This window comes from Hydra vulgaris, chromosome 04, assembly GCF_038396675.1.
Source record: "Hydra vulgaris chromosome 04, alternate assembly HydraT2T_AEP".
NCBI classification, from domain to species: Eukaryota; Metazoa; Cnidaria; class Hydrozoa; order Anthoathecata; family Hydridae; genus Hydra; species Hydra vulgaris.
Window position 1 is genome coordinate 48,082,501 of NC_088923.1, and position 110,000 is coordinate 48,192,500.

The 110,000-nt window shown below is 28.0% G+C and overlaps 6 protein-coding genes and 1 long non-coding RNA gene across 11 annotated transcripts in view; 4 read left to right on the forward strand and 3 right to left on the reverse strand.

Annotated features, from left to right (window-relative positions):
• The first annotated feature begins 9,700 nt into the window (after window positions 1-9,700).
• On the forward strand, window positions 9,701-11,215 carry LOC136079457 (tigger transposable element-derived protein 4-like). Its single transcript, XM_065795196.1, has 3 exons — window positions 9,701-9,909; window positions 10,037-10,475; window positions 10,637-11,215. The coding sequence occupies exons 1-3, from the start codon at window positions 9,701-9,703 to the stop codon at window positions 11,213-11,215; spliced, it is 1,227 nt and encodes a 408-aa protein (XP_065651268.1).
• A 5,023-nt stretch (window positions 11,216-16,238) lies between these two features.
• On the reverse strand, window positions 16,239-37,615 carry LOC136079858 (uncharacterized). 3 transcript variants are annotated; one of them, XR_010638276.1, is made up of 9 exons: window positions 37,394-37,615; window positions 25,245-25,304; window positions 24,940-24,984; window positions 23,337-23,381; window positions 19,728-21,623; window positions 19,540-19,606; window positions 16,744-16,803; window positions 16,587-16,637; window positions 16,239-16,310 (listed from the first exon to the last, which is right to left on the reverse strand). XR_010638276.1 is itself a non-coding variant. In XM_065796513.1 (7 exons), the coding sequence occupies exons 1-6, from the start codon at window positions 37,508-37,510 to the stop codon at window positions 16,632-16,634; spliced, it is 333 nt and encodes a 110-aa protein (XP_065652585.1). In that variant the 5' UTR covers window positions 37,511-37,607; the 3' UTR covers window positions 16,239-16,310; window positions 16,587-16,631. The 3 variants fall into 3 exon arrangements, 1 of the variants encoding a protein (XP_065652585.1); XM_065796513.1 differs by lacking the exons at window positions 19,540-19,606; window positions 19,728-21,623 and having other exon boundaries at window positions 37,394-37,607; XR_010638275.1 differs by lacking the exons at window positions 23,337-23,381; window positions 24,940-24,984; window positions 25,245-25,304; window positions 37,394-37,615 and having other exon boundaries at window positions 19,728-20,654.
• A 237-nt stretch (window positions 37,616-37,852) lies between these two features.
• Window positions 37,853-43,412, reverse strand: LOC136079859 (uncharacterized). The gene is made up of 7 exons (XR_010638277.1): window positions 43,108-43,412; window positions 42,884-43,013; window positions 42,681-42,779; window positions 42,485-42,552; window positions 42,243-42,362; window positions 38,889-39,023; window positions 37,853-38,238 (listed from the first exon to the last, which is right to left on the reverse strand). It is a non-coding gene; the product is annotated as an uncharacterized LOC136079859 (long non-coding RNA).
• A 9,295-nt stretch (window positions 43,413-52,707) lies between these two features.
• LOC100203247 (uncharacterized) lies at window positions 52,708-55,775 on the reverse strand. Its single transcript, XM_065796514.1, has 3 exons — window positions 54,862-55,775; window positions 54,596-54,698; window positions 52,708-54,517 (listed from the first exon to the last, which is right to left on the reverse strand). The coding sequence occupies exons 1-3, from the start codon at window positions 55,429-55,431 to the stop codon at window positions 52,890-52,892; spliced, it is 2,301 nt and encodes a 766-aa protein (XP_065652586.1). The 5' UTR covers window positions 55,432-55,775; the 3' UTR covers window positions 52,708-52,889.
• A 2,590-nt stretch (window positions 55,776-58,365) lies between these two features.
• LOC136079860 (uncharacterized) lies at window positions 58,366-64,416 on the forward strand. 3 transcript variants are annotated; one of them, XM_065796517.1, is made up of 8 exons: window positions 58,366-58,474; window positions 61,468-61,662; window positions 61,843-61,985; window positions 62,149-62,236; window positions 62,433-62,590; window positions 62,806-62,987; window positions 63,284-63,443; window positions 63,562-64,416. In XM_065796517.1, the coding sequence occupies exons 1-5, from the start codon at window positions 58,418-58,420 to the stop codon at window positions 62,457-62,459; spliced, it is 510 nt and encodes a 169-aa protein (XP_065652589.1). In that variant the 5' UTR covers window positions 58,366-58,417; the 3' UTR covers window positions 62,460-62,590; window positions 62,806-62,987; window positions 63,284-63,443; window positions 63,562-64,416. The 3 variants fall into 3 exon arrangements, with proteins under 3 accessions (XP_065652589.1, XP_065652588.1, XP_065652587.1); XM_065796516.1 differs by having other exon boundaries at window positions 62,149-62,590; window positions 63,284-64,416; XM_065796515.1 differs by lacking the exons at window positions 58,366-58,474; window positions 61,468-61,662 and having other exon boundaries at window positions 61,853-61,985; window positions 63,562-63,975.
• Window positions 64,417-106,485: 42,069 nt separating this feature from the next.
• Window positions 106,486-107,360, forward strand: LOC105845117 (SIN3-HDAC complex-associated factor). The gene has a single exon (XM_065796518.1). It carries the CDS (start codon window positions 106,519-106,521, stop codon window positions 107,254-107,256), a length of 738 nt encoding a protein of 245 aa, XP_065652590.1. The 5' UTR covers window positions 106,486-106,518; the 3' UTR covers window positions 107,257-107,360.
• A 2,584-nt stretch (window positions 107,361-109,944) lies between these two features.
• Window positions 109,945-110,000, forward strand: part of LOC100197308 (nucleoporin NUP42) — a 30,939-nt gene continuing 30,883 nt past the window's right edge. Inside the window, exon 1 of the mRNA XM_065796520.1 lies at window positions 109,945-110,000. This exon is cut by the window's right edge and continues 45 nt beyond it. Coding sequence (XP_065652592.1) covers window positions 109,970-110,000 — 31 coding nt within the window. The 5' untranslated portion in view covers window positions 109,945-109,969.

Sequence of the window (110,000 nt, forward strand, 5' to 3'; positions counted from 1 at the left end):
TTTCCAATCAGTATTTGTCAACGAGCCAGACGGACCTGTGCCGGAATTAGAACCCCGAACTGACAATAAATGTATATTAGACGAGAATATCTTTTCAATCAACGATATCCGTGCTCGACTCGCAAACCTGGACGAATCTAAATCTCTTGGTGTTGATAACCCTCGTGTACTCAAACACTGCGCAGAAGCTTTCGCATTGCCACTAACATTAGTTTTCAAGAAATCTTTCTCAACCAGCACTATACCAGACCTGTGGAAAAAATCTAACGTCACGCCCATTTTCAAGAAAGGAAGCAAACTAAGAGCATCAAATTATAGACCAGTTTCTCTCACATCCATACCATGCAAAATATTCGAGAGTATATTACATGAAAAAATAATGCTACACTGTAACTTAAACGGTTTAATAAGCATAGCACAACACGGATTTGTTCAAAGAAAAAGCTGTTTGACTAATCTCCTCGAAACTCGCGACTTCCTCACAGAAGCTGCACACAAGAAGTATCCAGTCGATATGGTTTACACTGATTTTGCAAAAGCATTTGATAAAGTCCCACATAATCGCCTATTGAGCAAATTGAAAGCATATGGCATCAGCGGGAAAGCACTAATGTGGATAAATGCTTGGCTTAACAATAGACAACAGCGTATTGTCATTGATACTCACTCAACTGCTAAAATAATCACATCAGATTGGAAAAAAGTTACAAGTGGCGTCCCTCAAGGAAGTGTCCTCGGCCCTCTCCTTTTCGTACTATTTATAAATGATCTGCCGGACAACATTACCAGCCAGTTCAAGCTCTACGCAGATGATAGTAAAATTATGAACATGATAAAATCGAATGAAGATATGCTAGCTTTACAATCAGACATTGATCAAGCCATAAAATGGTCTCACAAATGGTTGATGTTCTTTAATGTGGAAAAATGCAAAACAATGCATGTCGGTCGAGGTAACAGAAAATCTAATCAAGTCTATTCAATGACGAACACAGAAGGCACTCGTCGAAACCTGGAGGAAACTGAAACTGAACGAGATCTAGGAATTCTAATATCAAATGACCTCAAAGTCCGTGCCCAGGTAGAGTCTGCAGTCTCAGTAGCCTATTACAAATTGGGCCTACTAAAAGAAGTGTTCCGAAGCAGAAGCATTTATCTCTGGCGAACGCTTTACATCACATATGTGCGCCCCACACCTGGAATTCGCTATTCAAGCATGGTCTCCTCACCTAAAAAAGGATATCAATATGCTTGAAAGAGTTCAGCGCAGAGCGACAAAAGTTTCCTCAATCAAACATCTCCCATATGAGCAACGCTTAAATATATTTAGAGTGACAACACTAGAAGAGAGAAGAGCTAGAGGAGATCTTATTGAACAGTTTAAAATTATAAATAAAATTGATGATGTTAACTTTTTTGTTCCTCAAAGGATCTCTAACAACGTATATTGCAGGAGGAGTCACAATAAACAGCTACACAGACAAATTGTCAGCGATTGCGAAGCGCGACATCACTTTTTTACTAATCGTGTCACACCGTCCTGGAATATGCTACCACAGGAAGCAATTGACACTCACTCGGTCAACTTATTCAAAAGTTATATATATATATATATATATATATATATATATATATATACATATATATATATATATATATATATATATGTATATATATATATATATATATATATATATAGATATATATATATATATATATATATATATATATATATATATGTAATATATATATATATATATATATATATATATATATATATATATATATATATTATTTATATACCATATTACCCTATACATATTATATAGGTATACAAAACTCATAGCCGATAAAGTCAGGCATATATATATATATATATATATACATATATATATATATATATATATATATATATATATATATTTATATATATATATATATGTATATATATATATATATATATATATATATATATTATATACTATATATATATATATATATATATATATATATATATATATATATATATTAGTTATATACCATATTGCCCTATACATATTATATAGGTATACAAAACTCATAGCCGATAAAGAGTGAAAGAATTAAAAGAACCATTTCAAATAGAGCAATCTTCATGGTAATATATATATATATATATATATATATATATATATATATATATATAATATATATATATATATTTGAAAAAATGTGCCAACCCCGGTACGGCACTCACAAGACGACAAGTAAGTACTAATACAGAAAATTGGTGTATATTAATCATAAGTAGTATCATTGTCTAACCAAGTCAGTGCGCATCACAATCACGGACGTTTTTCGCCCTCTGGGGCTGATCAGCGTGATGATGTGATACCGAAGGTGTGTAAACAAACCAGCTCACCTTCTTGGCAGATCAATGATACTTGATGATGAGCCCTAGAGGCCGAAATGCATCCGTAATTGCAATACGCACTGACTTGGTTAGACAATGATAATACGTATTATTAATATACATATATATTTGTATATATATACATATATATATATATATATATATATTTATATATATATATATATATATATATATATATATATATATATATATATATATATATATATATATATATATATACATATATGTATACAAAACTCATAGTCGTTAAAGTCAGGGTTAGCCTCATATACATAGCCTCAGGTACACAAAACTCATAGCCGTTAAAGTCAGGTATATATATATATATATATATAATATATATATATATATATATATATATATATATATATACATATATATATATATATGTATATATATATATATTAATATATATATATATATATATATATATATAAATTATATATATACATATATATATATATATATATATATATATATTATATATATATATATATATATATATATATATATAAATTATATATATACATATATATATATATATATATATAAATTATATATATACATATATATATATATATATATATATATATATATATATATGTATATATATTATTTATATACCATATTGCCCTATACATATTATATAGGTATACAAAACTCATAGCCGTTAAAGAGTGAAGGAATTAAAAGAAACGTTTCAAATAGAGCGATCTTCATGGTAATATATATATATATATATATATATATATATATATATATATATATATATATATATATATATATATATATATATATATATATATATACATATATATATATATATATATATATATATATAAATATATATATATATATATATATATATATATTTAAAAAAATGTACCAACCACGGTATGGCACTCACAAGACGACAAGTAAGTACTAATACAGAAAATTGGTGTATATTAATCATACGTAGTATCATTGTCTAACCAAGTCCGTATCACAATCACGGACGTTTTTCGCCCTCTGGGGCTGATCAGCTTGATGATGTGATACCGAAGGTGTGTAAACAAACCAGCTCACCTTCTTGGCAGATCAATGATAGTTGATGATGAGCCCTAGAGGCCGAAATGCATCCGTGATTGCGATACGCACTGACTTGGTTAGACAATGATACTACGTATTATTAATATACATATATATTTGTATATATATACAGACATGTATATACTCTTGCCGTGTTGGATGAAAGTTATGATCGTTAAAAAAGCAATAAGCGATTTTTTTTTTTCACAATTTGTTGACAAAAAAACATTTGTGACTTTTTGTAACATTAACGTATAATGTGACGTAAAGGTATTTAAAATATCGAATTGTGAAAGAAAGTTGAAAACCCGGTTTACTTTTTTTTGTTTCTATTGAATGATTTTGTAAGTACAGCATCTTTATTTATTTTAATAATTTTTTTTAAGTTAAGTTTAAATTAAACCCAGCCTAGATATTACTTTTTTTTTTACTTAAAATAAAAATTTTCACGGTACAGGCATGTTGTAAAAGCGTTACAAAAATGGTAAAACTATCTAAAATTAGCAGAAACGTTTTTAAAATGCTAAACTATCTAAAAATTTCAAAAAATTTTATACCTATTACTCAATCGTTTAAAAAACAAATCAGCAATTTTGTCCGGACATGAATGTTTACCATGTCAATGAAACTGAAATCAAATTGCAAGCCTTATTCCCAGTGGGCACGGTACGTTTTTAAAACGTTTTTTAGACGTTTTTACAAGGTTTAAACCTAATAAAAACGTCAAAAAAAAGGAATTAAAAACGTACTATGCCTACTGGGTTGAATCAAACTGCAGAGTACTTTATTTTGAATCTATACAACTTGATAGCAACACTATAGACAGAGAACTTGACATTGCAACTTTTATTTAAGTAAGGATCTGAGGGCTTACAATAATCCCAATTTAAACTAAAGCTTTTTTTAAGCAATACTTGAAATCGGGGTTAATGTATATTTAAACTTCAGTTTAAATTTTTCAAAAAAGTTCTAAAAAATTAGGAAATTATATGATAAATGGATACAATCAATTGGCGTTACTTTTTTTTTCTTTATTTCTCTCAGGCTATTACGGCTCCAAGTGTTCCAACCAGTACATGTTTTGTACAATGTTTGTGTACAAAACGCACGAACAGTGTTTGTGTACAAAACACTGTTTGTGTACAAAAAAAAATTTTTATTTTAATTTGAACTTTTTGGGTAATATTAAATAAAAAAAATCAAAACGTTTTTTAAATTTGTCTTTTTGCAATTAATCAAAGGCTTGTTTTAAAAAACATTCAGCTACACCGCCCTCTTCCCCAACCTCCCCCCCCCCGCCCCCTCCTCTTTCCTGCTTGTTTAGGATTTGAAGTTACACGACAAGATGAAGCTAACATAGTTTATAAACAAATATATAAACGTGGATGTTTTTAAATATATAATAAAAAAAATAGAGGAACAAAATGCAATTGCTGTAAACTCCCGAAAACTTAAACCTCCAATGGACCATGAAATCAATTTGAGTTTGCGAATGTTTGAGTTATCGGGAGCATAGTCTATAAATAAGGGTTTAACAGGGATTTAAAATTAGTTCGAGTTACTGGAAGCTTGAGTTTTTGATGGTTCGGGAGTTTAATGTATCTATCAAAATCATGTAAAAATCATTTAATTTGAAAAAATGATAAAATACTTATAAAAAAATATATATGTATAAATATATAAGTAGTACTTCAAAAAAGGCACTATTTAGATTTATTAGAAGCTACTGAGAATGAATTTTCCTAAAGCCTTTCCCTAAATCAGCCGAGAAAATCTTACTTTATTACTAGCATAGAGCGTGATTTTCATAATGTTAAATTTAAAGAATTTATATATATATATATATATATTTTTTTCAATTTTTATTTTAGGTGCCCCAAGAAGTCCTAACGGTCTTGTCACAGAGCATCGCGGAAGTGCATTTAACCAGGAAGTTCACGCCTCCTTCCTTACCGTGACGCGAAAATTTGTCCAGAGCTCGTTTCGAACCTGGATCTCCTGCTTATAAAGCAAGCGCTCTAACCTCTGCGCCACGGCCGCACAAATATATTATTATTATTTTTTTTTTTTGTAATTTTTTTTTTTTTGTTATTCACCTCCCCAAGGCCGTGAAGGCCACTAAAAATGAGGGGTTACTTGTGGTTATAACCCTCTCTCAACTCTATAACTCCGAAACACGAACCTTGACGAACTAGGCCGCTGCGCAGAGAAACAAGTTGAATGAATATCAAAGTATTCGGTAACGCTTTGAGTTATAAGTAGCTGAGAAAATTTAAATTAAAACTGCCATAAATCCTAAACCAGTCAATCAATTAGACTGAAATTTTGTTAAGAGTTTGGTGTGGCTATAGGAAACATTTGCACTAATTTTTATCAAATTATTTCGAGTAGTTCTTATTCTACAAGTGTTTTTATTGGCGCACTATGAACTCAAAATATTACTCAATTTGAATATTCAAATTAAATTTTTTTCCGCGACAAAATTAAATGATTTCAAAATTTGCATCACATGGTACCCTTATGTGTACGCTATCTTTCCGTATAAGTGGCGTTCTTGGGTCAGCTAGGTAGGCATTATCAGGATCCGTGCTAACCATACGTGTTCTGTCTTCTTCTTGCACCGAAGCCAGAACGGTCTACGGCGTTCACGTAGAAATCACGATACTTTAAACTCAATCTCTTTTCTCATCGTGCTGGGGAAAAAGTGGACAGTTAAAGGATTAGTAATATTATATGAAAATAATTGCTTATTTTAATGCATATTTGTACACTTAATGAAAAAAGTGTTTTAGAAGATTTGTTTAGAGCTATAAGCGATTTTATAGGTCGGAAACACAAATTTTGCATTGCAGCGTTTTAGAATATTATATATTCGTCATTTCGACAAAATATGTATTAAAGACTAAAAATTAAATGAGTAAAGAGTAAAACGAAGTAAAAATAAGTAAAGCTTTCACTTTGCGTTAAGTATTTTAAACCAAGTAATAAATTTAATTTTTCATTAATTTAACAGCAGTTTAATTTCTTTTCACATTCATTCATGATTCTTACCCAATGACATCATCTACAACCTACTTCTATATTCACATCTCCGAGGTCTACGTAACTGGACGGCTCCGTTGGTCACTTTTTGCGATCATTGTATCGCGTAAACAAACAAATTAATTTCTTTAATTTTGAATCGGGTAAATGTTGGTGTTAGCGCAACTTAAAAATGTAACTTTTTTTTTTTTCCAGACCCCCTTCACTTTAAATATTTTTTAATTTTGTTTTTGCCCTAGTGTCAGTAATAAAATACAATAACAGTAAAAATCATGAAATGAAACTTAAAATTAAGTCAAAGTACCTTGTTTTTGGCCCCCTGAACCTTTTTATATCAAAAGAAGCGTTAACGTTATTTCTAATCTTTCATAGAATAAGCGATCATAGTATTCGATCTAACTACTGCACCACGACTTCTCCTAAAACTGCGGAGGAGAGAGGGGGAGAAATTTGGTTGTCACCCACTTTTAAAATCGCTACGCAGCCGCTGCTTAAATTCATATAGAAGTTATACTTTGTAAAAAACTAACTCGTAAAATTATAGCTGAATTTTAATGCGGAAGTTACACTCAATGCATGGCCGTAGACAAGTTTTATGATCGAGGGAGGGGGGAACCATGAAAAGTAGGGGCGCAAGCAATTTGTCTCTTAATAATAAAACATTTCAAGATTCTGTAGTAATATATATAAATTACGTGCTACATCGATATATTTTGTGTTAATAGCGATGTAACACGTTTTTGGTTGACACTTAAAAACGTGTTAGGTCGCTATATATATAAGAGGTAGAAATGTAGCACCAAAGGTATATATATTACTACAGAATCTTGAAAGGTTTTATTGTTAAGAGACAAACTTTTTGCGCCCCTACTCTTCGTAGCCACATCCCCACAAATCAAAAAAGTCATATTCTAAAAGGATAAGAAAGTCGCATAATAAATTTACAACTGCAACTACCTAAAATCAAATTCTGCAGATGAGTCTCACTGTATTCAGAAAAACTACATCCAACATCAAAATAAATTTATGGAACAGCTCGATAAGTTTACTTCAATTTTGGACAAAACATTTTACATCTAAAAATGTGATAAACTGCTATTATTGTAAATCTCTAATTCACTAGATAGTAATTAGTCGCGATCATTGCAATATAAATTTTATGCACGTGCTTAGAATTGCGTAATGACTTGTGAACGTTTTCAATGCCACTTGAAAATTGCGCTTTGCTATCTTATGTGTAATTATGTTGAAATCTAACGTATAAGACGAAATATATATACTAAACAAAAGTGATTCTTTAGTGTCTCAGGAAAACATAGAAAAAATTACCCACTCTATATACGTAAAAGTAGATCTATGGAACAGTTCCAAAAATTTACTTTAATTTTAGATGTAATGTTTCTGAGTATAGTGAGACCCATTAACTACAGAGTTTTGTTTTAGGTAGTTGCATTTGTAAATTTATCTAATGATTGTCTCATCCATTAACTTAAATGATAAATTATGGATAAGAGGGATTATCTTTAGGACTTATCGTGAAAGAGTCTCCCTTACCAAGGTTGGACTGGATTACATGTTACTAGTAGTCAGTTGACCTAGCTTGACCTGATTTTATATAAATGTTATCATATTTGTAAACGCTCACTTAATTACATTCTTAATTAATTCCAATTTTGAAGAAGATAGTTAAAAAAAAAAAAGAAGAGCATTATCATTTAATAGTATTTAATACATTTACCAATAAAATTATCTAGTAGATAATTTTATAGGTAAATGTATTAAATTAATTACCTTTTATAAGTAAAACTACTGTGCTATAAAAGCATTTTTAAATAATTTAAATTAAGTTAATTTTTTTAATTAAAATAATCTTTTAAACTAATTTTGCAACCAATTGAAAGAGATTATAATTAAAAGAGTATATAATTTTAACTAAAATAAAACAAAAATTTCTTGCTTAGCATATAATGAAAAATGTAAAGCCAAGATAAAATATAACAAAAATAAACAAACAAATTATTAAATTTAAGTTGGCACATTCATTGATTTTAAGCGGTCTTCTCGTCGTTTTTCTCTTTGTATTTTATTTTTCCTTTCTTTATTCCGAAGATTTATAATTTTGGTTCTAACCACATTATAATTCTTTTTTGGGAGAACTTTATGTATAAATGTGTTGATTTTTTCTCTTGCTGAAAGAAAATGAAAAGGTGTTATAGATTTTTATGAGTAACGTAAAAGTGTTCATTAATAATTTTTTGTGTTATATCTTACTTGGCCATTGCTTTGCTTTTTTAGTGATCGTTAAATTCTTCTATTAATAGATTAGTTTCTATCTCATTCCAGGAACAACGTTGATTTACTAAATAAAAATTTGTATTATGATACAGAGAAAAGGATGTACTATTACAACTGAATGGTAAAATTTAGGGTTGGATTCAGATATAGATTGTTATGTTTACTTTTTAAAGCAAATTTAAAGCAATCTTGCTTTATCTAAATCATAATGAAGCCGTCCAAAAGTAGTTAGACAAACAGCTTCTCTTTTTTTTTTTTAATATTTTCTCATTCATTTAACTTTCTTAAATAAAATATCATATATCTTATATCATATATCAAATTATACTACAGTCGACTCTCGATATCTCGAATACTTGATATCTCGAACTTTTGAGTATCTCGAACTTTTTTAGCGGTCCCATGGACATAACGTACTAGTTTAGGCTAAAATCCTCTCGATATCTCGAACCTTATTATCTCGAACTTTTTGGTATCTCGAACAATATTTTCGGTCCACAGGGCAATTTTCTCTCGTTATCTCGAACTTTTCAACATTTTTTTTTTCAAAAATGTTTTAATAAAATTTAATTTTTTTAAATTCCAATTTTCGAAAAAAAAAATTTTTAATTCGATTTTAAAATTCGATTTTTTTTAAGAATCGAATTTCTGAAAAGTTTTCCTTTAATATATAATTTATTCTTTTTGTCAAACGCAGCAACATGCCGCTCGTTAAACGAAAACTCACGAACAAATCTATAATAGAAAAATGCAAGGCATTAAAAGACCTAGAGACTGGGATGTCTAACAAAGAGGTTGCCAAAAAGTATGGAGTCCCAAAGAACACATTATCAACCTGGATTAAAAATAAAACCAAGTTATTAACTTCACTGGAAAAAAATGGCACAAAATCTAAACGGAAGACTACTTCGTAGTGGTAATTTCAAAAATGTAGACAAGGCCATATACACGTGGTTCGTTGCAAAAAGAAGTCAACAAGTACCAATTGATGGTACCATACTAAAAGAAAAGGCACTAAAACTCGCAGAAGCATTAGGAGAGTTGGATTTTAAAGCATCTGATTGTTGGTTTCATAATTGGAAAAAAAGGTCAGTTAAATTTTGTCAAATCTTGTTCAATTTTAATATAAACAAATAACATGTATCTGTTTATATTTAATTTATTTAGTTTTTTAAACGTGTAATTAAAATTCAATTATTCTGTTCCTATTTTTAGGAACGGCATCAGCTTTAAAATAATCTCAGGCGAAAGTGCCGCCGTGACGAATAATATGACTGCTTCGTGGAATGAAACTACACTTCCAACATTGCTTTTGAATTACAAGCTTGAAAACATTTTTAATGCCGATGAGTTTTCACTATTTTACCAGTGCCTACCAAACAAAACATACCATTTATCACGAGAAAAATGTTTTGGGGGAAAAAATAGTAAAGTCAGACTAACAGGCATAGCAGCAGGGAGTGCAACGGGAGAAAAATTACCTATGTTTGTTATTGGAAAATCTAAAAACCCACGGTGTTTTAAGCACATTAAACAACTTCCTTGCACATATAAAAATCAGCTAAAAAGTTGGATGACCGGAGACCTTTTTACAGAATGGGTAATGAAACTTGACTCATTTTTTCGTGCTCAAGAAAGGAAAGTAGCACACCTGGTGGATAACTGTTCTGCCCACCCACACATTAAAGGGCTAAGCAACATCAACCTAATATTTTCCCCCCTAACACCACATCTGTCCTTCAGCCCATGGATCAAGGCGTAATACGAAGTCTTAAAGCTCATTATCGTCACAAAATTGTGCGTTTGTGTATCAAGGCTGTCGATAATAACGAACCCATGCCAAAAATTTCTATACTTCAAGCAATGAAAGATCTTGTTTCTTCGTGGAATGCTGTGTCGAAGGAGACTGTCATCAACTGCTTTAAAAAAGCTGGTATCAGCAAAACAAACAAGAGTATTGAAGAAGCTGATGATGATCATTCTTTTAAATTTTTGACAGAAGAACTTAACCGTTTGCGAGAGTTAGATTCTCGTGCCGTCCAAGAAGATCTCTCAGCGAAATCTTACATTGGTTTAGATTGCGATGTAGTAACCACCGGTTCACTTGCTACTGATGCTGAAATCATTGCTCAGATTTTAGACCCTAATTTTGAAAACGACGATAATGAAGTTGAAGATAGCGTTGACGAAGCTATTGACGTCGAAGCCCCGCCACGCCCATCTGATACTCAATTAGAAATTGCTTTTGAAACAATTAAAAATGCTTCGCTATACAGCTCAAAATACGGAAATGAAATACAATCCCTAGCACTAAAACTTGAGGATTTAATGAAGATGGAAAAGATGGATAATTTAAAGCAATATCAGATAACAGATTTTTTCCAAAAGTTGTAGTTTTTGTTGTTAATGATTTTTGTCAGAAAAATATCTTGTTTCAATGAAAGTCGGGCAATTTTATTTATTTTTAACCCTTTTCTTGATATCTCGAACTCTCGATATCTCGAACTTTTTTTCCGGTCCCCTTAGTGTTCGAGATATCGAGAGTCGACTGTACAATTACGAAAAACATAAAAAAGAGTCACCTTTGGAAAATACTACTTAAAAATTTTAATAAAAGAATGTAAACGATTGTTTCAAAAATAGGCCATAACAAATATGTCTTTTAACAATAACTTTGTCTGAACAAATGATAATTTTTTATTATGATATATGTTACATTTTGTTACAGATGTTGTTCATTAATTAATAAACAACTTTTAATGTATAGCCAAATGTTGATCATGGAATGTAAATTTCATTAAAATTTGTTACACATTTCTACCTTTATTAGCTGCTTTTGAAGTGTCTCTGTTAAATATTTATTATTTCCCATTATGGGTATTGACTATTGAATGTTTTTATATTGAATGTTTTTTATGAAATCTTACCATTACCAAAATTTATTAAGAAAAAAAGAAGCGTAAAGTTATAATCAAACCTTGATAATGATTGACGTTTTCTTCTTCTGCTAAACAAAATAATTAAAAATAAAAAATGTAAAAAAGTTATAAGATGTCGTTGAAAAATTGTAAAACATAAAGTTTACAAATAAAAGGAGAAATAATTTCAATTTTGAGTGAGAATAACATTTAGGTTAAAATCAGATATGGTTATATTTATTAATAAGTACTAATCTATAAGCTTGTTAAAACATTTAAACTTAAAGTTTAAATAGTGCATTATAAAAAGCAACGCTGTTTTATTTTAATCAAAGTAAAGGAAAATGTAATTAATTTTATAATAATTATATTTATATTGCATTTAATTTCAAAAATCTAACTTTCAATTAAAAGTTGCAAAGTATTTAAAATCTTTTTAGCTTTGCAATTTGAAAATGCCATTAAAAAAAAAAAAACGCTTGTAAGAAGTTTTTTATTTGTTGTACAATGTTCTTTTGTTGACAAATGTCATAAATTACGGTAGAATTTCGATAAGTCGGACTCTGAAGGGGAATAGATAATTAGCCTGACTTAGCGGATGTCCAAGTTAAGAAAAGCTCTCGGTATGTATAAAGAGTTAGAAAGGAATTGAAAACATGACTTAGTAAAAGTCCGACTTATCCAGAGTCCAAGTTAACGGGATTCTACTGTAGTACCTTTTTTATTATAACATATATTTTATTATTTTTAATATGTTTTAAAAAAGTATACTTTTATATTTTTATGTTTTTAAATTTTTAAGATTTAAATTAGTAAAAAAGAATTAAATATTCATTTAAATGTGTTATAAATATATTTACTGATTGAAGGTAAAAAAAAATTGATATTTTTTAAAATGACGTCATGTAAAACTCGTTTGGATTAAACGCGCTTGAATCAAGTCTGTAGATTGCGGAGTATATTGTACAAACTAATAAAATATTTAAAACGGAGAAGGCGAGCTTCGACTAAAATAATAAAGTTAGTTTTTCTTGGTATGCATTTATTCTTGGTATGCATTTATGTTTTTTTTACAAAAATTTATCTTCAACCTTTTTTTTTAACATTGAACACAACATGTCTCGGCTGTTTAGGATCCTAATCATAGAATTTTATAAAATTTAAAACTTTTATTATGGATGTAATTCTTTTTTTAAATTAATTTTTATACAATATTTCAAGACAGTATAAATACCCTTGTTGTCAAGTATAATATATATATATATATATATATATATATATAATATATATATATATATATATATATATATATATATATATATATATATATATATATATATATATATATATATATATATATATATATATATATATATATATATTATACTTGACAACGAGGGTATCTATACTATAAGTATAATATATATATTATACTTGACAACGAGAGTATCTATACTCCCTTGAAATATTTTACGAAAATTAATTCAATAAAGAGTTACATCGATTATAAAAGTTTTTATTTAATTATATATAAAACTTTTTAATGATGTCTTTTAAAAATTAAACTTAAAAGTTTAAAGTTTTTAAATCCTTTCAAAAGGTTTAAAAGTCTTTAAAGTAGTTAAGTAATATATATACAATTTATTTATATTATTATTTTTTAATTACTTTTATTCTTTTAATAATTTGTTTATAAAAAAATAATTAACTTATAAAAAGTTAAAAGCTATGATTATTTTAAAAAACAAGCATTTAATTTAGAGTTTTTTCACGGTGTCAGATTTTTTTTTGGAATGTAAAGAAAATTTTAATGGTTTTTCGATTGTAATATTTCTTGCGAGGAGGCTGAATAAGTGCGAATTTCATAACTGCGAATCTGCATAAGTGCGGTTACAAAGACTGGCATAAGTGCGAACTGGCACAAGAGCGAACTGGCATAAGTGCGCCGAAAGAATTTGCAAACATTGGCATAAGTGCGAACTGGCATATGTGCGAATCAATTGCAAAAACTGGCCTAAGTGCGAACTGGCACAAGCGCGAACTGGCATAAGTGCGCCGAAAGAATTTGCAAACATTGGCATAAGTGCGAACTGGCATATATGCGAATCAATTGCAAAAACTGGCATAAGTGCGAACTGGCACAAGCGCGAACTGGCATAAGTGCGCCGAAAGAATTTGCAAACATTGGCATAAGTGCGAATTGGCATAAGTGCGAACTGGCATAAGTGCGAATTGGCATAAGTGCGAACTTGCCATATCGCCACTAATGCCAATTTGCACTTATGCCAATGTTTGCAAATTCTTTCGGCGCATTTATGCTAATTCGCTCTTGTGCCAGTTCGCACTTATGCCAGTTTTTGCAATTGTTTTGCACTTATGCCAGTTCGCACTTATGCCAGTTCGCACTTATGCCAGTTTTTGCAATTGATTCGCACATATGCCAGTTCGCACTTATGCCAATGTTTGCAAATTCTTTCGGCGCACTTATGCCAGTTCGCGCTTGTGCCAGTTCGCACTTATGCCAGTTTTTGCAATTGTTTCGCACTTAGGCCAGTTCGCACTTATGCCAATGTTTGCAAATTCTTTTGGCGCACTTATGCCAGTTCGCGCTTGTGCTAGTTCGCACTTATGCCAGTTTTTGCAAGTGATTCGCACTTATGCCAGTTCGCGCTTGTGCCAGTTCGCACTTATGCCAGTTCGCACTTATGCCAGTCGCAATTATGCAGATTCGCAGTTATGAAATTCGCACTTATTCAGTCGCCCCGTTCTTGCAAATAGACATTTAACATTATAATATAACATTGCTGATCTTTCAGTTTACTTTTAATAAAAGATTTAAATACAAGTCGATTTTTTTAATTAAGACCACAAGCTTAGTTTTTTTAATTTTTTTTAGTTTAAGTTAAATAGATAAACATTTAATTTGAAATTGAACTAAGACTTTTTTTATAAGGTTTAACTAACCCATTTAAAAACTCTATTCCTTACTTTTCTTAATAACTTCTATAAGCCCAATTCCAATATACTTTTTATAAAAAAACTAATTAAAATTTAACTTCGTAATCACAAAATATTATTTTTTTAAATAATACTTGAAAATCAAAGTAGATATTCTTAAGTTGTTTGACGTACAAACGTTACTTTTTACAACTAACAATCGAGTTTCAGGTTGATTTTTTCCAGTGAGCAAATCTAGGTTTCACATTTTTTGTAAAATCAAGATCTGAATTATTTAAATTTATGTAAACCGTTTACTCATTTTCTTATAATAATTTGAGATAGATAATTTAATATATTTTTTATATAATTTATATAAATTATATAAAGTTTTTTATATAATTTATGTAAATTATATTTTATATAATTTATATAAAGATAATTTAATATGTTTATTATATTAAACAATTATATTATAGCAAATTTGTTATAACTTATTACTATTAAAAACGAGTTCAATATTTACTTATTTAAGCACTTATTATATTTGGGTCAAGATTTTATAAAGAATGCAAAACCTGGATTTGCTCACTGGAATTTAGTTTCAACCCGAGTTTCAATGGTAAAAAAATAAAATCAAAATGGTGTTTTTTTCAGTGATTTTGGCGAGTATGTTTTGTTGATATGCATTTATTATTACAATTTAGTTGAAAAGAAAAAAAAAACATATTTTTTTAAGCTCTTTTATTTTAAAGAATATGTTTGGAGTACTTAGCGATCCACGTAAATCTTTTTTTTAATTAAAGGAACAATTTTTATTTTTAAAAATTAATTTTTACATAATTTATATAAAATCAAGTAAATTCAACTTATTGGTAAAACTTCAGTTAAGCGGCCTAAATAAATTTTATTTTTTCTGTTATTGCACTCTCGTCAGAGGAGGCTTTTTAAACATTAGGAATGTTAAGTGAAATAATAAAAGAAAAAAGCACTTCCGTGTAGCAGCAGGCTATAAGATAATCAATTTAGCAACACTCCCTTGTAGCAACAGGCTATAAGATAGTCAATGCAGCAGCTCTCCCTTGTAGCACTAGAGAGCACAACAAGTGAAAAAATAAAATTATTTTAGGGCGCTTAACTGTAGCTTCACCACTATTACTACTAATAATAATACTACTTTGACAACTACTACTTTGACTACTACTACTTCGACTACTACTACCACAAAACAAAAAATTAAATTAAATTTAAACCAATTGGGAATTCCATGGTAAACATGGTGCCATTAGGCTGATTAAAACCCTGTCTCATTATAGGTAGAAAAACCGTAAAACATAAATTTTACAAATAAAAGAATAAAAAATTTAAATTTTATATAAGCATAATAGTAATATTGTAATCATTTGTTTCCTTTGTAAATTTTTTACCTTGTATTGAGTTTTCTACAATTTTCAGCTTTTCATTTTACTTTTGCTAAATAAAATTTTAAGATTCAAAATATAATTTTTGAAATCTGAAACAAAAAAATGTAGTACATTTTTTAATAAGCATTAGAAACTTACAATCATAGATTTTTGTCTTTAATTCTTTCTTTTTTTTACAGTTAGATGTGATTTTTTTAAAATCAACATTGTCTATAAAATAAATTTCAAAATTTTACTTTACTACCAATACTTGCAAGTTTTAATTTGAAATAGAAAAAAATTTAAATATAAATTTAAGTTTTGATTTGAAATAGAAAAAAATAGAAATTTAAGTTTTAATTTGAAATAGTAAAAATTTAAGTTTTAGTTTGAAATAGAAATAAACTTTTAAAATAATATTTATATGGCAAGTAGCTCTAAACTCAATATTCTTTTTAAAAATAACATTTAAATAATTTAAGTTTATTTAAATAATACAAAATTTACCATTTGCACATTTGTTTGAAAAATACTCTGTTTGGTTATCAGAATTTACTTCTAAAAAAGATTTGACAATCAGTCAAAAATCATTCATTTGTATTGTTAAAAAAAATTGTTTTTTTTTTTACGTTAAATTCTCATTTAGAAATTGCATAAAAAATACCTTTTCTACTTCTTTTTGTAGAAGGCATCTCATTAAAGTTAGAATCAAAATCATCACACGCTAATAAAGAAAATAATATATAAAAAACAATAAATATAGTTTAATAATAATGTGCGCCATTACCACCTCAACTACCAGGCCCAAACATTGGTGCTTTAAAGCAAGTTTAAAGCACCAATGTTTTTCACACTTGTTTGTTAATTATAGAATTATAGGTTAAAAGAGAGTTGTAACAAAAATTTAAAAATGAATGGTTTTCTGAACTGTATGTTTAGGTTTCTGAACTGTATGTATGGCGTACTATAAATATAGTTTAATAATTAAAATAAAAAGTAATCTAGAAAAATTATGAGCCTTTACGAACATGAACGTTTAAATTCAACATTTGTTAAACTGTTACTAATGATTCTAAAAAAACATGCATTACATTTAAAATTAACCAATGAGAATTATAATAAAGTTTATTAAAAGCAAAGGGTACTTTCTGTACTGCTAAAACCAATATTTTCATATAACTGAAAATGCCTTTGAAGTTATTAGTGAAGTAAAGTTGGTGGTTTGATGTACATAATTACTTCTTTTATATATATATATATATATATTTTTTTTTTTTCTTTTTTTAAACATCTTCACTTCTAACAAGGCTACAAGCAATGACTAATTAAAGTCGAAAGTTACTGGAAGAGAAAAGATTATAAAGCAAGATAACGATTGATTGAAGTTACTAGCAGAGAAAAGTTTATAGAGCAAGATAACAATTGACAGACATCTTAAAGGATTGCAATTTATATGAATCAGGAAAGCGAGATGAAGGAAGCGAATTCCAAAGAACTGATGTTCGGGGGAAAAAAAACTAGACGAATAAGAGTTTACAGAGCACTTAGAAACAGTCACAGAAAAAGGATGAAAAAGGATTGAATGACAAGTAATATGAGAATAAATTTTAGTGGATGGCACAAGAGACGCTAGCTCTTTAGAGCAGTACCCATTATAGTATTTGTAGAAAAAAGAAAGAGAAGCAACATTATGACGATGTGATAATGGTTGGAGGTTGGCTGCAAGAGCAGGTCCAACTATATATTTACAATGCGTTTTTGCACCTTGTCTAAAAGACAAAGGGCATCATTATAAGTTCCACCCCAGATATGGCAACAGTATTCCATACAAGGCTGGATTTGAGATTTATAGAGATAGAGAATAGAATCCAAAGTAAGAAAGTGTCAAGGTCTATAAAGAGATGCAACCTTAGCAGGTGCTAATTTTGCAACAGATTTGATATATAGTATCTAAGAAAGATCAGAAGTAAAAGTTAATCCTAGAAGATGAAGAGTGCATGACTCATCATTTACTTTGCCGTTCATAAATATAGGAATATCTAAATTATTGATTTTGATAACGATTGGCTGAAAAAAATTTAAAGTTTTATCTTTATTGAAGTTCAACAGCCACTGTGAGCCCCATGCTGTAGTAGAAGTGAGCTCCTTTTCAAGCTCAAATCCCCCTCCAAGCAATCAGAGAGTGTTGGCTTCTTATCACGACAATAATAAATGGTAGGATCATCAACAAACAATACAACCTTAGATGTGAGAATATCTGGAAGATCGTTAATGTAAATTAAAAGAGTATAGGGCCAAGGATAGAACCTTGAGGAACCCCTGAAGTTACAGAATAAGAAGAAGAGTGCTGTCCAACGAGGACAACTTTTATGCTATGATTGGAAAAGAAGGATTCAATAATCTTAAAGATGTTGCCAGTTACACCATAGACCAGCCAGAATGACCACCATGCCAAACTTTATCAAATACTTTAGAAATGTCAAGAGCAATGGCCTTAACCCCTCCACCTTTATCTAATGCATGATAAAACCTATCGATTATATTATTATTATCATTATTACTATTATTATTTGCATATAACATTAAGTAATTGAATCCTGTATTTTTAATACCAGGATTAACAGCTTTTCATAAAAGTAATATTTTAACTATTTAAGTTATGAGAGTCTTCGTGAAATTAGTAGTTACGCATGTAAAAATTTCAAAACATGTATATATTTGACTATAATATAACATTAGAATGAGGCTTTGCATTATAAGAAAGAAATTAATATCACAATAGTGGAAATTTCATAAAAAAATAACAATTATTAAAAAAAGTTGACTATTTAGTTAGATTAAAGGTTGCTTAATAAAACTGTGGTTTGTTTTATGCCAAGTTCCACTTTTGGTAGTTTTGTTATACAACTTTGTTGTTATTTGCAGAATATTTTTCTTTATTTACAATATTTCAACTTACGTAGCTATTCTGCTACAAAAATTTACATATCTGCTACATAATATTATTTCTTGGAATTTGGCATGCACTTAGAAAATAAAATTATAAAACAGGCCCAGTAGATTTAAATAGAACCCTAACAATTAATGCAGTTAACTTGTTTCTTTCCCTAATATTTTGTGATCTGGTAGGTATGTGTTAATTTCCCCTTTATTTAAGTGAAGAATAATGAAAAATCACGACTTTTTAAAGATTTTTGATATACTGAAAATTTAAAAACCACAAATGTTTCTGGAATCTGAAATTTGCAATCACTTAATTCGACCCTTGCCTTATATTTTTAATTTTGTTATTTGTTTATGAGCATAATTTAAAAATAAATTATTTCCACAAGTACAACAAATAGTTTTAAAAAACTGTTCAATGATTAACTGTTTAAATTAAATTATTCACTCAGTATTTTCAAAAATTTTAAGCATTGGTTATAAAAAGTTTTTTCAGTATATAGAATAAATTATTTACTTTCATTTTTTGCGGATTCGCTTTCTGTCAAACTTATCATCATTGTTGTCTTCATCATCTTCTTCGCCTCCGAAATAAAAAATGTCAAAGTAAATTAATCTGATTTAAAGTAATTATTTATATATTCCTAATGTAATTTTTGTTAATACTTTTAAGTTATTTTTAAAATCTAGTTATTAAAATATTACCTCTATCAAATTTTTCCAAATTTGCTCCAAGCCTGGAAATTATCTTTGCTGATAGAGGAGCTTGATACCTACGTTTGTTCATTTGCTTAGAATGTCCCATAAATTCGTAAAAAAGTGTTTTAACTTCTTCTTCGACATCTAAATCAGCATGGAGATAGCTGATTCGATGTCGGTTTGATGTTGCCATAATATTGTCTGGGTTTTCAAGACTTAATTTTGAAATTACTGTTTTTACAGAGTGCCATCCAACTATATGCTCTTCCGAGTTTTGTGCGCTCGCAGAGAGATATATATTTGTTGGATGAACACCTGCTACATTTCTAAAAGTCGGACATGCAAGTTTTTCCAAAGCTTGATATGTGTCCAATGGAATTAATACAGGCACAATCGATCTTCCTTTGCCTTCTACAAATAAAATTTTTAGGTTTGCAAATAATTCTTTGTACTGTGTTATGATTTCTTTGCATCTTTTCTCATCAATCCAGATGCCTTTTTTAGCCATATTCCAATGGTGTAAAGAAATTCTTGCCACCTCACCTCCTCGTTTACCATTAAACATGGTTAGCCTGACACAGCCAGAATTTCGAAGTTCGACATAAGTATTGGCATTTTCAAATTTATAATTTTTGTTAGTGATTATGGAGTTCATTGTGTTTATAACATGTTTTCTTACAATTTTAAGGTCTTGCTCCAAGGGCAAGTTTTCTGGCTTCCTCAGATTCAGATGCTGATTTTTGTTTAGTTCATAATCATCATCTCCGAATATTTCGACATGACTTCTTTGCAGCATTATTTTAAATTTTCAAGTTCACTTTCTAAGTCATTTCTGATATAATAGAACTCCAAGCTTTCTGCAGCTTTTTTAAGTAAATAGTAAAGCGTTTTTTTAGTCCTGGTTTGATAGAACAATTTTTGTTTTCTGAATTTGCTGTATATGTCAAAACAGCTTGCATTGTTTCATCAAAAAATTTTTTGCGAAACATGTACGCAATGTCATTTGAAATTATTTCAATATCTGTTCTTGTTTTAAAAATTTTGAAGAGGGAGGCTATACTTCTCATTTTTTTTGTACCTGGGTACAAATTTCCCCCGATTTATCCTGTTTGCTTCTTACCTTCAAAAACATTCTGTAACCAATATATAGCAAAGAATAAGGCTTAACTTGGAAACGACTAGAAGGGAAAAAAGCTTCCATTCCTGTCTGAATCCAGGAGGTTACGCAGGAGATGCACCTTTCAGCTGAGAGTTAAAAGACATGATATACAAATACAAATATATATTAGGGCTTCCCAGTTGCCCCAACTTTTTGCAAAATTGCTGTTCTGAATTTAGCAACTGTATTTCATCATATATACACCGGAAACATATGTGTTTTTATGGTTTTCAAAAAATTGAGCCAGCACAATTAAATTGAAGATTATCATTTCTGCATAGACTTCCTATGTCATCATCCCTTAGCTTAAAAATAATTTTTCTGTTGAATAATTCATCATCAGGTAATTCATTATTTGACGTTACTAGCGGTATTTTATAAATTGTTGTGGGAACTAATGTTTTTAATTGGCATTTTTTTGAATGTCGTGAGAAATTTCGTTTCGAAATTGTAATGTAGCAGTGGCTGCATGTAATTACTTTATTCCTAACAATTTTTTTACTTTTTTTAATATTAGAGTTTTTGCTCGTTTGATATTGAGGTATGTCCTCCAAAGCTTGTTTCATATTAAAAGCAATGATGCCCTCTTTTTTTATAAGAGCAAGCTCTTTTTTTAATGAGTCTTCATCTAGATTTTGAAGTCTTGGCTCATTTCTGTGTGCCTTTTTTGGCGAGACAGATTGCTAAATATCCTTTCACAATATAGGCACAATAATAAACCTTTTTCCTCTTTTTCTTTTTGCCTGAAATGACAAAAAAACAAATTAATGTCTTAAAAGAAATAGTAAAACTACCGAAAAACGCTGAAACCATCTTCACAAAAAGCTGAACAACTTTTTAAATGTAGGAAGAAAAAAAATTATGAAATCGTAAATTTTTTTGTCAAAATTTTTACAATGACATAGTTTACTAAAACTCGTAAGTATCAAACACGCTTGTATATGAAGATTTAGAACCCTATTATTCTCTTGAATATCAACAAAACATGTCTAGTCACTTGGTAGTCCCTTTAAAATATATACATAACATAATACAAACAGAAAAAATTAATGGACAAAAAATAAAAACACACAACCAAGGTTGAGTTTGTAATAGGGAATCAAAGTGAAACCTAAATATTATTTTGTTTATACTATAACTTAAAGAGTAGAAATTGTAAAATCTAAAACCTTTTTTGGAATTAGCAAAAAAATTTTCAACAAAATGTCCTTCTTCATTTTTAAACTGCCTTTTTGAAACTTTCATGCTAAAACCTAATTTCCAAAATATGTTTGATTTTTAGGGTTTGGTTTTGTTTGAACCAAAATATCTTATTAAAGCAATTATTTTAATTTTTTTTTTTTTTGATATTTCATAATTTTTAAAGTAATGAAATTATAAAAAGGTTTCTTTCTTTTTTTACTACACTTGCAACAAGGGTGCAAGCAATCTATGCAAGTTAGAATAAAGAAAGCAATAAATAAATAAGTTAATAAATAATAATGTGTCAATGAGTAAAATAATAATTTTTGTTGGTGCAAGAATTTTATATACAAATACGATCTTGTTTTTTATTGAAATAAAAAAAATTAAAATGTATATATTATAGAATAAGATGGAGTCAAATGAAATAGTTAAGAATTTTATTTAGTTTTTTTTATGAGAAAAAGATGTTTTGTTTTTTGCAAGGTTTTTGAGATTTGAACTTTGAGAATTTTTAAGTTATTGAGAATTTTGTATTTAAATATATAAAAATATTTAAATTTTGAAAAAAATAACTTTTTCATTTTTGTGATGATTTATATTAGAATAGATAATCGATTTGAAATGATGCGAAACATTTATAGAGTTTGATTGTTCACTTGAGACTTAATTAATAAAACCGCATTGAACAAGTGAGCAGTTCCTTCACTTATTGTTAGGGTATTTCATTAAACCCCACAATTCTCAGTTTCTATTTTTAATTCATTTTTCCTAACTGGAAAATTTAATTTTGAAAAAAGACTCTAGATCAGCGTAAAAAGTTATAACAATAAACGTAAAACAGTAAAATTATATCAAATTTAATTTCTTAAGGTTTTAAGTTCACTTTTCAAAAAGAAAGAAAAAAATCTCATTACGCATTCTAAAACTTAAGATATTATAACAAAAATTGTTTTATTAAAAATAAAATATGATATCATCTTACTCAGAAAAATATATACTCTACAACATGATCAAAAAATATTTGCAAAAAGATTATTATATGATTAATTAAGAGCAAAAGAATAAAGATTGTTATAGCTCATTCATTCTACCTGCAATTTCATTTTACCCTGTTTTACTCTATATTTTATATTATTTATTACCAAATATGTTATATTTTAAAAACTAGACATATTTACATATTTTTTCATAGAGTACATTAAGTACGTAGCTATATATAAATGAACAATGCTTTTAACGCGTTTTAACTATTTGAATAAAAAAAATATTACCTTTTCAATCTCTTCTTCAGATTCACTGAGGTCTTGAATATTATCCTTTAAGGTAAAACAAATGTTGAACTTTTATTTATTTGGTTATATATGGAATAGTTCAGCTTTATATTCCAAATATATAATTTTTAGCATTATTTTAAACATAAATGAAAACTTAATAAAAAAACTAGCTTCCTCCACTTTAACTTTTTAATTATTACCCATAGGCCTTGAGTAAGTGTGTAAAAATATTATCAAGAGTTATATTACAATATTAACAGAAAATTTTCAGTTAATCATTTTCAGTTAAGTATTTCTAAGTATAGAGAATGATCTTTTATATTCTACTTATAAAGAATAATTTAAATTGTATCTGATTATTTTCACAAAAAAGTTTGAGTTTTTTAGCTTAATCCTGTTCATGGCATTTCTTATCTTATTAGTTATACCATGTCTTGCTTTCTTTGTCATTGTCAGAACAATCATCAAATCACTAAAACAATGGTTATTTATATAACCATCATTTTAGTGATATATTTATATAGAAGTATTTATATATTATATTATAGTTTTGTATATTTATATAACTAAAATTATGTTAGTTATTTTATTATATTAAATTTGATTGCTAAATTGATAATTTTTGTTCTTGAAAAATACTGTTCTATTTTGTGTGAGAATCACAAAAGAAAACTTTTCAATAAAATGTGTTCGTCAGGTCATCATTTCTTACTAGTGATCACTGATGTTCACATCATCACTGAAAATCTACAAAATCTTTTAACCAATTTTATTTCAAAATGTTCTCGATATTCAATACTCAATAACAGAATACAATCTTTGCCAGGTGCAAGAGCAGTTTGAACTTCATCACAACTTTAACCCAATAATCATCATTATTATCAGCTTGATTAGGATTAGAATACTGCTTCCATAAATTGATGGGTGTGGTTATAACCATAATCATGTGTTTTAACATTTCTTAGTTAAAAGCGCATCAACCACACATAGATAAATAGCATGTATTTTTTGAAATTTGATATCCAGGTTTCATATCTTGATCATTTTTATTCATCAAGTTAGCTCTACCAGTAATACAAACTTAAATCGTTTTAATCAAATGAATTGAGCCTTCCAAGTTATTGCATTTCAAAATTTTCCTTTTGTATTTTTTTTTAATATAACTTGTAATAACTGTTTTTGTTAGGAATTTAAGATAAGTAAAGTTATTTTTATGAAAATTAAAATTACCCCTTTGCCTTGGACATTTTAATTTTGCTAATATCTTTAACTTGATTCATATTTATTGTTTTTTTACAAGTAAAATCTTTCAATTTATATAAATATTAATTTGTCTTCTTTTTAAGAATTAAAAATTTCAACTATTTTACATATTACTAGTAACAACATATTACATATTACTAGTAACAAGGTGATCAAGATGATACTAATCTAAACCTGACTTCATTTAAATTAGTATAAATTTTGTTTATTTTATAAAAATAAATATTCCATTAATTTAACAAAGGGACAGTTTTGTTTTATTTTTTTTTTGCTTTAAATGTTGCAAACTAATGTATATAAATAAAAAATTTATATTAAAATAAAAAAATATAAATACCTCCATGACCTTTGACTCAATATGTTCATTGTCTTTTACATTTTCCTAAAAAATACTTTTTTTATTAATACACAGTAATATGTTTTATTTAATATAATGTGAGATATATTATATTGACAAATGAACCGTATTTATTTGTTTAAAAAGATATAATGTTTTTTGATTGAATATTGTTCATTGAAATGCAGATAAAATAAAATATATAAAGACTTATTATTTTTTAAATTCAACTAAGAAAACAGCTATTTATTTTTTGCCTAATTAGAAAATATTGAAAAATTATATTATGTTAATTTAAAGCTGACCTCCTCATCAATTTCCTCTGAGCTTTCTGATATTGTTTCTTCGTTATATTCACTTTCGGACTTAAAAAATAAAACTAATTTATTTAAGCTAACAAATTTTATATATCCCAAAAAATGCAGCCTATTTTATTAGTTTTTATAATTTGAAAATGTTTTAAAATATAAACAAAAAAAACACACCAACAACTACAATAGCCGAAAGTTGGCATAAAGGAGCTGCGGCATTACTGTGTAAAAACAGATTTTCATTGAAAAATATTGGGTCGAATGCCCAAACATTGGCCCAACATAGTACAATATTTGATAATACAACATTAATACAAAACCAAAAACTGAAAATTTTTGGCTTTGTATTAATATTTAAAAAAACATTTGGCTAGAAAAACATTGGCTAAATGTTGGCCCAATTGAATAAATTTGCCAATATTTAAACTAACGTTGGATCAATGTAAGCTTGCTATCTGGGGAAGACACAGTATGTCTTATCGCTAATCCCCGAAAGTAGATGTTTTTTATTTATCATAAAATATATAATTTACAGTATATATAAATAATGAATTTAAAAAAAAAAAAGTAGACATATTTGTGCTAAGAAATCTTAGAAATATAAAAAATGCATCACATAATCATTCTAAAATCAATTTTTAGAATATTTATTTTGAAGCATTTAAAATCACCCCCTACAATCAATGCTATTTTATATTCTTATTTTAAGTATTTGCTGCGTAATTAATGAATTTTATTTTTTTTAAAGAAAGTTTGAGTCTTTGAAAACAAGGAAGCAAATAAAAATAAGGTAATTTTGGTATGATTATACATCTACCCTCAAATAAGTGCTTTTCAAATGCATTTTGCTTTATCGTATCTTTTTTTATACAATGGATGTCTTTTTTATAAGTTAAAATATGGTTTTGGGAAGAACAAAAGTGCAAACTTCTAATCACCAATCTCAAAGTTGCGGACATCTACAACAATCACAGCTAAATAAAAAAAATAATTCAACGCCTCTAGCTCTTTATTCAAACATTTAGGGTAGAGCATACTTACTATATCCTAAAAATTATGGGTTTTAATTATTTTTAAAAAATGTTCTTGAGACCTAGAAGTAAAACAAAAGCAATAAAGTAAGACAATAGTAGGATAGTTATGGTAACAAGAAAACACTTAAGCAAAAACTGACAAAAATATGCCAAAGTGTTGACTTTGACATAATTTACTGGCAGCTTTTGCTGACAGTAAATTAAGTTAATTTTGACTTGCCACAATATAGGGCAAGTCAAAATTGGATTAAATTTACAATACAAAATTAAGTATAAATCAAAATTGAAATAATGAAGTTTTAAAAACACATTGCATAGTAGAGCTTGTATACCTTGCATGACTATCTTTTTAATGATAGTCTTATACAAATACTTAGTTCTGTGTTATAACAACAGTATAGACTTGGATGAGCATGTCGACTTTGTTTAACCTATTTTTGGTAAATTAAGCAGAAATTTGTGAATTTGCTAGAATATATATATATATATATATATATATATATATATATATATATATATATATATATATATATATATATATATATATATATATATATATATATTTCGCCATTTAAGTATTGCTATGATTACACTATGCAGAAATTTGTGAATTTGGTGGAATATATATATATATATATATATATATATATATATATATATATATATATATATATATATATATATATATATATATATATATATATATATATATATATATATATATATATATATATATATATATATACATCCACCTGGAATGCTTATATCTAAAATTGTTGTTTGAAGAATTAATATTAGGAAAACTATTATGTCTCTAAACTAACTAGAGCCATTTCATATTCTCTGTCTTCTCTAAGTGTAACAATAGGAGCAAAAGTTTTTAAGATATTGCTATTTCCGCTCACTGATAAATAATATGCCGTTTTTGTTTTTTTATATAGAAGATACTATTTTGTTTTTTTTGTAATTTATAAAAAAATAATTATTTTTCAATGTTTTTAAATTCACAAGTTGGTATGTAAAAATTATCTAATCCACTTCTATATTTTCCATAATCTCTTTAAGAAGATATATATATAATAACAAATCCATGAAGCTTTGACCAAACTTTCTTACAAAAATTTCTAAACTCATCTTTTGACATATCACTTCAAACATGAGCATTATTAATGTAATTTAATATCTTTGAATCTTGTGGAAATAAGCAAATAATTTTGTATTTTCTCGTATAGTTTGCCTAGATAACATAAAATAATTTGGGCAAGATAAAAACAATCTACATTACTATGCCTTCCTCTTATATAATATTTTTCACATTTATTTTTCTTTGTTAATTGTAAATCATTAAATATTGTCAAGTTATTCTTATGAATATCGAGATCTTGAGGATCTGGTACATCTTCAGCTGTTTCAAAAAACTTGCACTCCATATCTGTTTTCTTATTTAAATTTTTCAAAATGTCTTCAATTATTAGCTCAGGGTTTGCAGTTATTTTTTCTATTTTGCCTTGTAACTTAAATAGTTCAAGAATAGTTTCATTTGGTAATTTTTTTTCAAAAGATTGTTTTAATATTTTGCATTTTGGTTATAAAAGAGATTTTCAAAAAACTTGTAAACTATTATAGTCTAACCAACCTGGCCTTAAAAGTAAAGTAGTTTTTCCACAACCCGACTTTCCAACAATAATTCCTCATATACTCTTAGGTAACAACTTATTACTATTTCTCTTATTGTTATTCGCATTTCATGACAAATCTATAATATCCATTTTTATATATTTAAGATTTCCATTTTTTCTATATATATTAAAACGTACTGTGTCAAATGTAGAACCAAAACAGATACACTAAACTTACAAAATGTTGTGAGTAAAAACAATAGAAATATGCAACGTGGAACTTGTGCTATTTGTGGAACATTATTATTGTAGAACTAAATTCGTATTAGCAAAAACAGGATGTGATTTAGTCGGTTCAATTAATTCAGCAACAAGTAAAACTACCATGGTCAAAGTTTCCAGGTGAAATGCATTTACCTGGTATGAACTTTGCAGATCCTGGTACTAATTAAGATAAAAGATTAACTTCAACTGACGCATATAAAAAATGCAGTAAACCTGTAGATAGAGTTGATAATGTAGCTTTCCATCATGATCTTGCTTATAAATACTTTGATAATACTGCAAAAAGAAATTTAGCTGATAAAATTATGATCAAAGAAATGAATGCTGTAAAAATCCGACAATACGCGAAAGAATTGAACGAGGTATTATAAAACCAATTATATCATCTAAAGCAATTATATCATCTAAAATTTGGATTAGGTTCTTTGAACCCATATGAATTAGATGTTGAAAAAAAACCACCAACGATCAGTAAAAAAGATAAGGATAAAGAATTGAATTAGACTGACAAACTTGCAAACAAACTTAATAGACCAGTTGTAAATCATTTTAGAAAAAGAAAAGTTATTGTAAATGGAATCAATGAAATATGGGCTGCTGATTGACATGCAATCTTTTTCGAAATTCAATGACGGCATAAAATACTTGTTAGTGGTGACAGATATTTTTTCAAAGTATAGATGGATTGTTCCATTGAAGAGTAAAACTGGAGTTTGATGTTGCTAATACTTTAAAAAAAATCTTTAACAAAAGAAAGTGTCAAAAAATATGGGTAGAAAAAGGCTTAGAATTTTATAATGAGCATTTTAAAGCGTTAGGTGTTGAGTTATATTCAACTGCAAATGAAGAATAAAATTGTGTAGTTGAACGTTGGAATAGAACAATGAAAGATAAAAATGTTTAAGGACTTTTCAGCTAATTCTACTAAATAATGTATTGATGTTTTAGGTGAAATGGTAAATAAATACAACAACACAAAGCATTCTTCAATTAAAATGATACCAGTTGCAGGTAGCGATAAAAAGAATGAAAATATTGTTTGGTTAAATTTAAAAGGAGAAGCACGATCAGAGTCCATAAAACTAAAGTTTTCAATTGGTGATAGAATTATGATAACTAAAAAGAAGGGAACGTTTGAAAAAAGATACAAACCTAGATGGATTGAAGTGGTTTTTACAGTGACACAGATTTAGTTCACAGATCCACCAACTTATAAAATAACTGACGATAATGGCAAAGAAATACAAGATACTTTTTATGAACAAGAAATGCAAAAAACTGTTCAAAACATATTTAGGATTGAAAAAGTTATTCGCAAACTCAAAAATAAATTATTAGTAAAGTTGTATAATTATCCTAATTCGTTCAACTCATGGGTTGACAATAAAGAATTGTCAAGTCTGTAAAATAGATATATAAAAAATTACAAAATTACAAAAAAAAATTTTAGATCAGAGTTTATAGCTATGATGTAAACATAATATATTAATATATTAATTATGGTTGTTCCACTACCATTTTTTGATTTTATTTTAGCTCAGACACTTTTTTTTTAAATGTTTGAAATAATACCATACTTTCTGGCTCACACACTTTTTTTGAAAATGCACTTTTTTTATAAGCTAGAAACAGCATTTCAAACTACTACTGGTTGAAATGACTTATGAGAATATGGATATGTTTATGGCTAAATATGATATGAGATTATGGTTAGGGATATGATTGAAAAAAATTGAGCTAGAACGCCCTTTTTATACTACTCCTGTGACAGCATTGTCCAATTGCCCACACGTCTTCCCCTACCCCCCCTACCCCTAACCCTCTTCTATCTCTTTGTATAGCGGCTTTGAATTTTAATAATTTTATTATTGTAAGGAACAGTTTTCACGAAAAACCATATGATTAAAAATAGCCGCTCTCATATGGATTCTTTCCAAAAAAAGACAGATTTTCAGATTTTTGAAATGTTGTATATACTATATATTTATGCATTATTTTTATATATAGTATATAAATAACTTTATATATTGTATAACATTTAAAATTATGTATTAATTAGATTTTATGATATTCAGACTTGTGTGATTTGGACGGTTTTCCATATTATTATTTTCTTAATGAAAATTAAATTATAAAAAGAAGTGATGATGTAGGTAATATTAAAAAAAAACTGAAATATGGCATTCCTCCTAATTTAGCTTTTAGCTAGTGATTTTCTCTTTTTATTTTATTTTTTGAAATTTATCTTAGTACGGAATATGAGTGCAAAAGAAAACTATTATATTTCATAAATTTCTGTAATTAAAAATATCTAGACTTTTTTTATTAAGAAAACTTGCTTTTATCAGACCTAGAAGTAAAACAAAAGCAATAAAGTAAGACAATAGTAGGATAGTTATGGTAACAAGAAAACACTTAAGCAAAAACTGACAAAAATATGCCAAAGTGTTGACTTTGACATAATTTACTGGCAGCTTTTGCTGACAGTAAATTAAGTTAATTTTGACTTGCCACAATATAGGGCAAGTCAAAATTGGATTAAATTTACAATACAAAATTAAGTATAAATCAAAATTGAAATAATGAAGTTTTAAAAACACATTGCATAGTAGAGCTTGTATACCTTGCATGACTATCTTTTTAATGATAGTCTTATACAAATACTTAGTTCTGTGTTATAACAACAGTATAGACTTGGATGAGCATGTCGACTTTGTTTAACCTATTTTTGGTAAATTAAGCAGAAATTTGTGAATTTGCTAGAATATATATATATATATATATATATATATAATATATATATATATATATATATATATATATATATATATATATATATATATATATATATATTTCGCCATTTAAGTATTGCTATGATTACACTATGCAGAAATTTGTGAATTTGGTGGAATATATATATATATATATATATATATATATATATATATATATATATATATATATATATATATATATATATATATATATATATATATATATATATATATATATATATATATATATATATATATATATATATACATCCACCTGGAATGCTTATATCTAAAATTGTTGTTTGAAGAATTAATATTAGGAAAACTATTATGTCTCTAAACTAACTAGAGCCATTTCATATTCTCTGTCTTCTCTAAGTGTAACAATAGGAGCAAAAGTTTTTAAGATATTGCTATTTCCGCTCACTGATAAATAATATGCCGTTTTTGTTTTTTTATATAGAAGATACTATTTTGTTTTTTTTGTAATTTATAAAAAAATAATTATTTTTCAATGTTTTTAAATTCACAAGTTGGTATGTAAAAATTATCTAATCCACTTCTATATTTTCCATAATCTCTTTAAGAAGATATATATATAATAACAAATCCATGAAGCTTTGACCAAACTTTCTTACAAAAATTTCTAAACTCATCTTTTGACATATCACTTCAAACATGAGCATTATTAATGTAATTTAATATCTTTGAATCTTGTGGAAATAAGCAAATAATTTTGTATTTTCTCGTATAGTTTGCCTAGATAACATAAAATAATTTGGGCAAGATAAAAACAATCTACATTACTATGCCTTCCTCTTATATAATATTTTTCACATTTATTTTTCTTTGTTAATTGTAAATCATTAAATATTGTCAAGTTATTCTTATGAATATCGAGATCTTGAGGATCTGGTACATCTTCAGCTGTTTCAAAAAACTTGCACTCCATATCTGTTTTCTTATTTAAATTTTTCAAAATGTCTTCAATTATTAGCTCAGGGTTTGCAGTTATTTTTTCTATTTTGCCTTGTAACTTAAATAGTTCAAGAATAGTTTCATTTGGTAATTTTTTTTCAAAAGATTGTTTTAATATTTTGCATTTTGGTTATAAAAGAGATTTTCAAAAAACTTGTAAACTATTATAGTCTAACCAACCTGGCCTTAAAAGTAAAGTAGTTTTTCCACAACCCGACTTTCCAACAATAATTCCTCATATACTCTTAGGTAACAACTTATTACTATTTCTCTTATTGTTATTCGCATTTCATGACAAATCTATAATATCCATTTTTATATATTTAAGATTTCCATTTTTTCTATATATATTAAAACGTACTGTGTCAAATGTAGAACCAAAACAGATACACTAAACTTACAAAATGTTGTGAGTAAAAACAATAGAAATATGCAACGTGGAACTTGTGCTATTTGTGGAACATTATTATTGTAGAACTAAATTCGTATTAGCAAAAACAGGATGTGATTTAGTCGGTTCAATTAATTCAGCAACAAGTAAAACTACCATGGTCAAAGTTTCCAGGTGAAATGCATTTACCTGGTATGAACTTTGCAGATCCTGGTACTAATTAAGATAAAAGATTAACTTCAACTGACGCATATAAAAAATGCAGTAAACCTGTAGATAGAGTTGATAATGTAGCTTTCCATCATGATCTTGCTTATAAATACTTTGATAATACTGCAAAAAGAAATTTAGCTGATAAAATTATGATCAAAGAAATGAATGCTGTAAAAATCCGACAATACGCGAAAGAATTGAACGAGGTATTATAAAACCAATTATATCATCTAAAGCAATTATATCATCTAAAATTTGGATTAGGTTCTTTGAACCCATATGAATTAGATGTTGAAAAAAAACCACCAACGATCAGTAAAAAAGATAAGGATAAAGAATTGAATTAGACTGACAAACTTGCAAACAAACTTAATAGACCAGTTGTAAATCATTTTAGAAAAAGAAAAGTTATTGTAAATGGAATCAATGAAATATGGGCTGCTGATTGACATGCAATCTTTTTCGAAATTCAATGACGGCATAAAATACTTGTTAGTGGTGACAGATATTTTTTCAAAGTATAGATGGATTGTTCCATTGAAGAGTAAAACTGGAGTTTGATGTTGCTAATACTTTAAAAAAAATCTTTAACAAAAGAAAGTGTCAAAAAATATGGGTAGAAAAAGGCTTAGAATTTTATAATGAGCATTTTAAAGCGTTAGGTGTTGAGTTATATTCAACTGCAAATGAAGAATAAAATTGTGTAGTTGAACGTTGGAATAGAACAATGAAAGATAAAAATGTTTAAGGACTTTTCAGCTAATTCTACTAAATAATGTATTGATGTTTTAGGTGAAATGGTAAATAAATACAACAACACAAAGCATTCTTCAATTAAAATGATACCAGTTGCAGGTAGCGATAAAAAGAATGAAAATATTGTTTGGTTAAATTTAAAAGGAGAAGCACGATCAGAGTCCATAAAACTAAAGTTTTCAATTGGTGATAGAATTATGATAACTAAAAAGAAGGGAACGTTTGAAAAAAGATACAAACCTAGATGGATTGAAGTGGTTTTTACAGTGACACAGATTTAGTTCACAGATCCACCAACTTATAAAATAACTGACGATAATGGCAAAGAAATACAAGATACTTTTTATGAACAAGAAATGCAAAAAACTGTTCAAAACATATTTAGGATTGAAAAAGTTATTCGCAAACTCAAAAATAAATTATTAGTAAAGTTGTATAATTATCCTAATTCGTTCAACTCATGGGTTGACAATAAAGAATTGTCAAGTCTGTAAAATAGATATATAAAAAATTACAAAATTACAAAAAAAAATTTTAGATCAGAGTTTATAGCTATGATGTAAACATAATATATTAATATATTAATTATGGTTGTTCCACTACCATTTTTTGATTTTATTTTAGCTCAGACACTTTTTTTTTAAATGTTTGAAATAATACCATACTTTCTGGCTCACACACTTTTTTTGAAAATGCACTTTTTTTATAAGCTAGAAACAGCATTTCAAACTACTACTGGTTGAAATGACTTATGAGAATATGGATATGTTTATGGCTAAATATGATATGAGATTATGGTTAGGGATATGATTGAAAAAAATTGAGCTAGAACGCCCTTTTTATACTACTCCTGTGACAGCATTGTCCAATTGCCCACACGTCTTCCCCTACCCCCCCTACCCCTAACCCTCTTCTATCTCTTTGTATAGCGGCTTTGAATTTTAATAATTTTATTATTGTAAGGAACAGTTTTCACGAAAAACCATATGATTAAAAATAGCCGCTCTCATATGGATTCTTTCCAAAAAAAGACAGATTTTCAGATTTTTGAAATGTTGTATATACTATATATTTATGCATTATTTTTATATATAGTATATAAATAACTTTATATATTGTATAACATTTAAAATTATGTATTAATTAGATTTTATGATATTCAGACTTGTGTGATTTGGACGGTTTTCCATATTATTATTTTCTTAATGAAAATTAAATTATAAAAAGAAGTGATGATGTAGGTAATATTAAAAAAAAACTGAAATATGGCATTCCTCCTAATTTAGCTTTTAGCTAGTGATTTTCTCTTTTTATTTTATTTTTTGAAATTTATCTTAGTACGGAATATGAGTGCAAAAGAAAACTATTATATTTCATAAATTTCTGTAATTAAAAATATCTAGACTTTTTTTATTAAGAAAACTTGCTTTTATCAGACAAATGCGTTGATTTAACATCACAAATAAATCCCCACTTCAATGTTGATTTATTAATATATAATATACATATAAAACGGTGCAATAATAAAATTTCAAAATTAATAATTTGGATTATAAAATTGTAACAATATTTATATAACTTTTAGTAAATGGTATGAAAATTAACGACATTCCGTCCTAGCTTTTAGAAAATGCCTAAAGTATTAGATTTCTTAACTTCTGTTATGCAAGCACTCTCCAAAATCATTTATAACAGCAGAAAATCTTCCTAAATAATGGAATAAAATTATTAATAAAAACACTGATTGCATATAAATATGTTGTTTGAATAAATGTGAAAAATTAAAAAACACCTGACAAAATGAATAATAAATAATAAACCTAATTTGTGAGAATGTTAAATTAAAAAACACCTGACAAAATGAATAATAAATAATAAACCTAATTTGTGAGAATGTTTTTGTCAAGTATTAACAACACTAAAAATAAAAAATGACAATAACACCAAAATATATATTTTTATTTATAAAACTTATTTCTTGGTTTTTAGTGAATGATTAAAAGTAGTGTTTCAGTAATGAAACTACCTAATAATTATTTTTGACAATAGACACCAACGTGAAGGTAGCCAAGTTATCTATCAACACAAAACTTCACAACAATAACATAGCAATGATAATACACAACAATAACACAGCAAATATGCATATATTAACTCAAGAATGAGTTAACACAGTGCTAGACATCAAAACAGAGCAAATATACATAAAATGACTTGCAGGTTAGTCAATACTGTGCAAGAGGTCCAAACAAAACAAAAATACAACAATAACATAACAATATAACACACAACAATAGTACAGTGAATATACATAAAACGACTTACAGGTGAGCCAACAACACGCCAGAGGTATACACAGAACAAATATATACATAAAACGACTTACGGGTAACCTAACACCGCGCTAGAGGTGTATACAGAACACAAATATAGATAAAACGACTTAGATGTGAGCTAATACCGTACCAGAGGTGTTAGCTCAGCTGTATCCTATATCCATCCCTGTTCACTATTTGTTTATTGTAGACTTATCAGAACCTTTTTTAATGTTTGATCGAAGCCCACCTTTTGATTTAGTTTTTTTCAACATAGCTTTTTGTCCTTGAACAACATCTTTAGCGATCAAAAACAATCTTACTCTTAAGTATAATTTCACCATACTCTCTAAGAGATTTCTTTTTCAATTTTAAACTGGCAGGAATTTTCAATTATAGCATTAAGAAAACTTTGTACAGTTGTATTTGTAATTAACTCAGATGCCGTGTTTGCAATATTAACTTTTCTCAACATTGAATTTAGAGTTTCAGACCGAAAGTTTATTTCTGTTTGAATAAATATTTGCTGACACTCTTCTGTAAGTGAGACCAGTCCACCTCTGTTTTAAATATCAATAAGTCTTTGTCCATGTGACATATTTTTTTCAAGAATACAGTGTTTTAAAGAAGAAATAATTGGTTGCTTTTCTTAAGATTGATAGTTTACTGTTTTAAGCCTACTTTGAAAATTTTGACAAAACGTAGCCAGCCAAGTATTGCAGACCATCTAATTCCTTTGCAGATATGGGTTTTAGTTCAATTAGTTTATTCTCTTAAAAATTATTATTAATTGAACTTATTATTAATTGATTATTTTTAATATTATTACTACGATTAATATGATTAATAAAATTAATTGTTTCTTGAAATTGAAAAATTAAAAAGTCTCTTGAAAAGATGTTTTGTAATAATAAAGAATTTTAATTACATATATATATATATATTTACATATATACATATACATATTTACATATATACATATACATACTTACATATATACATATACATATATATACATTACATATATATACATTACATATATACATATACATATTTACATATATACATATACCTATTTACATATATATATATATATATATATATATATATATATATATATATATATATATATATATATATATATATATATATATATATATATATATATATATATATATATATATATATACATTACATATATACACATGTATATGTATATATGTAAATGTGTTTATGTAAATATATATATATGTAAATATATGTGTATATATATATATATATATATATATATATATATATATATATATATATATATATATATATATATATATATATATATAGATATACATATATATATATATAAATATATATATATATATATATATATATATATATATATATATATATATATATATATATATATATTAATTAAATACATATTTGTCATACTTAATTACATATTTTTACATATTACATATTTACACGTTTGCCTTATAATACTTTTTGCACTTTTGCCTTATAATACTTTTTGCACTTTTGACATGAGAATACAGCAGATGTGGTCATCTAAGAATAACCCCGTTACAGTTAAATTTATGAAATAAAAAATAGTTCATAATTACAAAAAAATTAGCGTGCAAAGAAATGTAAATAACTCTACTGGTTTATTCACACACATGTACAAGCTGCTGACTGGATCAGCCCAGTCTGAATAAGCGATTGTTACACTAAAATATTAATGTACAATGTATAAATATAACAAATGAGGTTTTACTTGCCTCGTCTAATGCTTCATTAAGATTGACTTCTATTTCATTATCCAAAAGATTCTGATCTATATCCAAAAACATAAAATCTAAATCTTCACTAAAAAAAAATATATTACTTCCAGCCATTTTAAATTAAAGTTTGCACCTATTTTGATCACGTGACTATTATTTTTTAGGCGTTCAAGTTTCGCATAAAAATAAGCTACAATTACGCGAGATTTCCCGACCAGGTATAACTTCTGTTGACTATGGTAGAATGCTCAAATAGGGATCAAATTACCAATTCACCTAATCATTATTATACTAGCAGAAACCAACCCGTAATACGGGTTATGGTCGGTCTGTTACGTTATTAATTTATAGTGGTTGTTTTACACAATTCAAAGTTGCGAAACATTAAGTAATACACTTTTAGAAAAACGCCTTCAAATTAAAAAAATTAAACCATCTGTCAAATTAACATAAAAAATATGAGGTGAAAAAAATTACCAATTATTTAACATTATTCAAGTAATTTACAACTGACATAGGTCATATCAGTGTGTAAGGCAGAGCCATTTTCCTCGACATTACGAAGTTCAACACAATACGTTTTTAGTTACTGACACAAAATAACAACACTTCATATTGCTTTAAACTAACGAAAAGCATAATTCTTGTTATTTTATTTATAACATGAACTTTAATTAAATAATACTAGCAGTAAGCAACCCGTAATACGGGTTATTAGTAATTAAATCATTGCTTATAGTTAACGACAAAAAAAGACTACATTAACATCGTTAAGTTCTTTTTAAAATCTGTTACACACAGCAGGTACCATAAAAAGAAAGTTAAGTGAAGCCTGCCAACACCTAAAAAGAGAAATGAAAAATAATTACAATTTTTAATTACCAAAGTATCATTTGCATTTTATTGTTAGTAGAATATAGAAGATAATAATATAACAGAAAATATAAAGAATTGAAAAAATAGCTTTAACAGCCCAGCTCTATCAACACAAAACACAGAAACAATAGCGCATAGCATAAGATATTTGTAAGCACATATTACAGATGTTACTATGTCTTTCCAAAATAATTAAAAAAGAAAAGATTATAAAAAGGCTAGACAACTTAACGTAAAAACACGGCTAAATAACACCACAAATTAATAAGATACTTTATCAACTAAAATACTTGAACTAAAAAAGATTTTATTTGCTACAATATTGAACAACTAAGGTTAAACAATTTGAATAATTACATCATAAAATAGCAAGCAACGCGTAAAATATTTTATATACATAGTCATTATCAATTGTGGTATTTAGAAATACGTAAGAGCTCAGTAATTACATGTTTTATTGATGCTCCCTGTACTAATTCTCATTTAACTCTCATCTAAGAGAGAGAGGGAGAGAAAGAAAGTGTTTCCAAAGCAGCATATTAAAAAAAGTAAAGGGCACGCAATAAATAATATTAACTGGTTTTATTAAGTCACCAGTAAACAAAATTATTTTTACCTTTATAATTTGAAGTTCCAGCTTCTCTCTAACTGTTGACTAATGATTAATAGAGTAAATTTCGTATCATTAAATTTACAAAATTAAAACCATATTTCAATGGTAAGCAAACTAATCAAGTGATGACAAAGGTAACTAAAAAAAAAGAATATAATTATGTTTGAATTTATAAAAAAATAAACAAACATTAACACTGCTTGACATTGAATTCTGGCAAGTAAGTTTTATGCTTGCCGAGCAGCATATTTTACATTTCAACAATGACTAATTTCATCTTGCCTAGCTCTATCTCTTACATTCAGACAACAATTATTTTTTCCTATTAGAATTAAAACACAAATAAGTTCTTCGCCTATTAATAGCCATTTCAATTTCACTGTATTCTTTAAACATACTACCAGTAGTATTACTAGTGTTACAATTGGATAATAAATAAATGTGAAAGAATCTTACAAATTGTGATCTTTTCTAGTTAAAGACTATATTTTAACTTAAGATTAATTGAAATCCATGTCTTTTTTTAAGTGTGTGTGTGTGTGTCTATATATATATATAATATATATATATATATATATATATATATATATATATATATATATATATATATATATATATATATATATATATATATATATATATATATATATATATATATATATATATATATATATATATATATATATATATATATATATATATATATATATATATATATATATATATATATATATATATATATATATATATATATATATATATATATATATATATATATACATGCTGTTTATCAAAAATAAAACAATTTTTATTTACATCAATAAATTCTAATTTAACAAAGAATCTAGACTGTAAGTGTAAAAAATAAAGCAATATCAGTCAGTATATTTTACTCTTAAGTAATAAAAAAAATAAAGGAATTCAAGAGTATGTGTATATTAATATTTTCTAAAAGAAAATATTCATATGCAGAGAAATATAAAATATACTGATATATAGGCACATTTATGTATATAAACTTACTTGTCAACAAATTACAGATAGTTTTCCATGTTAAATACATGAAAATATATCTTATAAAGAATATACTCAATACAAAATTAAAAAAAATAGCAAACTTACTAAAATCAGTACCAGTTCTACTGCCTAAAATTTTTTATGATTATTAACCCTTTTAATAATAACAAAAAATAACAACAAAGTGATCTGAAGTGACTAAAAATCCTTTCACCTATTTCTAATTGCTCGAAAAAATAGTTTTCAGCTCAAAACTTGGTTAGCTAAGTTGCTTAGTTTTTGAAAATTTGAAAACAGAAAAGTAAAAAACCTGGAACAAACATTTTTATATTAAAGCTACTATATTTAAACAAATTAAATTAAATAAAGCTCTAGGACTTCCTACTTTGTTGATGGCAAAACTACAACACGTCCTGGTCTAATATTATGATCATTTCTAAGGTTGTTTACATGTTTGTGTAAGGCATCACTCTGCTCGCTTCGTTGTTTAGGTTAATTGTCTAACTGAATGTCTATAATTGTAATACTAAGATAATGTAACATGATTTCTAACCAATGTAGCACATTCAGGGTTGTGAACCATTTAATTATGCCAACCAACATCACCCCTTGGAAAAAATAGAGAATAAACCATAGGATCTAAGTTGGCAGACATACTTGATGTAGTTTTGAGAAGATGACCTCTTGGGTAGATAACAACATCCCTGGACGCAGATGGAGCACCATCTTTGCCAACAAATACAACTGAAACATCACCATGTGAAGGGAGATTATAGCAATGTCTATTTTGACCTTCAAGTAAAGACTTTTTAAAAACTGAGACTGAGCAACCTTCTATAGCTGCTCGGCAAATTTCTTCATCTTTCACTTCAACTATGTTTTTAAATGCAGGAGAAATTGAGTTCTCTTTACTAATAATAGTTTGCAATCAAAACATTAAATCATTTAAGCAAAGATCATTACCACATTGTCGCATTATAAAATTTACTGCTGAAAGTGGATCATAGATGTATAGTTGACAATATGTCAATGGAATATCTTGATTTGGCCTAAGATTACATAAACGATGAAAAACTTGACCACATATTTCAAAACATGGCGACCCATGATTCATGGGTTGAACTACATTAGCTTTAAATGAAGCAAAAGAAAGACAGGCGTTATAATTTCTAATTTTATTTAAAAAAATTCAGATTGGCATTTCCATCTGCATAATTTTTTTTAAATAAATCTTGTAAATCTTGTGGAAATGGTGAAGGTTGCGATAAAACTACTTTTCCATTATGGCAATATAAAAAATGTGTTTCATCAGGAAATTTCTTAGCACCACAATGCGGACAAATACAATTCATTTCTCCTAAATAATTACAATCTGGAATAGTATTATTTCTTGCTATAAAATGCATACTTGCATACCTAGCAGCATATCTAGTATTTTGTTGACTATTAATTTCATCTTGCCTAAGTCTATCTATTTCATTTCTGCAACGATTATTTTCAACTCGCCTGACCAAGCTTTCCTCATATGGGTTCGAATTATTTGCTGCTTGTCAAGCAGCATTTCTAGCATTTTATTGATTATAAATTTCATTTCTGCAACGATTAACTTGCCTATTAACATTTCCATATTCTAAACTAATATCTGTTTCAAGCCTAATACCATCCATTTAAACTTCATTTTTAATTGAAGTAGTAACAAAAAATCTTAAACAAATCTTGAAGAACGTGATCTTTCCTATATAATATTTTTTTCTACTCAGCACACACAAATAATTTTATATATAACAAACTGTCATTTAATATAAATTATACAATATTCTTATGACTTTAAAAATATATATATATATCAGCTAGGAGATGTTTGAAAAAAAATTAACTTAGCAAATAATAATTAAAAAAATTATTAAAAACCTGCAATTTAAATAATAAACATACTGTTAACACAGAAAAATTAAAAAAACTAACAAACATTGTGAACCTTTTTTTGCAAACTTCAATATTATTTCTTTAAAAATGTTATTAGTAACTGTTTTTAAAAAAATCACAAAACTTTACAATATTTTGTTTTAGATTTATCAGATGATGGATTGAAAAAATTTTCATTATTTATTGGAAAATAAATTCTTGAGAATAATTGTTTATTATTTGCAAAATATAAAAATAAGCTAATTTTTAATTTAATAGTAATTGTATGCTCTATTCATATCTATACTAAAACTATTGCTAAAGCATTGTTTATAGTAACTCTGTAAGGTATAGAAACACTGAAATCTGGGAAAGAAAAATCAAAATTTTAAGGAAAATAAAAGAATATATAAATCTGGATACAATAATCAATACCTTCTCTAAGACTTTTGCTAGAGCATTGTTTTAAAAGATTTTCGTTACATGTAGAACTACTTAAATTTTTGTTTGAACTTTGTTCTAATTGTTCCTTATTTGATGTAGAAGGACAAAATTCTATATAAAAAAAATTAATGTTATTTAAAAATCATTATTATTTACCATGTCTTTTTTTAAACATAAGGCATGAAGTTAAAACTAAAATCAAAACATTGTTTCTATAGAATTTAAAATAATACCTTGTTTCTCAAAACTCTTGCTAGAAAATTGTTCTAAAAACTTTCTGTGTATGCAGAATTACTGATTTCTGAAAAATTGAATAAAATATTTTCAGAGTATTTTTTTATTCATTTACATTACAGGTACAACACATTGTCATTCATTTAAAATATCAATAAAGTTAACTAATTTACTTCATTATTAAATATTAATGACCTTTACTACATAAGTTCTTTTTTTCAATTACAAAATCAACTTCTTCTCTGTTAGATTTATCAAAAAGTTTTAGTTTCTTACATGCAGGAACAACCAAATCTGTTTAAAAAAAAATCATCAAAAACAAAACTAAAACATAGCATTTCAAAACAAAAAATTAGAGTATTATTAAAAATGATTTGAAATATAAAAATAATTTTTACTTTGTCTACTTGTTCTTCTATTGACTGTATTAATTCTATTAATATTAATTTTTCTTGAGGGGAACTTAGTTTTTCAGTATCAAAGATTGAAAAATTGAGTCCGGATGTTTTTCAAAAAGTTCTCTTTTACCTAAACAATTGTAAATATTGTGGTATAGAAAGTACTGACATTTGTATAAGTATTTATCAAAACTTATTTAAGATGCAAAGTAAAAGTTACCCACCAGTAATAAAATGTGCAGAACAAACATAAACATTAGAAGACTTAAGAGATCACTGCTTCCTACATGCACTATTATCTGCAGCACGATTTATCGCATTTAGCCATTTTCTTCGAAGTACTTCATCTTGAGGAAGACTAGAAAACTTAAGTTCATGATTTTTTTTAATATTGTTAGTGCAACCAACAAAACAACAACTTTTTGACATTTTTTAAAAAAAGTACTCAACAAACCGCTATGGATTTTTTAGTTTGTTTTCCCCCAAATAAAGATGGTTAATTTCAAAAAAGAACTTTTTATTACGATGTGACGTCACGCAGACTAGATGGATATATATATATATATATATAAATATATATATATATATATATATATATATATATATATATATATATATATATTTCTATAGTTTGTTGGGTTTAGGGAGAGGGGTTGGATATTAGTGATTCTTACGCCAACACTTACGTCACTTTTAATTAATTTTGACTTTCGTCCAACATTTCCGTGTTGGACGAAAGTAAAAACCATTAATTTAATTACAAATTAATCGTTTTTTAAAAAAACCACAAAAACGCAAATTTAATTGACCAGAATGTTTTTAAAAACATTCTGAATGTTTTTATAACATTTTGAATGTTTTTAACAATATAAACAATGTTTTTATTTTTATTTTTTTTAATAAAATGTTTTTATTTTTATTTTTTTTAATAAAATGTTTTTATTTTTATTTTTTTTACTGTAAATCATGCGCGGAGTGTTGCTACATCGACTATCTTATAGCCTGACTCGCAAGGGAGTGCTGCTACATCGACTGACAAATAGCCTGACTCGCAAGGGAGTGCTGCTACATCGACTGACAAATAGCCTGACTCGCAAGGGAGTGCTGCTACATCGACTGACAAATAGCCTGACCCGCAAGGGAGTGCTGCTACATCGACTGAGGGTTTGGTTGGGGCAGGCAGTCTATCATTATTAAAAAAAAAAATTCCGGTCTAGCATTTTAATTTTTACTTTTTGTCAACAAAATATCGAAAAAACTGTCGGACAACATCTCAGGGTTCTATATATATATATATATATATATATATATATATATATATGTATATGTATATGTATATATATATTATATATATATATATATATATATATATATATATATATATATATATATATGTATATGTATATATATATATAAAATAGTATAGGTATTAAAAAAAATTAAAGCATTAACTTTTATAAGTTATAAATATATATTTTGTTATATGACTGCATATTATAATCATCCGGCTATGGGTATTATGTAATAAAGTATAACGAAGTCTTCTTAGCTCTTGTTCCTCATTGGTAGTAATATGGGAACATTTTCAGTAATCAAATAATAAGGGTACAACTCTAAAACTAAGAATTAGGCTTTTCGAACTCTGTGGCCAGTGGTGGGCTAGGCCGGTTGGATATTTCCCGGTCGGCTGGTCCAATTTAAAGCTGCAAACCCAGCGCAATTTAAACTATCATTTCTTGTTTTTTCTTTTAAAAAGTTACAAAATATTTATGAATGTATATACATTCATAAATATTTATATAAAATTATACTTTTGTTTGAACTCTTAATATATATGACAAGTTTTGACAATTGCATTAATATAATGTTTTGACATCATAATATTCAATGATAAAACGTTTTTTTAATTTTGCCGTAGAAAGTTACTCTTTTATTATACTATAACATAAATAATCAAACAAATGGCTAGATCAAGAAGACATCAGTTTGTCTTATCACCGAGCCCCATTGTGGCTTTATTACAGGTCGTTTTTTACAATAAAATATATAAAATCGTGATAAATGCTTGTGATAAAATATATATAAGATGTGTAAAACTACGTTTCATAATTGATATAACTGTTTATAAATTCGTTTTGTAAAATTTAGAACAAATAAATAAAGTTTTTTTTTTTTTTACTAAAAAAAAGAAAAAGAAAAATCCGTAGATAAAAAACGCTTTGGTTCAGATTTAAATGTATTTCTTTTGATAGTAACAATCTGGGGAAAATTTTCCACAAATAAGGTCTGCGGTGTTGGATTAAGTATTAATTTGACTTAAATGTAAATTTTGGGATGAAAAAGTTGTTATATGAGAATCTAGTAGGGTATTTATGACTTACTTCGCTAAAATAGGGTTGAATATCGGCGGTGATAGTCCATATTTTATTTTGTACACAAACTGTAAAACAAGATGTATGTTAATTTTGTATGCATTCAACGCTCCAAGTTTGCATAAGAGAGATTCACAAGATACTTTTTTACTTATTCCAAAGACAATTCTACAGTTTTTGTTTACTGTAGAGTTTTTTAAGCTTAGTATAATTTGTGCTTGCTCAGGCCATGTTACCATAGCTTAGGTGACTATGTATTAATGAAAAGTATAAACTTTTTCAAAAAATGATGTTTAGGAAAGGTTTTGCTTTATACATTAATGAAATGTTTCCTGAGAGCTTTCTCTCTAATGTGCTTATATGGAGCTTCCACGACAAATTTTCATCCAAGACCACACCTAGAAAGTTTATGAAAGTTTCTCTTTTTATATTAGTACTATTTATTTTGAGATCAGGTAGTTTAAAGAGGAATATATTCACTTTTATTTGGTTAATGAAATAAGATAAATTTGGACTTTTTGACATTCAAAGAGAGTTTGTTACACCTGAACGACTTGTTTATTTTATGTAATTCTTTGTTAAGTATGTTAAAAAGTGTCTTAATGTCTCTATGTGAATAAAAAAAATTGGAGTTATCCACAAATAAGATTAAACTTGAAAAGTTCAACTTTGAATATCTTATAGTAATTAGAATAACTTATAGTAGTTTTGTTATTCGTAATAGGGGGAGACCAATTTGATTTTTTATGAAATGGATGCCTCGTTATCTCTTTGGTCCCAAAATAGAGTTGTTGGAGAAGGGTTGTTTTAAATCTTTCAAAAGCCGTTATGTTAATATTAAGTGCCGTATTTGTAATTGAAGGAACAAAATTTAATTGGGAAACCCCGCAAGGCGCTATTTGTTGTTTTTGTTGTTTCATACTGAATATATTGCTTTCTGTTAGATAAATAATCTTTAAACCAAAGTAAGTTGTTATTTTTTTAATCCATACACTTCAAGTTTTTTTAGAAGAATGTCGTAATTTATGGTGTCAAAAGCTTTAGAAAGATCAATAAAAACTGCTAACGTAAAGCAATCATTACTAAAAGCATTAGATATATGAGCAACTAGCTTAATTATAGCATGGTCGATTGAGTGTTTTTTTTTTAAATTCAAATTGTTTACCGTATAAAAAATTGTTTTCTGTCAAATAATTGTAAAGTCAATTATACATGACGCGTTCTAGGAAAAACATGGTAAAACTGATATAACCCTACTGATATATTATAATATAAATATTATTGGAAGTAAATATTATCTTTTATTTTATAGTATTACAAAGCATTACATAAAATAATGGTAAAATATAAAAGGTTACCAAATTTGTTCAAAACCACAAAAATTACTTTGAAAAACATTGAAAAAATAAATAACACGTACAGATATAAAATAATCAGTTTAACGATGTACTTACATCATTATGTTACATTTATTTACGTAAATAAATGCGATAGTTATTTATTTGATAGGCTGTGTTAAATTACAATGTTTCTACAAATCCCATATACTAGTGTAAGCTATTCAGAGTGGGACGTAGGTTTGTCAAAATTGAAAATGTTTTATAATATGAATATGTCAAAATGACTAAAATCTTAAAAATATCAATAATGAGATATGTAGGCACGAAGTTAAAATTTTTGGTCAAAATGTAATTCAAGAGAAATTTTATGGATGACGTTCCGAGCAATTTAAATAGAGTTTCTTTTAATACAGCTTTACTAATTTTTTTCAAAAATGTAAAGTCACGATACAGTGGCTTTCAAAAATATAAAGTCACGATACAGTGGCTTTCAAAAATATACGATTTTTTAACTATTACTTAAATTGTTTTCAAACTTTTTCAAAAAATAAAATAAAGTAGAAAGATTATTTTTGAATTTCCATTTAGAATTCATTGTATTACAAAAATAAATAAAAAAATTTTTTTAATGATTTTGGTACCAAAATCAGTCAAAAAAAAGTAATCAGGTCTGTAAAGTTATAAAATGTATAGTTTGCAAAAACATGCGTGCAGAATTCTGCACGGATTTATAAATGATTGTAAAGTAAAATGTAAAGAAAATGATTCGAATCATTTACTCTAAAAATAAGCGTGAACACGCTAAACCTAAATGAATGATTTGAAAATGATGGATATATTTGAAATAAATATCTTTCAGCATTTAATTTTTATGTATCGATTCAACAATAATCTCTCTCCTGAAAACCTTAATAACTAAATAGAAATGAAAACTATTATTTAAGAGCAAATATAAGTTACATATAAACTGCCTCAAAACTTTAATAAATATACTGAATGTAGCATTGCATATCGAGGTCTAAATAAACGGGATATTATTAAAAAAGGATTTAAATGTATGGGAAAGTCATTAAGTTCATTTAAATTTCAAATCAAAAAATAAATTTTTAAAATGTAAGAATCATTTGTGCTTGAGCAACTCTGAAGCTATTTGATTTTATTTTTTCAGTTTTTTTATCTTTATTTAATTTACTGATAAGCGCAGCAGTTTCATGCCCGTTAAAAAAATAATATCTATTATATATTAATATTAATATTAATATTCTATTGAAAATATTTAGGGACTCTATGAAAAGATTGCGATGACGTGTTGTCATCATCATCTTCTTTGAACTGAGTCTGTTTAATTCTTGAGCTTGAGTCTGTTTAATTCTTTATTTCATATAGATCATTGTAAAAAATAAAAGTTTATATTTTATATTGAATAAACAAAAAGGTGCTTGTTGACAAGATTTTACAGCCTTCTTTTTTTTTTTTTTTAATTTTATTTAGGTACCCCAAGAAGTCCTTACGGTATTATCACAGAGCACCGCGGATGAGCATATAATTGGAAGTTCACACCTCCTTCCTAACCGATGTCGCAAAACTTGCCCAGAGGTGGGGTTTGAACCACCTCTGGGCAAGTACACTAACACTGCGCCACGGCTGCTCTTCTTCGTTCTACGGACGTTTTTTTCTTTCTTGTATATATGTACGTTGATTAATTTTTATTAAACAGCAAAGCAAATGAACTTTAAGAAAAAAAAAGAAAAAGTCAAAAACTATAATTAAATATAAGTTTCAAAAATATAAGTTCTCGCTTTAATTTTTTATTATTATTATTATTATTAATTAGGTAGGTCGAAGTCATTCAAATTTATTCAAACTTAAATTTTTAGAATTTGGGAAATCGAATTCAAAGTGTTCAAAATTTGTCAAAATTGAATTTGACTCAAATTCGAACTTCAAATTTATTCAAATTTTGTCAAATTTCAATTTGGTCTTTTAAAATTTTGTCAAATTAATATCAATATCTTTCGAAACATTGTTTTTGTAACTAAAATTTTCAACTTAAGAGCAATTGTTTTTCAACTTTCGAGAAATCATAGCCGCGGTGCATTGTGGGTGCATTTCAAGGAATCAAATCAATTAAATCAATCATAGCCGCGGTGCAGTGTGGTTAGAGCGTTATACTCACAACCCAAGGGTTATGAGTTTAGATCCCGCTTGAGCACATAAACGTTGTCCGTTAGGTTGGAATTGAGAACCTACTAATTTAATGCTAATCGCAAATGGTTGATAGGGTGTTTTAAAATCTAACTGGCTTTTTTTCCTGAACCCGCCCCTTTGCCGAGACGAGCTTTGGCTGAACCTTCCACAAAGACTTCGGTTTTTTTCCTTTTCAAGAACAAGTTGCTCTTTACCAACCTGAAAAAGAAATCGAAAAATCAAAGTTTGGCAAAACAATCCTATTTCAGAGATATGGTGCACAATATGGAATACAAAGTTGATTAAACCTTGTTTTACAAAACGGGTAATTTATAAAATTATTATTTCTTAAGGTGAATTTGTTTATGGATTTCAAAATAAATAAATCATTATAAACTAAAGGGCATGAACCGTTTTTTCGCATATAAATGAAACAAAAAAAATTAAATACATTTAATTCGTATCATTAAGTATTCTCATATCCATAAAAAATATTCTTGTGCCTGAGAATCGATCTGCAAAATTAGTTAAACGCGTAGCGTGTTTTTGCCGCCGGTAAAAACGTATTATTTACATTTTTTTCTGTACTACCCCAGGCAGTAGTTGCATAAATTATATAACTGAACAAATGAGTAATAAAGTTGTGTTAAACATTTTTTATTTAAATATATTCTGGTGTTGCATAAGATTCAAATACTTTCAGACTAATATGTTGTTTCCATGTGATGTTTCCGTCAAGATAAACACCTAAAAATTTTATCACCAAATCCATTTTTATTTCAATTTGATCGATAAATATTTGCAGCATCTTTTTGGGTACGGAACGGTTTTTTGTTGAGGGAATGAATAAGAATCCATTTTGTTTATATTTAGGGTTAGTTTGTTGCATTTGAACCAATTTGATTAACAAAACCACTTTTTGAAGTTCATCATTTATAGTCAAATAGAGTTTAGAGATTTAAGGCTTTATAAAATTTATTTACGAAAGTTTTTTATCTAACGAAGAAAAGAAGAGGGGGTGGGGGAATGCGACACCTACCAACCTCCACCCACCCAAAGAAGGTAATTTTCAAGTTTTAGTCGGTTTTTTGAGGAATATAGTCTAGTCGGGGTATTTGACAAATTTTAGTCGAGTGAATTTTAGTTTTGAAGATCTTTTTTTCATTTTAGGAACCAGTTGGTACTTTTTAAGGATTCGCCCCCACCCCGTCTCCTCCTCTCATTTTATTTGTAGAATCGCCTCTGTGCCTAATGTTCTTATAAAATTATAAATTTTAAAAAGAATTAGAGATTTTCCTTACAAACTGAATAATTGCAAGTTCAGTTGAGTTATTTTTTTTTAATTTTATATTTAGTTTTACAAATGACCTTGGATGATTGTTAAACTCCATGTTGAGATTTTGGATTTTTGAAAAATAAGACCGTAATTCTTGAGTTTTTTAAAGTATATTGCTATTAGTTTTTCAAAACACGTCTTTTCCAAATAAGACGTAGTGATTTAATTTTATTTCTATACTTTATAGGCTTCCGAAATGTAACGATTGTTGCACAAACAATTCCCGTTAGACAATTAAAATCAATTTGCATAATTCTCGTTGGAAAAGAATTAGCGTTTCATGTAATTTTCTTGGGCATGCAGTAATGATTGCAATACTGCAATTTCCTCGGGCATAATTTCGACAAAATGGAAATTTTATTTGAATGCTTAAAAACCCATAGTGCTAAACTTACAATTTTTTTGCAAAAAAAAACTTAGTATATTTTTATAAAAAAATGGAGCGTTTTTTTTAGCGCTCCTCGATCGTTTGCGCCCAGGGCAACAACTCATGTCCAAATTTGATAAAATTTGAAACTCAAATTTGAATTTAAATTTTGTCAAATATAGATCTTAAATTTGAATCCAAAATTCATCTGAGCCTACTATTAGTTATCAAGGTGCCTTAAGATCATTGGTCTTCTCACGAGCACCTCGGAGGAGCATTTAACCGCGGAGGAGCATTTAATTTTTTTTATCCAAAACAATTCGGATTTCAGAAAAATCTTTCAACTGAACATGCGATTATTGAATTAGTCGATCAAATAAATAATGGCTTTAATGAAAATAAATTTACCTTAGGTATATTTATTGATCTAACTAAAGCTTTTGACACTGTTGATCATTCCGTCTTGTTAGAAAAATTAAAGTATTATGGGGTAATTAATAAGGACTTCAATTGGATTAAAAGTTACCTTACTGATAGAACACAATATGTTCATAAAAAAGAATACGGAATTCTTAAAGTCCCCTGTGGAGTACTCCAAGGATCAATACTAAGCCCTCTCTTATTCTTAGTTTATGTAAACGACTTAAGTAATGCATCAGTGAAATTAAACCCAATTATGTTTGCTGATTATACAAATCTCTTTCTTTACAACTATAGTATCAAGCAACTTTATGCTGACATGAACTTCGAATTAAATAAGATAAATGATTGGTTCCAAGCAAATAAACTCTCATTAAACGTTAAAAAAACAAAGTATAAATTATTTTATAAAAAGTCGCAAGAAGTAAACCTTCCCCTAAAACTACCAGATCTTTTTTTAAATAATAAAGAAATAAAACAGGAAGACTCTTTAAAGTTCTTAGGGATACTTGTGGACAAGCATTTATCTTGGCTTCCCCATATTAAATATTTACAATCAAAAGTTAGTAAAGCCATCGGCATGATGTACCGAGTTCGTCCTTATGTTAATATTATATGTCTTAAATTAATTTACTTCTCTTTAATTCATTGTTTTATCAGTTATGCCAATATTACATGGGGCAGCACGCAAACTACTAAACTTAAAAAAATACTTAGTGTTCAAAAACATGCGTGTAGAATTATACACGGAAAAAAAAGAAGGGAGCACACGAAACCCTTAATGCTTGACATGAAAATGATGAATATTTATGAAATAAATATTTATCAACACCTAATTTTTATGTATAAGTTTTCAAATAACCTAACTCCAGTAAATTTTAATTGTAAGTTTAAAAAAAATATAAATGAAAAGTATTAGAACAAACCAATCAAATTTCTTTAAATTGCCTAAGAAACTAAACAAGTTTACAGAGTGTTCAATAGCATTTCGCGGACCAAAAATATGGAACTATTTTAAAAAAAAGAAGCTAAAAAAGATAATATGGTAAAATCATTAAACTCATTTAAGTTGCTAGCAAAAAAACACATTTTTAATTCGGAGGAATTACAAGAACTCCGTTAAGTTTTATCAAAATAGTTTTACTTTTTTATTCTTTGAGAAATTAATTGTACATATCTTTTGTAGTTATTTATGCAATGGTGTATATATTTTAAATCCTTGAGTATTTAAATTTGAAGCTTTTACATCTTACTTTTATCTGCAGTTTATTTGAACATTTTGACGACATTTTATTTTTTCAAGGGGCTCTATGAAAAGATTGTGATGGTATTGTATCACCCATATCTTCTTTGAGTCCCGGTCTGTTTTTTAAATTGTCTTATTTGTTTATATATTTTATTATGTGATAATCTTATGTAACTTATTTTATTAAACAGCAAAATATATTCTAAACTAAAAAAATAACCTAATAAATAAATAATCTAATAAAAAAAAAACCTGGAAGTTCACGCCTCTATGCTTACCTATGTCGCTTATTGGGCTAGTTTTTGGATTAACAAATTTAAAAGATAGTTTTATGAAATTATTTTATGTTCTGATATAAATAGTTGCTGTTATTCGCCCATTAAAAAAAAAATCTTAATTGTGGATTGGCAATTTGTAATGAAATATTTCGTTTCCTAATATAAAAACTTTAGCAACATATTTTAGATTAACTAGAAATAACTCACACTTGGATTTTAATTCTCACTTTAATTATTTAAGTGTTAATTTAATTTATGCATTGATAAGCACTAGAGAATTTAAAAAAAAGTTTTTGAATTTTATTTACATGAACTTATTTTTACATATACGCAACTATTACTTGCTTACAATATGCAACATTGTACGCAATTTGCACGTAGCGCAACTGTTGTTAATTTATTTATAATTTTATTTTTACGTCAACGTCGTATTTTATTTTAGAAGAACTTTTATTGACAATTACAATTCGCTTGATAATGTTGCTGAAAACGAAGACTGGACTTCTTTCGTTGTATTCATACTGTCTGCATTGTAAGACTGGGCGTCATTTGAAGTTTCCGCACTATCTGCATGAAGCATCTCTAACAATAAGGCATTTTGTAAATTATCACGCATTTCATTGTCGCTTGAAAGAAGTTGCTCAACACTAGCGTGTTTAGAGCTTATGCTTGTCGATGAACATTCTTCAAAATCAGACTCATAATTCCATACTTGACAACTTGGTTTTTCCAATGTTTTTGTGTTCTCTTTTTCACTTTGCAACTCCGTTGTGGAGTTACTTTTATCTTTTTGTACTTCAGACTGTGTTCTATTTAACGTTAACATATTATTTTGTAAATCAGGATATAAACAACTCTGTTGAGGAGAAGCACATAAGTACCTTGAGTTATCTTGATTACAAAACTCCCAGGCAGGTATTGCAGATTGGCACGATGGACGTTTTTGCATGCTTTGATTATCAAAATCTATATTTTGTGGATAACGCAGATTCGGGATTAAATTTAGGCTAAAAGTACTTCGTTTTGATAAATCTGAATACTGTCTTCTATTACAACTGGTGCTGCTTTTTGAACGAGAAGGGTATGTTTCATTTCGATATTTTTTTTTGTAAGATCTTAAGTAGTTTAGATTTTCTCCTTGACAATGTTCATCCGTTTCACTTGTCTGAGTAAAATTACTAAGTGTTTGGACAGATGAAGAAATAACGGAATTTTTTATTTGATAATCTTCTTGTTTATATGGGGGTGGGTTAGGAGATATGTTTGAATGTTTTGACTCTTTTGGATTTTCTACTTTACGTAAAAATATTTTCCGGCAAAAACGATCTGCAGTTATTGATATAAAAGCAATTAGTACTATTAAACATGTGATTGTAAATATACCAATATAAAGACTTGACCGACCTAAATGTTTTACCTCGTTTGCATGTTGCATAGCTATTGGCTCGTCTAAAATGTTTTCTAAGCAATACTTTTCGTCTTTTTTGTTATGACAGTCAAACACTCCATCGCAGCGCAAAGAACAGTCAATATATTTCCATTCGTCACAGATAAATATTTTTCTTCCAGCTATATCGACGCACTGTTCCTCTACAGGTGCTATAGCCTGAAATAAACAGTTAAGGCGAAGTTTTGTTTCCGCGCTATTAGTTCTATGAGAAATCAATGACACAACTAAACTATTGCTTGGTACTAACATATTCTCAGGTGGAGAATTTTTACCTAATGATTTCCAATAAACAACGTTTCTTTGAGGTAAAATAAATCTCAACTCATCATAATCTCCGTTGGAAGATTCATACGATTTCCAAGCTTTGAATTTCAAAGTCATATGCTTACCATGTGGAACAGTAATGGTCCAGTTGCACGAATAAACATCCTCTAACCATCTGAGAGGTAAAGTAAAAGAACCTGAATATCCATCAAGTAAACCTCCACATGCGTCTTCTTGTACATAAAACATTTTGATTGACGGTAATAGTTCTGTGCGCGCTGCAAGTTCGTTTGGTCTTGTTCGGTATAATATACGCAAAATGTTTGTTGCTGTTCTTAATTGGTTCATTGGAGGATTTTCTTCGCAAAAATCCCCTACAAAAGAATTTTTCTTTATTGAAATAAAGTAAAGATGTTAAACAAAATATCAACAATTGTTATGTAATTTCAAACCTAATATGTATCCTGCTTCATCGCTACCTTCTCTGATATAAATATTGCTGTATAAGCAAGACCCAGGAGGAAGATCAAATTGCAAGAATTGAAGCGATAAAACCTAAAAAAAAAGTCATTATTATTGAAAGTTATTTTTGAATATAAATAGTTGTTAACTGGTTAAAATTCTTAATTACAATTATTATTAATTATATAATTTATTAAAGTCCCAAAAAATTAGGACTATTAATATAGAAGCATTTTAGCCTTAAATTAAAACAAACTTTATTTTGAGGAGCAAGAATAGTCCATGAGCATTCGTGAGGTGTTGGTGACATGTAAACATAAGATGGCACAGAAATGTAGCCATTTTTATTTGTTAGTACTCCACCGCATCCTTCACGCTCGAAAATAGAATAAAACGTTCGGTTTCCGTAGAAGTTTTCTTCGGAACTTACTAGTTCTACTGTCACTTTATTACTATTAGAAAATATAATATCGCCAGGGTCATTAGTAAGGTTATACAATGTTGAATCGTTTGCATCAATTATATTTAGCTTATCTTTTGGACCAATATTGAATTTTTTAATTGTCAAAACAACTCTATCCTCTTTTGGCATATCTATAACCCATGTACACTTCGTATTTACGTGATAACCATACGGATAATTTGGACTTGTAATAATTCCAAAAGTTTGATTTGTATAGCGGTTATTGCAGCTTGAAACTTTTGGTACCGTAATAATATCATTAATCAAGTTTGCACTGTGTTGCCCATATGCAACACTTTGGGAAATCAAAACAAATAGAAAATACATGGTTATAATTTCTAAGTTTTTGTCAACATTATTCATTAAATTAAAATTTCTTTCGAGTTTTTACTTTTTATTACTCAAACAATATATGCATTTCTTAAATAAAAAACTGCTGCTTGCTTGCAGCTACCTCAAAATTCTCCAAAGATTTGTAATTGCCTTAGTGTTTCGGTTGGTTTAGCTTTGGTTATAAAGCGTGCAAAGGTGTGTAAAGAGGAACTCAACCGATTTATGCTTTGAAACTTTAAAACATTTTTTGGCTAAATTTTTTTTTTAAACTTTATCTTTAAAACTTTTGAAAAATTTGATGGAGAACAAACAAATTTATTTTCATACTCACAATTGTTCATCTGTCACAAAACTTTTTCACAAATTTGATCTGTAACAAAACTGTTGGGGTAATGAAAATACGGAATACTACCATTGTGTTGAATTTGTATCGACTAAAAAACAATCGTATTTATTATTATTAATATTAATAAGTATTACTATTAATCGTAAACATCGATTGAATCGATTGTATCTATTGAAAAAAAAAAAATTAAAACTTAAACTTAGTGACTTAAATTTGTTTTTTAAAATTTTTAAACAAAAATTTCTGAAATTAAAACCTAAAAGAAATTGAAATAATTCAAGCCACTATTTAAAAGCTTTTTTAGCAAGAATTCTTATTTCGTTTTTATAAAACCATTCGATAAACATACTTCATTATCCCATTTAAAGCTATTTTTATTTTTTTTATTTACATTTTCATAACGACATATTAGTTACAAATTTTTCACATCGTAATATAAGCAAAATATACTGCCTTTACAAAAGATTATATTTAACCAAATACTGATAAAATACATTTAACAGAAAAAATAATACTCAGTTAAAAAAAAAGAAACAATTGAAAATATAAATAAATTAAGGAAGCATTAGTTGAAAATATTATGAAGGACTTGTTAAGATAAATTATATTGTTATAGGGATCTCGTAGAAGACTGAATAAGTCTTATCATCGAGAACCTTGGCTATTACGCAAGATACACATAAACATTGTTATTCTTATGCACAAATATTTTAAATATTGTGATAAGATTTTGTTTTTTATCTAGTTGAATTATGATTTGTGTCTGTGTATTTAATTTATTTTTTTGTTTTGTTTTTAATTTTTTTTATTATTTGTTTTTTTAATGTTTTTAATGTAAAATTCCTGAAATGTTCAGGCAAAAGAATTTCCGTCAGGGTCCGTGAATTTTTCCACCGGAACGTTCGGGTGCTTTACCGGAAACATCAAGTTATTGGCCTGAAAATGCGAAATAATTTTTTTGCGCCAACAGCAATCACCATTGAACTTTTTAGAGGTCGCATGTGATTGCATTCTCTCATTTTAAATTTTTATATTAAAAATGAGCATAAAAAAGTTGTCAGAGTCAAAGTTGGCAAAATATTTATTATCAAAAGGAAAAAATATGAAAAGAAAAGCTTAAAAGTAAGCTATCTTTTCATATTTTTTGCAAACGTACGTAAAAGACTCTTTTACGTACGTTTGCAAAAAATATGAAATATACACATATATACACATCTCTTTTAAAGTTTAAAAGAGATGTGTATATAGTATATTTACATATTTATATACGTATATTTACATTTGTATATATTATATTTACGTACATACATACATACATATATATATATATATATATATATATATATATATATATATATATATATATATATATATATATATATATATATATATATATATATATATATATATATATGTGTGTGTGTGTGTGTGTGTGTGTATATTGAATGTATATATACATATGTAAATATACAATGTAAATATACACATGTTTAAATACATTATGTATATATACATGTTTATATTTACATATGTATACATTACAATTACATACATATATATGTGTATATTTTTTGCGAACGTACGTAAAAGAAATGTGTATATAATATGCACATCTCATTTACGTATTATATTATACTATATCATATTATGATATAAAATATCATAGTATATAAAATGTAGTATCATATTATATATAAACTATGTATGATATATGATATACATAATAGCACAAACGAGAATAATATCGAAAAGAGACTTACCAGTACCATCAGGTCAGATTATCCTTATGTCAAGTAAAGTTACCAGTAGCAGGCTACTGGTAACATGTAATCCAGTACAACCTGCTTCATGTTAACGTAAGGAAGGGCATCCGGTTTTAAAACATAGCTTCAACTCTTTCATAATGGCATTTATATGTCATTATGAAGAACCATCCAAACCACACCAGTGTAACCAAATAGATGTAAAACTTACAAAAAAAATGTATATATATATATATGTAATTATATATATATGGATGTATGATATATATATATATATATATATATATATATATATATATATATATATATATATATATATATATATATATATATATATATATAGATGTATACACGTGTATAGATGTCAAAATATTTTTTTATTATTTATCATTTCGATATACTATATTGATATCTATATTATTAATAATGTGTATCTTTTTATTTAAAAAAGTTTATAGATTATACACATCACATACTACATAACTTTTATAATAAAGACCATATAGAATGTGATGTTTACACGTTACATTCTATATGGTGTTCATTATAAAAGTTATGTAGTATGTGATTGCATAATCTAAAAACTTTATAAATAAAAAGATGTACATACAATGAAATTTACAAAGTCAAACTTAGTTTAACTAAGTTTAAATTTGTAAAAAAACTAAAAAATTAAAGTAAATAAGTAATAGATGTGCAATCCTACTATTTTATTAAATTGTTGGTTATAATAATTGTTACAAAATAAATTTAATTAAATAATTATAAACTGTATTTAAAGACAAAAAGGTTTCTATCGAAACACAAATGTTTAGTTTTTATTCTAAATATACTATTGATTATTATTTTAGGTGAAGAAATTAATGGGTTAGTTTTTTTGGAGTTGTACGCATTATTGCTGCATGCGATGGGCATCAAAGTGGGCCATGCCATTAAAATTCAAGCCATAATTGAGGAAAAAAAGGTTAACAATTTAATAAAATATAATTATTATATAATATAGACTGCAGAAAATATTTATTTAGTATTTATTTTTAATTGTATATAAATTATGATGATTAAAGTGAACATTATTTTTATACTTTACATGATATTTTAAAGGGTTTGTTACAACTGAGTTGTTACTTGTGCACAAAGTTTTTTCAAACCACTAATGATTATACTTATCATTTAAGAAACACGCACCTGTTGTTTGAACCTTGTTTTTTACGAAACTCATAGGTGTCATGATACTTTGAAAGAAGTTTTAAACCATTTAGATATTACAATGCAAAATACAGAAAATTAATTCTTAGCCAAAGATTGCAATGAGGTTTCATTTTTTGAAAGTTTAACAAAAGAAAGTGTAGCAAAAGAAAGTGTTTTTGTTGCACCTATTGTAGACGAGTATGGTGTTTCACAGGCAGCATTAAATGTTTTGATGTCTTTGCAATCTTCTAGTTCCATTTCTCTAAGCACATCTCAGTTCATAATGGATAGTTTAAATGAGTTGCTAAATGATATTATTAATTATCTGCTTGCCAAGACAGACGTTGTGTTAAAAACATGTGATACTGCAACAATTAATGCTCTTTCAGAAGAATTTAACACATGGAAAAATCCTTTTAAGTGCATTGATACTCATTATAAATTGTTGAATTATCTAAAACTAAAAGGTCTCTATGTTGAACCTGAAGCAAATTCAATAGGAGATCGGTGGGAGGTGTAAGCGAGACAGATCAACAAAGCAACAAATGCAGGTGTGTGTGAAAAATAAATTTTACCTTATACCAATTGAAAAAACCTTGAAGTTGGTTTTAAAACAACCTAAGACTTGGAAAATTTTAAAAAGAGACAATGAGTCAGCAAATGATACAGCAGAAGATTGGTTAGATGGTAAGCATGGCAGGCAGCTAAAAACATATGCCAAACATTATTCTCCTAACAGTATTCATGTATTTATTCAGATTTATTTTGATGAGGTAGAGACAACAAATCCACAAGGATCTAAAACTGGAATACACAAGTTAGGTTCATTTTATTTTACAATAAAAAACTTTCCACCAGCTGTAAATTCTGCGTTAAGCAATATCCATTTGTTGGCCTTAGCACATTCGCAAGACATTAAACGGTACACCACTGATCCTGTTATGGAAGTTATTGTTCAGCAATTAAAAGACGCGATCAGGGTTTTACAGTTTTTTGTGAAGGAAAAGAGATAAATATTCGTTGTTTTTTAACACAAATTGTTGGTGATAGTTTAGGGCTGCATGCAATACTTGGATACATGGAAAATTTTAGCAGTGCTTTATTTGCTTGTGACTTGTGTATGGCGACTCAGGATGAGATGCAAAAAGTATTTTGTGAGTATTCTCTTACAATGAGGACACAACAATTATATGAGCAACATACTGAGCAACTTAAAAATGGTACCATTTCATCTAAAGAGTGTGGCATCAAACGGCCATCAACTTTAAAAAGTTTGAACTATTACCATCCTGCTTGTAATGACTCAGCGGATATAATGCATGGTTTATTGGAAGGTGTAATTCCGTTTGAAGCCAGTTATTTTTCCGCCACATAATTTATGACTTAAAGCTTATTAATCTCCATGGGCTTAATTGTCATATTAAAACAATGGATTATGGTCTGGTTAGTAAATCAAAACCTAGTTTTATACGTGAGTCACATTTAAAAAGTCACAACTCATTGCTTGGACAACGGTCAGCTCAGATGCTGATTTTGTTTTTACATTTACCATGTATTTTAGCTGATGTTATTGACAAAGTAGATAATTTAAAATGGCGTTTGTACCAATTGCTAAAGCAGCTGACAGAAATTATTTTATTGCTAAACTCTGTACCTGCATGTTTTGTATTTAAAAGATCTTGTATCAGAGCATCATGAGTTATTTAAAATATGTTATCCTGATAAAAGACTTTTATATAAACATCACAGAATGGTTCACTATGGTACTATAATAGAGAATAGCGGACCACTTTTACATATGATGGTAATGCGGTTTGAGGCAAAGCATAAATTTTCTAAGCGTCTTGCTCATATCATTTGTAACTTTAAAAATATAGCGTTTTCTCTTGCAAGCAGACAACAAATTTCTCGTGCTTTTGTTTGGATGACTAGATGTCCATTAAAAGGGATTTCAGATGTTGGAAATGGTACAATTATTTCATCATCAGATATTAGGCATAAGTCATTAATTTTACATCTTATTGGTGAAAAAATAGATGTGTTTATGACTGAAAAAGTAGTCATTTTTGGTCAAAAGTACCAAACTAAGATGTCTGTACTTCACTCTATTAGTGATGAAGGTGAACAGTCATTTGTTAAAATTGAACAAATATATGTTCATCAAAACGTAATTTATTTTATTGGACTTAAGTGGCATGTCCACATGTATTGTGATCTAACTCTATCGTATTGTAGTTCACTTGATTCAGAGCCTATATGTTTGAGAGCAAGTGACTTAGCAGATTATAAACCTTTTGATGCTGTTCATTGTTTAAAACCTACATGTAATATACGTGCATATTATTTTACGTCACTAATTGCAATTCATTCAACACATTCATATCATTGCAATGTATTTAAATGATTTTTCATTTTTTAATAGTTTGTATAATTTGCTTAATTGTAAGTTCTTAAAATAGCAGTTTAAGAAAAGCTTATTATTGAGTTGCTAAAAATAATATAAGTAGTTTGCTAAACTAAATGTAAAAGTATTTATACCCCACTATAACTTGTCCAAAACAATAAATGTATATATATATATATATATATATATATATATATATATATATATATATATATATATATATATATATATATATATATATATATATATATATATATATATATATATATATATATATATATACACATTTGTTGTTTTGAACAAGTACACTACTCCTTTAATAAACAGCTTGAGAAGTGAATATAAACTTCTTTTTTTTTTTGTAGAAAAATGATATAACATCTACATCTTTCAGTTTAAGTGAAACTTTAAACAGCTTCCTTGATGAGTCAGCTTTGTCACCAACATTATCATCGACAATTCAATCTTCACCTGATATTTTAAATGAGTCAAGTAAAGTTAAATTAAAGGTTTCTACTATTGATGTACAGGTTGCTTTAAGATCGGATAACACTGACTTTGTAAGTATACCTTAAAAGTAATTTTTTAAAGTGTTTTGTTTATACTTAGTTCATTATTTCAAACAAAGGGTAATAAGCCAGGATTCCCCCACATTTTTTGCAACAATAAATTCCTTTTATAATTAAAAAAAAACAACTAAACTTTCAATTTATACAAATGAAGATTTTTTTTAAATGTAGAACATAGTATGTAGTTTGCTTGATGAACATCAAACAGGTAAGCTTGTTTTGGCAGAGTATGATTCTACGGGTGCACTTATTAAATGGCATCAAGATATGATCCACATTGTTGTTAACTCAATGGTCCATAGAGTTGGAAATATGTAAGTTTATGTTTATTTCGGTAATATTAAGGAACTATTGAAATAACACTGAAAAGTTTTGTTTAATAAAAATTATCTATAAAGCTATTTATAAAAATTTATCAAACATTTGCTTAATATAAATTTGGCAATACAAATATTTTCTTAAATATATATGTTTTAGGTATCCTTCCACAAAAACTAAATCTAATCTTGCAAAAGCCATTATCACTGCCTTTCCAAAGCTACATTCTGGTGGAAAACTTGGATATGTGAGACTATTAGAGACATTTTATTACTTTTTTTTTTACCTTCCTTTTTTTTTTCTCCCTAAGGCCAAAGGGACCACTTCAGTCAAGGAATGATTATTATTAGTAGCAGTATCTTCACAATTTGTCAATTATAAGTTTGTCTATGAGTCGTCTATGAGGTGATAAAATCTAATTTTTCAAAAAAATATTTTTGTAGCCCATATACAGAGTATGTAGTGGGTAGTAAGAAAAGGAAGGTCACTCCTCATGGTCAGATAAAAGAGAGACTGAAAACTATGCGAAAACATGTTGGTGTTCATGTACAAGCTTGTCGAAAGAGAGTTATTGTTTTAGCAGAAGAGTTCCACTCGTCCGGTATTTTAATATTAAGTATATTTTTCATAAACTCTTTCTTCGTTTAATTAAGACATTTACCTAATACTCAGTATTGAAATTAATTTTCCAAATAAAGCATATAAACAATCAGCTAATAAATCTAGCTAAAATAAACATTTAAATCTATATATATATATTGAAAAATAGTTTTTTAAATTTATTGTGTTATAAATAATATATATTTTTTTGTATAGTGCCTTTCTCAAAAGAACTAAGTATGATAGAAGAGTTGAGATTTGATGACTTAGGCTTTGAAAGAAAGTTGGACTATATGGAAAAAACTTCATGCTCTCGTCGAAAATGGATTGTGAATTGTAGGCCAACATTTGAAGATTTACTCAAAATATTTCCGCCACTAAAAGATCTAGCCATACACGTAAGAATAAAAGTCACCCTATTATCATTAAAACCTTTCACCAATAAATATTTAAAATTACTCAATCACAAAAATTAAATGTATTGTAATTCATACAAGATACATCTAAGATGTATCTTTTATGAGTTAAATGATACATCTTTTGAATTACAAGATACATAAAAGTTACAAGATGATCTTGTAATTTTTAATTATTTTTTTGTCCTAAAGGTTTTGCTAAAGTATTCTTAGTTTTGCTGAAGTAAAATTAAAGAAAACGATTTTACTAGCAGTCTTATACTATATTCTTATCTTAGTTTCAGAAGGATTTCTGTTGCAATTTTCCAGAGTCAAATGATTTTTTGGCTCATTGGGAGCAAATAGCGCCACATTTTATCTCTTGGGCAAGGCAAAAGACAAGTTTGATGGTGAAGCAGATTCTTGCTGAGCTTGATATGCAAGACAACCCTTCTATAGGTATCTAAGTGTTATAAAACAATATGACAGGGTGTTATTGATATTTAAAATCATTATAATAATTTATAAATTAATTAAAGGATTTCACTAACAAAAATTATTTGTTTTTTTAAAACAGGAATTGAAATGGATTTTGCATTCTTATTACTCCCCTATATAATTAAAGTGCCATCAAAGAATAAAAGTTGTGCATCAGCTGCTGAAGTCGGGCTCTCAAGGGAAGGGGAATACATAAATACTCTGCGAATGTCCGAGTTAAGCAAAGTCCTCGGTATACCGAGATACCGGTATACAGATTTTCAATTCTCATTGAACTTTCTGTACATATTTAGAGAGAGTTCAAGGGGAATTGAAAATCTGTCCGACTTATCCATTGTCCAAGTTAACAGGATTCTACTGTATGTTTAGTTATTAAATATAGTAAATATAGTATTAGTTCTAAGTTGTTTATGCTGATATTTATATTTATTATGTATCAAAATTACATTTTTAAATGACTTATTTTACTTTCTATATTGCATCTAAATAGATATCAACTCCGATGGAAGTTGTGATTTAAAGTCTTACTCACAAGCATCCTTTAGTCATAGCTTTGGGTACTCATTGCAGTGTCGAACAATTATTTATTGTCACGGAGTGTCGAGCTATTCCTGTCAACAGATGTATATCTTATGCTGTGGACATATTAATTAAACTTTATTTTTTAATAAACATGGAGTACGCGGAACAATGTAGCCACATATTGTACTTTTTGCAACATACCGTGTTAGGTTACCAAGATGAAATGCATCTATCGAGAGGGGCCAGTGGCTTGTCTCTTTACCTTAGACAAAAACTTAATCAATTTTAAATGCTGAAACAATTATATTCTAATTATTATTTTTTATATTGAATTGTTAAGCATAAATTTGTATTAATAATAAATTTAAGTATATTGACTGTCTGAAAATCAAATATCGTTTTTATGTCTAAACCGAGTTCATTTATAATCGCAATTTGGCATTTTACTGAAAATTTAACATCTTCAGGCCTAATAAAAACTAATATCGAATTTACGCCTTAACCAAGATGATTTATAATCGTTTATAATTTGGAATTTTACTGAATATTAAAATGTATAAACAGTTCATAAATATACATTTTGTGACGATTTATTGCAGTTTGTGACATTATTTTCTATAGCCCAAAATTAAAATCATAATAAATTAAGTAGTAATTATTTGTTGAATGTTAAAAGGGCTGAAGTCCACAGTGTTAATTGGTTTATAGGTTCTTTAAAAATAAGATAAAAAAATATGTATGCTTTTACGATAAAAAACATCTCCTTCAAAAAAAAATTGTTTTTTACCTGAATCTAAACTGGTTCAAGTTTAAGTATTTTACCTGAACTGGTTCAGGTTTAGGTATTTTACCTGAACCTGAACTGGTGCAGGTTCAGGCATAAAACCGGAACCGAAACAGTTCAGGTTCAGGTAAAAATCCTGAACCAGTTCAGGTTCAGGTATTTTACCTGAATGTTCGTCTGGTTCCATACGGCACAAAGTAGTTCAGGAATTTTGCCTGAAATTTCCGTCAATTTACCGGAACTTTTTTAAGAGTGTACTCTTTAAGAGTGTATGTACACACTCTTAAAGTGTACATACACTCTTAAAGTGTACATACACTCTTAAAAAAGTTCCGGTAAATTGACTGAAATTTCAGGCAAAATACCTGAACTACTTTGTGCCGTATGGAACCAGACGAACATTCAGGTAAAATACCTGAACTGGTGAAAATAAAATAAAATAAATAAAAAGTAAAGAATTTTTAAGTTTTTTTGTGATAAAAAAAGTAAACCAAGATTTTTAGATATTTGAGTGTTGATGGCCTTTCTTTGGGCTGTCCATGTAACATTTTCGTCTATAACCACTCCATAAAATTTGGTTGTTTGGGTTCTTTCAATATTGTTGAAATCGATAATTAGAGAGGGAAGAATTGATGAAAGTGCCTTTTTTGTTGATTTGAATGAAATAAAATACTGATAACTTATTAGCAATGAACCATGTTTTAAGTTGTTGAAGCTCAAGGTTTTTTTTAAAAGGTTTTATTTAAGCAAAATACCATCAAAATGTAGCTAAAAAACAAATAAAATCATATAAAGTTAAAAATAAACAAAAATAAAACAAAAGAATAGTGTTAAAAAGTTTTGCAGAAAACCTACATTGCAATTCCATCAGTTTCAAACTAGAATTCTACAGGACCCTTCAAAATTATATGATAAAAAAAACAAAAAATGGTTTTCAAACATTCTGATTTATTTGTAATAAGACAAAACTAGAATAGTTTGATTGGAAAGAGTTAAAAAGATTTTGAAGACTGCAATAATAAAACATAAAAGGCAGAAACAACAAAAAAAGACAGCAATTCTGTCAATCTTGCATTAAAAAAACAAAAGAAAGAAAAAATCAGAGAAGTTTGAGAAACTGTTAAAACTGTTAGCAACTAAAATTACTTAGAATTTGGTGAACGAGTTTGATGTGCACAGAAACGTATTTAAGTAAATCGCAATTTTCATGTTTTCATGTTTTCTTGTACCATTCAAGTTTAAGAGATTACCAGAAAAGATTAAAAACCTTAAATGAATTTTTTTTAAAAACGCATTTTTACCAACAACTGGAGGAATCATCACATAAACTTTTTTTTCGAATAGAAAAAATCTGTTTATTCGCGAGTTTTAATAAAAATAAATTCACTGTTTTAATAAAAACATTTTCGCTACAACACAAAAATAATATTACAAAAATATTTAAGCAGCAGTGGTGTAGTGGTTAGAGTTCTAGCTTCGGTACTGGATGTCCGTAATTAGAAGACGGCTCTGGTCATATATGTAACATTGGTAAGGAAGGAGACGTGAGTTTCCTGGTTAAATGCTATTACATGCAGGTCCGTCTTTACCCGTGTCCAGCATCGACAGCCACCGAGTGGTCAGAGCGTTTCAAGAAACCAGCCAACAAGAAATTCTAAGAAATTCTGAGAAAAGAAAGTCTAAATCGGACTCTTTTTATCATATTTTTATATGTTAAATCTAATTATTTTTATTGTTGTAGCATTTAGTGATATCTGTTACCAAATTTGTTTCTACAAGTTTAATTAGATTTATTTATTGATGTTATTATTACTTTTTTTAGATTATTGGTCTATTGATATACATACATACATTAACATATAACACATACTTACACACACAGACACACACACACACACACACACACACACACACACACACACACACACACACACACACACACACACACACACATATGTGTGTGTGCGTGTGTGTATATACAGTGATCGAAATTTACTTAGCCGCACACAATTTTTTTCGAAATTTTAATTTTTAAGGAAAATTTATTAGGTTAAAAAGAAAATATGATTTTTATTGTATAGCTTAGTTATAAGTATTTTATTAGTAAAGATCACATTAAAATATATCACATTAAAAATAGAAAAAAAAAATAATAAGGAATGCACTTTTCATATGCGAATTTTCGTTAGACGCACTTTTAAAAATTAAATAATGAAATGGAAAAAAATATTTTTTTTAAATTTTAATATTTGGTGGGTCCTCCGTGGTTCTTAGTCACTTCAAAAATTCTATTTGGCATTGAATTAATGAGCGATTGGAGTGTCATTGGTTGAATTTCTTGCCAACACCTATTGACTTCACCTCGAAGCTCTTGAATGCTGCTAAATTGTCGTCCATTTTCATAAACCTTTCGAGATAAGATTCCCCAAAGGTTCTCAATTGGATTGAGATCTGGACTATATGCAGGCCATCTCATCACTTCGATGTTTTTGGATTTAAACCATGCCATAGTTTCTCTTGATTTATGAATGGGTGCATTGTCTTGTTGGAAAATGACTTGATTTTCCAAGTTTTTTTCAAAAAAATCGATTAAGCCATCTTCTAATAAATCTGTATAATTAATGGATTTCATTTTTGTTGATATAAAACATATCGATATCTTTCCATTGATACAAAATGCTGCCTATGTCATTAATGATCCACCACCAAAATTGCGTGACAAACGAGGTGCATTGTTTTTTCGCAAATCATGCCAGTAATAGCTAAAACCATCTGGTCCATCAAGATTAAACTTCTTTTCGTATGAAAATACGACATATTTCCACTTTTCTCCAAAATCCATATATTTTCTGGCGAAGTCAAGTCGTGCTTCTTTGTGTATTTGCTTTAAACATGGTTTTTTTTGTGGTTTTCGCCATTTTATATTATCAGATCTTGACAATATTTGTTGAACACGTCTAGGAGTGATTGTCAAACTTAATTCTGATATGATTTGACTCGCAGTTAACTTTTGTTTTGTCGCTAATTGTCGAATTTGTTCCACGTTCCTTTTCGTTATCTTGTAGTTTTTACGTATTTTTTGATTGACGCCATATACTGACCCAAGTTTCAAAAAGTTTCTAATCACCTTTTCAGATCGTCTAATTTTTGGTCCAATTTCTCTATTAGATAACCCGGAATCCTTATATGCTTTAATTAAACCTTTTTCATGGTCATTTAAAAATTTTCCATGTGCCATTTCACTAAAAGTTTGAAACATTGAATTTTAAAATTATGAAAAATATTTTTATAAGTCAATTATGAAATTAATTACAATTTAAATTGATTTTTTCAACACCAAAACTAAAAATTATATGTCAAATTTAATAAAACAGAACTGCGTCTATACAAATTTCGCACTCAAATAAATCAAATAACTAAATTTTTTTATATAAAGAAATTATAAAAACAATGATATCAATTATCTTTTAATTATCAATTAACAAACAATGGTATAAATATATCACATACAGAAATTTCTTAATAAAACGTTTAATTAAGTCTCTATAATGAAAAATCTGATTAAAATTGTGTGCGGCTAAGAAAATTTCGTTCACTGTATAATATAAAAATCTAACATAAAGATTGGCAATCTAACAATAAGCGGGTCGTAGATGTCAAAACACCAATAATCATATTTAATCTTTTATCCGGTCATTTGCTGGACACGACAGAGTTTCATTTAAACTAGTCTACTTCTTTTTTTCTTTTTTTCTTTTTTTTCTTTTTCTTTTTATTCTTATTGATATGGTGATTATATTCTTTATTATTATTTATTAAAAGTATAAAAATTCCAATATTTGTAAATGTAAAACTTTATATTAAAAAATAAAGAAAATATATTTTTACAAAATGTTTGTAAGAGTGTATATATATGTATGTGTCTAAATGTTTGTATTTATATATGTTTGTGTATACATATAAATAAAAATAAATACAAAAAATTCAGACTGGAACAGCAATTTTTCAGTATTTACGTCTGTTGCTTGTCAAGAACTTGAGAAGTGTTTATTTATCAAAGCTGAAGAACGAACTTTGAGCTGATTTAAAAGGAGAAAAAGGAGAAAATTTTTTTTTTAAAACTGAAGATTTGGATGTTTAACAGCTAAAAATAACTGAAAATTTGAACAAATTTATAACCGGGTATAAAAACTCGAAATCCAATCACACACAATACTCGAAAAAAGCAATAGAAAGTTGATTAATCCTCTTACCAAAATACTTACGGAATAAACATTTTCGTTAATAACACTGATAAATTCTATTTTGGTCAAGTAATATATAGTAAATTTCTACAAGTAAAGCCACTCAAATTCTGCAGGTAAATATTTTATAAATGCAACAAATTTCAGAGGTCGTAAACATTTTATAAATGTCCGCCTTTGATAATGCTTTTGAAAAGATGGGTGGCTATGAAAATAGTGATTTTACAAAGATGTATGGCTATAAAGGTAACCGTTTAACAAAATAATTTTTTTTTAAGTTTGTAATTTAATTCTTACTTTTATACATTTTTCTTTTAATTATACAATAGATAATTTAGAAATTTTATCTAAAACATAGCCAATATTTAATCATGATAAGGTTGTTAACAACTTTTTTTTAAGGTTGTTAAAAAGGTTTTTAAATTTGTGTGGAAATTCATTAAAACATTTTCTTGGTCCTCCACTATTGTCACAACATATTTATATACAATTAGCTTTAATACATTTATAAATTAGGTAAGAACTGGAATAATGACAGGAGCAAGTAGAAGACTAGTCTTATCATCAAGCCCCCTTTCATTTGCAATTTTGCAATAAGTTTTACGTGAGATTAAAAATTCTTAAGTAGAAATAAACCAATGATATAATAACGTTTGTAGTCATCCAAAAGGGATAAATTCGTTTTAGTTAGTTATTATTGATTTGATCTTTAAAAATAGGAGAGTATATTGAAGTCACTTAATTTAAGTGACTTCAATATACTAACAACATTCAAATCACTGTTTGACTGCAGCTTTAAAGAGATCTGATGACTTCATGTTTTTTATTTCCTCTTTAAGGATCGAATTCCATAGCTGCAATCCTCGAGATGAGATAGAGAAGTCAATCATTTTAAGTAAAGTCTTTGAAATTTTAAAGTTTTGAAAAGAGTTCTTCGTTGGGTATTTGTGATCAATGGTGGAAAACTGATTTTCAAAGTATTTTGGCAACAAGTTGTTTTGCGATTGAAACATAAATAATAAATTTTGGTGGAGGTTCAGTTCATAAATACTTAGAGCTCGAATTTCCCTGAATAATGGTTTGGCGTGGATATATCTATTAGCGTTGCATACTATTCGACACGCTTGCTTCTGTGTAACGTAAGTTTTCGTTAGTACTGAAGGGTGTGTGCTTGCCGAAACGATATTGCAATAGTTAATATAAATGTGAATGAACGAATAATAAATATTTTTTAAGCAAGTTTTATTTAGAAAGTGTTTTATTTTATGCATGATGCCAATTGACTTAGAGATTTTGTTTTCGATGTCCAAAATATGATTCTTCCAACTAAGATTTTCTTGAAAAATATTCCCAGGATTTTCATAGAATGGTCTCTTTCTATATTAATATTGTTGATCATAAGCTTGGGAAGTTGAAGTGGTAAGTTAACAGAGTTAGATGGTTTGTGAAATAAAACATATTTGGTTTTGAGGATGTTTAAAGAAAATTTATTAGCTCTGAACCACTCATTTAAGTTTTGCAGCTCGTGATTAACTGTAGAAAATATTGTTTTTATATTTGAGTGAGTAAAGAAAATATTCGTATCATCAGCAAAAAGAGTAAAGTTTAGAATGTTTGAAATTAAGTAAATATCGTTCACATAGAGTAAAAATAGTAAAGGTCTAAGAATTGAGCCTTGGGGTACACCGCAACTAATTATTTGTAATCGTGTACATGCTGAGTTGTGCGACACTCCTTGTTTTCTGTTATTTAAGTAACATCTGAACCATTTTTGTTATTTTTGATTGTTGTTTGTTACTCCATATATCTCTAGCTTGTGTATCTAGCTTGTGTAGGAGGATCTCGTGGTCAACTGTATCGAATGCTTTGGTTAAATGAATAAACAAGGCAAGAGTATATTCATTATTTTCAAAACCATTCAAAATTTTATTGACTAATTTAATTATTGCATGATATGTTGAATGGCTCTTGCGAAAACCAAACTGTTTGCTATACAGAATTTTATTTATTTCAAGATAGTTATATAATCTATTATGCATATACGTTCAAGAAGTTTTGAAAAGCAAAAAGGAATTAATATAGACCTATAGTTGGATGCTAAAGAATCATCGATATTCTTATAATTAGGGATTACTCTTGCTAATTTTAATTGGTCAGGATTGAAACCAGTTTTAAAGGATAAATTGAATATTGTTAAAAGAGGCGATTCGATAATATCAAATACTGATTTCAAAACAATTGCATTGATTTCGTCGATGCCAGAACTTTTGTTGGTTTTTAGTAAATTTAAAGCTGTTCGAAGTTCATCAGAGGATATTTCAAACTCATTCATAACTGAGTGTGTTTTTTTTTAAAAGGACTTAAACGTTTTGCTTCCCGGAATTATTTTTTCGGCTAAATTTTTACCAACGTTTAGAAAAAATTCTTTAAATATATCAGCAATTTCGTCTTTGTCAAAAACATCTGTGTTCATTTTTGTTTGTAAACGATTTGGAAAAACAGTGTTAATGTTTAGTTTCTTTTTTCCAGTTACTTCTTTTATTATATCCCATTTTTTTCTACCGTTTTCTATTGAATTTTCGAGCAAATTGGAGTAATAGTTTTTTTAATTTGTTTTTTTAATTTTTCGAAAGAACTTTTGTATTTTTTATACTTCGCTTCATTATTTAAAGTTTTATTTTTTTTTTAATTATCGTAGAGCTTTTGCTTCTTTTTTGATGATTTTTTAAGCCCTTGAAAATGAAAAAAGTTTCATCCAAGGGTTACGCAGTAGGCCACTGCCAGGAGTAAGATTTAATAAGAGTCACCCTGAAAAATGTTTTTATGCTATAAATAAAAAAATTCCATTAAATATAAATTTAAAAAAATTAATGACTATTTAGGGATTTGAGATATTACCAAAATTCCCAGCGCCCCTCATCCCTAAAACAGATGATTCAAATTAATATTGAATCATCTGTTTTAGGGATGAGGGGCGCTGGGAATTTTGGTAAACAAAAAGTTTCATAATTAGAATTCCGTAGGCATAATTAAAACACTGTTAAGTGAAGCTGGGCCCCCAATACTCAAAGAGAAAAAAATTATTTTAGTTTTATAAGATTCTATCAGGGTATTTTTTACAACATTTTATTTAACTTTCTTTGACGTCGGTTTGTTTGTTTGGTGTCCGCGCAAAACAAACACTAGGTCAGCGGTAATAATAAAAGAAATACGCTAAACTTTAGTTTAGCGTAAATATAGGAAATCGTTAAGAAAAGTAATTACAAATTAAGAAAAGTAATAAAACAATTAAGAAAATTAAATTAAGAAAAGTAATAAAACAAATTAAAAACAACAAACTTTGTTAAGCGTAAATAAATAAGTCGCTGTTGAATCATATGACAAAAAAACTTGTTGATCTAAAATTGATAGATTTTATACTGTAAAAAAGTAAGTAATGCTTTATTAATTTACTTATAAATAGTAATTAAAAATAATAATTAAAGTTTTTAAAGTAAATAAGTAAAAAAAATATATATATATCTTATCAACGTAGAAATATAAAGAAGAAAGCAAAATAAAAAAAGAAAGCTGGAAACTGAAGTTGATCGATTAGCTTGTCTTGCTTGAGAAAGAGAACGAAAATTTCGAGCTAGAGCAAATGAATCAGCTGAACAATGAGCATCTCTGCTAAAAAACGAAGAAAACAATATGTTAAGGCAAGGGCGGCTGAAACAGAAGAAGGTAAAGGCAGACAGAAAAGAATACCGAAAACAAGCATTGTAGTGACGATTGATTAAATGATGTCTCCTCTTTATCTGATGAAATTAACCATCCCATCAACAGAAAAAATAAAAAATTGTTATTGAATAGTTCAAAACAATAAATATATTAAATGCATGAATTCATTTGCTATGCATTGATAAATATGGTTAATGAATATTGATAAATATGGTTTAATAAATTTTTGTTATTACTTCATTCACTACTACTCAATATGCTCCAGTCCACACCCTATTGGTCGAAGGAATTTATAAATAGTATAACTATTTATAAGTAATACTATTTATAAAGTTTTATTTTTTTTATGTTTCAGGTAAAATGTGGTGCTGAAAAAAAGCTCAAAAACGACAACATGAATCGAAAGCAGATGGTAATGATCTAAAACAATTAAAGTTAACGACAGGTCTCGCGTCAGTGCAAGTGCCACAAATAAGGAGAAAAGCTAGGACATCCTTTACAGCAACAGAGAATTTAGAATTAACATCAACATCCATTGTGAATATCACAAGTAAGCCTATTATTGAAACAGAGCCAATAACAAAGATTAGTGACCAATCATCTGAACAAGAAACAGACAATAATCAAGATGCCTATCTTGATTATTCTCTGTTTCTAACTCTTGCAAAAAAGATTATTCAGAAGTAACCAGACAACGTTGTAAATGTCAATGAAAATGATCCAGCTAAATTTCTAGAGCTGAAAATGCAAAGATGATTGATAAAAGCAATTTATTGTCTTAGGGCCATATCAGCCAACAAAACATTCAAGGTTATCTAAGTATTACACTGAATCAGTTGAAGTTAATGACATTGAAGTTGTGCAGAAAAGGTCATGGCTAACCTACTCTCTATCACTAGACAATATTTTTTGCATTTTTTGTTTATGCTTTGGATCAAGAGAGGACACAAATTCTTTACGTGATGGGTTTTATAACTGTTCAAACTTAAGTCACATCATGACAAAGCATTGCACCTAGAAAAAACATCGAAATACTGCTAAGCTATGATTCATGCATTATCAGACTCCACAATTGATAAAATATTAAATATTGAAACCATGAGACATCTGAACAAAAAACGTAAAAATGCGGAGAAACTACATCAATACCTAATACAAATTATTGATGCTATTTGGTATTTGATTGCAGAGAGTATTTCTTTATGTGGTAATGAGGAAGCCAACATTTAAAATGACTCTGAAAAAATTGAAGCCTTTCAATGTGGTGCGGGTAAATTTCTAAATTTAATGACTCAGTATGATAAGGTACTGAATGAAAAACTTTCAAATATTCGCAGTACTCGAAAGCAATCTGCTGGAAGGTGTGCTTGAACTACGTTTCTTTCTAATTATTCACAAAACAAATTCATATTATGACACAGATGGTCAAGAAGGATATTTCAAAAGAGGTAAATAATTCAGTATTCTTTTTACTATCAGATATTGGCACCACTGATATTACACTCTGTGAGCAAACTTCTATTGTATTACGTTATCTTACGCTTGTTGCAGAAGAGGCCATTGTAAAGGATCTGATTTCAATGGTTGAAACTGAAACAACTACTGGTGAAGAAATAAGTGAAAAAATCAAAGATGAACTCAAATAAAATAACGTAGGTATTCAAAAGTATGTGGGTATGTCTTTTGATGGTGCGACCAATATGCAAAGAATAAACAAAGGAGTTGCAATAAGTTTGAAGCAGTGTTCTCCCATGGCAATAAATATTTATTGCGGAACTCATGGAACAAATCTGGTTATGAAAGCTTGAACGAAATCTTCTGTTGTTACAGTTAACCTTTTTGAAACAGAAAACAAGCCTGGGTATGTGCAGAAATTAAAGACTTTTCTAAACGGAAACTCTAGGAAACGAAATAATATATTTGAGAAGTGCTAATCTCTTCTTGAGGATGTGAATGAGTCTCTTGAACTGGCTGCTACTTACAGTGTTCGTTTCAGTGCCTTACAAAATGATATAGACTGACTGCTGACACTATACCCTGCAGTAATTGATTTCCTTGAAAAAATTTCAAGCAACATGGAATTTAAAATGAATATTCGAAGTGAAGCACAAGGTCTTTTATCCCAATTTCAGTCGATTGTGACTTTATATCTCTTCAAAGAAATTTTTACTATCTTGGGTTCCCTAAATAAAATTTGATTTGTAAATAAAACTTGATTTTTCCATTGCTATAATGTCTGTCGATGTATCACTGGAAAAGCTTCAAATACTAAGGGACAGTGCTGGCTAAAATGCTATTTTATCTGCTGTTAAAATTGCAACTAAAGCTTAGCTTGAACAGCAAATATTTGTTGAGAAAAGGACTTGCAGAAAAAATCAACTGGACTTCGATAAAACAGAAAATGAGCGGCTTACTCAAGCTAAGTATCAGTGGCTAGCAGAAATGTTTTATACTGTAGTGGGTTTAAGAACTGCAGTTCTTGTTGACAAATTTTCTTCACAGCGGAAATTTTTAGAAAACATAGACATCTTGTTATTGAAAAATATGAGTGAAGATATTAGTCATAATTTTCATAACTCTAATTCACAAGAAAAAATTCAATCAGTGCTTGAAAAATCTAAAATTGGTTCAGTTTAAATGAATTCACTACTGAAATGGATGATTTTGTGAAGATCTACAAAAAGGCTGCTGAGAAGGATCACAAAACTTTGCCTGTTCTCCTCACCATTTACAATTTTATGCTGAAGACTATGTTAAATGCTGTATTCCTTTTTGTGGCAGTCCTATACAAGATATTCAGTACAATTCCAACAAAATCAGCAGAGTGTGAGAGAGCTTTCGGTAAACTGAAACTTGTCAAAACTCGTCTAGCAAATCGTTTGACATCAGAGCATATTGGGAATTGTGTTCTCTTTTCAGTAGAACATGAGAAAATGTGGAATTTGACGCATTCAGGCATAATAAAAATTGTGCTGAGACAAATGAGTTACATAATATTTTGCATCCATAAAAAACTTTTTTTAGTACTAATATAATTTTCCTTGATCCTTTATTTGACTCTCGTTAAAAGTACTTCACTGGGCCCCCTACTGGAAATTCGTACCTGCTTTTCAGGTGCCACCACGTCCCTGATATATATATATATATATATATATATATATATATATATATATATATATATATATATATATATATATATATATATATATATATATATATATATATATGTATATATGTGGGTGTATGTAGTATATACACACACATTGTATATATAATTATATATAATAAATATATAATATATATACACACACGCTTGAAGGGAAATGCCTAAAATAATAAAAAACCTAAGAACTCGTAATGAAAGCAAGAGGTATGCTGGTTTGCCATCAGAGCTTCCAATATGCGATTTTCCAACCTACAGACAAGTGATTCAATATTCATATCTTATTTTTAAAAATATGTATGAAGTAACAAGTATTAGTTCCCCAGAAATAATTTCAAAAGTAACAAATGAGTTGATCAGTCTGTAGAGTAGAGTAAATCCTAAGCTTCCTTTGATCCACGAGAAGTCAGAAGCCAAAAAAATTTCTAGACTTCTTTAGAGAGTTTTATCTGCTGAAGAAAATTGCAAAAATGCAAACAAAAACAAGGAATATCTTGATAATAACTTTGAGCATTTGTTTGATTTGTCTTCTTGTGGTTGTGGACTTCCAGTAGTAGCTTGCAATAATAGGTTAGGAAAATTGTTAATTTCATTTTTATATGCAATACTTATTTTTAGCTTGTGCTAAACTTTATAAAAATAATTGTTTATAACTTGATATGATATTTTTTTATAAGTTAAATGCTAAATTAAAAAGATTGTATTGGATAATTTTACATAATTTTATAATTTTAATGATATGTTTTTGTTTTCAGTTCTTCTGTAATGCTTTTTTATAAAAATGATATTAAAATTATTCTAATAGATTTTAAATATTTTTATAATGCATGCAATTTTTTCATGCATAGATCTGTTAAGAATCCTTTCACTGTGCTCCCCTGTGACCCTCAGGGTAAATTTTGGTTTAGTCCAATTTTTTTTTGCTGGGTATTATTATTGGGTTTAAAAAAGAGTATTTAAATCTTTTTAAAAATCTAAACTAACTGCTAAGCATAAAAAAATATTGATTTACTTTATTAAAATATCCATTTTAAAATGACGTCATTTATGCAAGTTTTTCGTCAAGCAATCGAAATATAAAATAAAAAGTATTATTTCCACGGTATAATTTACCAAAAACGACCATTAAATGTGTTATTTTTACCGAAAATGGCTGAAATAAAAATTTTTATTTAGCGCTGGAGGTTTTTTTATTTTTGGAAAACAGTCAATTTAAATTATCTATATTACATTCAAAACATGATTTGGAGAGAGTATGATATAGAGGAAGATATTTTGTTCTAGTTCTTTCAAAATATTTATATTATATGCATTGGTACGCTTTGCATTAAGTGAAAAAATGTACAAATAAATGATTACATCAACTAAATATTTTAAATGGATCATTGTCACATCACACTCAATCATATGAAAATAATGATATCTGAGGAGAATAAATAAAGTTTTAAAAGTATATATAAAAATATATAATTATGTTAAAGCAACATAGAATTTTAATAACAACTTATCATGTTTTAGTTAAATTATTTATTAATAACCCATTTGGTAAATTTTTGTCTCGTTTTGAATTTTTAATGTTGAAATGAAATTATATCACAAATTGAATCAAGTAAAGTTTCTTTATTCTAACCAACTGCAACATGTCTATATTTACATTTTACTTGTTGTAAATTAGTTTTTAAATTTTTTTATTTTTTCCTACAATAAATAGTACTTAAAAAATTTTTAGAAAATAAAAAAATAAATAGTATTTAAAAAATTCAAGTAGTTCTGTGGAAAATGGCAGAAAGTTTAAACACAATATGTGCATGTTGCTTGGAGATATATGGTAAACGGACTGACAAAGTTTTAAAAATCACTCCTGGTATTGAAAAACTTATTCAAAACCTAATATGGAGAGAGTATGATGTGGAGAAGGAATGTTGTCCAAAGGTTATATGCTCATCATGAGCAACAAACCTTTATGCTTTAAACAGGGGTGAAACACAAAAAATTGGGAAGTGGATAACTAAAATATCACAGGTATTAATTATAAAATTAAGGAATGTTTTAAAAATAGTGTAAAACATAAGTAATGCATAGTAGCTATGTTTTTGCTATTTATATTAAGAAGATGTAAAAATAAAAAAGTATTTATTTTCCAAAAATTAAAATTTTATAGTTTTACATTCTGAATGTATGAAGTAAATTTTAATTTTGTAATAAATTTTATACTTTTATTACAGAATAATCAAAATTTACCATTAATGTGTTTTTATTAAGATTGATCGACAAAAATTAAAAAGAACAAATATTGAACAAAAGACAGCTGAGCTTGTTCCAATCAATGATAGAAACACAGAAAGTGATATCAAACTGCAGAAAATATGTTGTCAGGGTTTTTCAGTTATTGGTAAGTATATTTGTACATCAATAATTTAACTATATATATATATATATATATATATATATATATATATATATATATATATATATATATATATATATAAATTTAACTATATATATATATATATATATATATATATATATATATATATATATATATATATATATATATATATATATATATATATATATATATATATATATATATATATATATATATATATATATATATATATATATATATATATATATAAACTTGAACAGAAACATTTTAAGCCGATAGGTTTATTTCTTGAATTACTGATAACTATTGAACTATTTATTAAAGATAAAAGAGTATAAAACTATTAAATACAACAAATATTAAAAGAGTTTTTACTATGAACTCTAACTGGCTAATAAATAATGGTACCTATTATGTATATTTTTTAATTTAAGGAAAGGGAATAACTCATTTATGCTGCAAAAGCCAAGCTGTTGACAATCTTATTAGTCATTCAGAAGCACTTGGATATGTATGTAGTGAACAAATAGCTTCAGGTGCCTTAAAAGTTCTTTAAAATGTCAAACTTTCTAAAAACAAATATTTTTCTAGAAAACAATTTAATAATTTTTTTACTTTTTCAGGCCTCCTCAAAAATAAAATGAAGAGAGAAAACATTAAACGTGGTGAAAATTTTCCACTTAAGACCTTCGGAAATACATTAAATGTTGTTGTTGGAAGACCAGATACAAAATCTAAAAGAATATCGCTTAAAAAGTTATCCTATGATGTTATAATGGAACTAAAAATATGGTTGATACAAATATAACGCTTCAAATGGAAGGGTTACATGATTCTTTGTCGGAAGTCTATGATTTCAAAACTGAAACATTTATGTCAGGAGATGAAAAGTTAACTCGTAGTCTAGTGTTTGTTATGAATACATCAGATCTTATTCTTCATATGATAAAAGAGAGAGGTTTAGATCCTTACTCCAGTATAGCTAGAATTTCAGTAAATTCAGGACAGGGATTTTTAAAATGTATTTTAAATGTTTTTGATCCTTTGGACAAATATTCAAGCTCAACAAAGCTTGATGATGCTGGTGTAAAAAGATCTATAATTTTGTCTTTGGTGGAGGATGTTTCTGAACACAATGGAAACCTTAACATACTCCTAGCTCCACTGAGGTTAGAGGATGTTAAATACTCAGTGGCATTTGATCTTAAATGCGGGAATTCTTTATTTGGTCTTAGTAGCCACAGTGGTAAGTTTGCATGTCTTTGGTGTGAGGGTGAATGTTTACTTGAAAGTGGTGAAAAAAGAACGTTTGGATCCATAGACTCTAACTACAAAAAATTTGTTGCTGATGGTTGCAGATATAAGCAAATGAAGGAGTTCAAAAACTGTATCTCTCCAAGAATTCTTTACCTTGATGATCCACCAGAAACATTGGTTGAACATATCATCCCACCTCCAGAGCTTCACCTTTTTATTGGGATTATTTCAATGTTTGTAAAGATTTTACTTTTTCTGTGGCCTGGGTTTGAGTCATGGCTAAAGACTTATTATATCATGTTTCGAGGCTACCATGGGATTGGATTAGATGGTAAAAATGCACAAAGATTTTTAGACAATTTGGATAATCTAGAGGTTAACCTAGTAAGTGCAGCCTCAATTGATCCAAAAATAAGATTGCTTCTTCCAGTTATTAGTTATACTAGAAAGTTTACAATTGTAAAAACAAAAGGATTTGGGATGAAAGTTGAAGAGTTCTTGTCTGAAAGTTGAAGATTTCTTGTCTGAATCAATTTTAGATTTCAAAGATTCCTTTCCAAAACTTTAAGTTCATCTGAATGATAGCTTTGAATATCAGTTAAATGTAAGCTGGAAAGTTAATATACTTATTTGCCATCTGTACTCTGTCCTCCAACATAACAAATATGGTTTGGGTGTGTATGCTGAACAAGCAGGAGAGAGTGCACACCACCATTACCACCAAGTATGGAAGAGGTATAAACGGCGGTTAGAACATGATGACTATGCAACGCAGCTGAAGAATAGTGTTGTAGAATTTGGAAAAAACAATTTAAAATAAATCTTTATTTTGTTATCTTTAATTTTAAGATAAATATAGCATTTATATTATATTATTACATTAGTAAAAATTTGGAGACTAAATTAAAGGGACCTGGTCATGATTTTTACAGATTTTAATAAAGTAAATCAATATTTTTTATGCTCAGCAGTTAGTTTAGATTTTAAAAACAATTTAAATACTCTTTTTTAAACCCAATAATAATAACCAGCAAAAAAAAATTGGACTAAACCAAAATTTACCCTGAGGGTCACAGGGGAGCACAGTGCTTTGGATTGCAAAACAACACACTTTGCTTGTCTCTGTGAAAGCGGCAAAAAGGTAAATAATTTTAAGTTTAAAAATTTGATTTAATTTAACTCTTTAATCTGTAATAATTCGGAGAGCTATGAGTCTGGTAGTAACAATCAAATACACGTCAGAGTAAAAAAATAGTGTACTTTTCTTCTATTTTGTAAGCAAATACTTTATTTTGTTTTATTATTAATAATAAAAAAGCCTAAGAGTTGGTTTGAACTGTAATTTTCTTAAGTGTTTAAGATATTGTAAAATATATTTGAAACTATTTTATTGTATTTATTCTATTCTAAAGTTACTTTAACAAGTTTATTATTAATCTGAGTAAACACCTTGATAAAAAAGTTTGAAATTGTTTTAGGTACCACCATTGGATAGAGAATATTTAAAAGATCAAAAATCTAAAATTGGAATAACGGGAAGATTTCAAATTGGTACAGTAGATAAAAAAACAACTGCCAGAGAAAAAAGAAAGCAAGAGAGAGAAACTAACGAGCAGATAAAAAGGTGAATTAAGTTGCCTGCTGCGGAAATTCAATGTGATTTCAATCTGGATACTGAGTTATTTGAACACTTAACTGATGTTAAAGAATTAAAGGTTATTGGAATTGATGGAAAATTTGACAAGACTACATTAGTACATTCTGTCAGTTATAACACTGATGAAAATCCTATTATTGTTGCTTCAACCATAGAAGAACATCATCTTACACTAACAGCAGAATATGGACCAGCAGCACAAAATTATTTGACTCATGTAGTTATACCTAATGGAACTGGCACTAACATGGCAAACGCTGCTGCAAATGTTTTAACAGAATATAATAGTGTTCAGAGCTTAATCGCTGTTATTGTAGAAAGCACAACTTATAATGCAGGTGCAGATAACGGTTTGGTTATAAAACTCAAAAAAATTCTTAAAAGAAGTTTGCACCTTTTAGGATGTTTGCTTCATCAAGTTGAACTTCCACTGAGACACATTATATGTGAATTAGATGGAAACACAAATGGTCCTAAGTCTTATAAGGGGCCTATTGGAGATGCTGCATCTCATCAAACTCTTCATGAACAGCTATTGGTTGAGTTTGTTCCCATACATTTGGAAATAGAGTTGTTTGTTAGCGGTGAGGTTATAAGCAATCTTGGTGAAGACCAGCGAAAGCTTTATGAGTGCTGTGTAGGTATCTGAAAAGGTTTTATATCAAAAAAAATTTTGAAAAAATACCTGGACCATGCTAGATGGCTAACTCTAGCCTTAAGAATAATGATGGCTTATGTTAGGAATGATAAACCATCTCCTGAGTTATTAGTTATAACTAAATTTATTGTTCAAGTCTATTGTGTAATGTGGTTTGCTATTAAGCGCTCCGGAAATTACAAAGATGCTTGTCAACTTCTGTACAAAACCATTCAATTAGTCAAGCTTCAAGACACAGAATTCAGAGCATTGTTTTTAGAACTTACAAGGAAATTCATATTGTTAGCAAGAAAATTTCCTGTTCTGCATGCTGCTGGATGAAAATCTAAATATAAGAAATCAAGCCCTCAACCAAATCCTTAAAATAACAGCATTGAAAGAAGACATTACTTTTAAACCAAAGCTTAAGCCGAAATCCATAATGAAAATAAGTTTTGATGTTGAGTCTTGGGATTTTCTTTTTTCTGTTGATGATATTGAGGTAGATCCTCCAACAACTCTTTGCATAACGTCAGAAAATCTGAGAGAGGCTATTAAATCAAACCTAAAACTTTGTGTAATAGATATGCCTAACAATTCTCAATCTGTGAAGAGAGCAGTCAAATTAACCTCAGAGGCATCTAAACAGGTTTATGGTTGCGAAAAGAGACATAAATTCATTTTGACTAAAACCCAAAATCGAAGAGAGAATAAAAGAAACGTAAAAAAGTGTGACTATTTTATAAAATGAATGTCTAGTATGTTAGTTATACTTTTTGTTTAATTGTTTTTTTCTTTAACTGCTAAATGAAATATTTACTGTAGTCAATAATCTAAGTTAGCTCTATTGATATTAAATTCCTACTTACATAGACTTCCAGGGCCGGCTTTCTAGAGAGGGTAGCAGTTGGTGGAATGGACACAGGCTCCACGATTTAGGGGCCCCCAAGCCCTAATGAACTTCCTATTAAAACTTTTTTTTTGTAATAATTTAACAACTATTCAAAATGACTAAAAATATGCATAAAATTATTGTAATTTAAATTATTTTATTGTAAAAATTTGATTTAATCTCAGTTTTCGATAGTTTTTCTGTTTTTTATCGTTGAAATCTTTTTTTTTAACCAATTGCAAAAATTTAAGAAGCCTATTAGTATAAAATGATATTAATATCTGTGGGTCCCTAATATTATTATTGCACCCGGGCACCAGAAGTAGAAAACCGGGCTTTTAGACCGCTAAAGAATAGGCTATAAAACATATCAAAATGGCTGAAAAGTGTGACTATTAAATTTAATTTCCCGAAGGGAAAATAACTTTAAAAAAAGTAAATGTTATTGTTTTGTGTTATTAACAGTGCAATATACAAATACCAGGTTCACTCTTTATGATTTAAAAAAAAAACACCTAGTAGGCAGTGGCCTAATATATATAGATGAACTTTTTTATACGATTTTTATCATATTTATATATATGTTTTAATTTTTATTTTTATTTATACATATTTATATTTATTATTTTATTATGAAAATACATTTTTTATACTTATTTTTGTCATTTTTATTTATTTATTATATACTATATTTCATTTTTATTATCATCGATTTACAAAATCAATTAATTACAGTAATATAACCATATTTAACCCTTGTTTAGACCTAACCCGAGACCTGACCTTGATACTAACCCTAACCAAACCCTCAGTCGATGTAGCAGCAATTCCTTGCGAGTCAGGCTATCTGATAGTCATTGTATGTGCTCTATGCTCTCTATAAAAGGTGCTTACGGGGATATTAAAAAAAAAAACGATGCTTACGGGGACAAAAAAAAAAAACTGGTACACAAAGGTGTACAGGGTACACAGCTACTCTTAATAATGCTAATGTCCCCGTAAGTATTCTTTCTTTGTAAAATCTGTTCCTGTAAGTGATAATATAGATATTGTAGTGAAAAAAGGTATTGTAGAAATAGTTTCAGAGAAGGTTTATTAAAAGTAAATATCATTTAGTAATGAGCTAAAATAAATTAAATGATTTATTTCCAAATTAAATATAAATTTAAAAAAATAATAAATAAACATCATGTTTAATTTATGTTGGATATCTGAATGTCAGTTGTGGGAGGTTTAAATCTTACATTTCTGTTTTACCTTAAATTTTTTTTAATGGATTCTTTCTAAAACATTATAGGTATTTAAAAAGCAGTGATTAAAATGATTAAAAATTAGTTATGATAATTTTTACTGTCCTATGCAATCAGATTAGAACAAGAAATGCAAAAGCAAAATGACACGTTATCATGAAAATAAAGGATTTTTAAAAAAAAAGACAGTGAGTATTTGGGAGTCCTGTTTTAAATACATACTTTTTCTGAAATATAAAATGTTATCAAAATAAAAGAACAGTTATTTACATAATATATTTGAATTTTTTTTTAAAGTATTCACCCTAATGTGCACTAGAAAAATATTTTATAAAAGCTTATTATTTAAATATAGAGTTTAAAATATAGTATTTTATTATTTAAACATGCATAAGGAACACAAGGAAAAATATATATACACATTCATTTTTTGTATATCTTGGTGAAAATAGACGTATCCCGCATTCCAATGACGTAATGATGCAATGACATCAGGCAATGATAAAACGTAAATATCGAAATAATTGTTAATAAAATGAACTCTCAAGTAGAACATGTTCTTGTAGATTTACAAAATTATTCAACTGAAATACCAATTGTTTTAGAAATAAATAGAAATTTAAATATTTCACCTAACTTAAAATCGGCAGATGAAACTTTAGCATGGTGTAAAAGTTTAAAATACTTGCCACTATTCACTAGTAAAGAAATAGAAAACTAAAGAAAAAGAAAGCTAAAAACAAAAGTATTGCAATAAAAAAAACATTTGAAAGAGGTAAAAGATTTAAATCTGAACGATATATATCATCCGCTAGTATTTACACTTCATATAACCTAACGTGTATCATAATGGTAAAAGGAAAATGCAAACCCCTATAACATTTTAAAGTTACGTTACGTCTCAATCGGTTACAATTGGTTACAAGGTTACATTCTCTAACTTTTTATTAAATATTAAGTAAATAAACTTGATAATGCAGTAAATGTTTGTTTTATATTGCCGTATTGCTAAAAATAATCTTTTATTTTATTTTTATTGTAAAATAGCTTCGTTTCAATTGGTTACTTTGTCACGAAAAAAAAAAGTTCTTAATTCGCAACGTTACGTCTCAGTTGCTATTTTTTTTAACTTTATAAAGTGTAACTAAATAAGACGTAACGTAACGTTACTAAATATAGATTCGAGACGTAACTAAACTACGTGACATAAATGGATTTTTTTAACATAACGTTACGTCTTAATTGGTTATACTCTACAAGATAGACGTAAGGTAACGTAAAATAAATTAAATTTGTGACGCGTTACATTTCGTATTAATTTTGGTACTGTGGTTTATCCTTCTCCGGCTAATTGCCATATGGAGGCCACATAACCAAGGACCGCAAAGACAAGTTCGGCTCTAAAAGGAGCGTCATAACCCGCTCTACGGACCAAGAGTAAAGTAATTTTAGGAAGAACGAAGATATGTTAGAGTGAAAGATGGAAGTAGTCGATTTAGAAAGATAGCATAAAGACAGCGGACAGGATTGCACGCGGTGTTAGAAGGTGCAATTAAAATTTGTTCGCGAATTAATTTTTAAATAATACGGAACAACCTAATTATATTATAGGTATTGTGGTTTATCCTCCTCCGGCTAATTTCCATATAGAAGCCACATTACCAAGGATTACAAAAACAAGTTCGGCTCCAAAAGGAGCGTCATAACCCGCACTACGGACCAAGAGTAAAGTGATTTTAGGAAGAACGAAGATATGTTAGAGTGAAAGATAGAAGTAGTTATAGAAAGATAGCAGCCAAGCCAAAAAAACAACATACACCAAAATTCTCACCAACCCTTTTTCTGACCACGAGTTCGTGTCAACAACTGTCAATTTTAGTAAAACCAGGAGATGACCAGGATACTGGAAATTAAATTCCGTTTGGAAATAGAAGTGCATAGGCAGAAAATTGAACTCTTAATTCTTTTTTTTTTTTTTTTTTTTTTTTAGTATTGTATTTGCCGATTGAAAATAATTTACACTCGTAATTTATAAAAACAAATATTTACATGACTGGGGCTTGAAGAAGACAAAATTCATCTTATCATTAAGCCCCCCCTAAAAAAATGCATATTCATCAAATAAAATGTTTTAACAAAATGCAAAAAATAAAATATATAACGTTTAAAATATTTAGTAATTCAAAGAGTATTTATATTTAAGAACTGATTAGTAAAATAAGATGATATATAAGTATTAATATTACAAAAAGAATTTACAATAACTTTTTTTAATAAAAATTGAAATTACAAAATTGTACAATATTTTTAGTAATTAGTATTTCAAATAATAAAACTTAAAAAAATCGTTTGTAAATTCAAAACTTATAAGATAAGAAATACATTTACAATAGCAGACTATTGTTTAGAATATTAAATATAATATTAAAGAGTAATTAGTAGGTTAATTTTTGTTTTTGTTTGCTAGTTTAAAAAGCTTTTTAGAAGAACTTTAATTCATTTTCATGTATCATCAGTAATTGCTTAAGTTTTGTTTTAAACTGGTTTAAAGAATAATTAGATTTCAGCTCATTATTTAATATTGTATTCCACAGCTTAGGACCTCGGTTAGCAATTGAGAATTTGGTTGCTGAATAATGTGTTTTGGATTGAATGTAATTGTTTTTTGAAAATCTGGTAGGGTATATGTGGTTTATTTTTTCAAAAAGTGAATTAAATAACATTGGTGATATTTTTTTATCAAGTTTAAACATGAAGATAAGAATATGGTAAAGGTTTAGTTTATATACATTTAGAATATTAAGTTTATTAAATAATGTTTGAGTGTGAGAGAAACGGTCTACGTTTGTAATTATCCTTATAGCCTGTTTTTGTTTACTAAACAGTTTTTTTACTTTTGTTGCGTTTGTGCTGCACCAAGCAACGTTTGCATAATTTAAGTAGCAATGAATTAAAGAAAAATATAAGTTTTTTAAACAAGATAGATTTAAAAACTGCTTGGCTTTATACAAAACACCTATATTTTTTGATATTTTATTTTCAATTAGACCTAATTCAAGATTGGCAAACTAAAAAACGGTCCTATACGTCAATTTTAAAATGGTGGGACGACTGCAAACTTTTTGTTATGGCTGAATTACAACACATATCAATACAGGAAAGTACGAAAAACAAAAAAAACATCAAAAGGATTAAAAACGAAATCCAACGGGAGCGACAAAACGCTAACCCGAATTTAGATAGCATCACAGAAAAACGCGATGCTCTTTTCTTGCTCCAGTTTCCCGGAGCGTTTATTCGCACGAAACAAAAACTAATTGAAGAAGGAGAAAAACCTTCAAAATTTTTGTATAATTTCGAAAAAACTCAACAGCGGAACAAGTCAATTACCAAAATTCGCAAGAATGACGGCACATTGACGAGTGAACCTGGTGAAATACTAAACTCCCTTGTTTCATATTATAAAAACATTTACACCAAAACTAGTTTATGCAAAGACAGCCAAAAATATGTCTTATCACACGTCACTAAACGCTTAAGTGACGATGAAAATCAATTTTTAAACACCCGCCTAACCAGCGTGGAACTGAAAGAAGCCCTTTTTAAATTTGAAAACGGAAAATCTCCAGGCTATGACGGACTTCCAGCTGAATTTTATAAAACCTTTTGGCACACTTTAGAAAAAGATTTTGAAGAACTTGCCTACGAAATACTTTTCGTAGAAAAAATTCCTAAAAAAGGAGATCTTACCGAATGCAAAAACTGGAGGCCCATATCCTTAATCGGCGCTGATTACAAAATATTCACAAAAGCGCTGGCCCTACGACTTGCAAAAGTAATGGGGAAAATTATAGAACCAAATCAAACTTGCGGAATCCCAGGTAGAACAATATTCTCAAATTTACATTTAGTCCGTGATCTTATCAATTACGCGGAATTTAAAAATCTACCTAGTTTCATTTTGTCAATAGATCAAGAAAAGGCGTTTGATAAAGTCGATCGTGCGTTTCTGCTTCAGATTCTCAGAAAATTCAATCTCGGAGAAAATTTTGTATCTTTTGTCAACACCTTATATTCAGAAGTTTTGGCATCTGTTCTGAATTGCGGTTTCCTGTCAGCCTCCTTTTCTACGGAAAGAGGAGTTAGACAGGGTGACCCCCTCTCTCTCTTGCTGTACGTTTTTGTTGCAGAATAGAAGGTTTCCCGTTACCAGGTACACCTAAACCCCTCAAAATACAGCAGTACGCAGACGATTCGAACTTTTTTGCCAGGGACGCAAAATCAGTACGCTTTTTTTTCGAAAAAATAAAACTGTTTGAAAAAGCAAGTGGTTCATTGATCAACACCTCAAAAACCAAGGGTCTTGCTCTTGGGGGTTTTGATCCTAAAGTGTACCCGGAATTGGACAATATAGAGTGGAACAACAACACCGGCTTCAAAATATTAGGTGTAACTTTTTACACCAGACTGAGCGATACTACCAATTTCAACTGGTTAGTAACTCTAAACAAAATAGAGAAAAAACTCAAGTTTCTGAAACTACGTACTTTGTCACTTAGGGGAATAAATATGTTGAGAAATACGTTAGCAATGTCAAAAGTGTGGTTTCTGGCAAACGTGCTGCCCGTTCCCGAATGGGCAATAGAACGTCTGCATAGAGCCATTTTCGAAAATCTGTGGCAAAAGACCAATTTCAATCCGGTCAAAAGAGAGACACTTTTTTTACCCGTCAAAAGCGGGGGTCTCGGAATTTTATCACCGAAGGAGCAAAGTCTTGCACTTCGCATCAAAACACTCTTTCAAGTGAAAGAGTGCGAAGAGGACAAAGCTCACGACTATTTCTACTTTTCAAAGTATTGGTTGGCGAGTTCACTTATAAAATTTACGAACCAAAACCAAAGCTGAAACTTTTTAAAGCAGAACAATTTTCCAAAACACTGGGACAACAAAACGTCTCAGTACTACAAAACAACAATAGAAATATTAGGCAAAAACGGGTTCCTTTTTAGCGTCCCCCTAAAAACAAAAAAATTTTTTACTTAGAAGTGGCAAAAAACAAAAAGACAGTCGTCCCAGCAGAACTTTTCTGGAACGGTTCAACAAAAACAACATTGCCGTGGACCCAAATTTGGAAAAAAAACTTCACCTCCCACGCATGCAGACCGACTCAAAACATCCTCTTTCGTATTTTACACAACAGTTTACCTTCTGCGGCCTTGCTAGCCAAAAGCAAAAGGCAGCAGATCGTCAAAAATAACAAATGCAAAACTTGTGGTAAAATCGAGGACAACATTCATATCTTTGCATTCTGTCCTCCTTCTGTTGAATTTTAGGAGTATTTTAAACACGTATATAACTCCTTGACATCCCGAAACAAATTTTCTCCGATAAATTCGATTTTCTTGATTGAAACAGCGAATTTATCGGAGAAAAACCCCACTTCGCAGCTGCTGTTGACACTCACTCAAACCATCATGAGTGCAATTTAGAACAGTAGATGCCACCACATGTATAGTAACAAAAAAATTGACCCAATGGCAGTGATCAGGGTAATAATCAGGAACATCAGGAATATTATTACCTTAAAATATAATTATCATGTCCGTAGAAACACCGCGGACATTTTCTGTGAGTATTTTTGTATTAAAAATGTTTTCTGTCAAACAGAGAATGGAAATCTGAAACATACGAGCAAAAACAAAACAACGTTGTATGTTTAGTAAAGATTTCCTTACCTCTCCAATTTTTTTCTATGTTATACAACAAAGTTATTATTATATATGATTAGCAAATCACTGCCAGCCCTTATTTTATAAAATATTATTTTAACACATAAGTTTTTATCTACAGCGTTCGTAACGTAATGTTTATGTAAAAGTCCTGTAATTCTTTTTAACTTTGATATAAACTTATTTTTTACCTTCTAAATCTTTCTTTAACCTATTTTTAAAATTTTCCTTTTTTTAACCTAATCTAAACTCTCGATTTCTTTCCGCAGACCGGCAAAAAATAAAAAATAAAAAAATATATAAAACCAAAAACAAAAAAATATAAAATAAAAAAACAAAAAAAAATAAAAAATAAAAAAATTATATAATAAAATATACGAAACAGAAAATGTATATAATTAAGAAGATTTGTAAAAACCATATATTGTATAGCTATAAAACTTGAGGTAATGTTAATATAAAGAAAAATTGTAAATATTTATAATTTTGTAATAAAAGAAAAAAACAAAACAAAAACATCTTTTAAGACTTATAAACGACGTAAATCGTTAATATATCCGAAGACGGCATATAAAAACTTAGATTTCAATGTGGTAGAAAAGCATTACTTTGAGTTATATGAATGAAACAATACACAGTTGAAGTATGAACACTCCATTGCGCCTGTACCTTATATTTATATCTGTAAATGGCGTAAATACGATTGTGGGTGGGTGGGAGCAGGGGTCAATTATAAAAGAAAGAAGACACTAAACTAAAAAAGACATTATAAAATGGTAGATAGTTACGTTAAAAGCGTAGATTCTTTTATTAAGGTGGAAGGTACTAAAAAAAGCGTATATTAAATGCGGAGAAGGGGGAAGAAGGGTTGAAATAAAAGCGTTGAAATAAAAGCTAAATTGTTTCCTAATTACTTGGCTTTAAGCGCAAGGTAAATCTCAATATTTTCTGAAAAAAAATTTTCTTATGTGATAATGACCCAAATTTTTTTTAGATTGTTATGTATTCCGGTTTTTTTCATAAATGTTGTTTAAGTTAAAAAAAAGGATTTAGCAAAAAAATAACTATAGCCAAATACGTAATAAAGTTTTGATCTTTTGACTAAATTTTGCAAAAATTTAGTCAGAAAAACAAAACTTTATTACGTATAATTCTGACAATAACGCCTTTGATGATATTTGCAACGATGATATTTCGTTTACCAAAGACAGTAGTTAGAGGCAAAATGTACACAGATTATATTATTACTATGTTAATTATTTTTTTCGCTATAATAAACTTCTGAATTGAATGCTTTTTTGAAAGTTGTATTTAAGAAAATAAACTTTCTTTAGATTATGGCGTTAGGGTGGTCCATTTTAAAGGTTTTTTGAAATTTTATTCGGGATTTTTACCAGTAAAAAAATTTGATCTAAAATGCCTAATTACAAAAAATTTTTAATTTAGGATAATATTTAGATCCCCCACAAAACATTGGAAGTTAGAATAACGGATGGCGCAAGTGTTACTTAGTGGGTTTACACAATTTAATTATTCACCACTAGAAAATAATTATACAAAATTTTATTAATTTACGACTATTTCTACATGTCCCACAAACGATTTATTGAAATATTAATAAATAGACAATTAATAACGTAACTGAAATTTTATTTGTTTGTTTGCTGAAAATTAATTTCAATTGATTTTTTTGAGAAATATGCACCTTTAAAGCTGTTTCGATGCTTTTCCAAAACTTGAGCAAATTGTTTTCTCTCTACTGGATCAAAGCATTTGTCTTTGATGTCTCCTATAAGATAGATAACTCGCTCTGCAATATCGTTGACACAAGAAAGATTGCATACAAATTTTTTTGCGGCGTTAAAGTCCTCGAATATATTCCATTGTTCTGATGGAACGTTTAGCCATTCTTGGGGTCTGTTTAATTTTAACAAATGAAAATGCAACCATGATTTTTCACCAATAAAAGACTATAAAAAAGGTTTTTCTTCGTCGCGCCAAATAATAATCAGAGTCTTATATGGAGTAAATAGGTCTTGGTAAGTTTATAAGTTTTTGACCCATCATAGTTTTTTCTGCATAACTCATAGAGTCGTCGAACAAGGAAAAGACTACTAGCTCTTCAGATAATTATCCAAGGTGTCTTTCAAAAGACTTGATGGTTTCCTATGCACCTTCAAGGTCGATTGATTTAAATTTCCTCATTAAATAAAAGAAATGCAGGTCATTAGCTGGAGCAGCAGAAGTAACAGCAGATTGAAGAAAGTACTTTGCGTAAAAAAGAAAAATGTACTCAGCCATCCTCTTCACCTTTAGAGAGAGTAAGCTCCACTAGTTCGCCAACTAGTGGAGCTTACTCTCTTTTTTTTTTGGTGTTCATATTAAAAGAGGTTTCCGCATTCAGTATGCTGGTTGTAATCATCATGCAAGGTGGATGTCAAAAGCCATTTACTATACAAAAGTAAATGGCTTTTGACATCCACCTTGCATGATGATTACAACCATCCAACTATTACTACTATCTCGTACTTTTGAACTTATTGATGAAGAAGCAAGAAAGGTGAAGAGGATGGCTGAGTACATTTTTCTCACAAGGAAATGTTTTTCTCTCCAACCAATTTATTACCCATTACTTTATTCAAGTGCTTGTTGAAATAAAAAACTATTTTGATAATGAGGCCAGTCTCACGCTCTATGTTCTTTTATATACTTATTAAGGTCATGAAATTCTTCTTTGAACCTTTCAAACAACTGAACGTTTGGTGATTTGTTCAGACCACAAATAGCATTGGATGTTGCTTTTATAAAAAGCTCTGGAATATAATGTCTAAATTCAAGTTAGAATAGAGAAAAACTAATTTGCTTCTCAATTAGAGTTGCAGCTCCGTTATATGCTCCACTGTTTGCAGATGTTGTATCATAGACAAGTGCAACAACAGATGCTTTTAATTGCCATTTATCAACTAGGTTCATCACTGAACAACATTGCGTTTGACCAGTTTTGTCAGCAATTTTAGGAGTACCTAGCAATATTGCTCTATTCAATGATAGCTTTCCTCCTTAAAAGTTTAGGAGGTGGCCCTGCATACACAGCAAGTCCTTTTTTCCAGTAGCTTGCTTGAAAGTTTTTCCATCCCAATGAATTTTTAAATATTCAGGTGAAATCCAAGTTTCTTCAATTAATTTAGCTTCTTCAATTCTGTTTGCTGATCTTTCTCTATGAACTGATGATTTAGAAAGTGTAACATCATTTAAAGCTGCTCCACCTTTAAATGCTCCACCTTTAAATGCTCCACCTGCTAAAGTCTTTCTCAAAATAAGTAGTTGTTATTTTTTACTAATACCGGATCTATCAGCAACTGTACACGTTTCTTTTAATTGTTCGTTTTTAGAAATTTTCATCGTTATCGCTGATTTGCAACGATGTTTTTTCTTCTCTTTCACTAAAAAACTTTTATTTCTTTTATCTTCTTCCTTAATATCTGAAGAAAATTCGTCGCCCTCGTTGACTTCATTATTATCAGTAATGGTTAAACATTTGAGTTGTTGTTTCTTAATATGAAGCAATTCCTTTCTTTTCTTTCTTTCCTGATACTGTAGTTTGATGTAGCGTTGTCACTCTTTTTCTGCAAGTGTTTTGTCAACTCCAGATATTGAGCCCACCTGAGGAAATTTTCGTTGGTTTGTTAGAAATTCCCAGTCAATAAGCCACTCGTCGTAACCATAGTGTTTCAGCAATGTGTTAGTGTCTGTATGTGATATATCAAACAGACTGTCCAGTTTAATTGTAAAAGATGCAGCTTTTTGCTTTACTTTTCTATCTTGTCTTATGCTTTCAGGAGTTTTTTTCAGTGTCTCATATTCTTTTACCAAACGGACAATCTGATTAGCACAATCCTTCTTGTTATGCTTCGTTGGAATAAGAGCAGGTAACCAAAAGTTTTCAACAATTTCGCTAACTAGTTAATTTGCAATGAGTCTTGTTTTTTTTTCTAGGATTGTTTTCTCTCAAAAAGATATTTTTGGAATATTGCTCTATTCAATGGTAGCTTTCCTCCTTAAAAGTTTTCTAAGGAAAAACCAACAATCCAATGATTTAAACGAAAAGAACGTCTGCTTTTTTATCAGCAATATTTTTGTTTATAGCAACAGCTGGAATATGTATCGAATGTAGTGAACGTTTTCCTGATCTAAGTACTGACTCTTCCGCATCAATAGATACATTATTTACAAAACTTTTACTAGGTTTACCAATCTTCTTTAGTATGGGAGCCATTGTCGTGGTTTAATACAAGACTGAAGCTGGTAATATAAGCGCTGTTATTGACTATACGTTTAGATATACACTTTGCAACATTAAAATGGTACAGAATAAGGTTTTAAAACATTGTAAATTAAACTTAATAATGTTGCGGCATGTTTTAACGTTGCGGCATGAACTATTGTTGTCTCAAAAGAACTAATACTTAATGACTTCCATAAATGCAATTTCACATTATTAAATTCACAATGGAACAAAAGTAATAATATTATAATGTTTGAAATATATTGGAATAAGAGTAACTAAACTCAATTATGTTCCACCAATCTGTGTTGACTTATAACAAATCTCTTGTGGGATAAGTACAATAAGTCGTAAATTAATAAATTTTTGTAGAATTATTCCTTATTGGTTGTCGAATAAATTGTGTGAACCCCATTAAGAAAAAACAACAGTTTGATCGTAAAAACTTTGCACAACACTTGCACAATCCATTACTTTAACTTCCAATGTCTTGTGGGGGATGTAAAATTTGTTCTAAACTCGAAATTATTGGTATTTAGCGTCTTAAGATAAAATGTTATCACTGGTAAAAACCCCGGGTAAAAGATTAAAATGGACCACCCTAATACGGCTTGTTACACCTGCAACAACTTTATTAAATATTATCCCCCTATAGCTGCTTATCTTTACTTATATATATATATATATATATATATATATATATATATATATATATATATGTATATATATATATATATATATATATATATATATATATATATATACTAGGGATATGACTTTTTAATTTTTTTCAAATAAAATGTTTCCTGTATCATAAATCGATGAACTTTTACCTAAAATCATGAAAAAAGGCCCAAATAGCTTTCTGCAACAAAAAAAGGTCACCCCAAAATAAAAATTTGATTTACCATTTTATACATTCATTTTTGACCGATGTTTTAATCTTAAGCTTAATTCTCAGCCTAATTCTATTTATTTCATTATTTTGTTATGAATTTATAAATATAACGCCACACGTTACCATGGCAACGAAACGGCCGTGTGCCGGCAAATACTTGGAATTGTTATGTGATGACGTCATTGTGTTACCACGGTGATATAGACGACTGTAACAGACTGTAGAAGATTATAGAACTTAGTAGAACATTATGGAAGCTCTAAATAATTATATAAGCGAGCTGCTGTCAGAGCTCAGTGTTGATAATGTGAATAGTTCTATGAAGTACTCTGCGTGTAACTGAGCTAATAAGGAACTACTGTAGCGAACTAAAGACGCTGTAAGTGTACGAAGTATAAGTAGTTGTAGCATTATCGTTAGGATACGGACTGGATTATCGAACTGTTATCAACATTGACTGGATTATCGAACTATAATTGGATTACTATACAGTTAAAGTATTTTATTAATTAAACGACTTTATTAAACGGATATTTACGCTCAGCTATCCGTAAAGTCGTAACAATATTATATGATGTCTCACTAGAAAAGTCATACCACAGTAACAAAGAACAAGAAGACTTGGACTAAAAATTTGGTGAGATTTCAAGAGTCACACAGAAGAAGAGGAAGCGTGGCTGTAGAAGAACATTCACTCGATGAAAAATCCAGAATACCACTTCAATTGCAAATCGTAGGAATATACCAGTTTCTCGGAGCATATGTTAAAGGAAGAAAAGAACGAATAGACCAAATTTCTAAGGAAATTACAAAATTGTGGGACAATAAACTGAATTTTCCAGGTGTGTCTGATCAAGTGATAAGAGCAAAGCTTATGAAGGTGCTGAAGGTCTATGATGAATGTGTCAAGCGTGGAAAATATGATGTTCTCAATGCATTATTTGACATCACGAAAGTGAATGGCCAGTGGTTATCCTCGGAAGATAAACGTCTATACCACCTACAAAAAGAAAGTAAAGGACAGGTGGGGTACTCAACAGGACAAGTGGCAAGTAAAGAAACCATTCACCCTTCCAAGAGAAGGAAAGTCCAGTCTGGAACAGCAATACCTTCCACATCACAAGTCCTGTCTACCACAGACAGTGGTACTGAATCTGAAAACTGCAAAAGGAAGAGTGAAGATGATGAAGACGACGACGGTGATAAAGACGATGATGAGGACACTCAGAAAAAAACTAGAAAGCACTACAAAAGTAAATTTGCTGTAAGTATGGTTACATCAAGTGGAGTTTCCACAAAGAAAGCTGCTAAAATATGCAATGTATTATCACAACAAGGTATTGATATTCCAACTCCAAGTCAATCAGCAATTTACAAGTCCATATTCAAAGAGGCAGGTAAATTAAAAAAAGAAATGATACAACAACTTAAAATGGAACAGTGGTCCTTACACTTTGACGGCAAACGAATAGATGATAAGGAATATCAGGTAGTTGTACTTCAGAATGAAAGAACTGACGTGAAAATTGATGCATTGCGTTTAAAAGATGGCAAAGCTGAAACTGTTGCTGAAAAAATTGCCAAACTTATTGATGAATACAATTTGTGGAATTCAATTAAGATGATCATTACTGATACAACAAACGTCAATACTGGGAAGAGAAATGGAGTTGTTGTGAAGTTGCAACGTATGTTTAAATTAAAGGGTGTCACAATACCACAATTTATCGGTTGTCAGCATCACGTACTAGACAGGATTCTCCGTCTGGTGATGGACGAAGAACTTGGGGGTGATACCAAATCTCCAAACATTGAATACCCATTTGTGTCTGAACTGTTGAATAAGTATGATGAACTGAAGGATAAGTTTGTGAATGGAACTGTAGAAATTCTTGATAAATCAGGGTGGAGAGACGATATGAAGTTTTTGTACCATTTAACAAGAGTGTTTAGGTTCTATGAAGAACAAAGAAACTTCCCTCTGATTCACTTTCAGAACATTCCTAATATGAGCAATGCCAGATGGAACTCAAGAGCCATTCTCGCCATTCTGGCGTTCATTCTTATGCCTGAAGCGAGAAAGAAATTGGAGAAGGTTTGCAGGTTCATTTCATATGAGTGGGCAGAACATTGGTTTAGTAGTCAAAAGTACAATGACAATGACTTCAAGAATTTATCTGATGTATTGAAGCCTTACAAAAAGGCATTACAGTCATTCAAAAATCACTGGAAGAAAGAGCCATCCGTCATCGACATACCACGAAGTAATCAGATAGCTGAACGTGCAATCAAGGTGATGCAAGACCTGTATGCTTCCTGCAGAAAAAAAGACAAACTGCAACTTCGATTCATTCTAAGTAATAAGCGCTAGACTCTTTATGAGACGTGAGCATCATGTGACCCATGTACTAAACACAGTAGGCCTATAGACACAGACAGTTATGTATATTGTTGTACTAGACGCTTTGATACTGTTAAATTTGTAATACTTGTATAATTTTATATCACATAATGTTTTTTGTTATATCACAGTACATGTTGCATAAATAAATAAAATAACAACAGGAGTATGACTCTTACAACATCTTCAGCCTTTAATATTCATTTACTGTACAAAAGTGTACCTATTGAAAATTCGATTTTTTGGTTTTGGGGTGACCTTTTTTCAAAATATGTCAAATTGAAACATCTATTCGTTCTTTTTACATAAAAGTTCATTGAATTACGATACAGGCCTAGTAAGTTGCAAAAAAGTCATATCCCTAATATATATATATATATATATATATATATATATATATATAAATATATATATATATCTATATATGAAACGAATAAAGACAACTTTTGATGGAACTCTGAGTTTCATGCCTTTCGGCAATCATCAGTCATTGTATATTTCGTCACTTAAAAACCCTTTAAAATGATAAATTAAGATTGCGGTGGAACGAGTTCTGTCACGGAGAAAACTGTCCGTGGAGTAAGTTGTCCGGTCAGACATTTTACTCCGGAGTAAAACGTCCTAGTTTGTCCTAGATCCGCCCGTCTAGGACTATTTACTCCGGAGAAAACTGTCATACGTTGGAGTAAACTGTCCAAATTTTTTGCGTAATATTTACTTCGGACCACTCAAGCATTGTGTTTTAGCGTTTGTTTAAACGATGGTTTGAGAACTCGCGCATTAATCTGCGGCATAAAATTAACTTTAACACTTTATATACTAAGCATAATATTATTATAATTAACATAGTAATATTATGCGTCATGTAACTCATACAAATAAACCTGAAGCTTTTTAGTTCACAAGGTCATTTTTATCGGTTTAAAAGTTTAAAAAAATTAAAAAAATGTTAACACTGACATGTTTAGAACTTTATATTTCGTTTAAGGTTTTAGTTAAAAACAGTAAAAAATACAAATTATGTTTTTTGTTATCTTGTTTGAAATTTATTTTAGATTCAGTAGGTACGTGAGTAAAAAATTTCAAATTGTTTGAATACTATATTGTTATATATCATTAGAAAGAGGATTATTACAGTATTTTAAAGGTGAAACAATTATCAAAATCGATCAATTGGTTCAAAAGTTATGACGGTTTAAGTAGCGATTTTTCTATATATGGATTTGTTGAAGAAACTGTGGTCAAAATAATGTTTTTCTTCACTTAAATTGTCATAACTTTGCCAATTCTTATTGAAATATCTTGGTGTCAAAAGATAGGTGTAAGAGTGGGTTACAACTTTATGTTAAACTCTAACCACCGGGTGTATCGGATGGACAGAGGGAGGAAGGAAATTTTTTTTTTTTTAAATACATAAGCAATATAATACACAAAAAAGTTGTTTTAAATTTATAGTAAACCACCAAAATATACGAGAGGTGAATGTTAGCAATAGAGGTGGGTGTGGTGGCGATTGGTGTATCACACCCTAGGATCAAAAATGACTTGATTTTATAAATATTTATATCTTTACTATAATGAGTAAAATTAGTACACAATATAAAATTATGTTATACAATCTTACGTATAAAAGTAGTGTTTCTATTACGAAGGGGCGTATGCCCACCACCTGCCAACCTCCCCCCCCCCCACCTCTCCACCCAACCTTAAAAAAAAATTGTTTTTTTCAAAATTTGAACAATAAATTTAAAAAATAAATTAAAAAATTGGAAATAAATTAAAAAATAAATTCGTACCAGACAACCACCAAATATGGGAGGTTAATGTAAAACTCACAGTAGATATGTTGATGATGTTTTAGTACTATAATATCAAAAAATGTTTCAATTCTTGAAATATCTGATTGAATATTTAAAGTACAACAACGAAGAAGTAAAATACATATTCCACTAGATTAAAAGATACATTAGTGGTGCATCCATGGTCATAAGAGAGTGGAGTATAAAGGAGGGCGTATCCAAATATGTCATAAGAAAGAGGCATTCTAATGCCCCTTCCACTTCTTACCAAAAATTATTATTTAATTGGATATATATTACAAAAAAAATTATACAACTACTAATGTGGGGCTATAAGTCAATTGGCTGTAAAAAACATGTCATCTTTCTAACCAAGTATAGCAAAAACCTATAATAATGTCTTTCATGTGATTATTACATTAACAGAAGTAAGGACCATACAGTATAGTTAACGAGCTAGCCATTTTGTTTGGTTAACAAACAAATTTCCTGTTTCAAAATAAAAAATAAATAAAATTTTAAAAAATTATAATAATTATATAAAACTGTTTTAAAGAAAATACAATATATTTTTGTCTTGGCTTTTAGTGAATGATTAAAATAATTAATTCCAAAAATGAAACTGTTTTAACCATTTTTAACGATAGACACCACGTGAAGGTAAGCTAGAGCCGTCTATCAAAAAATTTAACAAGTCACAACACTTGCTGTATTATTTAGGTAAGTCACAACACTTGCTGTATTATTTAGGCAAGTCACAACACTTGCTATGTAACTTAGGCAAGTCACAACACTTGCTATATTATTTAGGCAAGTCACAACACTTGCTAGATAACTTAGGCAAGTCACAACACTTGCTATATTATTTAGGCAAGTCACAACACTTGCTATATAATTTATGCAAGTCACAACACTTGCTGTATTATTTAGGCAAGTCACAACACTTGCTATATTATTTAGGCAAGTCACAATACTTGCTATATAATTTATGCAAGTCACAACACTTGCCATATATTTATGCAATTCACAATACTTGCTGTATTATTTAGGCAAGTCACAACACTTGCTGTATTATTTAGGCAAGTCACAACACTTGCTGTATTATTTAGGCAAGTCACAACACTTGCTATATAATTTATGCAAGTCACAACACTTGCTGTATTATTTATGCAAATCACAACATTTGCAATACATTTTTGGCAAGTAACAACACTTGCAGTGTTATTAAATTAATTAAATTGTAACTCACCGGAAACAACATCAGCAGCAAGCTGGATCTTTTTCATGCAATAGTCAACAGCTTCATTATCAGTTTCATCATGTTTCCAGTAAGAAATGGTGTAAATGAAGTCATTTTTTCTTTTATTAGGTTTTTTTACTCTGCCGCGATATAAAACACTTTTGCATGTCTTTGGATAGTACCATTCATGTTCTAGTTTCTTCCCAACAATTCTATCTGACATGACATCTTACTGATTGTTTGTTCTAATTTGTCTACAGAAAAAAAAAGTGACTTAATAAAATGTAAGAATTAGGTATACAAAAATACAACTAACAACAATCTACATAGGCATAATAAAGAACTGTATTTGAAAACTAATAGTAAATGACTAAATACTAAATTAATTCATATAATAGGGATATAACTGACTGATCCTCTGTAAAGCAAGTTCATCTAAACAAATTAAATTAACTTTATTTTTACAAAGTAATATAAAAATTTGCATATAATAAGTCATTTGTATATATATATATATATATATATATATATATATATATATATATATATATATATATATATATATATATATATATATATATATATATATATATATATATATAATAAAAATAACTACTGAGCTATTGAAAAAAGAAAGTAACTAACTGATGTTGTTGGCTGACGCCATTTCACAACTTTGAGCATCTAAAACAGCGAAAGAAATATTTAAGTTATACATAAAGATTTAGATAGTGGCCAAATAATAATTTAAAAATAGTTTAATAAATTTATATAAAAATAACTTATTTATTAGTTATAAATTATAATCTAAAGGCTTTCCTTGTTAAATAAAGACAACGTTCAAACTTCAAATTAGATATGATTCATAACTAATTTGATTCATATATAAATTATATTATAAATATGATACGAAATACTATGTGAAACCTTTATTTTCTTTCTCCATTTTATATCTAAATGAAATATAAAATTTAAGTCTTTTTTTATTATTTACTAAAAATTCTTTTAATAAAACAATTTCGTTTAAATTTACATATTTTTAAATCATATTTTCACTATAAAGTATCTAGGTTTATAATATCAATTTATGAAATAAGTTAAATATTGCTAGTAATATTATTAATATGAATGTTATATATAAAAAAAATATATATATACAAATAACCAATGGACCCCTCTGTCTCCCGCGCTAACAACAGGGAAAATGTAAATTAGGTAACAAAAGTGCAGCAAAAAATAGGGTGACTGCTACAAAATATTTTTCAACGAAATTTGGCAGGTGCATAGATAAATGAATAACTTAAAAATAAAAAATGAATAGGTAAAATATAGACTATATCCTGGACATTAATTTCACCACAGAAGTACAACTAAAACTTTGACATCAATAAACTCGGTAATATATCAATTGAGTATAATTTAAACCAAATTAATAATAAGCTTCAACTATTCTTCTTTCTAAAAATACTCTATGTTGATAACGAATACTAAGAAGTTATTTCAGAAAGCCTTCCTCAAGCACGCTAACTTTGAAGAGACTGCGAAAATCGTGGCACAAAATTTTAGCACAAAATTCGGTTCCGTAAAACGCAATTGTCACGTACCTACATATAGATTTTTAGTTTTTTAATAATTAATTTTTATTCAGAAGTACACTTATAATTGGAGTGTCCAATTTTTGTAATATTTTTTCTGCAAATATCAATTTGATATTATGTTATCAATGTGAAAGTATAATCTCAAGATATAATTTAGAAAATGGTAGGATGAGGTACATAAACATATGCTTTGTTATCTTTTAAATTAATTTCAAGTTTAGCGCAAAATGTCTGTACCGATAGAAACCTCTTGCAAGAACTTTTGATATTGATTAAAATTTTACTGTTATTTTTACATGGTTTCCACTAACTATGACTGTAAGTGTGAAAACACGCGCAAACTGGCAATCGGGAGATTTTCGAACAAAAATTAACGCCTTGTACAGGTATTATATTTTTCGATTTAAGCTTCCATATTTCTTTGGAAAGTTCAGTGTCATTTTTATATGTAGGTGAGTTGAAAGACTTAAGTTGGTTGACATATCTTAATTTAAATGTGATTTCACTTATACCGACATAAACTTTATCTTTGAATTGAAGATCTCCAGAACTTACAGTAGCTTGGTATACGACATTGCTAGAAAGACATTGGTTATTTAACAGACAAATTTTTTTGTCTATGCAGTTGCATTTTTTTGATGTTTTATTTTTATCGCCTTGTAAAATTTTGTTGTTATGTGCATTTATTAAAGACTTGAAATTAGGCATGCAACTATAGCTAACTTTAATATATTTTCGATTAAAAATTTTATGAAACCTGTGTCCTACAATAAGCTAAGAAGCAATTTCCTATTTTAGTTTCAACATTTTTGCTAAACGGGGGGTTGTACCAGATAATTTTACGTTTGCGATGTCTTTTTTGATTTTTGTTTATTTGCGGTTGTTAGGTGAGTTTTGAATTGTATCCTGATTTACGTAAAGCCTCTTCATACGGAAGGATGGAATTATTGAACACAGTTTCATTTACTGCCATAGTCGATAATCTTAATTCAATAGTGCGAGGGATCTCTTTTATTTTATTAGGTGGATGGTTTGAATCAGAATGAAATTACATAAGTTGGTTATTAGGTTTACGTTATGGTTGATAAGAACTGTCAATCAGGTTCAATGTTACATAAATATAGTTTATAATTTTAGTATTCCATTGAATGGAGATAAGTAGCTTGTTACTTTTAAAATTACGCGTGAAATGCTTTTTGATTTTTTCCATTTGCCGGCCACTTCTGTTTTCAAAAATAGCAAGTCCGTCGTCACGATATAAGCGAAAATTATTTTAATCGTAATGTTGAGAGAGTTGAAACAGTATAAAAATACCAACTAGTTCGCAAACTTCAGCTCCATTAAATGCTACCATTGTGACATCAAATAATCCGCCTTTTTTCTTTATCCAAGCTTCACCTGTTTTAAAAATTAAAGATTTTCTTGCCTGATATATTAATTTTTTAGCGTCATTATTTATAATAACATGTTGTTCGGCGAAACTGATTGCATTTGTAAGAGTGTTTTCACTAATAGATGGGTAAAAATCATTTATATCAAAAATTAGAAATTTGCAAAGGTGTTTATTTTTGATTTTTTTAAACCAATCTATAAAAAATTGAGTGCTTTGCCATTCGAAATTTTAATCGAAAAATATAAAACCTGTTGTTAAATGGAAAATAATAGCACGATGTAAGCCCTACAACCAAACATCAAAAGTTTGTCTCCACGAAAAACTTCATATACTATCATATAAGGGAGAAAACTTACTTAATAAAAGGTATCAAATAAGATCAAAGTATAATAATATCAAAATACTATTTTCCCAACAACTTGAGTTACAGAATACAATTGCTCAAATTATTTCTTTTAATAATTGTATAACTTTATTTTCAAAACCGTTTTTTTATAATTTTTATAATTTATTCTTAAAAACTATTCTACTTAAATTCATCAAAGTTTGTATATTAATCAATCAGCGAAGCTCGCGTATAAATAAAATTAGCGTGGATGGATCTACATTAAGGTTTACAGTTTGAACGCATGCGTAATAGCAACACAAACCGTTCTTGGTCTGCTTTTTTTTGAAAATTCTAAATCTGATTTTGAATCTTCCTAAAGAACGCTAACCTACTTGTTATTGATTTAACTAGTAATAACTAAGTAAAAAAAATTTATTTCTTTAGATTTACAGTATTAACCTTAAAAATCATTTAGAAATAAATATAACGATTAAAATAGAATCAAATTATTATGTCAGGAAAGAAAAACCTAAAAACTGAAAAAATCTTTGCAGATCCAACATGATATAACATTTAAGATGCTGTTTAGAAACGAAAATCATAAAAACATATTAATAAGTGCAATAAATAGCTTACTAAATTTTCAAGGCAAATACCAAGTAAAAAGTGTTGAATTACTCTCACTAGACGTTCCTCTTGAACATTCTGGTCATATTAAAGCAGTTTTAGATGTAGGTTGTTGTACTAACAACGGAAAAGAAATACTTTCGGAAATGCTAAGGCAATATAAAGATTATTTTTTTACCTAGAACTCAAGATTATATGGCTAGAATGTTAGCATATAACGAACATCATACTTATCTAAAATCTATATATTTGTGTCATCTAAAAAAGATTTATCTTTTCCTGTTCATAAATGAGATAATGATAATCTATGAAAAAACTGTGGTACCAATGATAAAAGAATTAAATGTAGAAGTCCCTGCCATTGTAATGAACTGGAATCATTTTGAAATACAAAAATTTTATAAGTTGTGTGACTAAAAAAAAAATATAATCAACAGGTAGTATGAAAGAACAATGGCTATCCTTTTTAGACAAATGTGGCTCTGCTAAAAGTATTCTAAATAATGTCAATAACATTGTAAGAGGAGCATATCACATTCTAAAAATATTTAACTGGGATCCTCAAACAAAAGAAATGTTTGAAAAAGCTCTACAAAAAAATCAAGATGAGATTTTAGAGGATCAAGGAAGAGAGAATGCTGCTTTAGCCAAGGGTAAACCTAAAGGTGAGGTAATAGGAGAAATATAAAAATTTAAAGACTTTTAAAAGTTAAATCTACAAGAAGAACTGTACAAAGATATGTTTTAGTATTTAAAACCAGACAGCTTTTCATCTAAAAAGGATCATATTCAAGATTCAGATAGTATATATTTGACACATTAGGTGTTGTTGCGGATCTATCAGATTAAGACATTATATGTTAATTAAAGTCTATGGTCAGAGTAGAGAAAGAAATTGATTGTTCTTATCATCAAACAGTATGAAAACAAAGTTTTATTTGTTTTCTTATCATCAACTAAGAAAACAAATAAAAACAAAAGTTTTTATTTGTTTTCTTAGTTTTTATTCACTTTATAGATTTTATTTAGTTTAATTTTAGTTTATAGAGTTTATTTAGTTTAATTTTAGTTTATAGAGTTTATTAAGTTTAATTTTAGTTTATAGAGTTTATTTAGTTTAATTTTAGTTTATAGAGTTTATTTAGTTTAATTTTAGTTTTTAGAGTTTATTTAGGTTAATTTTAGTTTATAGAGTTTATTTAGTTTAATTTTAGTTTATAGAGTTTATTTAGTTTAATTTTAGTTTATAGAGTTTATTTAGTTTAATTTTAGTTTAGAGTTTATTTAGTTTAATTTTAGTTTTTAGAGTTTGTTTAGGTTAATTTTAGTTTATAGAGTTTATTTAGTTTATTTTAATTTATAGAGTTTATTTAGTTTAATTTTAGTTAATAGAGTTCATATTATTAAAAAAAAAAAGAAATCTAATTTATCATTAACAATGATAGTAATAAACAACAATAGTGAATGTTACTGTTAATATCAGGCATTAGGATTATTAATTAATGAAGTTATAAATTATTTTGAAGTTAAATCTAATAATTTTTCTTTTTTTTTACTTTTTTTTTATGCTTAAATTGTATTACTAGGTAAAAATTTAAAATTTTAATCTTATCTAATCCAGGTTTCTAATTTTACATGTTCCAAATACAAATCTACTAGTTTTGTTAAGCATGTTTTTTTTATTGTTGTGATTGCTGCTGACCCAAGCAATGCTACTGTGAGATTTAGAGCATGTGTTTGCCTTTAAATATAGTTTATTTTAAATATAAGTATAAGATATAATTTAATAATTTATGAATATAATAAGAATAATATTTTATAAAGTATATCACTAGTTTTATTTGTTATATTTAATATTTTTTTTCAAACTTTTTTTTTTACAAATGTCTAATTGTTTTTTTTTAACTATTTACATCATGTAGCTTTTTTTTAAAAATATAGAAATAAGGAATGAAAAGAACAGTTTGTTTTTCAAAATTTATAAATTTTAGAAATTTTTTCTAGTAATTAAAAAATACAGTTTGTCTAATTTGTTAGCTCTACCAAGGAAATTTTGAAATACAAAGATATAAATATCTTTTTCAGTTTATCTATATCATTATATCATTAAACCAAGTTTTGTCTAGATGAAAAATTATCTTTGCTTTTATGATTTGTATATTCAATTGTTTATTAAATTTTAAATAGTTTTATAAGTATAAATTGTTATATTAACTTTAGATCATGCAAACAGAGCGTAAAAAGGTTTTTAGATCAGTAAATGGTTGCACAGTTTGTTACGCAAAATCTGGTCAGCATCCATTTCAAAACTCTAATAAATGGACAAAGTATATTCAAAAGGTTTTTCGTTTAAATGAAAATAGAACAAATAAAGTATGTTCTTCTTGTGTAAAGCATATACTTAAGTGGCGAAGAACACCAAAACATTCACGTCCTGATTTATCTCATATTGTTAAAACAGCTCCACTAAGAAGGCCTTCCAACCGTAAGGCACGAACATCTTCATCAATTGAACTAGATTCAGATAAAAAGGATGGTAATAAAAATGCAGTTACAAATGAAATTGATGAGTTATCATCTGAGAGTGATTTAGATGGTGATTTGGATGATGCTTATTTTGAAACTTCAAGCCCTGATTCCATATTTTCTGAAGAATATGTAATGAAACAATATAAGGATGCATCAAGCCAAACTTCTTTTCTTTATCCAGCTCTTACTTCTCCACAGGCCAATGCTTTTAAACTTCCGTATATAGACTTGTCAAAATGGAGGCAGGAGCAAATTTGTTGTGGTGTTATTTTTAGAGGTCCTTCTGGTGAAGTTTTAGTTGATCCAAAATGGCTGAATCCAAGCTGCAGTTTTTGTGATCGCAGCTGCTCAACACCTTCTCCCCCAAAAGAATCTAAAGAAATTAATATTTTTGATGAAAAATTAGCATCTCTTCTTGCTTCATCATCTTAGTAATGTTGTGTTGAATTTAATGTTGCATTTGGTTATTTGCAGATAAATTGTTTAATATGAACAGTTAATAACTTTTTTAAGTGTTATTTTATTTTTTAAATTGAGACGTTCTTTTAATTTCCTACTGTTACATTTTCATATACTTATATGTAATATAAATATACATGTATATATATACATATATATATATATATATACATATATATATATATATATATATATATATATATATATATATATATATATATATATATATATATATATATATATATATATATATATATATATAAATATACATATATATATATATACATATATATATATATATATATATATATATATATATATATACATATATATATATATATATATATATATATATAAATATACATATACATACATATACATATATATATATATATATATATATATATATATATATATATATATATATATATATATATATATATATATATATATATATATATATTTGTATATATATATATATATACAGGGGCTATTCTAGGAAAATAATTTGGGCATCAGTACCCCCTGTGTTGGCGCCTGCAAAAAGGAAATTTAATTAAGCATTGCTGTATTTGTGCATTTCCCCCTAAAAAAACAATATTTTTCATATATAAAAAAAAAACAACCCCTAAATTTCCGAAGTTGAGTGGCCCCAAAATGTTGCCTAAATATATTCAACGCTGTTAAAAAGGGTCTAGAATAGCCCCAGATATATATATATATATTTATATTATATATGTACATATATATATATATATATATATATATATATATATATATATATATATATATATATATATATATATATATATATATATATATATATATATATAATATATATATATATATATATATATACACACACATATATATTGCACTATTTTTTTTGATTGTGAGGTTTGAAGTTTTTAGGTTTCAAAGGATTGAGTAGGTTACTTTCTGCTTTCCCTAAAAGGTTTTCCCAAACCTTTCACTGGGGGTAGGGAATTTTCCTTTATTTTTTAATTTTTATTTTTATTTTCTTTTTTTTTTAGTTTTTAAATGGTTTTCATCTAATAAAATTGTTTCTAACAATTTCTAATATATTTCAAAATAATATTGATCAGGAATGATATTATGTCATGTCTCTTTCATATCTCCTTCATTCTGTAGAGAAGATGTAGGCTACTTAATATCTCCTTAATTTTGTTCAGAAGATATAAAGCCATAATTAACAAATAATAAAATTCAAGGCCGCAACTGACAAAGAGGTTTTTTTTTCTTATTGGAAAATTTAAAACAGAGAATTTTAATCACTATTCTTGTTTTTTTTTTTTTTTTTTTCTCTGTAGAATTTGTATAAGTATATATTAAATTGTTTACATAAATAGTATATCATGTAAGTGTACATACATACAATATATCATTTATGCATATATACAATATATCGTTTAAATAATAGTTTAAATAAAGTATCCATTTAAAATGTATTGGCTAAAAGGTTTTCATTTTATTTTAACAATTTCTTTTATTTTTAATTGAGGTTTTAAATTTTTTGGGTTTTTATTTTCTTTTATTTTTATTTTAATGTTTGTATTTTAAAAAGTTTTTATCTTGTTATTTTTCTTTTTCATGTTTATTTTGGTTTTGTAAATAATTTTGTATATTTACTGGCATATTTTTTTGTAATTCTTTTTTTACTTGTTTTAAGTAGTAATTTATATATGTAAAAATTTGTTTTGTTTCTTGAATAATAATTTTTTTTACAAACTATAGCAATATCAAGTAAATAAAAAAAAGTTTTCTTTCTTTTATTTTCAAGCACTTTTTTATTTTTATTTTGCTTTAATAATGAAACAAAATTGTGATTTTGCAATCTTATAAGTCATCTGTTAATAAGCCTTCCGAGTTAGGAAAATGAGGTCGGCAATAAATGGCCAATCTTAAACTATAAGTGGTCAGTATCAGGTTGGTAAAAAAAAAAATTGACACAAGCAGGTTGCAATAAAACATAGATACTAGGTCGGCATTTTTTTGCCGACCATAAACACTTTAAAGTAAGCAGTTCGTTTGGCATTGCCAAATGCCGACCCTAATTTTAAGGGCTGGTTAATCATTATCTTGCTTTATTAACTTCATTTTTTTTCTTCTTCCAGTAACTTCTAACTCTAATATTGGTTGCTTGCAGTCTTGTTGTAAGTGAAGATGTTTAAAAAAGGAAACAAAAAAACAAACTGTTAATCAAACTAATTGTGATTTTCAATGAGACAACTAAGTAGACAATTTATACTTGATAATAATATGTGTTTTTAAAATACAAAGTTAAGTCTTTAATATTAGATCAATATCAACATAGTTTCATTTCCAGAATCCATGCAATCATCCAATTAATGCACGATTGCATGCAATCAAAGCATGCAAAATCAGAAAATAGAGATTAAGTTCTACCTGGTGTTTTAAAGGCAGCTATTTCATATGTTTTGGAGGCAGCTGTCTCATGTTTTGGAGGCAGCTGCTACGTGTCCTAAGAATATAAACTATAAGCTTTTTTTTATAAGACTATTTATTTAACATTTTAAATTGTTTTAATACTCATTCTAAATTATGTAGACTTGTCTTTTATAAAATTTTTTATTGTCAAAGCTTGTTTTCCAAGTAAATTATTCAAATTTTTAAAAAATTTTTTCCAGAAAAATAATTAGTGAATATGGTTATATGCAACTTTATCCTAAAAGGAT

Bases quoted from the DNA above. Each gene is read 5' to 3' on its own strand.
- LOC136079457 (XM_065795196.1), top strand. From the start codon at position 9,701: ATGGCACAAAATCTAAACGGAAGACTACTTCGTAGTGGTAATTTCAAA. The intron at 9,910-10,036 runs GTCAGTTAAATT...TCCTATTTTTAG, and splicing joins TTTCATAATTGGAAAAAAAG to GAACGGCATCAGCTTTAAAA. The intron at 10,476-10,636 runs GTGGATAACTGT...TTGTGTATCAAG, and splicing joins AAAGGAAAGTAGCACACCTG to GCTGTCGATAATAACGAACC.
- LOC136079858 (XM_065796513.1), bottom strand. From the start codon at position 37,510: ATGGCTGGAAGTAATATATTTTTTTTTAGTGAAGATTTAGATTTTATG. The intron at 25,305-37,393 runs GCAAGTAAAACC...TTATTTTTTAAG, and splicing joins TTAATGAAGCATTAGACGAG to TCCGAAAGTGAATATAACGA. The intron at 24,985-25,244 runs GTCAGCTTTAAA...AGTATTTTTTAG, and splicing joins CAGAGGAAATTGATGAGGAG to GAAAATGTAAAAGACAATGA.
- LOC100203247 (XM_065796514.1), bottom strand. From the start codon at position 55,431: ATGAATAATGTTGACAAAAACTTAGAAATTATAACCATGTATTTTCTA. The intron at 54,699-54,861 runs GTTTGTTTTAAT...CTTTTTTTTTAG, and splicing joins TTCTTGCTCCTCAAAATAAA to GTTTTATCGCTTCAATTCTT. The intron at 54,518-54,595 runs GTTTGAAATTAC...ATTCTTTTGTAG, and splicing joins TGAAGCAGGATACATATTAG to GGGATTTTTGCGAAGAAAAT.
- LOC105845117 (XM_065796518.1), top strand. From the start codon at position 106,519: ATGCAAACAGAGCGTAAAAAGGTTTTTAGATCAGTAAATGGTTGCACA.
- LOC136079860 (XM_065796515.1), top strand. From the start codon at position 62,512: ATGCGAAAACATGTTGGTGTTCATGTACAAGCTTGTCGAAAGAGAGTT. The intron at 62,591-62,805 runs GTATTTTAATAT...TTTTTTGTATAG, and splicing joins AGAAGAGTTCCACTCGTCCG to TGCCTTTCTCAAAAGAACTA. The intron at 62,988-63,283 runs GTAAGAATAAAA...TTCTTATCTTAG, and splicing joins TAAAAGATCTAGCCATACAC to TTTCAGAAGGATTTCTGTTG.